The sequence below is a fragment of the Oryx dammah genome, unplaced genomic scaffold (assembly GCF_014754425.2).
Source record: "Oryx dammah isolate SB20612 unplaced genomic scaffold, SCBI_Odam_1.1 HiC_scaffold_25, whole genome shotgun sequence".
NCBI classification, from domain to species: domain Eukaryota; kingdom Metazoa; phylum Chordata; class Mammalia; order Artiodactyla; family Bovidae; genus Oryx; species Oryx dammah.
The window spans coordinates 7,046,000-7,169,587 of NW_024070209.1; the positions used below are offsets into that span (position 1 = coordinate 7,046,000).

The 123,588-nt window shown below is 43.1% G+C and overlaps 2 protein-coding genes across 2 annotated transcripts; both read left to right on the top strand.

Annotated features, from left to right (window-relative positions):
- Positions 1-51,452: 51,452 nt before the first annotated feature.
- Positions 51,453-70,401, top strand: IL1RL1 (interleukin 1 receptor like 1). The gene is made up of 10 exons (XM_040223816.1): positions 51,453-51,628; positions 52,721-52,928; positions 54,539-54,713; positions 54,808-54,970; positions 56,583-56,654; positions 58,927-59,068; positions 59,175-59,314; positions 63,519-63,665; positions 64,927-65,094; positions 69,574-70,401. The coding sequence occupies exons 1-10, from the start codon at positions 51,559-51,561 to the stop codon at positions 69,957-69,959; spliced, it is 1,671 nt and encodes a 556-aa protein (XP_040079750.1). The 5' UTR covers positions 51,453-51,558; the 3' UTR covers positions 69,960-70,401.
- Positions 70,402-74,494: 4,093 nt separating this feature from the next.
- Positions 74,495-108,466, top strand: IL18R1 (interleukin 18 receptor 1). Its single transcript, XM_040223817.1, has 11 exons — positions 74,495-75,064; positions 81,693-81,778; positions 83,641-83,884; positions 85,755-85,920; positions 87,296-87,443; positions 92,313-92,375; positions 93,573-93,693; positions 97,797-97,936; positions 99,783-99,944; positions 104,244-104,402; positions 107,843-108,466. The coding sequence occupies exons 2-11, from the start codon at positions 81,721-81,723 to the stop codon at positions 108,196-108,198; spliced, it is 1,617 nt and encodes a 538-aa protein (XP_040079751.1). The 5' UTR covers positions 74,495-75,064; positions 81,693-81,720; the 3' UTR covers positions 108,199-108,466.
- The last annotated feature ends 15,122 nt before the right edge of the window (positions 108,467-123,588 follow it).

A 123,588-nucleotide genomic window follows, 5' to 3' on the forward strand; every position in this document is an offset into this window, starting at 1 on the left:
AACATAAAACAGAAGCAATATTGTAAAAATTTCATAAAGACTTTAAAAATGGTCTACATTAGAAAAATCATAAATAAAATTTAAAAAGAGACTTCCCCGGTGGTCCAGGGGTTAAGAATCTGCCTTCTGATGAAGAGATGCAGGTTCAATCCCCACTCAGGGAACTAAGACCCCACATGCTCCAGGGAACTGAGCCTGTGTGCTCTAGAGTCCATGAGCTGCAACTAAGACCCAAGGCAGCCAAATAAGTAAATACATATTCTTAAAAAATGTTAGTTTAAAGCAACTCTTTAATCTGGCTCCTTCAAGATTCACCTGTATCCTTCTCAAGGTCTGTTCTATGCCTGTTTTCCAAACTGCTACCCGACAGTGTTTAGCTACAAACCCGGGCTTACCCGGAATGCAGAGCTCAAAACAGCACCACGTATGGGCCCCAGTCTGCGTCTTGCCGTCCGCTCACCCAACAATGGAGCATACAGATTCCTAGTCAAAAATCATAAGTCAAGCCAGAGTGACATAAGTGCTCAGGAAATGTGTAACCATTTACACGGGGAGCTAAAGAGGAGGTTCTGAGCTGGGAGCAACGCTCAGAACCTTCCCAGGCCAAAGGGCGCTTGAGAAAGAGGTTCTCACCAGGCGGACACTGCGGCAGGGGTGACGGAAAGAGACACGCTAGGTCGTTCCAGTACATTGCATATTTGGGAAAATTAGAAGATTCAGGTCTGAGTATCAAGTAGGGAGAGGAATATGTAAGTGTTAAAGAAGAACTCTGAGAAAATCCCAATCCTTACTGTACCTTTGAGCAAACTGGGGAAAGGAGCTTCCTCCTCTGTCCAAACTCAGACTCAGCTCGGACCAGGCAGCCCACTGGCGACTAGGGCACGGGTTGGATTCCAGCTTCTGCACGCTTCGTCAGCTGGGCACGCTTGTGCAGCCCGTGTAGTGACGAAAGAGATACAAGAGGTGACTGAACAGTGTGTTGTGCAGCTTGTGGCTGGTGTTGTTTAGTCGCTGCTGTGTCCAGTTCTTGGTGACCCCATGGACTCCTCTCGCCAGGCTGGTCTGTGTATGGGATTTCCTAGGCAGGAATACTGGAGTAGGTTGCTATTTCCCTCTCCAGGGGATTTTCTAGAGGGATCGAACCTGCATTGGCAGGCAGATTCTTTACCACTGAGCCCCCAGGGAAGCCCTTATTGTGCAGGTAGCGGAAGGTATTTGCAGATCGGGTGGTGTGAGGAAGCAACGGATACAGGTCTTGCCCATCAGCATTTATTGATAGGTGAAGTTGTGGGAATCCCTGAGACTTCCTAGAGAAAGCAGTAAGCTCAAATCTTTAGACCAGGGGTTCCCAACCTCTGGGAGATAATGCCTGATGCGCTGAGGTGGAGCTGATGTAATAATGAGAGAAATAAAGTGCACAGTAAATGTAACATGCTTGAATCATCTTGAAACCATCCCCCCCTCCCTGGTCCATGGAAAATGGTCTTCCACAAAACTGGTACCAAAAAGGTTGGGGACCGCTGTTTTAGACAATGCCTGCATTCAGCTGCAGGGGTTGGTGAGAGGAATTGGCAAAGCGCCCGAGAAGAGACTTCAGGGTGACGGGAGGGAGACCCAAAGGGGAATGAGTGTCACGGAGCCCGCGGGTGGAGTTTCGAAGAGGAAGTGGTCAGGGTGTGAAGTGGTCCCAGTGGAGAAAAGAATGCAAATCAGAAGTTTCTGGTTATTTTTTAACTAGCAGTACAAGCAGGACTGCAGAATCAGACCCTAAGGGTCTGAGGAGTAGGTGGGCAGTGGGGGCGATGAGGGATGGGGCAGAGGTTTCTCTAAGAACATGGGCAAGGAGAGATGGGGCAGTACTTTCATAGGAAAATGATTAATAGAAGGGAAGGCTTTAGTTATGGTGGGGAGCCCAGAGTCTTCTAGACACTGGGTGGAGGAAGCCATAGGCACAGATGTAAAGATGAGACCAAGCAGAACTCTTGAGAGGTAAGACTGTATGCAGGCTGGGGGCTGAGAGATTAACCCCAAAAGAGGCACTGTTCTTGGGAGGAGGGAGAATATGAGTGAAGAGACTGGGGGATTTTTTTTTTAAACTTTTTATTTTATGTTGGAGTTTTGCTGATTAACAATGTTGTGATAGTTTCAGGTGGACAGCCAAGGGACTCAGACATACACATGTATCCATTTCCCCCCAAACTCCCCTCCCATCCAGGCTGCCACATAACTTTGAGCAGAGCTCCCTGTGCTGTACAGTAAGCCTGGGATATTTTGCGTTGGGAAAGAGATAGTACATCTCTTAGTGCCCCTTTTCTCAGTGGCCAGGAAATGGGACCAGTGGCTCATAGCCAGAGATTCCATGATGGATTTGTGAGTCAAAGGAAAGGTCTGAAAGATGCTACGGACCATAAGGGAAAGGAGTTTTGGGTGAATAGAAGGGTGGATTAAGAGTGTGGTGAGCCTCCCACTGCAGTGGGAGGAATTTGTTACTTTTTTGAGGAGAGAAACTCTGTTCATCCTGCTGATAAAGTGAAACTTAATGCTTATCTTAAACAGTGTTTTTCTAAGACATCACACAGTGCCTGGCCAGAGCAGGCAGTTGGTAAATATCTGTTTAATGGATACATTCTGTGATGGTGCTCATCACTGAAATCAGGTGAGCACTGCCAGCATTATTTAGCACCTGGAGAAAACAAGATTAGGGAACCCAACCCTGCTGTGTGTATGTGTTCAGTCACTCAGGCATGTCTGACTCTTTGCAACCACCTAGACTGTAGCCCGCCAGGTACCTCTGTCCATGGAATTCTCCAGGCAAGAATACTGGAGTGGGTTGCCATTCCCCTCTCCAGGGGATCTTCACAACCCAGGGATCCAACTTGCATCTCCTGCATTGCAGGCAGATTCTTTATGATCTGAGCCACAAGGAAGATCCCTTATGTCTTAGAATAAGCAAAAGAAAAAAAGAAGGAAAGTTTTTTCTCTACTTGCTTGACTGAAGAGAAACTTACACATACATGATGGTACCGGAAGGTGACAAGTTTCAAACCTAGTGTACTGAGAAATAGTGGAGAATCATCCCAAATCTGAGACCAAAGTCTTGTCATTGTGGTAAGAAGACTGGTGACTTTCCTTGGGGTGGGGGTGGGGGGAGGCTCATTTCAGGGGCCAAGCTACTTTCTCTGTGAGCTTTTTCCTATCCCAGAGCAGAAACCCTCTGAAAGGATGATTCAGGGGGCCGGTGAATCTGTGCCATCTCTGCAGGGCCACTGGCCCGGGGAACTTGTGTGAGAATGTCAGGCCTGGCTGGTGAAACCAGCCCAGCAACGGCAGGGCTGCCTTGATGGAAACTCAGAGTTTTGAAGGTCATCCTTGGATGATCCCTTAGAAACCACATCCATCTCTGAATGAGACATAACTGTAAAATCAAGGAACCACTTTGCTCCACGCCCACAGATAAAGCTGGGTATGGACTGCGGCCACTTTGCGACCTGAGTCTTCCACACTGGGTAGCACACGGCCACATCGTATTAGTCAGCTCAAGCTCTGTAACAAAATACTGCAGATCAGGGAGTTCAGAAAGCAGGAGCTGATTTTCTCATAGTTCTGGGAACTGCAAGCTCAAGGTCAAGGTGCTGGCAGGGTCAGTTTCTCTGAAGGCCTCTCTCTGTGGCGTGCAGACAGCCGCCTTCTCCCTGCGTCCCCTGGGTCCTCCACAGCCTTTCCTTTGTGTGGATTTGTCCCTGGCATATATCTTCTGGCCGGAACCCCAATCATATCAGGTTAGGGTCTGGCCATGTGATCTCATTTAACCTTATCTCCCCACGAAGGCTTTAACTCTCAAGACAATCACATTCCAAGGTATATTGGGGGAGAAGGTGAGGACACCAACCTATGAATTTTGGTGGGGTTGGGGGACACAATTCAGCCAGAATACCATCCACAGTGAAATCCAGAGTGTGGGCTTACATTTAGTCCATGTGTATGCTCAGTCACATGACCCTTTACAACCCTACGGACTGGAGCCCACCAGGTTCCTCTGTCCATGGGATTTCCCAGGCAAGAAAACTGGGTTGCCATGTCCTTCTCCAGGAGATTCCTGACCCAGGAATAGCACCTGTGTCTCCTGCATTGGCAGGCAGTTTCTTTACTGCTGAGCCACCCGGGAAGCCCAAATATTCTTGTTACACATATGTTTATTAACATATGTGATTCTTTTAAAGCACATTTTTGGAAGATTAACTTTTAAAAAGAATATATATCATAAGGTGCCCTGTAGAAGAGTGTTTCAGTTCAGTTCAGTTCAGTTGCTCAGTCATGTCCGACTTTTTTGCGACCCCATGAATCGCAGCACGCCAGACCTCCCTGTCCATCACCAACTCCCGGAGTTCACTCAGATTCACGTCCATTGAGTCAGTGATTCCATCCAGTCTTCTCATCCTCTGTCGTCCCCTTCTCCTCCTGCCCCCAATCCCTCCCAGCATCAGAGTCTTTTCCAATGAGTCAACTCTTTGCATGAGGTGGCCAAAGTACTGGAGTTTCAGCTTTAGCATCATTCCTTCCAAGGAAATCCCAGGGCTGATCTCCTTCAGAATGGACTGGTTGGATCTCCTTGCAGTCCAAGGGACTCTCAAGAGTCTTCTCCAACACCACAGTTCAAAAGCATCAATTCTTCAGCGCTCAGCCTTCTTCACAGTCCAACTCTCACATCCATACATGACCACAGGAAAAACCATTGACTTACAATTCCTAGAGTAGCAAATATACAACATCATTATGAAAAAGAAATCTTGTTACTCAGTTGGCTGAAGAGATATCTCCTTTGAACTTACATGTCTTTGTTTACTTATGAGACAGCCTTGCCTAAGTTTGTTGATTTCTGTATTTCCTCTTTTGCTGATGGCCTGTTTGTAATCTCTGCTCATTTTTGTATTGTGGTATTGTTAATCTTTTGGTAGTGGTGGTGGTTTGTTTAGTCTCTAAGTCGTTTCTGATTCTTTTGTGACCCCATGGACTGCAGCCTGCCAGACTCCTCTGTCCATGGAATTTCCTAGGAAAGAATACTGGAGTGGGTTGCCATTTCCTCCATATTAATCTTCTACTTATCAGATTATAATAATTCTTCCAAGTGAATCATATGTTGCTTATTTTATTTGTAAATTTTGTTTGGGTTATTCTTTTTATGGTGCAAATTTATTTTTTTTTTAATTTCCTTTAAGGGGATAGAATCAAATATAGTAGTCTTTTATTTATAGTGTCTGCCTTTGTTTTTATGCCTATAAATACTCGGTCTATTCCAAAAGGAACCCAAACCTAGTACTCACTGACAGCCTTGAGGGATGGGATGGGGAGGGAGGTGGGAGGGAGCTTTAAGAGGGAGATGACACGTGTATAGCTATGGCTGATTCATAGTGATAAATGGTGGAAACCATCACAATATTGTAAAGTAACTATCCTCCAATGGAAAATAAAAGCAAAGACTGTAAGAAAAAGAAAAAAAAGAGAAATGGGGAAAGAAAGAAAGAAAAGAGTATGGGCTTAAGTAGCCAAGTGGCACAGTGGAAAGTCCTGGCCCCCTAACCTCGAGGTTGTGGGCTGCAGAGCACCTTCTCCTATGGTTCTGTCCCCCCTTGAGGACATTATGCTCAGTGAAACAGTGCTGATACGAAGGGCCAAAACAGTATACGAGGCCCCCGGAGAAGTCATATTCATAGAGATGGAAGGTAAAAGGGTGGGTGCCAGGGAGGGGCTCGGGAGCTCTTATTTAATGGTGCAGAGTTTCAGTTTTTTTAAATTGCTTATTTGTTTCTGTTTTTTGCTGTGCTTGGTCTTCATTGCTGTGTGAGGATTTTCCTCTAGCTGCAGCCAGCGGGGACTACTCTCTGGCTGTGCTGCTCAAGCTTCTCATTGTGGTGGCTTCTCTTGTTGCAGAGGACAGGCTCTAGAGTATACAGGCTCAGTAGTTGCAGCTCCCAGGCTGTGGAGCATAGGCTCAGTAGCTGTGGTCCATGGGCTTAGTCGCCCCGCTGCATGTGGGATCTTCCTGGACCAGGGATCAAACCTGTGTCCCCTGCACTGGCAGGTGGATTCTCAACCACTGGACCACCAGGGAAGTCCCCAGAGTTCCAGTTTTGCCAGATGAAAACAGTTCTGGAGACGGATGCTGGGGCTGATGGTACCACACGTGAAAGCACTTAATGCCGCAGAACCGACACTAAAAGATGAATAACGCGGTCAATTTTACGTTGTGTGTGTTTTATCACAATAATAAGAAAGAGTGGGCTGAGGCAGGAGACCTGAGTCTCAGCCCCTGCTCCCCTAACCCCACCCCACGCCATTATTTTATTTCATTAGGATGCAGGCTTTTGACCTGCAAAATGGGACTGATGTTTCTTATTATGTGATCAAAGGGGACAGTGAAGCTAACATCCTTGGCAAAACCTTTGACTCACAATGAGAGCTCAGCCCAGGAGATGTAAGAACAGTAACAGCGATGGAAGGACAGAAAGTGTCACTTTCTGGTGGCCAGTGGTGTTTCCCTTTGGAGGGACTTGTTTGTGGATAGGGTTGCATGAGCTGAGCACCCTGCCTGGGCTCAGAGAACTAAGGGGGCTCCTTATCACATTGGAGCCTCTAGACCTGGAAAACTCCCCACCAAATTGTCAAAGGAGTCCTATATCCAGCGCTCTTGAAAGAATCCGTTGCTTTGTCACACAGGCAGCAATCAAGCAAATGCGCAAAGAACCTGCCAGAGCCTCAGGGATTGGCCAGCTGTCGCCTTCTCTCTGAGCTCTGGCCTCCACCTCTGCCCAGCTGGGTCCTCGCTCAGACCACACTGGCTGCCTGGCCAGTCCTGAGGCTACAGCTGTACATGCAGCCTTGGCCTTGTGCCAGGATACAGGTGACCCTTCCCAGACAGGGCCCAGTGAGGCTCCCCGACCCCGGCTGCCCCCCGGCCACACCGTAAGGGTCCACTTCCTGAGCTGCTGGCTGTCACTCTCACCCCACCCACAGCTTCCTAACAGCTAGTCCAGGCCCTAGCTGCTGCTGCTAATTCACGACTCTTCGCAACCCCGTGGACTGCAGCCCAGCAGGCTCCTCCGTCCATGGGATTTTCCAGGCAAGAGTACTGGAGTGGGGTGCCATTGCCTTCTCCACCACTGGGTACTAGAGGATTGATGTCTATATGTAGGTGTTGAGCAGAATTTAGCACCCGTGGTGAGCTTCCTCATCCTTTGCATCTCCAGGCTGTCCTGTAGGGGTCTGGTGGGCCTGATCTACACCAAAGCTTCAGGATTATTGCCCCCAAGGGAGCCCTTCCTGGGGAAGAGAAGGAGGCTGAACTGCAAAGTTAGGCTGTTCTGAGAGCCAAAATGCCCTGGAGCATATTCTGGGTCCAGGTGTCACGGTGAGAAGTCCAGGTGAGCCCCGGTCCCTTTCAGACCAGCTCAGCCTGGCAGAGGCTGCATTCCCCACCCCCCAACAAGTGCTCCTTCCCACCAAACCTCCTGTCTCCATCCAGGGCTGCACTGTGTCCAGCTCGCTAGTTGCACACTGGTTGGTTCAGGGGAATCTCCAGTTTTCGCCTTCCGTGCCTGCTCACCCTGCCATCTCTTACCTATCAATTTCTTTATGCTTTCTGATATTGCTGGTTTGACCACTTAACTCACATTTTTCCTTAGCATCCTTTTGAACTGGGTAGCTTGGCTAGGACTGACAATGTGACTGCTTTGGGGACATTATAAGAGGTCCTTTGTGGTGGTGGTTGTTCAGTTGCTCAGTCGTGTCTGACTCTTTGAGACCCCGTGACTGCAACATAAACAGGCTTCCCTGTCCTTCACCATCTCCCAGAGTTAGTTCAAACTCATGCCCATTGATTCAGTGATGCCATCCAACCACCTCATCCTCTATCGCCCACTTCTTCTTCTGCCCTCAATCTTTCCCTGCATCAGGGTCTTTTCCAGTGAGTTGGCTCTTCACATCAGGTGGCCAAAGTATTGGAGCTTCAGCTTCCACATCAGTCCTTCCAATGAATATTCAAGGTTGATTCCCTTTAGGATTGACTGGTTTGATCCCCTTGCAGTCCAAGGGACTCTCAAGGGTCTTCTCCAGCACCACAGTTCAAAAGCATCAGTTCTTTGGGACTGATTCCCAAAAGCACATGCCTGTGGCCCTAACAGCCCCTGTGCCATGGAACATTCATCTCTCCCTCCATTTCCCTTCCAGTCTCTGCTCCATTTCTTTCTTCTTCTTTATAGCAAAATTCCCTGGAGTAGTTCTATACACTTACTATCTTCATTTCCCTTTCTCTCACTCTTTCTCTCTTCTTTTTTTTTAAAGAATGTATCTCTGTTTTTTAATTTAATTAAAAACTTTTTTTTTTTTTGTGACAACACCTCATGGCATGCAGAGTCCTAGGTCTCCTACCAGAGGTGGAACCTAGGCCCCCCTGCATTGGAAGCATGGAGTCTTAACCACTGGATCACCAGGGAAGTCCCTCCCACTCCTTCTTGAAATAGTCTAAATATTAATAGATTTTCGTACCTACTATTTTACAAACACTAGCTTCTCAATATGGCTGTGGTGTCTATGTTATTAAGGCAGTGGTTTCTTCTCCCCCACTCCTCATCCTATTGGAACTGCCAGCATCAATGGCACAATGAATCATTCCTCCCTCTTTGAAACATTTCTCATTTGGATTTTAGACTCCAGACGCCCCTGGTTTTCTTCCTGTCTAACTTTTCTTTCTCTGTCTCCATTGATGCCTCTTTTTCTATCCTGTCTCTCAGGATGGGAGGGACCCAGGGCTCATCTGGTCTTTTTCTCTATCTGGGGATCTGAGCTAGTTTCATGATTTCTCTCTCTCTTTCTCTCTGGAGAGAAGAACAGTTAACATGAGATCTACTCTCTTACAGTACTGTGAACTGTAGATACAATGTTTCAAAGCAGGTCTCTGGAACTTATCCATCTTACATAACTGAAGCTTCAGACCCGTCAACCAACCCATCATTTCCCCGTCTCCCCAGCCCCTGGCAACCACCACCTACCTTCTGTTTCTATGAGTTTGACTATGTTAACAGTGGAATCTTTGCAGGGTTTGTTCTCCTCTGATTGGTTTATTTCACTTCCCATAATGTCCTCCAAGTTCATCCATGTTGTCACATATGCCAGGATCTCTCTGTATTTTTGAAACTGAATCATATTCCATCATCAGATGTATAAGCTGCATTTTCTTCCTCAGTTGCTTTGTTGGTGGGTATTTGGCTTGTTTCCATTTCTTCGCTGGGATGAATAATGCTGCAGTGAACATGGGCGAGAACAGGATCTTTTAAACATCCTGATTCTGATGCTTTTGAATATATACCCCCAAAGCGTGGTTGATGGATTATATGGCAGACAAGTGGGACTACATCAAGTTAAAACCTTCTGCAGAGCAAAAGAGACAATCAACAGAATGGAAAGGCAATCTATGGAACAGGAGAAACAAGTTGAAAACCATATATCTGATAAGGAGTCAATATCCAAAATATACAAGGAACTTCAATGGCTAACGTTCCATTGTTGGTAGATGATCTGTCTTCGCCCTTAAATTCTTTTTTGCTTCTTGGCTATATTGGGTCTTCACTGCAGCACTTTGTTGCAACACGTGAGCTTCTCTAGTTGCCCGTCAACATGTCTTATCTTAGTTCCCCAGCCAGGAATCAAACCTGTATCCCCTGCAGCAGAGGGCAGATTTCAAACCATTCAACCACCAAGGAATTCCCAAATTCTTCAGAGAACATTCTCTGTAGCTCCTGGACTTAACTGAGACCTGACGCTCCTCTGAGGACGCTGAGTCTCCGGTGAGGTTTGCTTTGTCTCCCTTTTTTGTGTCTCTGAGAGAAGGAGCCAGTGGTCTTTGCATTCATTGACATTTCCAAACATACACGCATCAAACTGACTCGGTGTTCTCACTTCTCCTGGCATTTCCTTTCAACTCACTGTTCTGCCCATGCTACCCTCAACAATTCTGAGGTCTAAAAGACACCATTAGTGCCTACCCTGGTTTCTTGATGGGAACTTCTCCTTCCTTCTCCATCTTCTCCATCTTTTACTTCCCTGAGTGGGTACCAAGTCCCCAATGAGTCATGCTTCCCAGGGCTCCTTCCTTGTCCCTGTGGTTCTTGCTCTGGTTTTTCATCCCAAATGATCTCAATCATTCCCATGGCTTGACTACAGATTGGAAACTGACAAATCCCCAATTATTTGGGGATTTGGATGGAACCCATAATTTTACCAAAATATTTCTAACAGCTTAATGTCAAGACAGCCCTTCAAAATTAGCTTATCCAAAGTTGAACCCAGGACTTCCCAGTTGGCTCAGTGGTAAAAAATCCACCTGCCAATGCAGAAGGTGTGGGTTTGATTTCTGGGTTGGGAATCTTCCAAGGAAGGAAATGGCAATCCAGTCCAGTATTTTTGCCTGGGAAATCCCTTGGACAGAGGAGCCTGGTGGGCTACAGTCCATGAGGTCACAGAGTCAGACATGATTTAATGACTATACAACAACCACAGAGATTGACCCACCATTGCTTTCCTGTGAGCTGTTCGTCTTCCAGTGTTTGGTATGTCTGTGAATGCTTGTCAAACACCCACCTTACTTGTGAGGTGTCCCCCAAACTCCTTCCCTTTTTTCCCCTCCCAAATGCAAAGTGCCTTGATAAATATAATCAATTCTACTCTTAAACACAGCCATACACTTTGTTCTTCCTTCCTACTCAATTCTAACATCTGTTTTCTAAACTCAAGCCCTTTCCATCTCTTCGTAGGGTTCTTGCAGGAGGCTTCCAACTGGTGTCTTCTCATCTTCTGGTTGGTCACCTCTCATCTTCTAGGCTGTTAGCATAAGAATTTAGAAACTAAACTGACTCTTGTTTTTAATGATAATGAATGTTGGGTTTCATAGACCACTAGGGTATAATGGGAGAATGCAATGGCACCCCACTCCAGTACTCTTGCCTGGAAAATCCCATGGACAGAGCAGGCTGGAAAGCTGCAGTCCATGGGGTTGCTGAGGGTCGGACACAACTGAGTGACTTCACTTCCACCTTTCACTTTCATGCACTGGAGAAGGAAATGGCAACCCTCTCCAGTGTTCTTGCCTGGAGAATCCCAGGGATGGGGGAGCCTGGTGGGCTGCCGTCTGTGGGGTTGCACAGAGTCGGACACGACTGAAGTGACTTAGCAGCAGTAGCAGGGTATAATGATGAGGGCCCTTTCCTATTTCTCCTTTGTCTGTATCTCTTCTCTTTATACATCTCCTTCCCATCAACCTTAATGACTTGGATCACTATTTTATCCCTCAGATATTCTTCCAAGTTTTTCCACAAACAATGCCATGGATGTGCATTTTCTGAAAGATGGTTTAGATGAAATTAAAAGAAAAGAGCTTAAATTTCATTTGTTAGTTCTCTTAGTTTTGTGTTCTCCCTTTAAAGAGGGGTGTGCCATACCCGAACATGCTCAGATCTGATGTGGGAATCCTGACATGTGTGAATGCTCAGATTTCTATCTTCTTACTTTCCAACACCCTGTCTTCCTAAGGCCCATGATCTATGAATTAGGTTGCATTTCTAATCATTTATTTTCAACACATGTGTGCCTGATTAGTAGCTAAGTGGTGTCCAGCTCTTTGAGACCCCATAGACTGTGGCCCACCAGCCTCCTCTCTTCGTGGAATTATCCAGGTTCCTTCTCCAATTTTCAACATGTAGTTGAGGTGTTTTGTCCTTTTATCAAAAAATATGATAATTCATCTAGTTTTAAAATAATACACTAAAAATTAATTAACATTTTGTAAGTAATTATCTGTAACATCACCTTTACTTTGTCCTTTGTTCTAAATATATAAACTATCTCATAGTCTCTTACAGTATTGGATCAATGCATTCTTCATTTTTAAGTGTTCTTGTTTAAGAAAAATCAGAGAATGCTGACCTTGAGAACTCTGAGGTCTTCTGTCATTTCCAGAAATGCGTTGACTTTCAAAAACATTTCTTTAATAGTCTGTTCAGGTGGTCACATGATACTTTTACTTCTCTAAACATATACATTTATTTTCAGACACCTTATTTGTCTCTTTGAATGATGTCAACATCTCTCTTGGCATAGAAAGTTCTAGAAAGCAGGAAGTTTTAGTTCAGTTCAGTTCAGTTGCTCAGTCGTGTCCAACTCTTTGCAACCCCATGAGTCGCAGCACGCCAGGCCTCCCTGTCCATCATCAGTTCTGGGAGCTCACCCAGACTCACGTCCATCAAGTCAGTGATGCCATCCAACCATCTCATCCTCTGTCATCCCCTTCTCCTCCTGCCCCCAATCCCTCCCAGCATCATAGTCTTTTCCAATGAGTCAGCTCTTCACATGAGGTGGCCAAAGTATTGAAGTTTCAGCTTTAGCATCATTCCTTCCAAAGAAATCCCAAGGTTGATCTCCTTCAGAATGGACTGATTGGATCTCCTTGCAGTCCAAGGGACTCTTAAGAGTCTTCTCCAACCCCACAGTTCGAAAGCATCAATTCTTTGGCACTCTGCCTTCTTCACAGTCCAACTCTCATATCCATACATGACCACAGGAAAAACCATAGCCTTGACCAGGAGCTGACTGTGGCTCAGATCATGAACTCCTTATTACCAAATTCAGACTCAAATTGAAGAAAGTAGGGAAAACCGCTAGACCATTCAGGTATGACCTAAATCAAATCCCTTATGATTATACAGTGGAAGTGAGAAATAGATTTAAGGGCCTAGATCTGTTAGATAGAGTGCCTGATGAACTATGGAATGAGGTTCGTGACATTGTACAGGAGACAGGGATCAAGACCATCCCCATGGAAAAGAAATGCAAAAAAAAGCAAAATGGCTGTCTGAGGAGGCCTTACAAATAGCTGTGAAAAGAAGAGAGGTGAAAAGCAAAGGAGAAAAGGAAAGATATAAGCATCTGAATGCAGAGTTCCAGAGAACAGCAAGGAGAGATAAGAAAGCCTTCTTCAGCGATCAATGCAAAGAAATAGATGAAAACAACAGAATGGGAAAGACTAGAGATCTCTTCAAGAAAATTAGAGATACCAAGGGAACATTTCATGTGAAGATGGGCTCGATAAAGGACAGAAATGGTATGGACCTAACAGAAGCAGAAGATATTAAGAAGAGGTGGCAACAATACACAGAAGAACTGTACAAAAAAGATCTTCACGACCCAGATAATCACGATGATGTGATCACCAATCTAGAGCCAGACATCCTGGAATGTGAAGTCAAGTGGGCCTTAGAAAGCATCACTATGAACAAAGCTAGTGGAGGTGATGGAATTCCAGTTGAGCTGTTTCAAATCCTGAAAGATGATGCTGTGAAAGTGCTGCACTCAATATGCCAGCACATTTGGAAAACTCAGCAGTGGCCACAGGACTGGAAAAGGTCAGTTTTCATTCCAATCCAAAGAAAGGCAATGCCAAAGAATGCTCAAACTACCACACAATTGCACTCATCTCTTGTGCTAGTAAAGTAATGCTCAAAATTCTCCAAGCCAGGCTTCAGCAATATGTGAACCGTGAACTTCCAGATGTTCAAGCTGGTTTTAGAAAAGGCAGAGGAACCAGAGATCAAATTGCCAACATATGCTGGATCATGGAAAAAGCAAGAGAGTTCCAGAAAAACATCTATTTCTGCTTAATTGACTATTCCAAAGCCTTTGACTGTGTGGATCACAATAAACTGTGGAAAGTTCTGAAAGAGATGGGAATACCAGACCACCTGACCTGTCTCTTGAGAAATCTGTATGCAGGTCAGGAAGTAGCAGTTAGAACTGGACATGGAACAACAGACTGGTTCCAAATAGGAAAAGGAGTAAGTCAAGGCTGTATATTGTCACCCTGCTTATTTAACTTACATGCAGAGTACATCATGAGAAACGCTGGACTGGAAGAAACACAAGCTGGAATCAAGATTGCTGGGAGAAATATCATAACCTCAGATATGCAGATGACACCACCCTTATGGCAGAAAGTGAAGAGGAACTCAAAAGCCTCTTGATGAAAGTGAAAGAGGAGAGTGAAAAAGTTGGCTTAAAGCTCAACATTCAGAAAACGAAGATCATGGCATCTGGTCCCATCACTTCATGGGAAATAGATGGGGAAACAGTGGAAACAGTGTCAGACTTTATTTTGGGGGTCTCCAAAATCACTGCAGATGGTGATTGCAGCCATGAAATTAAAAGACGCTTACTCCTTGGAAGAAAAGTTATGACCAACCTAGATAGTATATTCAAAAGCAGAGACATTAAGTTTATGTATTGTTTAATCTCGTATTATGTCTAGGTCAATGATCTGTTCAGGGCTGCTGGGCATCATTTACAAACACAAGACAAAGAAGATGCTGCAAAAGCATTTGTTTCTGCTAACGTTACTGATTAGACCACACGCCACATCCTTACCCTTAGCCAAAGCCTCCCACCTAAAACACAGAAGTGGATGAGCAACATAAAGTTGTGGAAGACAGAATCATGCTAAAAGCAGGTGAAGGGGTCTACTTGATTGAACATTGGATTTTGGCTTTCCCACTTACCGACTATGTGACTGGTACTCCTCTCTGCCTTGCTTTCCTATACCACAAGGGTGCTGCTGCTTCAGTTGTGTCCGACTCTTAGCAACCCCATGGACTGCAGCCCACCAGGCTCCTCCATCCATGGGATTTTCCAGGCAAGAGTACTGGAGTGGGGTGCCATTGCCTTCTCCGCCACAAGAGTGCTAACAATACCTTAATCTCAGACTTATTTTGAGTATGCAAATGGGAGTATGTATGTACTTATGAAACATATGTAAAACAGTCAGAGCTTGGCACATAGAAATTTCTCAATAAGTGGCAGCCACTGTTGACAGGGGAAAAAAATCACACAATCAAAAAGTTGAGACTTATCTTTTATTTGGAGACTTTCTGAGTACTAGAGCCTGAGAGACAGCCTGTCAGATAGCTCTGAGGAACTTTTCCAAACAGGTAAGGGAAGAGCCAGGGTACATACAAGTTTTTGCTGGAAAAAAAGAAACCCAACTAGTTGAACATCAGACATCTCAGTGGCTGATGGTGGGCAACATTCATTACTTACTGGAATGAGGTGTGTTTGTATACTCAGTCAAGTCAAGCTCTTTGCAACCCATGGACTTAGCCTGTCAGGCTTCTCTGTCCATGGGATTTCCTGGCAGGAATACTGGAGTGGGTTGCCATTCCCTTCTCCAGGGGATCTTCCCAACTCAGGAATTGAGCCTGTGTCTCTTGTGTCTTCTGCATTTGCAGGCAAATTCTTTGCCACTAACACCACCTGGGAAGCAGGCAATGTTTGTTTGTTTGTTTGTTTTTTTGGTCCACATGCTGTGGTTTGAACCACAATACCCCCTGCCAGGTATACCAACCTCCTTCCCCACTACCTTTTTTTGGGAGTAAGAAGTTGTGGCGCTATCTTTATATTCAACTTTGTGGGATCTTTGAGTGCACTGATTTCAGCAGCTGCTCTGATCACAGAGGGAACATTAGCTTTTCCCTGGGGAATGTTGGACTTTCGTGTACAACTGCAGAGATGACATCTTTGGTTCTGTGTGAGATGCTCACAATGGTTTTGGATCTTCTCAGCTTTCCCTGGAAGGTACGTATCCTGGTTGTCAATGTACTGATATCACAGTATATCAGCCCAATACCTGTCCTTATACAATAGACTTTCTGACCCTAGAAAAAGTTTCCCAGTTTCTAGAAAGACTACTTGCCAGGGTGTAGTGATTGAAAAAGGGACATGAAATAAATCTACACTTTTACCTTTCATCTTTATAAGTTGCTAGCAGTTTGAGTTGGTTGAGAGACTGACCTACTAATAAACTTCTGGATATGACACCTCTTGTTGAACACAAGGTAATGTGTTAAAAAATGAGAAGTGGGACAGCCTCTCTGTCTATTTCCTAACGCTTCCTGTCCAGGGCTCTGCAGTGGTTGGCCTGATGCTTTCAGCCTGAGGGGTCTCTCTGAGGCAGCTGAGGGAGAGTGGCATGACAGGTTAGATGGCTGTCTGCCTGCTCTAGGTACAGATGGAGGACCATTTTTGACTATTCTTACTCCAGTGAAATCTGCGAGACTGTGACGGTTGCATAAAGATTTGAGAGCACAATGAGCCTTTCTGAGAGTGGATTCTTCTCCTCAATGGACATCCCCTCAAATGGCCTTGCAAATCAACGTAGATTTTTGCTTCTTGGTCAAAATTAGAGCCTTAAATAGGAGCATACTCTTCTCCTTTCCAGTCATTACAGTCACCACTGGCTTCATCAGTTCAGGGGCCCACAGGCCCCTGTCGTTGCTGGGAGAGGCTTTGGAAGTGCCCCCTCCGGTTTGCTCTTCCAGGCTCAGTGTCCATTGCTCTCCAAGGACAATCACTTATAACTCGAAGGCCTTGTTTCAGGCTCACCCTCCTGTCCTCCGCTATGCCTCCCTACCTTGGAATCCTGGAAGCAGCTCTTCTCCGCCCCCGAGAACTTCAGCTCTCTTTGCAGCAAAGGTTATCCCCCGATTGGGGTCTTCACTGCTGACAGGCTTTTCTGTAGTTGCAGCGAGCAGGGGCTACTCTCCAGAAGTGGTGCTCGGGCTTCCTACGGTAAGTGGCTTCCCTTGTTTTGGAGGATGGGCTCTAGGATGTGCAGGCTCGGTAGCTGTGGTGCAACTTAGTTGCTTAGTTGCTCCGAGGCATGTGGCATCTTCCAAGATCAGAGATCGAACACATGTCTACCGCACTGGCAGGTAGATTCTTTACCACTGAGCCACCAGTTAGGCCCTTGAATCTTTATTGAATGTTAGATTCTTCCCTGAGGACAATGATTGCTGACTCACCTGTATCTCATCCCTAAGCAGGCATCAACTGACCTTACTCAAGGAAAAACCAAGTTCGGTTCAAAGGTAACCATTTTTTCCTCCCAGAGAGATGATCCTGGAAATGTCTCTGGATTAAAAATTATAAAAACTAAGCCATACTCTGTTACATAAAAGAGTAACTACCACTTGTGATATGTTTTCTTATGGTCTAAGCACTTGACAGACTGGTTCCAAAAAGGAAAAGGAGTACGTCAAGGCTGTATATTGTCACCCTGCTTATTTAACTTCTATGCAGAGTACATCATGAGAAATGCTGGGCTGGAAGAAGCACAAGCTGGAATCAAGATTGCCGGGAGAAATATCAATCACCTCAGATATGCAAATGACACCACCCTTATGGCAGAAAGTGAAGAGGAACTCAAAAGCCTCTTGATGAAAGTGAAAGTGGAGAGTGAAAAAGTTGGCTTAAAGCTCAACATTCAGAAAACAAAGATCATGGCATCCAGTCCCATCACTTCATGGGAAATAGATGCGGAAACAGTGGAAACAGTGTCAGACTTTATTTTGGGGGGGCTCCAAAATCACTGCAGATGGTGACTGCAGCCATGAAATTAAAAGACGCTTACTCCTTGGAAGAAAAGTTATGACCAACCTAGATAGTATATTCAAAAACAGAGATATTACTTTGCCAACAAAGGTCCGTCTAGTCAAGGCTATGGTTTTTCCTGTGGTCATGTATGGATGTGAGAGTTGGACTGTGAAGAAAACTGAGCACTGAAGGATTGATGCTTTTGAACTGTGGTGTTGGAGGAGACTCTTAAAAGTCCCTTGGACTGCAAGGAGATCCAATCAGTCCATTCTGAAGGAGATCAGCCCCGGGATTTCTTTGGAAGGAATGATGCTAAAGCTGAAACTCCAGTACTTTGGCCACCCCATGCAAAGAGTTGACTCATTGGAAAAGACTGTGATGCTGGGAGGGATTGGGGGCAGGAGGAGAAGGGGACGACAGAGGATGAGATGGCTGGATGGCATCACTGACTCGATGGACGTGAGTCTGAGTGAACTCCGGGAGCTGGTGATGGACAGGGAGGCCTGGCGCGCTGCGATTCATGGGGTCGCAAAGAGTCGGACACGAGTGAGCGACTGAACTGAACTGAAGCACTTGACACACATTTTCTCACCTGTCATTGAGATAATATTGGAAGTTGCAATAGATACCCCCATTTTATGGATAAGGAAACTGAGGTTTAGAGATGCTAAGTAACTTGCCCTGAGATCACATTGCTGGTAAGCAGCGGCAGAGGTTCGTGCACAGGGTGTCTGGCCTCAAAGCCACTGCTCTTAACCACCATGCATGTCTGCCTCTCAGGTTCTTACATGGCTGGTGGGGCCTTGAGTTCCTAGAGATGTTTCCCATCAGATTCTACAGGAGATTCTGTCTCTTGAGACTGATGAGATGGCTCACATCACTGAATGGCCAGGGGATCTGATGTAATATTTGCATAGGTGGTGAATAGATTTTTATTTTAACCTGAAAAAAGAAAGAAAGAAAGAAAAACCAAAAGAGTTCTAAAAGAAGCTTTGATGTGTCTACATAAAACAGCTTTCCTGGAATTTCTTGGTTCCTGAAATAATACAGAAGCATTGTTATCAGCCTGTGTAGCTGACATTGCATCTGTGTCTTGGCACTTTGAGGTGAAGAGCAACTCCAGCCCAGCAAGGGCATGTCAGTGGTAAGGGGCCCTCTGCCCATGCTTATGTTCAGTGTGTGGTTTTGGTTTAGTTGAGAAGTCGTGTCTGACTCTTTTCAACCCCACGGACTCTAGCCTGCCAGGCTCCTCTGTGCATGGGATTCTCCAAGCAAGAATACTTGAGTGGGTTGCACTTCCTTCTCCAGGAAATCTTCCGAGACTCAGAGACTGAACCCACGACTCCTGCATTGGCAGGTGGACTCTTTACCACTGAGTCATCTGGGAAGATCCCACAAGGAATATCAGTCCAGTTCAGTCCTTCAACCGTGTCCGACTCTTTGTGACCCCATGAATCGCAGCACGCCAGGCCTCCCTGTCCATCACCAACTCCCGGAGTTCACTCAAACTCATGTCCATCGAGTCCGTGATGCCATCCAGCCATCTCATCCTCTGTCGTCCCCTTCTCCTCCTGCCCCCAATCCCTCCCAGCATCACAGTCTTTTCCAATGAGTCAACTCATTGCATGAGGTGGCCAAAGTACTGCAGCTTCAGCTTTAGCATCATTCCTTCCAAAGAAATCCCAGAGCTGATATCCTTCAGAATGGACTGGTTGGATCTCCTTGCAGCCCAAGGGACTCTCAAGAGTCTTCTCCAACACCACAGTTCAAAAGCATCAATTCTTCGGCTCTCAGCTTTCTTCACAGTCCAACTCTCACATCCATACGTGACCTCTGGAAAAACCATAGCCTTGACTAGACAGACCTTTGTTGGCAAAGTAATGTCTCTGCTTTTGAATATACTATCTAGGTTGGTCATAACTTTTCTTCCAAGGAGTAAGCGTCTTTTAATTTCATGGCTGCAGTCACCATCTGCAGTGATTTTGGAGCCCCCCAAAATAAAGTCTGACACTGTTTCCACTGTTTCGCCATCTATTTCCCATGAAGTGATGGGACTGGATGCCATGATCTTTGTTTTCCGAATGTTGAGCTTTAAGCCAACTTTTTCACTCTCCACTTTCACTTTCATCAAGAGGCTCTTTAGTTCCTCTTCACTTTCTGCCATAAACGTGGTGTCATCTGCATATCTGAGGTGATTGATATTTCTCCTGGCAATCTTGATTCCAGCTTGTGCTTCTTCCAGCCCAGCATTTCTCATGATGTACTCTGCATAGAAGTTAAATAAGCAGGGTGAAAATATACAGCCTCGATGTACTCCTTTTCCTATTTGGAACCAGTCTGTTGTTCCATGTCCAGTTCTAACTGTTGCTTCCTGACCTGCATATAGGTTTCTCAAGAGGCAGGTCAGATGGTCTGGTATTCCCATCTCTATTTTCCATAGTTTATTGTGATACACACAGTCAAAGGCTTTGGCATAATCAATAAAGCAGGAATGGATGTTTTTTCTAGAACTCTCTTGCTTTTTCCATCATCCAGCATATGTTGACCATTTGATCTCTGGTTCCTCTGCCTTTTCTAAAACCAGCTTGAACATCAGGAAGTTCACGGTTCACGTATTGCTGAAGCCTGGCTTGCAGAATTTTGAGCATTACTTTACTAGTGTGTGAGATGAGTGCAATTGTGTGGTAGTTTGAGCATTCTTTGGCATTGCCTTTCTTTGGGATTGGAATGAAAACTGACCTTTTCCAGTCCTGTGGCCACTGCTGAGCTTTCCAAACTTGCTGGCATATTGAGTGCAGCGCTTTCACAGCATCATCTTTCAGGATTTGAAATAGCTCAACTGGAATTCCATCACCTCCACTAGCTTTCTTTGTAGTGATGCTTTCCAAAGCCCACTTGACTTCATATTCCAGGATGTCTGGCTCTAGGTGAGTGATCACACTATCGTGGTTATCTTGGTTGTGAAGATCTTTTTTGTTTAGTTCTTCTGTGTATTCTTGCCACCTCTTCTTAATATCTTCTGCTTCTGTTAGGTCCATACTATTTCTGTCCTTTATCGAGCCCATCTTTGCATGAAATGTTCTCTTGGTATCTCTAATTTTCTTGAAGAGATCTCTAGTCTTTCCCATTCTGTTGTTTTCCTCTATTTCTTTGCATTGATCGCTGAGGAAGGCTTTCTTATCTCTCCTTGCTATTCTTTGGAACTCTGCACTCAAATGCTTGTATCTTTCCTTTTCTCCTTTGCTTTTCACTTCTTTACTTTTCACAGCTATTTGTAAGGCCTCCTGAGACAGCCATTTTTGCGTTTTTGCATTTCTTTTCCATGGGGATGGTCTTGATCCCTGTCTCCTGTACAATGTTACGAACTTCCATCCATAGTTCATCAGGCACTCTATCAGATCTAGGCCCTTAAATCTATTTCTCACTTCCACTGTATAATCATAAGGGATTTGATTTAGGTCATACCTGAATGGTCTAGTGGTTTTCCCGACTTTCTTCAATTTAAGTCTGAATTTGGCAATAAGGAGTTCATGATCTGAGCCACAGTCAGTTCCTGGTCTTGTTTTTGTTGACTGTATACAGCTTCTCCATCTTTGGCTGCAAAGAATATAATCAATCTGATTTTGGTGTTGACCATCTGGTGATGTCCATATGTAGAGACTACTCTTGTGTTGTTGGAAGAGGGTGTTTGCTATGACCAGTGCATTCTCTTGGCAAAACTCTATTAGTCTTTGCTCTGCTTCATTCCGTATTCCAAGGCCAAATTTGCCTGTTACTCAGGTGTTTCTTGACTTCCTACTTTTGCATTCCAGTCCCCTATAATGAAAAGGACATCTTTTTGGGGTGTTAGTTCTAAAAGGTCTTGTAGGTCTTCATAGAACTGTTCAACTTGAGCTTCTTCAGCGTTACTGGTTGGGGCTTAGGCTTGGATTACTGTGATATTGAGTGGTTTGCCTTGGAAAGGAACAGAGATCATTCTGTCATTTTTGAGATTGCATCCAAGTACTGCATTTCGGACTCTTTTGTTGACTATGGTGGCTACTCCATTTCTTCTAAGGGATTTCTGCCCACAGTAGTAGATGTAATGGTCATCTGAGTTAAAGTCACCCATCCATTCCATTCTAGTTTACTGACTCACATCATACTCAGTGATTAAAGGCTGGATTCTTTTCTCTTAAGATCAAAAATAAGACCAGGGTGCCCACTTTCACCCCTTTTATTCAGTGTAGTACTGGAAGTCCTAGCCAGAACAATTAAGCAAGATAAATAAATAAAAGTCATCCAAATTGGAAAGGAAGAAGTAAAATGGTATGTTTGTAGATAATTGGACCTTATCTACACAAAATTCTAGTGACTGTACCAAAAATCTGTTAGAATTAATAAACAAATTCAGTAAAGTGGCAGTATATATAATCAACATACAAAAATCAGTTGCATTTCTAAACACTAATAATGATCCCTCTGAAAAAGAAATAAAGAGAACAATCTCATTTATGATAGCATCAAAACAATAAAATACTCAGGAATAAATTTAACCCAGGATTGTCGAGGTCCTTTAATGGACCGGAACCTCGTGGTCTGGAGTCAATGATAAGCAAGTAAAAGAGAGAGAGAAAGAGGCTGATATTCCTTGGTTTAAGCAAAAAACCAATCAAGTCCTTTGACACAGGGCTTGCATCGCTCATGAAGGCACCTGGCGCCCTCTCGAGGGGGATGAAGGCACAGTGTGCCTTCTCATGAGGGTCTTAGAAGCCTGGGCAAGAGAGTGAGCACGACAGATCTCTGCGCTCCAGAAAATCAGCCTTAGAGAGACAGAGAGAGAAAGAAAGACATGGGGACCCAAGCTCTGATGGAGCAAAGGTGTTTTAATCAACATGGTGTGGGCATATATACTGTCTTACAAGGTAGTTACTCTCAGCAAAGATAAAAATTCCAGACTTACAAAACATAGGCGATCCATATTAAAGAGAAAGAGTTGTAAACAATCACTTTTACCGTATGGTTCATAAGAAGGAACAAGGTACTTATCACCGTATTGAAAAACTAATGAAAGAAATGCCTGGATCCCTCAGCCCCGGGAGAGGCTTGCCTCTCCTCTTAATTCCTGAATATTCAGGGATTAATAAGTAACAGAGGATTCTTGACAGATCCAAAACAGCACACAGGAAGCCTCCTGTTAAATGCTTCCTGAAGCAGGATGTGAAAGGTCTGGACAGTGAAAACTATAAGATATTGATAGAAATCGAAGAAGATGCAAACAAATGCAAAGATGTCCTTTGTTCATGGACTAAAAGAATCAGTATTGTTAAGCTGTCCATACTGCATACAACTATCAGTAAAAATCCCTATCAAAATTCCAATGGCATTTTTATAGAAATAGAATGGAATAAAATTTGTATGGAACCGCAAAAGAACCTGAATAGACAAAATAATTCTAAGAAAGAAGAACAAAGCTGGAGGCATCTCAAGGTGATCTTTCTTTTGACAGATTCTCCATTTTCAATTGGTTGAATGCATAGGCAGAATATTAGGGTAACTTGTCACAACCTGAGGAGGTATTGGTGCATCTTATTTGGTCCATAATTAAAATTTTCAGGTCAGGCATTCTTTTTAAAAGCTCTTTGGAACAAAGAACTCCTACTCGATAATTAGCTGTATGAAGTGAAGTGAAGTGAAGTCGCTCAGTTGTGTCCAACTCTTTGCGACCCCATGGACTGTAGCCCACCAGGCTCCTCCATCCATGGAATTTTCTAGGCAAGAGTACTGGAGTGGGTTGCCATTTCCTTTTCCAGAGGATCTTCCTGACCCAGGGATCGAACCCGGGTCTCCCGGGTCTGCTTAAAAGGAACAAAAGAGCAAAAGTTGAACCATATTACATTTTAATATATATTAGCATTTAACTTGGCATTTGTATGAAATAGTCCAGTACTTTTGGGTGGGGGTAGTCGCTGCACTTTGTGGCAGGAGGGATATCAGTTCCCCAACCAGGGATTGCAGCCATGCCCCTGCAGTAGAAGCACGGAGTCTTAACCACTGGACTGTCTTGGAAGTCCCACAACACTTTCAATGGCATTGAAATACAGACATATTTAGTTCAATGCTCTTACCACAATTGCATTCAAACTGCAGTTTGGACTGCTAATTCTACCCCCCAAATTATAGCCAATAATATCAGTCAAGGGCTTCCCAAGAGGCTCAGCGGTAAAAAAAATCTGCCTGCCAATGCAGGAGACTCTGGTTCGATCCCTGGGTTGGGAAGATCTCTTGAAGGAGGAAATGAAACCCCATTTCAGTATTCTTGCCTGGGAATCTGATGGACAGAGGAGCCTGGAGGGCTACAGTCCATGGGATTGCAGTGAGTCAGATATGACTGAGCATCTGAGCACAATACCAATCAATCATGGAACTCTTGTACTGAATTCGGATTGAGTTTCAGAATTCTTTTCAACATAGTACTCCAGGGAACAATTGGCAAAGTATTAGAACTGACAAGTTAGAATCTCCTAGTCATTCTTAATATTCTTTAGTCTTCCGTTTTCTATTTTAACCAGCTGACCACATTACAGTATGACACCATGTTAGGAAGATGATTTTGAGAATCAATTATCAGGGAATGTGATGTGTGTCACTTACAGTCATGTGTGGGCAACCCTGGGTCTGGGTTATTGTTGTGAAGATGGAAATACATGGAGATTCCGGAAACAGCCCTGCATGTGTGGGATGGTGCAGGAAGCGGGGAGGCAGCAAGAAGCAGCTGGCATCGAAATGTAAGATACAGGGAACTAGAAATAGAGAACAATGCCAAGGAGGGTTTGTATAGAATGATTTAACTTTGGGTATTTAAACGGCTTGCTTCAGCCACAAGCTCATTTGTAGTTGACCTTCAAAACAGGCAGAGCTAAAAATTTGGGCAGAAGAAGAAACTTGTGGGATGAAGTAGTGCCTCTGGGAAGCCATCTACCAGACAGATGTGAAGTCACCAGGTAAGCCAGGCTGTGAATGGGGACAGCAAGCCTGGGAGGGAGAGAATTTGAATGAAGAAAGGAGACACAGATATTGAGTCAGGAGAAGTGCCCCCAGGTAAATGATGGGGAGAAGAAGACAGTCAGCTAAATGAAACATAGAGGAGAGTTTCTGGGAAGTATATGGTGGCTGAGAAATACAAAATTCAAACATAGAGTTACCTTCTTTATTAAAGAGATTGCAGAAGCAGAGCGATTAAAAGTGCCAATAACGGTAACATCAGTAGAAGAGAAGGATCTGACAAATCACTCGTCACATCTGACCACACTGGGGTTATCAGTGACCACAAGGTAAAAGCCCTGGACTTCTCGCCACCTCCCTTTCAGAAAAGCTTCTTCCAGTTTTCCATGAGGCACCAATAACTCTATGGAAACCAATCTTGTGATGAACAAATAATCACCTCCTTCTGCTAGATGTTCAGAGCTTTTCTCACATAGCCTCTCATCAGCGTTTGACATGGTTGACACTCTCCTTTCCGTAACCATTCTCTTTTTGGGGATTTTGGTGAGCAAGCCACTCTTAGCTTCTAGTTAGGTCCTTGACTGTTCTTCAGGGACCTCTAGCCTCCTCTCCATGGCTATTACATGTTCAAGTTACTCAAAGACTATGTCCATCTCTCTTTTCTTCAAGCTTCCCAGGTGGCTCAGTGGTAAAGAATCTGCCTGCCAATGCAGGAGACGAAGGTTCAACCCCTGGGTCAGGAAGATCCCCTGGAGAAGGACATGGCAACTCACTCCAGTACTCTTGCCTGGGAAATCCCATAGACAGAGAAGCCTGGTGGGTTACAGTTCATGGGGCTGCAAAGCATCAGACATAACTTATTGCCTAAACAACAGACCTTTTCTTCACACTTTATTAAAAATTTCATTTATTTATTATTTTTGGCTGCACTGGGCCTTCATTGCATTTGCTCAGGCTTTCTCTGGTTGTGGAAACTGGGGGCTACTCTTCCTTGTAGAAGCGGGGGCTTTTCATTGCAGTGGCTTCTCTTGTTTTGGAATACAGGCTCCAGGGGAATGGGCTTCGGTAGTTGCAACTCATGGGCTCAGTAGCTGTGGCGCATGGACTTAGCTGCTTGGTGGCATGCGGAATCTTCCTGGACCAGAGATGGAACCCGCGTCCCCTGCAAGGGCAGGTGGATTCTTACCCACTGCACCACAAGGGAAATCCTTTTACACACTTTATATTCTCTCTGACCCCATCTACATCTATATGTAAGTCACCACTGAAACAACTCCCATGTTTATATAGCCAGCCTCAATTTCCCTCAGCTCTTCACTTGACTTTCATTCGAAAGTCTCAAAGTCTCTTCCACATCAAAACCAAATTCAAGTTACCCTCCTCACAAAGCGAAACAAGCAAGCCCCGATCCCCTTCCTCTGTCCCATAGCTTAGCACCTTCCATGCTGGTGTGCTGCCTGGAAAGCATCAATTTCCCTCACATCAATTCTATTACCAAGTCCTGCTCATTTTTACCCCTTCATTACTTTTCTCCACCTCTGCTACTGTTGTCTTAGTTCAAGGTACCCTTATCTATCACCATCTCTACTGAAATAAATTTACTGCTTATTTTGCCCATTGAAACATTACTCTCAAGCCCTTTTGTAATTCTCCCATTGAGAAGTGCAGTCCATGTTCTGGGTCCTGGAATCGGGGTGCGCTGTGGGACAGCGTTGCCCAGTGTTACGTGACCCAGGATTGAACCTGGATCTCCTGCACTGCAGGTGGATTCTTTACCACTGAGCCACTGGGGAGGCTTTAAGCTGATGAGAATAACTATCAGCTAACTATCAGCCATCAAACCAGCACTGTTCTGCAGCAACAGTAACTGAAACACAGATGGAACCCATTTATCGCCCCTATTTCTAACTTGTTCTTTCTTTCTTTCTTTTTTTTTTAAGCTTGTTTGTTTTGGCCACACCCTGCAGCATGTGGGATCTCAGTTCCCTGATCAGGGAGGGATACTTTGCCCCCTGCGTGGGGAGCAGAGAGTCTTAACCACTGGGCCCCCAGGGAAGTCCCTGTAATTTGTTCTTGACACTGCTGAACCCAAGTAATCTCCCTACTGAAAACTCTTCACCACTAAAGGTGAGATATCAGATTTCTTATCTGTGCTAGAGGACTCTACCAGGTCACTCCACCCTCATCCTGTAGCGCACGACCTCTGCTCTGTTTTTCAGCTGCCCTTCTTTCAGTTCTTGTATTTGCCGTGCTTCTTCCTGCCATAGGACTTTGCACTATTTCCTTTGTTTGCAAACTTTTCCCCTCTACTCTTCAGCCTATTAATGGCCACTCATCCTGCAGGTCACAAATCCACTGGCTTCCTCAGAAAGACCTCCCTTGACTGCTCAATTCTAGATCAAATTTCCCTATTGGGTGCTTTCAAAGATAAGATCCCTGTACCTCTAAGCACAGCAGTGCCACCAGGAATTTTGGACTTTATCCAAAGGCAGTAGTAAGTCACGGAACAATTTCTTAAGAGTAACTGAAATATTAATCTGGCAGCAGGATGTAAAGTATATTGAAAATGAGAAGCATAATTTTTTTAAAAGCTTTTTTTGGGGGTTAAATATTTGATTGATGCCTGTTTCCTGCAGCAGGCTGTCAGCTCTACTGGGGCAGAGACCACGTTTGTTTTGCTTTCAGTAGCATTCTTGCTGTTTTGCCTGGATCTTTGGTCTTTAACGCACATGACATGGAGAGTATACTCTTTGGTGACAGAACAAAGCTTGAGAGTCTATTTATGAGGCCAGTGTGCTTCCACTGTGGTCTATTGCATAGCTTTAGGATAGCTAGACTAAAGAAATAGTTATAAATCTGTTCTTGAGGAAATTACAGCCCAGGTGAGGAAATGGGACAGGCACAGTAATACCTCTGATGCTTGAACTTCTGTTATAATTCAGATGTTATGCTCGGCGCTCTATTTAAGCTATGCTATTTATCTTCACAACTCCTATGAGATGAGTATTGTTATTATTCTTATTTTGCAGACCAGAGAACAAACACTCAGGCAGGATTTGAACAAAAGACTCTTGTTCTAATAACCTGGCTAAAAATATGAGATTTTTCTTGGGAGAGAATATTTTGATACAAATAGAAGTGGGGGATAAAGTAGGTTAGACCAGATTTTCTGGCTAAGAAATTGTAAGTCTCAACACATTTTTTTAAAAAATTAAAACATACAGAGTAACTTATCTGACCAAGAGAAAATTAAATTAGGATTGAACAACAAAAAGGTATCTGGAAAATTCCTGAATTATTTGGATATTAAGTAACACATTTTTATAGAGTCAATGCATCAGAGAAAACAGTTCAGTTCAGTTCAGTTCAGTTCAGTCACTCAGTCGTGTCCAACTCTCTGCGACCCCATGAATCGCAGCACGCCAGGCCTCCCCGTCCATCACCAACTCCCAGAGTTCACTCAGACTCACGTCGTTCGAGTCCGTGATGCCATCCAGCCATCTTATCCTCAGTCGTCCCCTTCTCCTCCTGCCCCCAATCCCTCCCAGCATCAGAGTCTTTTCCAATGAGTCAACTCTTTGCATGGGGTGGCCAAAGTACTGGAGTTTCAGCTTTAGCATCATTCCTTCCAAGGAAATCCCAGGGCTGATCTCCTTCAGAATGGACTGGTTGGATCTCCTTGCAGTCCAAGGGACTCTCAAGAGTCTTCTCCAACACCACAGTTCAAAAGCATCAATTCTTCGGCGCTCTGCCTTCTTCACAGTCCAACTCTCACATCCATACATGACCACGGGAAAAACTGTAGCCTTGACTAGATGGACCTTAGTCGGCAAAGTAATATCTCTGCTTTTGAATATACTATCTAGGTTGGTCATAACTTTTCTTCCAAGGAGTAAGCATCTTTTAATTTCATGGTTGCAGTCACCAACTGCAGTGATTTTGGAGCCCCCCAAAATAAAGTCTGACATTGTTTCCACTGTTTCACCATCTATTTCCCATGAAGTGATGGGACCGGATGCCATGATCTTCATTTTCTGAATGTTGAGCTTTAAGCCAACTTTTTCACTCTCCACTTTCACTTTCATCAAGAGGCTTTTGAGTCCCTCTTCACTTTTTGCCATAAGGGTGGTGTCATCTCCATATCTGAGGTTATTGATATTTCTCCCAGCAATCTTGATTCCAGCGTGTGCATCCTCCAGCCCAGCGTTTCTCATGATGTACTCTGCATAGAAGTTAAATAAGCAGGGTGACAATATACAGCCTTGACTTACTCCTTTTCCTATTTGGAACCAGTCTGTTGTTCCATGTCCAGTTCTAACTGTTCCTTCCTGACCTGCATAGAGATTTCTCAAGAGGCAGGTCAGGTTGTCTGGTATTCCCATCTCTCTCAGAATTTTCCACAGTTTATTGTGATCCACACAGTCAAAGGCTTTGGCATAATCAATAAAGCAGAAATAGATGTTTTTCTGGAACTCTCCTGCTTTTTCCATGATCCAGGGATGTTGGCAATTTGATCTCTGGTTCCTCTGCCTTTTCTAAAGCCAGCTTGAACATCTGGAAGTTCATGGTTCACGTATTGCTGAAGCCTGGCTTGGAGAATTTTGAGCATTACTTTACTAGCATGTGAGATGAGTGCAATTGTTTGGTAGTTTGAGCATTCTTTTGCATTGCCTTTCTTTGGGATTGGAATGAAAACTGACCTTTTCTAGTCCTGTGGCCACTGCTGAGTTTTCCAAATGTGCTGGCATATTGAGTGCAGCACATTCACAGCATCATCTTTCAGGATTTGAAACAGCTCAACTGGAATGCCATCACCTTCACTAGCTTTGTTCGTAGTGATGCTTCCTAAGGCCCACTTGACTTCACATTCCAAGATGTCTGGCTCTAGATTAGTGATCACACCATCATGATTATCTGGGTCGTGAAGATCTTTTTTGTACAGTTCTTCTGTGTATTCTTGCCACCTCTTCTTAATATCTTCTGCTTCTGTTAGGTCCATACCATTTCTGTCCTTTATCGAGCCCATCTTTGCAAGAAATGTTCCCTTGGTATCTCTAATTTTCTTGAAGAGATCTCTAGTCTTTCCCATTCTGTTCTTTTCCTCTATTTCTTTGCATTGATTGCTGAAGAAGGCTTTCTTATCTCTTCTTGCTATTCTCTGGAACTCTGCATTCAGATGCTTATATCTTTCCTTTTCTCCTTTGCTTTTCGCCTCTCTTCTTTTCACAGTTATTTGTAAGGCCTCCTGAGACAGCCATTTTGCTTTTTTGCATTTCTTTTCCATGGGGATGGTCTTGATCCCTGTCTCCTGTACAATGTCACGAACCTCATTCCATAGTTCATCAGGCACTCTATCTCACTTCCACTATATAATCATAAAGGATTTGACGAGAGGAATTGGACAACAATTTTGGGAATGTTATAAATAAATAAAATGTTTAAAAAGTATTATCAGAGGAAAATTTAATAAAGAAACTAATATGAATTGAAGGTCTTCTATCATTTAACTCTCACAAGTCCCTGGAAAGGAGGTATTATTCCAGCTCTAAAACACAGGAAACTGAGGCTTAGGCAGCCTAACAAGCCTGAGTGAGATTCCAGTCTCTGGTTTAAATCATAATCACCCTGGGAATTTTAAGCATATATACCCCTGGGCTTCCTGGTGACCCCAGAGCATGAACTTCCCTAAAGGTGGGACTGGCTCACCTGTTCTGTAGACAAACCTACACCAGTCATTCCAGTTACTGTGGCTCAGACTCTATTCCACTGTCCTTCAATTATCAATGTTAAAGTGGAGAAGATGGGAGAATGAGGGACACTACCATTCTTACCTCCATTTGTCTTTTGCAATTGTGTGAATCTGGCATTTCACAAACTCAAACACAAGAGGAACTTGACTTACCTGGATTCATTGCTGTATCAGCATCTAGAACAGTGCCTGGCATGTAATGGATGCTTAATACATATTTGGAAAGAATGGGTGAATGACTAAGGACACCAATGTAGGAGAAAGGTGATTATAATGTATTTATAGGTGATTATAAATGTATTTATAAAATAAAAACATTTTATTTATTATTTTATTTATTTATTGGGAATGGAGTGTGTGTGTACGCATTTATATGCATATATTTGTATGACAAAATAGAAGCAGTGCTTACAGGAAAATACATAGCTCTGGTTTATAGCACTGGTGGGTTATATTAGAGAGGAAAAAAGGATTGAAATCAGTGGTCTAAACATCTACATTAAGAAGATAGGAAAAGAACTAATTAAATTTAAACTTTATACTTAAAAGTAAAAAGCTGAATATATATATTTTTAAGGTCAAGAAAATCATGATGTCTGCCCTTTCTATTTCTATGCAATATTAACCTAAGAGCCCTAGCGAGTGTATGAAAACAACAGATAATAAATATTGGAAAGAAAAATTAACATTGCCTCTATTTTCCAAAGAAATTGAGTGTGTATGCAAAAAGCACATTCAAAGGAGTCTAAAACATAAAAGTTTCCAGGGCTGACAAGTGAATTTGCAAAATCATAAGATAAAAGATTGATATATAGAAATCATGGTTTTTCTATACACTGGTTTTTGGAAAAGGGTGTTTGCTATGACCAGTGTGTTCTCTTGGGAAAACTCTATTAGCTTTTGCCCTGCTTCATTCCGTATTCCAAGGCCAAATTTGCCTGTTACCCCAGGTGTTTTTTGACTTCCTACTTTTGCATTCCAGTCCCCTACAATGAAAAGGACGTCTTTTTTGGGTGTTAATTCTAAAAGGTCTTGTAGGTCTTCATAGTACCGTTCAACTTGAGCTTCTTCAGCGTTACTGGTTGGGGCATAGACATGGATTACTCTGATATTGAATGGTTTGCCTTGGAAACCAACAGAGATCATTCTGTCATTTTTGAGATGCATCCAAGTACTGCATTTCAGACTCTTTTGTTGACCATGATGGCTACTCCATTTCTTCCAAGGGATTTCTGCCCGCAGTAGTAGATATAATAGTCATCTGAGTTAAATTCACCCATTCCAGTCCATTTTAGTTCACTGATTCCTAGAATGTCGATGTTCACTCTTGCCATCTCCTGTTTGACCACTTCCAATTAGTTTGCACTGACTCATTGGAAAAGACTCTGATGCTGGGAGAGATTGGGGGCAGGAGGAGAAGGGGACAACAGAGGATGAGATGGCTGGATGGCATCACCGACTCGATGGATGTGAGTTTGAGTGAGCCCTCGGAGTTGGTGATTGACAGGGAGGCCTGGCGTGCTGCAATTCATGGGGTTGCAAAGAGTCGGACATGACTGAGAGACTGAACTGATTCACTGGTAGTGAACAATTAGAAGATAAAATTTAAGAGTATTATTTACAATATGCATAAAACCTCTACATTTCTAACTACAAAATGTTGCTGAGAAAAATTTTAGTAGGTATAAATAGATGAAGATATGCAGTATGTTAATGGATTGGAAATTTAAATAATTCTAAAATTTAAATTCCCTTCAAATTGACCTACTAATTCAGTGTAATTTCAGTCAAAATTCCTAAGACTAATTTTGCAGAAATTATCAAGCTGATTTTATAATTTATGTGAACATGTGAAGAACCTAGAAGAGTCAGAATAGTTTCGGAGAAGAAAAAGTTAGAAGACTTATACTACCTGATTTTATACTTACTATACAGCTATGGTAATCAAGACTATATTGTCAAAATAAAGACAGACAAATGAATGGTAAAATAGAGAATCCAGAAATAGACTCACACTGATACGGTTTTGACTTAGCACCAGAGTACTGTATTGAGAAAAAGACTCCTTAAAGAGATGGGAATAAAAGAGCTGAGTATTTATATATAGAAAAAAAGAAAACCCAGTCAACCTAGAGTCAGGTTTTACATTTTAGTTTAAACTTTTTAGTTTAAGGTGGATTCTATGAAAAAAGTAAAAATACAATACTTCTATAAGAAAACATAGGAAAAATTCACTTCAAAGCCTTGGGTTGGGCAAAGATTTGCTGAACTGACCCAGAAAGTACTAACTTAAAAAGAATGTATTAGATTTCACCAAAATTTAAAACTTCTGCACATGAATTTTATATCAGCATTATTTATAATAGTCCAGAGCAGAAACAGCTCAAATGTCCATTAACTTCTGAGTGGATAAACAAAAAGTTGGTCTATCCACGCAAAGGAATACTACTTGGCAATAAAAATAAATGAAGTATAGATACATAGAAATACAAGAAGAACCTCAGAAACATGCCAAGTGAAAGAAGGCAGACGCACATATGTTGTATGCTTCCATTGATATGAAATAGCCACAGTGGGTGAATCCACAGTGGGTGGATTTCCACCTCTACCCCAAATGTAGTTGCCTGGGGTAGGCTTGGAAATGGGGCAAGTGAACTCTAGATGGGCCTGAACAATCTTGCTGGGATGATGGAAATGTTCTAAATCTGAACTAGGTCGATAGCTGTACAACTTGTTAACTTTATTAAAAATCATTTAATTATACACTTTAAATGAGCGAATTTTGTTGAATTAAATTACACCTCAATACAGTTTAAATAATTCAAAACTTTTGCTCATCAGAGGACAGCATTAAGAAAATGAATAGGCAAACCACCCTCCCCTCCTCCTCCTTTTGAGAGACCCTGAGCCAGAGACACCCAGCTGAGCCACTTTGGATTCCTGACCCTCGGGAATCACGTGAAAAAGTAAGACAGAATCTTGTTGTTTTAAGCTGCTAAGTTCTGGTGGTAATTTGTTATTCAGTGAGCTATAACATTCAGGTGAGTACAGAGGAGTGCTCAGGGGTAGTGGAAATGTTCTATATCTCAGTCAAGGCATCTGCCATACAGGTTTATGTGTTTATCAAAAATCATAGTACTGTGCACTTAAGATATGTGAATTTACTCAAGACAATATATTCTGTGTATAAAAATACGTAGGTTTAGGATACTTCTTCCATTGAAATAGTGCATGAAGAGGTAAACCCTGGAACCAGCAGAGGTCTGGTTTATTTGCTGAGAAGGAACATTACTATTGGGAAAACATACTTTGATTGTAAGCTACCATAGCAGTTTTCGTCATTTAGGCAGAGAGAGTGAGACTTGAACTTGTAAGCACTCTCTGGCAGGCTACACTTGATACTGTCAGCCGTCCTCAACACTGCTTAGCCACTCTGTATACAGGGGGTCTTCTGCATTAGTCAGAGAGGAGGAAAAGAGGCCAAGCGTAGACTGGCTTAGACAAGACATCCATTTACTCCTCTCTCAGACAGCAGTGCATGGGTGGCAAGATGCGCTGGGCGTGGTGGCCGGATGGGCTTCCGGAAGCCATTCAGAATCCTCAGATCCTTCCAACGCACTGCTCCATCATTCTCTGCGGGTGGTCTGCGTACTCAGGAGTGGACCTGGCTCCCTGCTGATTCCACGTTGCAGCCCACCTAGAGGAGAATATACACTGTTTCCACTGATCTTGGGGTATAGATGCTTGTCACATGGGGGTTAGCCTAGAACCTTGGTATCCCTTTCTTTCTTTTTCTTTTACTACTAAATGTCCTTTTTAATTTTTTCTTTGAAGGCCCTTAAAAAATTATTTATTTTTTATTTTGGCTGAGCTGGGTCTTCTTGTAGCACGAGGGCGTCTCTCTAAATTCAGAGATTAGGCTTAGTTGCCCTGCAGCATGTGGGATTTTGGTTCCCCAAGCAGGGCTTGAACCCATATCCCCTTCATTGAAAGGCAGATCCTTAACCACTGGACCACCAGGGAAGTCCCTGAAGACCCTTTTCATAACATTATTTTTTGCTAAATATATAATATATATATACAGCAACAAGCTCTCCCTCTGTCCATCCATCTATTCTGATCTTCCCGAGCGAGGAATCAAACTTGCATCTTCCACATTGCAGGCTGATTCTGTCCCACTGAGCCACCTGGGAACCCAACAACTTGGTACCATCCCTTTTTTATAGATGGGGCACTTGTGACAGAATTTGGATGACTTCCTCCAGATTAGACAGTAAGAAGGTTCCTGTTGGAGCAGCGGTCCTCCGGAGAAGTGGAAAGTTGACACAGTCATCACCTTCTTTGAGTGAAGAGCTATGGCTCGGCAGCGCCATTCAGTCTGTCCTTGAATCTGTCACACATCAACTGGTGTTGGACACATCGCGTCACATGACCAGGCTTCATTGTAAAATGAGGGACTCGGGTGTAGATATCCTCTGCATTATCTTTTGTCTGAGATCTGTGTTCAGTTCTCTTGACGTTGACTCCTACTGAGAACTTTGAGCAAGTGCTAACTGACTGTTACTAAGAAGGTTATCTGATGGCAGATCAGCCGAGTTTCTAAAAGTGCCATATTGAGGTTTTGGCAGGTTGAGTGAAACAGTGTTCGAAAACCTCCTGCTTCATTATCCCAGTTGGCCTTTCAGCCTCAGCTGTGAGAGGAGGGGCGCTGAGCAATTCAGACCCTCTCTTAGCTCAAGTTGCCAGGTTAATGGGGACTCGGGGAAGGAAACGAGGACTTCTTCTCTGATCAGTTTCTCCAACCAACCTGAAAAGTGAACTGTTTGACTCAGAAGCTGAACATTAAAAGTTTTTCTGATCTTTACCAGTGTGATAGTACAGTGTCCTGGGACCAGTCAGGATTTGGCACCCAATTCCAATAAGTGTGTGTGTGTTGGAGGGGAGTCGGGGGGGGGGCAGTGTTTCCCATGCCAGCAAGCAAGTCTTAGTGGCTGGGAGTCCTACTCAATTCTGACACTGTATAACCTGGAGATGGGGCTTTCCAGGTGGCTCAGAGAGTAAAGAATCTACCTGCAATGCAGGAGATGCAATTTTTAATGTATCTATTTGGTATAACCTAGCCAAATAAATCAGAGAAGGCAATGGCACCCCACTCCAGTACTCTTGCCTGGAAAATCCCATGGACGGAGGAGCCTGGTGGGCTGCGGTCCATGGGGTCGCTAAGAGTCCGATAGGACTAAGAGACTTCACTTTCACTTTTCACTTTCATGGGTTGGAGAAGGAAATGGCAACCCACTCCAGTGTTCTTGCCTGGAGAATCCCAGGGATGGGGAGTCTGGTGGGCTGCTGTCTATGGGGTCGCATAGAGTTGGACACGACTGAAGTGACTTAGCAGCAGCAGCAGCCAAATAAATAAGCTTCCCAGGTGGCTCAGTGATAAAGAATCCACCTGACAAGGCAGGAGATGTAGGTTGGATCCCTGGGTCGGGACGATCCCCTGGAGGAGGGCATGGCAATCCACTCCAGTATTCTTGCCAGGATAATCCCAGGGACAGAGGAGCCTGGTGGGCTACAGTCCATGGGGCTGCAAAGAGTCAGACATCACTGAAGCGACCATGCACGCACACAAGCACATAACCTGGAGATGACATCAAATTCCACAGTTTGAGGTCTCAGTTCCGAGACACCACCCCTCCACATACACACACACCCACTTCTAATGACAGGTTATCACCACCTGTGCTTCTGACCAACTGACTAGAGCAGAGAGGTCCTAATCACTTCCTCCTTGGGATCAATTAATTTGTTAGAGCTGCTCACCGAACTCAGAAAAATATTTTGCTTACCAGGTTATGTTTTTCTTCCTCTTTGTGACCCCATGGACTGTAGCCCACCAGCCTCCTCTGTCCATGGGGTTCTCCAGGCAAAAATACCGGAATGGGTTGCCATTCCCTTCTCCAGGGGATCTTCCCGACCCAGGGATCGAACCCAAGTCTCCCACATTGCAGGCAGATTGTGTACTGTCTGGGCTACTACTGATTCATACATTATGTCAGAATTTCTTTTTATCGAGGCTTCAAAATACGGAGATTCTTTGTCTGAATTAGGTTAGTTGCTGTTGTCATTGTTAGTCGCTCAGCTGTTTCTGACTCTTTGCAGCTCCATGAACTGCAACCCGCCAGGCTTCCCTGTCCTGCACTGTCTCCTGGAGTTTGCTCAGACTCATGTCCATTGAGTCGGTGATGCCATCCAACCATCTCATCCTCTGTCACCGCCTTCTCCTCCTGGCCTCAATCTTTCCCAGAAACAGGGTCTTTTCCAGTGAGTTGGCTCTTCACATCAAGCAGCCAAAGTATTGGAGTTTCAGCTTTAGCATTAGTCCTTCCCGTGAATATTCAGAGTTGATTTCCATCTTATTCTTTAATATTTAACATATGACTTGGAATACAGAACACACATAATAAAAGTTTCTCTAGTAAATGGCTAGAAGCTGTATGAGAAATAACTGTCCTATTTACACGTTGTCTCAAGGGTCACCTTAGCATTGATTGAGTAACTAGGATTTATGTCCATCCCTGGTCTCAGCTAAAGTGGTCTTGGACAACCAGGAATGGAAGTGTCATAACCACTGGCAATAAAATTAAAGTACATGACGAAACTGGAGAACAGAATGTAAAAATGGTTATGCTTGACTGTAGAAGTTACTGGAGGGAGAATTTGCCATGAGAAATGATAGACCACACATGTCATTACTGACTCATACATTATGTCACAATTTTTATCACGTCCTCAAAATAAGGAGATTCTTTGTGTAAATTAGGTTAGTTGTGATTTTGCCTCGGATTACTAGAAGGGTTGAGTCATCTCTGTAATTTATTTGAAGACATGTTCTTCTTGGCATCTTACATATCTCAAGGTCAAAATGCAGAACCTTGCCAACACCCTCCTTGTTGAGAATGTCTTAAAAATATGTGTGTGTCTGTATGCGTGTGTATGTGTATGTGAAATCCGGAAATATGTAAATAGAGATAGAAGGTTAGCTTTTGCTTTAAAGTATTTTTTCCTGAATCACCTTTTACTTTTTTTTGATATCCTTGACCTAAGGCTATATGCTTGACTTTTATTTTTGGCTGTTTTTTTTTTTTTTAATTGGAGGATAACTGCTTTACACTGTTGTGTTGGATTCTGCCATACAACAACGCAAATCAGTGTGTATATACATAAATCCCCTCCCTCTTGAGCCTCCCTTCCACACCACCATCCCAGCCCTCTAGGTCATCACAGAGTACCAGGCTGAGCTCCCTGTGCTATACAGCAGCTTCCACTAGCTAGCTATTTCACACATGATCGTGTGTACAAGTCAACCCTGCTCTCTCAAGTCATCCCACCCTCTCCTTCCCCCTCATTGTGTTTAGAAGTTCATTCTCTACGTCTGCATCTCTATTCCTTCCCTGCAAATAGGTTCATCTGTACCATTTTTCTAGATTCCATATATATGTGTTAATGCACAATAATTCTTTTTCTCTTTCTGATTTGTATATTCAGGGTTTTTTTTCTTGCTATTGTCTACAGCATTGCCAATGAGAAGCTAAATATTTTTAAACTTCCACGACTTCTTAAAAATATATTAACAGAACACAAGCTACCAAGTTAAAGAGTATTTTGATATGTTTCCAAATTATCCTCTAAAAAGTTTGTATTAGTTTATACATCCACCATCTCCACATTCTTTTTGTCAGTATTGTATATCACAATGTTGTAAAGCTTTTACAAATTTGATAAGTGGAAATGGTATTTGAGTTAAATTTCTTAATTACTTCTGATGCATTTTATTTATTGAAAACTTCTAGTGAAGCTTCCTGAAACTTCTATACCTCCTTTTTTGAACATTAAAAAAATTAAATTATCTTTCCTATTAGTGATTTATAACATATATAGAATGTATAAATTTGAGTGTGTATATATGTACATATGCTACATATATAAGTTATACATAAATTTTCAAATATTTTCCCAGGCTTTTGCTTACTGTCTGTTTATAATATGTTCAGAGGTAATGAAATTGATTTGGTCTATGTTGTTATGGTTTCTGTATTTGCTGCTATGCTCAGAAAACCAATATTACTCCCACCTCATAATCCATTAAATATTTTATTCTACATTTATAGCTTTAATTTTTTTTACTGTTTTAATCTCTAATGCATCCTGGAATATAATTATTTTCATCAATTAAACTGGATTTTTCTATTGCTTGTAATATATTTTACAATGTTGATATTAAAACATTTATAATTCTTAAGCAAATCTAAAATGGTCTTAACACCATTTATTTAAAACCTAGAGGAGTCTGGTGGGCTTCAGTCTATAGGGTCACAAAGAGTTGGACATGACTGAAGTGGCCTAGCACATAGCACATATATATCTTGCATAATTATATTCACATACACATTCTTAGATATAGGGCTGACAGGAAATATGTGAGCATGATTAAAATGATTATAGGGGTAATACTCAGAAGTATTCAAAATTTCTTCACTGAGGATTGCTCATTATAGTCTGAAATACATGATTTTAAAATTAGTCTGATGTCTCAATACTCCGTTGTTTGTGCTTCAGACAAAAATGCAGTGCCTGTTACAGAACTATTGCTATGTATTACACAAGTATATTTACAAATTCTTTTTAAAAATATGTCCTCAATTACAGAAGTTGGTTTCAGGAGAACTGGACAGGACATTGAAGAGAAACACTTTAAAGTGAATGATTAAAGTGACTTCCTGCAAGTGTATGTCTGTGGTTTCTGTGAAATTAGCTTCACCCCCTCCCCGCCCCCCTCCACAATCCTCTTTCCTTCCTGAGTCTAAATTTTCTTGGAATGTTTCTTCAAAATATTTGGACTTGATCTCAGAAGATAATCTGAGAATGAATGTTTACAGGTTTGGAGAATATCAGCAAATGATGACCACGTTTAAATTTTCACCAACCCCAGATGGAAGCTTCTAGATGTTTAGGTTTTAGAAGATGTAGGGCCATGAAGAAAATGTTGACATTTATTTAAACAGGAGGAGTGGATGAGAGCAGGACCTGCAGTTGGGCTTTTCTGCTCATGTTCTTATGGAGTTACAAGGCAGGGGTTGTAACCGAGAACACAGAGAAGAAAGGCCAGCACAAAGGGAGGTATTAAGACCTGCACGTCAGGCTTTCCAGGCAACTCAGCGGTAAAGAATCTGCCTCCTAATGCAGGAGACGCAGGTTCAGTTCCTGGGTTGGGAAGATCCTCTGGAGAAGGACAAGGAAACCCACTCCAGGATTCTTGCCTGGAAGAGGAGCTGGGTGGGCTACAGCCCATGAGGTTGCAAAGAGTCGGACATGACTGAGCAACTAAACAACAGCAAACCTACACATGAGATTTTCTCTCTCTCTCACTGTGTGAGGGACTAAAGCATTTGCGTGAGACTCTGAGGAGCAGAGGCTGCTCCAGGAGACACCACATCAGGATGAGAACATTTCAGATCAGGGCAAAGATTGCCTGCTCAGAGTCATGCAGCCCCTGCCAGAGGCCCAGACCCAGCTCCTGCCCTCTGCCCCCCAGACCCGGGGCTGTCCCTCTGTCCTGCTCTCTGCTGCCTGTCTGCTGTGCTCCTGGTACCCACCTGCGGGTCAGCTCTCTGTCCACAGAGACCCATCCCCACGAGTCCTCTGAGATGCACTGCTGACCACTGTGTCAGGGGCAGGATGTCTGTGATAAAACAGACTTGTTTACTTCTGATACCCGGTCAACAATCCAGTGACTATGCAGAATGAGCACGTAGAACAGAAGAAACTTTATCTGATTCGATGAGGAGAAGGAGTGCTTTTAAGGAGTGGAACAATCTCTAAGGTGGGACGTTGCCTCTGATAAAGGAACTCTGAAGAGATACAACAGAGCAACTTCCCAACAACACAGATCACAGAAGGCCTCTTTAATAGGACTAGAAGTTGAAATTTTCATTTTAAAGTTTTAATTTAGTATTGGGGGTATAACCGATTAAAAATGTTGTGATAGTTTCAGGTGGACAGCAAAGGAACTCAGCCATATGTATACATGTATCCATTTTCCTCCAAACTCCCCTCCCTTCCAGGCAGCCACATAATACTGAGCAGAGTTCCCTGTGCTGTACAGTTGGTCCTTGGTGATTATCCATCTTAGATACAGCAGGTGTGCATGTCCATCCCAAACTAACAATCCCTTCCCCCACCCTCTCCCACTAGCAACTGTAACAATGTTCTCTAAGTCTGTGAGTCTTTTTCTGTTTCCTAAATAAGTTCATTTGTATCATTTCTTTTCAGATTCCACATATTAGGGATGCCATAGGATATTTCACCTTCTCTGTCTGAATTCACTCGGGAGAAATTGAATTTTTAAATGAAAGTCATTTCATACTAGCAAGGACCCCTGACTTCTACCTCCTTGTTGATAGATTCACAAGGAAAATAATGATTGACACGTTATTGTCCACTGTAAGTTACCTGTTTCTGTATAAGAAATGACTCTAAAGTAGGGTAGCCTAAACAATACATATTTCCTATCTCACATACCTTTTGCGGGTTAGGGATCCGAGAGTGACTTAGCTGGGGGGTTCTACTTCACAGTCTTCCATAAAGTAGTGGTCAACCTGTTGGCCAGAAGGTTTACTACAACTGGAAGACCTCCCTCCAGGCTCACTCATGTGGGCCATTGGCATGAAGCTCTGGCTCCTCTCTACGTGAAACACTCATGGGGCTTCTCTGAGACACAGTGACTCCAGAGAGAGGACCAAGACGGTAGCCACATGCTCTTCATAATCTTGGAGGTGGCATGTGATGGCTTACCCCATGTTTTATTGGTCACACTGACAGTGTGAGAGAGGACTCCGCAAGGGTGTGCACAACAGGAGGAAGGGGTCATTAGGAGCCCTCCTGGAGCCTGGCTGTCACACTGAGTAAAGGGACTTTTTTATTGGGACCTCACAATTTATAGCTACTCAGCTGGTCATCCTTTAGTTTAAATGTCTCAAGTCTGGCAGGGGACACATGAACACTGAACTTTGTTAAAATGTGGAGGGAGATAAACATCTTTTATAAAAGCCATTGGGTAAACATTTTCTTTTGTTGTTGTTTGGTTTTTTGGAGAAGAATATGTGTGTCTGTCTGTGTGTTGGGGGAGGAGGGAAGAGAGACATGCGGAGAGACAGAGAGAAGGAGAGGGAGAGAGAGAATGTAAAAAAATGTAATTTTTCAGATCAAATTTTTCTTCCAGTTGGTGTATGTGCATGTGTGCTGAGTCATTCAGTCATGTGGACGTCAGTACTTGCAGCACGTGGGCTCAGTAGTTTGGCTTCCCGGCTCCAGAGCACAGGCTCAGTAGTTCCAGCGCACAGGCTTCTTTGCTCTGTGGCACGTGGGATCTTCCCAGACCAGGGATTGTAATGTCAATGTCAATGTCAAAAGCTCTGATTTTTGACATTTAAAAGCTCCTTTTGGTTCGGGTAAAGATGTGGACACAATCCACATGCAAACATAAATAAGCTCTTGCACGTGTGTGTGTGCACATACACACACACACAGACAACTAACAGGTTTTGGCTCTTCCAGCCGCACCAGTCTGTCCTCGTTTCAAATGAAAAAGCTTGGCCAATTTCCTTTCACATCATTGAATGGTGAATCATCACAGATGCCTTGTGCCCCCTTAGAGAAGTGTAGCCTTCCATCAGTTCTGGGGCACTTCTGTTTAGGAGACTCACCTCCAGGGGAGGCAGTCATTTTTAGAGGCTATGGCCTGAGGTGCCAAGTCAGGTCTTCAGGTCCGGGGGCGGGGGTGAGATCCTCAAGGGAGCAGTCTCTGGCCCCTCCCAGGCTCACCCAGTCTCTCCCTGCTAGTTGGGTACATCAGCAAGTATCTCTGGATTCTACATTCTGCAGAGACCTTGCAGATAGAGAAAAAGAATCCTTCTGAAGCTACTCACAGCTGCTGAGGCCCCACTCACTATCTTCCATCAAACGTTTCCTTCTTTCTTACAAAACCTGACGGACCCTGATAGATGGTGGCCTCCCTGAACTTCACAAAATGTCCTGAGCTGGTAATGGAAACACTGAAGATGCCGTTAATCACCCTGATAGCAGTCAAGTATGTCAGCGCCAGTGCTGAGAAGTTCTTTGAAAGACATTCCACAGCAGAGTTGGCCACTATTTCTAGACCCTGTTCTGCTATCTTAACATTCATACGATGATAAGGAATGTCAAGAGATCTAAATTTAGGGTAAACCATAACTTCACTGTGCCAGAAAGGTTTTTTTAAACTCCACTCAAGAGTTTTTCAATATACTGCCCTGTGCTTAGTCACTCAGTCCTGTCTGACTCTCTGCGACCCCATGGACTGTAGCCCACCAGGCTCCTCTGTCTATAACCTGCTCTAATTTTTAAAAACATCCAGACTGTTGCAAATTTCTAATTTAAACTCAAGTTTTTTCAGGTTTGTAAAATGCTGCCTTCCCCTCAGATGGTGCTAGAGGTTTCCAATGCAGGAAATATAAGAGAGCGTTCGATCCCTGGGTTAGAAAGATCCCCTGGAGGAGGGCACAGCAACCCACCCCAGTATTCTTGCCTGGAGAATCCCATGGACAGAGGATTTTAAAAGTGGACTCCATATAAAGACTGTGCTGTCAATAACTGGATTCTGCAGCGGATTTTCATCTTTTATGTATGGTGATCGTAGGGAAGAATATTTGATTCCTTTGGTGAGACTAGGGTCTTGAAGGAAACTTGAAAAAAAATTGAAGTTTTTTAAGCAAAAGTTTGGTGGGTTAATTATATGGAGGGCAGAAAGCCACCAGTGTTCGTTACTATGGCTAATATTCGATTATTCATTTACTATGGACACTAGCCAATCCTAAAGGAAATTAGCCCTGAATATTCATTGCAAGGACTGATGCTGAAGCTGAAGCTCCAAAACTTTGGTCACCTGATGTGAAGAGCCAACTCATTGGAAAACACTGAGGGAAAGATTGAGGACAGGAAGAGAAGGGGGCTGCAGAGGATAAGATGGTTAGATGGCATCACCGACTGAATAGACATGAATTTGAGCACACTTTGGGAGATAGTGAAGGCCAGGAAAGCCTGAGGGGCTGCAGTCCATGGGGTCAGAAAGAGTCAGACACAACCTACTGACTAAGCAACAACTGATAACAATACCCACTTGCACTGAGACTTAGAGAGGATGGGAAATTTGCCCAAAGTGACACAGTTAGTGAGAGAAAAACCCTCTGGATCTAAAGCTCCGGCTCTTTCTACCATATTAGAGTCCTTGGCAGATGGTATATCCTGATCATTTGTAAGTCACCAACAGTTTGAATGGAGAAGGGAAAGGCACCCTACTCCAGTATTCTGGCCTGGAGAATTCCATGGGCTGTAAGAAAAAGAATCACAAATGGGCTTCCCTGGTATCTAGTGGTTAGGAGGCTACCTTGCAATTAGGGGGATACTAGTATGACCCCTGGCCCAGGACGATGCCACATTCTCCGGAGCAACTAAGCTCCTGTGCTGCAAATATCCAACCTGTGCTCCAGAGCGCTGGAGCTGAAACTACTGAAGCCCATATGTCCTGGAGCCCATGCTCCACAACTAGAAAAGCCACCGTGATGAGAAGCCTGAGCATGAACTAGAGAGCAGTCCCTGCTCACCACAACTAGAGAAATGCCCCATTAGCAATAAAGACCCAGCACAGCCAAAAATATAACAATAATAATAAAATCACATAGATGATTAAAGTCAGTTTATTTGGAATTCTCATGGAAAGAGTCCAGTTACAGAGGCTTTTGATTTTGGCTGTTGCCCTGAGTAAGGTAATTGATCAGCCCCTCTGAGTGTCCACTAAGCCTCTGAGGAATGCAGGGGTCAGCGTGTGCAGAGATCCCGCACAGAGCCTGGTTCATGCTGAGGCACCCAATCATATTAGAGTTTTCAAAACATAGACATTGTGGCATCAACAGTAAAACCTCCTGCAGAAATGTACCCCGCTATTCTTAGAGCTATAGTTTCAGCTGCCAACTCACTGTAGGGGCACCGAGTGACCTGCCACCTAGATTAAGTCAGGAGGTTTTGCTGAAACAGTTACCCACAAGGAAGGTAAAACAGAGCTAAGAGGAAACGAGACCATCTGCAGAGCTACCGTTGCAGTGGAAAGTGCAGCTTCATCAGAGATCTTTCAAATAGAGAACATGGTGCAAACTGAAGTCAGTATTTGTTAACAGAGCCGCTCATCAGCAACTTGGTTCCTGTCTCTTAACTGATAAGGACAATGGAAGGCGTCAAAAGAAGTGTGGCTATCATATGTGGCACAGAGCTGTTAGAGAACTGGTCTTTCGAGTTAGCAAACTCTGCTGGTAGGAAGCTGGGGAAGAAAGAGCTCACTAGCTGCACGGTAAGTGTCTTTCCTTGGAGTGTTTTTCAAATATGCTTTGATCTCAACGGGAATGGAATTTAAACACAAAAATTTAGGTTGAAAATAATCAATGCCCTTGATTTTCTGTTTATGAAAAAGGTAGTCTTACCAGTGGGAAAACCAAGGTACAGAGTGATGAAGTTCCTTAATGTCTTGTTTGTATTACATGGAACTTTGGCCTCATGTGCGTGCTAAGTCGCTTCAGTCATATCTGACCCTTTGTGATGTGTTATGGACTGTAGCCTGCCAAGCTCCTCTGTCCATGGGATTCTCCAGGAAAGAATACAGGATTGGGTTGCTATGCCCTCCTCCAGGGGATCTTCCTGACCCAGGGATCGAACCAGCGTCTCTTACGTTGCCTGCATTGCCGGGTGGGTTCTTTACTGCTGGCACCAAATGGGAAGCCCACTGGCCTGCTGTATTGGAAAAGAAATGGAGGAGGGTGGGTTTGGGAGGGGGTCTTGTGGTATACGGCACATGCAGAGTGCTCATATTCCAGCATTGTTCTTGCTGGAATCCGCTGAAATTCAGAAATGGAATCTGCTCAGATGGTGGAGAAGGGAAAAATTCTTGGCAAGAAAGGAGCTCCTCGGTAGGGGTAGGGGGCAGGGGAGAGGAATGTGGTGTGTGGAAGGTGAGGAGGAAATAGGATGGGGAAAAGAGAGTGATGTGTTTCAGGAGGAGGGCTGCTGGGGGCCCGTCTTCTGAGGGGAGTGGTGGGTAGGGAGGAATAACTGACTCAAACCCACGTCTGGCATGGGGACCTCTGGTTGATGGCTCTGTTCCTCTCCTCTCTAAAGGCTCTCAACAAAGCGTGCAGGGTCAATGTGGCAGAGCTGGTCCCTAAAGCTGTACCCACTGTGTATCAGGTGTGGAGAAGAGGGAGGCATGCATATTTGTGTGCCATATTCAATGACATATTCATGTGTCATTGCTCCCAACGTCTCGATACGGACTTTGTCATGGCATTCCTGCTAGTCTGTATACAGTATGTGAGAGACAGCTCCGACACCCACAGAACCACATTTAATCCCTGCTCTTACTTTTACTGATGACTCTACACTATTCATCTAACCTCTTTAATTCTTGTACTGTTCACTTATAAAGCCAGCATATTAGTACTAACATCAGGCTCAGAGGGTGGTGTCTACAAATGAAATGGGTGTAAAGTCACGGGTGGCTCAGTCAATAAAGAATCTGCCTGCAATGCAGGAGAGCCGGGTTTGACCCCTGGGTCAGGAAGATTCCCCTGGAGAAGGAAATGACAACCCACTCCAGTATTCTTGCCCAGGAAATCCCATGGACAGAGGAGCCTGATGGGCTGCAATCCATGGGGTCACAAGAGTTAGACATGACTTAGTGACTAAACGACCACCTAGCTAACATCAAATGCTTAATAGTGTCAGCCCTCATCATCATCATCATTTTTTTACTTTTCCTACCTTGGGAATCTTCACCTCTGTGCTCTACTGGTAGCCCGCTGTGGCTGCTGATTTGAGTTACAGAATCCCCAACAGGAAGGAGAGTTCTCTCTGCTCTTGAACAGGATGTGTAGGTGAGGAGCTTGACCCTTCTATATTTGGATATGTGGACCAGTAGCTCAAAAAGATCGGTGATGTCTTTGGTTTTCGGATTCCTGCTTTTCTAGTAGGAGAACTCTTCATCTACGTCCTTCAAAATATTTGTCCTATGATTATGAGGGTCTATATTTCTCTGCTTGCCCTTCCACACTTGCCAGTTTTTTGCGAGTATGGAGAAAGATGGGGCTTCCCAAGTGGCTCACTGGTAAAGAATCCACCTGCCAATGCAAGAAATCGGGTTCAATCCCAGGGTCAGGAAGATCCCTGGGAGAAGGAAATGGCAAACCACTCCAGTATTCTTGCCTAGAGAAACTCACGGACAGAGGAGCTTAGCAGGCTACAGTCCATGGGGTCTCAAAGAGATAGACACGACTCAGAGACTAACAACAAGAGCAAAATTCTCAATGCTTCTGCAGTGATTTACACACAGAGGTTCAAACTGATCTGTGAAGGAAGGATGAATACCTCTCTCCAGGGAAGTTTTCCAGGGAAGGCGAGCAGCTTTTCTCTTGCGTAGCTTCAAGGTCTATCTGCTTGCACTCTGGAAGATCTCCAGTCTGGTGGGTTTAATTTCATCTATATACTCATGTATCCTGAATTTATATTTATATATGGATATAGGTCTCTAACCTACATGTATCTCCAGAACTTCAGCAGCAAATAGCTCACTGATGCCTTGACATCTCCAGCTGTATGTCTAAGAGGTATGTCTGGTTGTATATGTCCCGTACTGAGGGACTTTCACTCCAAACCCTGTCCCATGTGTAGGCTCCATCTTAGTAATTAGGAGAAAAAATATATGGCCAAATTTTGTGCTAAGTTGCTTCAGTCATGTCCGACTCTTTGTGATACTATGGACCATAGCCCGCCAGGCTCCTTGGTCCATGGGATTCTCCAGGCAAGAATACTGGCATGGTTGCCAAACCCTCCTCCAGGTGATCTTCCTGGACCTAGGGATAGAACCCAAGACTCCTGCACTGGCAGGCAGGTTCTTTACCACAAGCATCAGCTGGGAAGCCCCCTATGGCCAAATTAGTTTAGAGTAATTCTGAAACTGAAGAATAATTCTGAGGATTCTTAAAAAAAGGGCAACCTGCCCTTGCAGTCAGCAGGCATCGGAAGATTTCTGCTTAACTTGGCAGAATTCATGGCTGCTCAATATCTTGAATTTAGTTGTTTATTGGAAGCCCTTGTCTTTCATGTTTTCTCTTGCTAAGTTATTATAAACTACTATACTTTTACACTGGATGGTATCATAGTAGTTAGAGGCCAAAATGGCTTAGTTCTCTATAGAAAATGGGCTTAAAGGAAATTAGGGCTATTTATTTTATTTTATCTCTCTGTCTCAGTCATAAGAAGGAAAGATCTACCACTGTAATCTCTCTTTTTAGTTAAGATTAGGGGGAAAAAAGATGTGTCTTTGAGGTTCAGCAAGTCTGGTTTCAACCCCAGCCGCAACTGTGTAAGCTTGGTTAAATTATTTAACCAGTCTCATCCTTGGGTTTTTATTTTAATCTGTAAAATTTGAATGTTGCTGATGATAAGTACTATGCAATATTGTACTTTCAATGCAAGGACTTAATTGTTGAATAACGGAATTATTTTATAGTGATAGCTTTTATTTATCACAATAGCTAGACTTTATTAAATGCTTCTGCAAGATATCATGGGTATGCTATTAAAACTCTAACTGAACCCTTATTGAAAACTAGGAAACCAAGACAACCATGGACTCAGTTCAGTTCAGTTCAGTCGGTCAGTCATGTCCGACTCTTTGCGACCCCATGAATCGCAGCATGCCAGGCCTCCCTGTCCATCACCAACTCCCGGAGGTCACTCAGACTCACGTCCATCGAGTCAGTGATGCCATCCAGCCATCTCATCCTCTGTCGTCCCCTTCTCCTCCTGCCCCCAATCCCTCCCAGCATCACAGTCTTTTCCAATGAGTCAACTCTTCACATGAGGTGCCCAAAGTACTGGAGTTTCAGCTTTAGCATCATTCCCTCCAAAGAAATCCCAGGGCTGATCTCCTTCAGAATGGACTGGTTGGATCTCCTTGCAGTCCAAGCGACTCTTAAGAGTCTTCTCCAACACCACAGTTCAAAAGCATCAATTCTTCAGCGCTCAGCCCTCTTCACAGTCCAACTCTCACATCCATACATGACCACTGGAAAAACCATAGCCTTGACTAGATGGACCTTAGTCGGCAAAGTAATGTCTCTGCTTTTGAATATGCTATCTAGGTTGGTCATAACTTTCCTTCCAAGGAGTAAGCATCTTTTAATTTCATGGCTGCAGTCACCATCTGCAGTGATTTTGGAGCCCAAAAAAACAAAGTCTGACACTGTTTCCACTGTTTCCCCATCTATTTCCCATGAAGTGATGGGACCAGATGCCATGATCTTTGTTTTCTGAATGTTGAGCTTTAAGCCAACTTTTTCACTCTCCACTTTCACTTGGAGACCATGGCCTAGTCTGAATGAATAAATTCCTAAACTTAATTTAAAAATTTTATGATGTTTTAGGATACAAAAGGTAAGTTTCTATTCAAATGTAAGCATGTTTAAGGTAGTAGTATTTTGTTTGTCAAAATGTTACCTAGAGGTTACAGTGTCCTGGGTGCTGTTCCAAGCCTGCCTGCTCCTGATTCTATGGAGCAGATTCTCAGTGCCAAAGCCCATATGATCTTAACAACTAAGTCAAGAATAGTGACAAGCAGATCTAATTCCTTGAAGTGATGCCAGCATCTTGTGGTGAATCTCCCAGCAGTGACAAGACTTTTCATCTCTCCCTCTGAGACCACATGACTGATATTGGTGCAGAAGGAGATGCCTGCTTCAAAAACATTGCCAGCCACAGGGGAGAAGTGTGAGAAGTGGTGGTATTGTCAGCTGGCTCCAAAAACTCCACTAGAACTTTTCTTGGGCAGCACCTCCTCTTTCAACCTTCATCATATCATAGCAAAATAATACAGTGGTTAGGAATCTAGCCTTTGGAGCCAACCTGCTTGGGTTCAAATTCTGGCTCCATCTCTTAGCTTAACATAACTTGTACCATTTGCTTACCCTCTTGGTGTCTTAAGGCTTCCCTGGTGGATCAGAGAGTAAAGAATCTGCCTGCAGTGCTGGAGACCCAGGTTTGATCCCTGGGCTGGGAAGATCCCCTGGATAAGGGAATAGCAACTGACTGCAGTATTCTTGCCTGGATAATACCAGGACAGAGGAGCCTGGCGGGCTGCAGTCTATGAGGTTACAAACAGTAGGACACGACTGGGTAATTAACACTCGGTGTCTCAGTGTCCTTGTCTGTAAAAGAGCTGTAATGATAATAGTGCTTGTTTCACTGGGTGGTTGTGAGAATGAAGGTGCTAATACATGTAAGTCATTGAGAACTGTATGTGACATACAGTGAATTCTAGAGAAACTTTGGTTATTATATTATTGTGCTGGTCTGGAATCAGTCCCAGAATCCTTCTGGGATGTGGTGAGTTTTGAAAGTTAGTCAAATTTACTCATGACTGAAGTCACACCAGCTATGTGAAGCTAAAGGCAAATTTGTAGCTAACATTTGTTTGATATGGAACCCAAGAGTTGAGGGTTGTGGTTTTCCAGTCTAATGACTTCCCTCTGTTTCTATGAACTCCTTAAAAAACCTTGCCTTTCCTGTCTAAGAGCCCTGTAGGGACTTGAATCTGAGAATCTGGAATCTGTGTTTGGATGAGACTATGTTAGTTTTGCACCGTAAACAGTACATTTGCAAAATCCCTTGGAGTCTGTTTACTTCTCATCTCTTGCCCCCATTTGCTTTTGAAACTCTCAGCACCAAAGCTGCTATAACTGGCTGAGCCTTCCTCACTAGAGTCTGCCAAATAAACTATCAAGGAGTATCTGGATGGGCAGTCGTGGGGTTCCCGGATTTCCAGATCATTTGGAACTCAAAGTGTAATAATATTGGAGCCACAAACACCAAGCATTAGCTTGAGTAACTGATGCTAAAATGGGATAAGATCTGATTACCTCTTCCAAAGGATTATTCTGTTGTCCTTAAATATTTATATACCGGGGTCAAGAGTTCTTGGTATACAGTGAACCAGCACTTTTGAACGAGTCATGAATTTTGGCTCAAGATGAAATTTTAGGGTGGGTGGAGTGGGTGTGTGGAAGGATGTCTCTTATCTGCCCTTTAAAATAAAAGAGGGAATTTGTGCGTGTGGGGAGTCGGTAAGGAAGAAGCTGCAAGAACTGGAAAATCTGCACGCTCGGTCACTGACTTGAAGTTCTTTCCTTCTGCCCTTCACTCTGGGTAAGCATTCTTTACTTAACTAAAGTTCATAGTAGAAATGTTTCCATACATGTAATGAGAAAAGTACCAACAATTCATGTTTAGAGGAAATGTGCTATTCTGAAATATATTAAGGGTTATTGTAGTCATCCTATATTTGTTGGTTTCCTTATTGGTTCCATCTTTCCTCTGACTTTTTAAGAAAAAAATATATAGCTGTTATCCTTCTGTTGAAAGAAAAAAAATGTGATTGTTTTTCATAGACCTTCAACTCGTCTTAGAAAGTCTTTGGTGGATCTTGGGGACAAGCAGGGTGAGAGACATGTTTTTGAGGGTTTGGTATAGTGTCTAGGGCAATAATTTGATGAGCGTTTTACCCATCTCTTTCTTATAATCCTTAGGAAATATGGGATGACAGCTTGCCTGTGTTCTTGGGGGAAGAAGGGGATCATGTGAATCCACTGCCAGTTGCCAGCTTGTGTGGATGTTTGTTGTTTTATGTCAGCATTGATAATACTGTGTTGTCTAGGGTCACTTGAATTTTATGATTTTCTTTTTTCTTTTTTTTTTCAAAAATAGAAACTCATTTTCTTTCCTCTTAATTTAGCTTCAATCATGAGACAGTGAAACAGGACGGCCATCATAAGGTCCGCATGGCCCCAAGGTCTAGTATTCAATGATGTGTGTCTGAAGTCAGCTTATATACTACAGATCTGCCAAGGATGAATCCTCCTTGCAGGGGGCAGGGGTATTAAGCAAGACAAAATCATGGCTGTAAATAGTTTGCTTGTGAATTTTAAAAATTATTTTTAATTGGGTAATAATTGATTTTTAAATTATTTTTAGTTGGAGGATAATTGCTTGCTTGTGATTTCACGTGATTAATTTTTTTGGTAGAGATACTGACAGTTCTTTGCAACTATCTGTCTTAGGGAATATCATCAATCTCCTAGGTGGGAGCTTTGCCATTGGATGTTGCAGACTCGACCTGAATCATCTTGAGAATCGGTTCTCAGCACCTGCTCTCGCTTGAGAAACTGAGAATGAGACTTTGGGTCTTGGGAATTCTAACTGCTCTCATACTTTCCACATCAGCTAGGTTTAGTAAGTATTGTTTTTGAACTGAGATTTAAAACAATTTTAATTAGGTAATTACAAGAACATGTGCCTTGCTATCCAATTGCTCTAACTGAATGGCAATGTGGAGAGTTCATTTATGTTCTACAGTTACTGTTTTTTTAAAATTCATTTGTTACTTATTTTTGCTTGCTCTGGGTCCTTGTTGCTGCAAACAGGCTTTTTGTAGTTCCAGTGACCAGGGGCTACTCTTCTTTGTGGGTTGCCCTGCGGCATGTGGAATATTACCAGACCAGGGATCGAACGTGTGTCCTCTGCATTAGCAGGGGGATTCTTATCCACTGCACCACCAGGGAAGTCCTTAGAGTTATTCTTCATCAGCAGTTCTTCATTTGTCCCCTTTATGGGGATAAATTTTTTATAACAAATACAGCATCATTTTGATTTAATGCATTCAAATACACCAAAATGTACCATGATGCCTGCACATAGAAGGTATGGTCAGCGTTTGTTGACTCAACAACATGCTTTGTGTAGGTGGACTTGGCTGCTTTTCTTTGGAGCAACGTGGAGGATCAAGGTCCAGGTTAAACCACTAATTTATGTACCCACTGTTAGTCGCTCAGTTGTGTCCAACTCTGCCATTCCACGGACTGTAGCCTGGCAGGCTCCTCTGTCCATGGACTTTTCCAGGCAAGAATACTGGAATGGATTGCCATTTCCTTCTCCAGTGTACCCATTAGAATATTTCATAAAAGAGCTTAGATGATTTACTTATTCTTTCTCAAAGTATCACAAAGTATGACAGCTTTCTCGATTTAATCTTGCTACTGTTTAATCATTAAGTCATGTCCGACTCTTAGAGACCCCATAGATTGTAGCCTGGCAGGCTCCTCTGTCCAAGAGATTTCCCAGTCAAGAATATTGGAGCCAGTTTCCATTTCCTGCTCCAGGGGATCTTCCTGATCCAGGGATCGAACCCGAGTCTCCTGCATTGGCAGGCAGGTTCTTTACCACCAAGCCACTGGGGAAGCTTAGAAGGGGATATTTAGAATAGCAAAATTGTAACCTTTTCATATGATCACTTCAAGAAATTTATGTGTTTGTTTGTTTGTTTTTAATTTGCAGGGCCATATTTGGGCCTGGAAAATGAGGCTTTAATTGTGATATGTCCCAGAAAAGAAAACTTTTCATACCGTGTGGACTGGTATTACTCAAAAACCAACAAAAGTATTTCTACTCAGAGAGGAAATCGGATACTTGCCTCGGGGAACCAACTCAGGTTCCTCCCAGCCAAAGTCAGCGACTCTGGATTTTATACCTGCGTTGTCAGACGGTATTATCCAGGCCTGCTCTTTTGTCCTTAACAACTGATATTCCGAGCTGCCTCACTTCTCTTCCCTTTCTAGACCTCTCTGGAACAGTCAAACTGATGAAGTAATCTGAATAAAAGAGCACTTCTAGGAATGTCTTCGTGGTGAAGTTCAGGGGTGGTTTAACTATTTGTTATTATTACTTGGAGCCACTGCAAAGCATGCAGTATTTTAGATCCCCAAACAGGGACTGAGCTCTGCTCAGGATGTGCCCCCTGCAGTGAACTCATAGAGTCTTAACCACTGGACCACCAGGGAAGTCCCTGGTGAGCTATTTGGATGTATACTTGCAGGGCTTAACTTGTAGCCCAATTAGAAAAAGACCAGGTTGTTCTAGTGGCTGAGAAACGGAGAGCACTCACTCACTTTGAGTTCCAAATAAGAACAATCCAGGATAAAAAGCAGTGACCTAGATGTCTGACATCTAGGTTAGGCTTGTGATGAATGTAAAGGGTAGTCACCTGGGCCTTCCACCTGAGGGGCAAGCCCGAGTCCATTCCTCTACATGCAGTTGTCACAAATGGTGTGTCATAACTTTTGTGTGCCTGTCTGATAAATATAAGTTATGAGACCAACTATGTCAAAAGGCAACTCGCTCTAGCTCGGTGCCTGGGCTCTGGGGTCAGATGGTGTCAGTTTTGAATCCACGGTCCTCACTGCTTGTCTGTGTGTTGTTGCTAAGTTGCTTCTCCTTCTCTGTTCCCTCATCTGTCAAATACACATGATAACAGAACCCACTTCAGAGCCTGTTATGAGCATAAAATGAGATAATGTTACCACCATAAATGGTACATAGAAAACTCTTAATAGATACTAATTATTTTCATTATTATACTAGGTGTTGGTGTGCCAGCACATATAGTATATAGAGAAATGGTGAGGGAGTCATTTTTAAGGCTACAGTAGGGGTTATGTTTTAAGCTTTGCTGGTGGCTCAGTGGTAAAGAATCTGCCTACCAATACGGGAGATGTGGGTTCGTCCAGGAAGATCTGCTGGAGAAGGAAGTGGTAACCTGCTAGTATTCTTGCCTGGAGGACCCAATGGATAGATGAATCTGATGGGCTACAGTCCACGGGATTGCAAAGAGTCGGACACGACTGAGCAACTCAGCAGCAGCTACAAGGGGTTATATTTTATTTAAAATGTAACCAAAAAAGCAATTAAAACTTTAGATTTTAATGACTATTTTAAAATAAGAACTACTCTATATCAATTGTTTTAGGAAGAAAAATTAGAGTTGAATTATTCCATAATGTTAGTATTAAGTAAAAGTTAGAGTCAGAGTAAGTCATTCCATAATGCTAATATGAAGTAAAAATTAGAGTTGGATTAGGCTTCCCTGGAGGCTCAGTGGCAAACAACCTGCCAATATGAGAGACGCAGGTTTGATCCCTGGCTTGGGAAGATCCTCTAGGGAAGGAGATAACAATCCACTCCAGTATTCTTGCTGGATTAAGAGTTGGCTTAAGTCATTTCATAATGCTAAATAATAGTCAGTCAAAGTTAGAGTTGGATTAAATTATTGCACAATGTTAAGTGACTTTTTAAAAATTGCTTACTTTATTTTAATAGTCCTGCCTCCAATAAGACTGGATATGTGAATGTCACCATTTTTGAAAAACAACCAGATTGCAATATTCCAGATTATCTGATATATTCAACGACATCTGGATCAGAAAAAAAATCCCAAATATTTTGTCCTACAATTGACCGCTACAATTGGACACAGCCTGTTGAGTGGTTTAAGGTAAAAAAGAAACTTGCTGGGAAATAGATGAAAATACACAATCAAAATAGGTATGAAGGAATTACTAAACGTGGACTGGAACCCTTCATTTCAGAACTGTGAAGTTCTCCAAGGACCAAGGTACCTGGCACACAAGTCATTTTTGCTGATTGATGATGCAACCACCAAGGATACTGGTGATTATACATGTAAATTTATGCACAACGAATATGGAGTCGAGTATATTGTAACAGCAACCAGATCATTCACAGTTACTGGTAAGCTACTGAATATAACAAGGGCAATATCGAAAAAAGATAAAGGGAGAGAAATTGTGTCCTTCTTGTTGATTTGCCTGTATTTTATCCTCCTCCTTGAGCGTCCTCCTGCCTCATCTTTTCTTACACATCCTCTAAGATGATGCAAGGAGATTTTCTAAATTATACACCATCAAGTTTTAAGACCTTTGGGGGAGGGGCGAAATTACACTACTAATCCAAAGCCCCAATCTGCTATCTCCTCTATGTTTTAACTTTTCAAAGGTAATGCAATCACCTAACATTTTTTTGAACAGCAACTCAACTATTTGAAGAGTAAGATTAACTGTCTTTCTTCTAATGTCTTGTCAGAGTTTCTGTAAATAGAGCAGGATCTATTTACTCTCTGATATAACTAACTGGATTAGAAGTATAATGAGAAACTTTATAAAGATATACATAGATATTACTGGGTGGTTTTCAATCTTGATTTGCAAGGCTTTCATCATCATCTACAAATTTAGGTAGGTCATTTAATTCTAATTTTTATTTCAAGTTCACTTTACATTCTATAAAAATCCATCAGGGGAAAGGCTTCACAATCAAACTCGACAGATCTACAAAGAGTTGGGGTCTCCTCAGCATAGCTTGATCTATAGGTAGAGATGAAACCTATATGCCTGGCACATTTCTTTGGGCAGAACAATAGTGGACAAGAGTTTTGTCTGGAGTTTTCCAGGGCTCTGCCCCTGTAAAATGTGCAGCACTGGACCACATCTGTGCTCGTATCTCTCAGTGTTCAACATCAAACCCCAGAGAGGTCCTTAATCACAGCATTCTGAAATAAGTGAGAATCAAGGGGTACAGGAATGCATCCGTGCTCCATTGGAACTAACTTCTAATTCAGTTCGTTACATTAGAGATAAAATAGGCTTCTCTCTTTTTACAGAACCTCTGAGAATATTTTTAACATGTCTAAGCAAGGCTGCAGTCCATGGGGTCGCTAAGATCGGACACGACTGAGCGACTTCACTTTCACTTTTCACTTTCATGCATTGGAGAAGGCAATGGCAACCCACTCCAGTGTTCTTGCCTGGAGAATCCCAGGGACAGGGGAGCCTGGTGGGCTGCCGTCTGTGGGGTCGCACAGAGTCAGACATGACTGAAGTGACTTAAAAAAAAAAAAAAGCAACAATGCTACACAAGCCACACAGGTGGAAGCTTGCAAGCAGGAATGTAGACTGATGTGTTTATCACTTTCACGGGTCTTTGGAAATCCTCCCTGTAGTGTTATGCCTATTCTATAGAATCGAGGTTTTCTGGCAATTGCTACATTATGCAATTCATTTAATGGTTTGCATAGTATTTGTTTTAACAATAAAAAAAGAGAAGAGAAAATTTAAAAAAAAACATAGCTAGTAACAGAAAGGTATTGCTTGGCTGTTTTTGTTTCATTTGTGTGCGTGTCGGGGGGGGTGTATGTGTATACATGTGTATTTGTTGCCATGGATCACTATCGAAAAATCTGAGAAACGTCAATATGAAATAGGACAGAAATATGAAAATACAACCTTTGTATTGACTACTCAATGCTCTCCAAATATTGAAATTCTGTCTTTGTCTTTGATTTCAGAGGAGTGGGGCTTTTCTTTGCCTCCTGAAATTAAAGCGCCTCCACAAAATGAAATAAAGGAAGTGGAAATTGGTAAGAAAACTATAAGAATGCTGTAAAATTTTTGCCTGGAAAATCCTTCCATGTGACCCGGGGGTCAGGCTATCTCCATAGTAGGTCTTGAGGATTAAATGAGATATACTTGCAAGCACCCACCTTGGGCACTTTCTAAAATTAGGGACATGTGCTCACCACCATATACAGCACTTATATTTGTACTGTGCTCTGCTTTGCTGTTTGCTTTTTGGTACTTTCACCCGTGCTGCCTCGTTTCCCTCTTGCTTCTGTCCAGGAGGTAGATATTGTCCCACTTTAAGTTTATGGATGGTTAGGCTTAGACAGATCAATGTGTGCTGTGTGCTAAGTCACTTCAGTCATGTCCCACTCTTTGTGACGCTATGGACTGTAGCCCGCCTGGCTCCTCTGTCCATGGGATTTTCCAGGCAAGAATATTTGGGGTGGGTTGCCATGCCCTCCTCCAGGGAATCTTCCCAACCCAGGGATCCAACTCGCAACCCACATCTCTTACATCTGCACTGGCAGGCAGGTTCTTTACCACTAGCCACCTGGGAAGCCCCATCTTTCTATTAGAACATTAGAGTACCTTGTGTTCCAATTGTGTGTTATACCGTTGTCATCTCCTGGGAGATTCTAAACACCTCTTCTCTCTTCAGATGCCTCTTGTTTGTTTTTTTAGTATTTTTAAAGTCCTTCCTGAATTTGTTACAATATTGCTTCTGTTTTTGGCTTTTTGGCTGTGAGGCATATGGGATCTTTTAGCTTCCCAACCAGGGATTGACCTCACACTCCCTGCACTGGAAGGAGAATTCTTAACCACTGGACCACCAGGGAAGTCCCTGGATGTCTAATTCTTGACCCAGGAATTACGAACTCAGTAGGGAACAGCTGAATGCACCGTCCTAAGGCAGGAAACAGCCCTTAAGAAATGGTGGAATAGTTAGCAATCGTGGAATTGTAGCTGAGTCAGGTGAAATGGTTTTACCTACAAAGGTAATAACAGAGAGAGGAGGGGTATTTGGTAGGATGAGAAAGGAGTGGAAGACAGCCATTAAAAAGAAATTGCAAATGACCCAATTTCATTCCTTTTTATGGCTGAGTAATATTTCCCATGCCAAGTGAAAAAAGTCAGAAAGAGGAAAACAAATCTTGTATATTAATGCATATATGTGGAATCTAGACAAATGGGGCAGATGAACCTATTTGCAGAGCAGGAATAGAGATGTCAGTTACAAAATGGATGTGTGGAAACGGTGGGGGTGGTGGAATGAACTGGGAGATTGGGACTGACATATATACACCACCGTGTGAGACAGATGGCTGGTGGGAGCCTGCTGTACAGGGCAGGGAGCTCAGCTTGGTGCTCTGTGACGACCGAGAAGATTGGGATGGAGGTGGGGTGGAGTGGGGTGGGATGGATGTCCAAGAGAGAGGCGATATGTGCACACATACAGCTGATTTGTGTTGTTGTACAGCAGGAACTAACACAACATTGTAAGGCAACTATACGTGCTCAGTGGCTCAGTCGTGTCCCACTCTTTTCAACACCATGAACTGTAGCCCGCCAGGCTCCTCTGTCCATGGGATTCTCCTAGGCAAGAATAAGGAGTGGGTTGCCATTCCCTTCTCCAGGGGATCTTTCCAACCCAGGGATCGAACCTGTGTCTCCTGCATTGGCAGGAGGATTCTTTACCACTGAGCCACCTGGGAAACCCCAAACAACTATATCCCATTTTTTTTTTGTTAAAACAGCTGTACCCCAATTTAAAAAATTGTTTCAATGTATAGTAAAGGGAAATCTTAGATTATAGTGTGGCATTGGTGAAGCCTCTTTAGTTTCTGCAGCAGAGCGGGGGAGAAAGGAGAGGGGGGAGGGGCCGACCTTCACCCTGACCTGTGAGTGAAATGAAGCAGCTGGGAGAGGAGAGGAGGAGGTGAAGGGAGGGCAGAGAAAGAAGAAGGTGCTGCCGAGGAGGAAAGGAAACGGGGATCCATTTACTGCCACGCATCTGCCTGCAGTGCAGGAGACGAGGACTGGCTCCCTGGGTCGGGACGATCCCTGGAGAAGGGAGTGCGGCCCGCTCCAGTATTCTTGCCTGGAAAGTTCCATGGACAGAGTAGCCTGGCAGGCTGCAGTCCAGGGGGTCAAAAAGAGTCAGACGTGACTGAGTAACACTTTCACTTTTCTTTCATGGCACACAGAGGGGGTTCAGTGAATTTTTTTCACGTTAAATTAAATCCCATTTGAACAGAATTTTATGAATGAGTTTCTTTCCTTCTCATCTAGGAAAACCAACAAACCTAACGTGCTTGGCTTGCTTTGGGAAAGGCCCTCAGGTCATGGCTGAGGCCTTCTGGCGCGTGAACGGAAGTGAGGTTAAGAACTTTGGTGAAAGGAGAATACAAGTGACTCGGGAGCAAACACAAAGGTATTTTTAAATGGCAGTTAAAGCAGCAACCCCCACCCCCGCCTTCCCACGTGGTTTGCAACTGCACAGTAAGCACTGACAGTAACAGAGTGCCTTTTAATCCTAGTGGTGAGCTGACGTGCCGACACACTGTTTTAAAAATAGAGGCTGTAAAGGAAGAGGATTTGACATCGAAGTATGACTGTCTGGCCATGAATTTCCATGGCTTCATCACGCACACTGTAACACTAAGGAAGAAAAATCCAAGTAAGGCGTGTTTCTGAGACTCCAGTCACTTGAGTTTGCTGTATCAACTGTAAGCTGAAATCATATTCTTAGAGAATAGTGTGTTGGCGTGTGGTTGCAGGAAAATCCATCAAGACAACAGAATGCTCCATCTCACAAATTGAAGAAGGCAGGAGGAGAAAAGATTTGTCTTGGGTGTAGGCATTACACATAAATACATTGTACATAGAGACAGGTATATATTGTGTAGAGAGACAGAATTCAAAACAGAAAGGAAGCGACTGAACTGTCACTGTGCTTTTTATGATCAGCACACTCAGACACTCAGACTTGTTAAGTCAGTAAGGACACACTCCTTCTCCCTGGGAGTGAGTGCATCTTTCTTCCACTCCCTCCATGTACGACTGTGCACAATGATGGCAGCAAAAAATAGTTTCACAAACACTTCCTTCCTGAGCACCTGTTGATTCTCTCACTTGTTTGCACATCCAAGTAAAGACACTCCCTTGGTTAGATGAAGCATTTAGTCCAGTGTAACAAAGGGTGCAGGGAAATTTTTGATATCTTTTCTTGTCACTCCATGTGTGATGATGTAGAAATTATTTAATGTGTTTGTCATATAGTCACAGGGAGAGTTCAACTCCCAGTTTATACCTGTAAGTGGGGTACTGTGCTGTGCTTAGGTGCTCAGTTGAGTTGGACTCTCTGCGACCCCATGGACTGTAGCTCCGCCAGGCTCCTCTGTCGATGGGAATTCTCCAGGTAGGAATACTAGAGTGGGTTGCCATGCCCTCCTCCAGGGGATCTTCCCAACTCAGGGACCGAACCCAGGTCTCCCGCATTGCAGGTGGATTCTTTACCATCTGAGACACCAGAAGTCCAAGCGGGATACAGTCCAGATTAATTTGGATAAACCCACAGAGGCACAACTTGATTGGGAGAGATGGGAAAATTTAACTAATTTGATAGAGTTAGTCTTTGCCTGAGGTGGTCCTTGGGATTTTTCTTGTTTGAATTCAACACGAACCACTGATTTGTAAGGTTTTATAAAACAATGGAGCCACGACTACTCCAGATGATTTTAAATGCTATCGTGCTCCATGGGTCGTCAGGATTCCGCTAGTTACACACACATATATATATCCATGTCATCTCGGGATGTGTTGACCCTGATGAGATGTCATTTTATGCTGACATTTGTGGTGTTGGTGGGCACGGAAGACCCCACAGGAACAGGGAAACCACCCGACCCCAACTGTGCCATGGTGTCCTTATCCCACTGCTGTCTGTGCTCACGTTGTTTTATGAATGTTCTCTAGATTCCTATGTATTGGAATTGTTTTCTTTTTTTATTGGAATGTAATTGCTTTTGTTGTGTTCATTTCTGCCATTCAACCGAGTGAATCAGCTATGTGTACACATATATCTCCCACCTTGGATCTCTCTCCCATCCCCGCCCCCATCCCACCCCTCTAGGTCATCAGAGAGCTCCCAGCTGGAATTGTTCTCATGTTACGCATACATGTGATTTTGTTCCTTCGAATACATCTTTATATGCTAACTTTCACCTGCTTTTCTTCAAATCAACACGATTATACTCTGTCTCAACAACTGTGTAAATTAAACAAAAATTGTTGCAACTGCTTTTAATGGTCATAATAAATTCCTTTGTCTCTAATTATACAGTAAAAGAAATTACACACTGTCCTGAATTTTGAAAATGAAAACTTAAAAAGCCTATCTTCCCCTATGATTAAATATTCAGCATTTGATACCACTACTATTAATAAGAATACTGTGTACATTCAGTCGTGTCCGACTTTGCGACCCCATGGACCGTAGCCCACCAGGCTTCTTTGTCCATAGGATTCTCCAGGCAAGCATACTGGAGTGGGTTGCCGTCCCTTTCTCCAGGGGATCTTCCCAATCCAGGGATTGATCCAGGTTCCTACATTGCAAGCAGATATTTTACTGTCTGAGCCATCAGGGAATAATAATAATAATAAACATTTATTCATTGTTCTCTAAATATGAGGACCAGTCATTATTTTTCATACAATTTTTCATCTGTTTTATCAAAAATCCATAATGAAGTTACTATTACTATTGTCTACTTTTATAGATGAGGAAACTGAAACAAAGAGAGGTTGACTAATTGTGCAGTTGTACGGGCCAAGATTCAGACACAGCTTTTCCTGTTTATAAACACTTAAACGGAAAATATTCAGTGTTAGGCATCACATATAAGGGTTATTTATGCATCTGTAAAGTAACATTTAGGAAGATACTGAACTTCAACTTCTCTTAATGTCTTCAATTAACTTCTTTCTGCTTGTAAACCAGTCACATGTATAAACATTGTGCAAGAAATTGGGATTCCCTGCGCTTGCCCAGGTATTATTTTTAGAAAAAGTGACCTGGAGAGGAATCGTGCTGAAATAATTTACTTAGGGAATATCTATCATTTAAACTGATGACAACACAGACACTAGGCCCCCTGCCAATTTTGAGTTTTGAATCAGCTCACTTTGGTCATTCTTTTTACTTTTTTTTTATTAAAAAGAATTTTTTTATCTGTCGCACCATTAGGCACGTGGGATCTTAATTCCGTGACCAGGAATCAAACCTGGGTCCCCTGCAGAGGAAGTGCAGAGGCCTACCCCCTGGACTGTCAGGGAGCTCCCCACCTTGGGAATTCTTGATTTCATAGTGGTAGATAGTCAGGGAGTTGATGAAATAATGAAGGAATTTGCAAGTCTGGACCAGTGATTTTCTTTGCAAAACTGGGAGCCTATGTTTTGAGATCAAATGCAAATGAAAAGGGAATTATACAGCCAAATCTCATTTGAGTCGCCTCAAATTTATCTGTAAGTGGGACTATTTGTAAGATAGGATGGTTAATGATTTTAAAGAGGGAAGTAAACTTACAACAGCCAAAATCACTATTGATGAGCACAGTCAGTTTGTATATATCTGATACAGTCCAGATGGGGACCATCTTGCATATATATGTCGTGAAGCAATGAGTAAGGGTAAAAGTGTAGCAGTGGCTAAAACATGTTCAACAGAAGGGAAATAATGGTGTACTTAGGACCTAAAGCCCAGTAATTTGACTTTATCAAACACTCATTAGGGAGTTACAAAGTTCTTGTTTCTCCCTTTGCTTTCCTGTGACACCAACCCCAGATGTGGTAAGTCTCTAAGACCTGCTGATTATTTCTCCCTAATGCCACCAATGCCAAGCTTGTCCACTCCTTTCTCCTTATTACACGGATCTGGCCCCTCCCATACTGCAGAAACTTCCCTCTCATTCTACTCCGAGGATCTATTGGCCAAGGAAACAAAACTTCCATATCATCTGACTAATCTTGCTTGAAAAGCACCTTTATTGTTAAGGAACCACTCAACACTCTTCAGTGGATCCCACAACCAGGATACAGACAAAATTCTTTAGCTGGACCCTCCAGTCTGATCAGAACCTAGGTCTGGATCCAGCTTTCCGATCGTGTATTCCAGCAATTCCCCAAATTAGATTATCTGTCTTCCTCGGAAAATACACTCCCACGTCTGCCCTTGGAATCACAGCATCCTCGCATGCCAGGAGTGCATTTTTTCCTTTGAAACTCTCCGAGTCTTACTCAGAGACCTCCAGGGACCTCATTCTGCAGGAAGTCTCCAACTGCTAGTCCAGCACACAGTGGGCACACTTTCCTAAAATCTCTGTTAGCTAAAACTGATGCTTTCACTTCTTATCTTAGCTAAGTTTACATGTGTCTCCATATGTTTTATATTGAAAAGACCCTGATGCTGGGGAAGACTGAAGGCAGGAGGAGAAGGGGACAACAGAGGATGAGATGGTTGGGTGGGATCACTGATTCAATGCACATGAATTTGAGCAAACTCCAAGAGATGGTGAAGAACAGATAAGCCTGGCATGCTGCAGTCCATGGGGGCGTAAAGAGTCAGACATGACTGAGCGAGAACAACAACTGTATCTCTTATGCTTTGAAAATCCCCTACAATGCCTAGCCTGGTGCCTTGCACAGAGTAGAGGCTCAATAACCATTAAGTTACTGATTCTTGAAACAGCCATGAGAATTCCACGTAGGCAGTCCTTGTGTGAATCTCTTGTCCTCCCAATGGATGCCAGTACCCATGTGTTTTTATTTTCTCTTGCTTTAATAATAATAATAATCATGTTTCTCCTCCTCCATCTTTTGAATAGTGGATCAGCAAAGTACCTACTACATGCTTGCAGGATTTAGCCTATTATTATTACTAATCAATGCCTTGGTGATAATTCTAAAAGTGTTCTGGATTGAGATTATTCTGTTCTGGAGAGACATAGCTAGACCTTCTAAAACTAGGAATGGTAAGTGGCAAGTTTCAAATTGTCTTTAATAGAAAAGGTTCTATAATGGCTGTTGTTTGCTTATCTAATAATCTCTTAATAGTTATGCTACTAAACCTAGATTTTCTTTTGCTTTATTAGCGTATTATCACTAAATCTTTTTGAGTACTGAAAGGACACTCTTCATCCTGTCTGGTCATTCCTTGTGGTTCTGAAATTCACCTAAACAGCTCCAATTTTCTCCCCAGTAGAACTGCTATTGTTACTAATTCCTCAATAACAGAGTCTGTTCCCAGCCCAGAAAGGGCATTTGGGGAAATATGTACTGGTAAAAATTCATGGAATTCAAACATTTACAAAATTGTTCCTCTTTTCCAGAGGTGAACATGTTAGAAAGGTCCATCAGATTGTAGGTGTATTTTTACCAGAAATCCTGTTCCATAAAGCATCTTACCTCCCTACGTATATATACACATGAAAGGAAGCAGTTATACCTGCTAAATATGAACACCGTTCTTTCATTTGGAGGCAAATAAAATTAGATTTTCCATAGCATTACTCAACTAGAGCTAATTGTTTGATTTGTGGGAAATTCAGACCCTTTAAACATTTCTCCTCCCTCGCCACCATGAACTACCCCATGGGGAAAAGAAAAAGTAAAACTTAGATCTGCCTTTCACAGCAAAAAATCCCTTATCTGTGACTATAAATACTTATTAATATATTATTAATCAAACAGGACAATATGGTTTGAAATAAACTGGTCAGGCACTTGTCTGTGTTCAGTCTGAACAGCTTGAACTCTGTTCAAGTTCAGCTTGAACTCTGTTCAAGTCTGAGACAGTAAAAAGGAGAATGTGGACTAAGACTGGTTTCCTGATGACTGTACCGTGTGTGTGCAATCATGTCTGACTCTTTGTGACCCCATGGACTGTAGCCCGCCAGGCTCCACTGTCCATGGGATTTCCCAGGGAAAAATACTGGAGTGAATTGTCACTTCCTGCTCCAGGGGGTCTTCCCAACCCAGGGACGAATCCGAGTCTCTTGCATCTCCGCTATTGGTAGGTTTATCCTTTACCACTGTGCCACCTGGGAAGTCACTTCCTGGTGACATTTTGGTGATGGTAGATTGTTGTCATCCTGTCCAGATTCTAGAATATTTGAGGGGCTGTGGTATATTCACCAATAATCCTAAAACTCCCCGAGAAATGTCTATCAAGAGTAAAATGAGAAATTTTTAAGGACCAGTTAATAATGTTGTACTCCTTGCTCTCATGTTCAGATGGGAAGATATATGATGCTTATGTGATCTATCCACGAAGCTGCAAAAACAGTCCAGCGGGGGCTAGCTCTGTGGAGTACTTTGTTTACCAGATTCTGCCCGACGTTCTTGAAAATAAATGTGGTTACAATTTATGCATCTTTGGGAGAGACCTGCTTCCTGGACAAGGTAAACTTATCCACAACCATCAGGGACAGAAACTCTCATTCCTCAGAAAGCTAAGTGATGAGCTCTGGGATCAGGAGTTGCAATCATTATTCCAGGTCTTAGGACCAGAACTTTTAAATACTTCTCCAGAATAAGGAAGTACTTCTTTTCTTCTCCTCTCCCCATCACCACTCTGATCCTGAGGTCTTCACAGGAGTGGCAGTGATGTGAAGATAAGGTAAGTCATCCTTGTTTGTGGATCTGGCAGGGCCCAGCCCCTACTTCGGGCTTCCCTGGTGGCGCAGTGGCAGAGGCCACCTGCCAATGCAGAGATACAGGAGACACAAGTTCGATCTGAGTCGGGAAGATCCCCTGAAAAAGGGAAGGGCAGCCCATTCCAGTATTCTCGCCTGGGAAATCCCATGGACAGAGTAACCTGGTGGGCTATGGTTCTTGGGGTCACAAAGAGTTGGACATGACTGAGCAACTGAGAACATCCACCAGCCCATGTCCGCCACTAGGAGACCTGCCATCTCTGAAGTCTGTCTAGATCTGAAAGAAGAAGACTTAACATCCAAAGAATTACATTCTCCTATCCAGAGGCACTGGCTAACATGTTTGAAAGGACTCAAAGTTTTTTATAATTTTCCTGACACTGAAGAAACATTTACAAATTTATGTCCTCACAAGAACAGATAGAATTGTGTCTTCTGTTTCTTAATACTCCTAGTCAATTTCACGTGCTTTTGACAGCTGGGTCACAGTTCTAGCATTTCAGTAGTGTTTTTTCTTTCCCTCCATATTCATGTCAAGTACTACCTTAGGGACCCTCTTTTTTTTTTTTTTTTTTTTGAGGCAAGGAATACCGCTTCATTTAGAAACTAATGTCTGAAAGTAATCAACTTATTGGGGGTCAGGATGCCAGGTTCTTTTATAGAACAGAGATGGGTGGAGGAGGTGAGAAAACCAAGTAAAAAGTCCATTAATCTTTCAAACATCTCCTAGAATGGCCAGCCTCAGGGAGGGGATATGTTAATTTCCTCCTTCCTGAAGCTACTCCCAGGTGGACAGGGTCTTGAACAAAGGAACTTTGGAAACCCTCCTTCTAATGCTTCTCGAATTACTCAGGGACCAGGAAGCATCTGAGACAGGAACCAGGCAGGGTATGTTTCATAGACTGTGAGTTTAAACTGGCATTCCTGCCACAAAGAGGGATTCAAATGCCTATATGCGAGACAGCAAGAGAGACACAGATCTAAAGAACAGACTTTTGGACTCTGTGGGAGAAGGCGAGGGTGGGATGATTTGAGAGAACAGCACTGAAACACGTATATTACCATATGTGAACTAGATCACCAGTCCAGGTTCGATGCATGAAACAGGGCACCCAGAGCCGGTGCGCTGGGACAACCCAGAGGGAAGGGACAGGGAGGGAGGTGGGAGTGGGGCTCAGAATGGGGGACACATGGTGGATACACCCATGGCTGACCCATGTCAATGTATGGCAAAACCCACCACAATATGGTAATTAGCTTCCAATTGAAATAAATAAATAAATTTTTTGAAAAAGAAATGAACACATCACAGGTGAATCTGATTTATCCTGAAATATTTAGGTACTGTTAATGGCCTAGTACCAGCTTGGGAGAACTGTAGAGTATACAGTTCAGGAAGATGTAACCCACATCTCTCCCGAGGTGCCCTTCTTCTCCACACTGGCTGTTTGTGGGCCCCATGGACTGTAGCCCTCCAGGCTCCTCTGTCCATGGAATTGTTCAGGCAAGAATACTAGAGTGGGTTGCCATTCCCTTCTCCAGGGGATCTTCCTGACCAGGGATGGAAGCTGCATCTCTGTTTCCTGCACTGGCAGGCAGGTTCTTTACCACTAGCGCCACCCATGTCCTCTGATCTCACCTCAACCAAAATAAATAAAACCAACACCAAAATTCACTTTTCCCTTAGAAAAATTTCATAACTGGCCCATGCAGTGCATTTCTTCTCATGACAGTTACCCACCACTGGCTCTTTCAAGCCCGCTCTGCACCCCCCGCTCCATCCAATGGCCTGGTGACTGATCTTTATGGGAGGCATCATCTGCTCCATGCCGGGCTTGGCCAACGGGAGGCACAGGCCCGGGCTCGGAGGGCAGGGTGTACCCCTGGGCCCCTCCGGGCGGGGCAGCCTCAGTGGCCGTGCTTCTCCCTGCTGAGCACTGGCCCCTGTTGGCTTGGGCTCCATAACCGTTCCCACCCTTCACACCTGGAAGGTGACTGTCACTCTCTGATGTTACCAGGTGTGGAGGTCTGAGCATCTCTCATAGATTTCCCTTGGCTCCGCCCACATCTTTTATAAGCTGTCCTTTCATTAAACTCTCTCCACTCCGTGCTTCCAAGTATTTCAAGATTTCTGTTAGGATCTCCTGACACAAGGTCTCTGGCTGGCACCGTTCGACACTGATTTCCTGCTTCCAACCCTGTGGACTGGCAGTCTTTGGCCCCTGCTCTCCAAGAATGTCTGGACTTTTTTATTATCATTATTATTCATGGTTGTGCTTCCTTCATCACTCTCTTCCCTCCTTGCCTTGACAGCTGCGTGTTTCACATGTTTTCAGTCCACCCAGGAGTTAAGGGAAATCACCATAGTTGATGGTCCATAAACGGTGACTTGACAAAAGGATCTCATCTTCCTTAACATTTTCCTAGTTTGAATCAAATTAGCTTCTAAAAGAGAGACTACTGGGGGTTGTGGGGCGGGGGAAGCAAAGTGGATCCAAGACTTCCTGGAGACTTGAGTCAGTTCAGAGAAGCAAAGGTTCCTGAGTTTATGCTCTTCAACAAGAGAGTTAAAATTCTAAGTCAGAGTGAGAGTGGCATGGAAGTATACACATTACAAGGTATCAAATAGGCTGCTGGTGGGAAGCTGCTGTACAGCACAGGGGACTCAGCTGGGTGCCCTGTGATGACCTAGAGGGTGGGATGAAGCAGGGGTGGGCGGGGAGGATCAAGACAGATGAAGTAAGTGAAATAAAGTCACTCAGTCGTGTCCGACTCTTGGCGACCCCATGGACTGTAGCCTACCAGCCTCCTCCCATGGGATTTTCCAGGCAACAGTACCAGAGTAGGGTGCCATTTCCTTCTCCAGAGGATCTTCCCCACCCAGGGATCGAACCCGGGTCTCTGTATTGTAGGCAGACACTTTACGTCTGAGCCATCAGGGAAGTCAAGACAGATGGGATATGTGTATACTTGTGGCTCAGATATGCAGATGACACCACCCTTATGGCAGAAAGTGAAGAGGAACTCAAAAGCCTCTTGATGAAAGTGAAAAAGGAGAGTGAAAAAGTTGGCTTAAAGCTCAACATTCAGAAAACGAAGATCATGGCATCCGGTCCCATCACTTCATGGGAAATAGAAGGGGAAACAGGGGAAACGGTGTCAGACTTTATTTTGGGGGGCTCCAAAATCACTGCAGATGGTGACTGCAGCCAGGAAATTAAAAGACACTTACTCCTTGGAAGAAAAGTTATGACCAACCTAGACAGAATATTGAAAAGCAGAGACATTACTTTGCCAACTAAGGTCTGTCTAGTCAAGGCTATGGTTTTTCATGTATGGATGTGAGAGTTGGACTGTGAAGAAAGCTGAGCGCCAAAGAATTGATGCTTTTGAACTGTGGTGTTGGAGAAGACTCTTGAGAGTTCCTTGGACTGCAAGGAGATGCAACCAGTCCATTCTAAAGGAGATCAGCCCTGGGTGTTCTTTGGAAGGAATGATGCTAAAGCTGAAACTCCAGTACTTTGGCCACCTCATGTGAAGAGTTGACTCATTGGAAAAGACTGTGATGCTGGGAGGGATTGGGGGCAGGAGGAGAAGGGGCCGACAGAGGATGAGATGGCTGGATGGCATCATCGACTGGATGGACATGAGTGTGAGTGAACTCTGGGAAATGGTGATGGACAGGGAGGCCTGGTGTGCTGCAGTTCATGGGGTCGCAAAGAGTCGGACATGACTGAGCAACTGAACTGAACTGAACTGAACTGATGGCTGATTCATGTTGTTGTATAGCAGAAACTAACACAACATTATAAAGCAATTATCCTCCAATTAAAATTTAAAAAATTTTAACAATGCTAAGTCATTTTGCAATATGTAAACAATATTCTAGGAAGATAATGTGTAGATAATTCCTCTGTCCATGGAATTCTCCAGGCAAGAATACTGGAGTGGGTACTTGTTCCCTTCTCCAGGGGATCTTCTGGAATCAGGAATTGAACCGGGGTCTCCCGAATTGCAGACGGGTTCTTCACCAGTTGGGCTACCAGGGAAGCCACAATGTGTAGACATTGAACCTGAATTCCAAGCCTCCTGCTATGTAACTGTAGGTTCCCCCTGAGCTGAAGAACTCTGGACTGCTCTGCCTGGGAGAGGAGAGGGCTTGACATTTGTGCGGTGACAGCGGTGTGCGGGTTCTTACCTCTTCCGCCGTGTCTTTTATCACTAGATGTAGCCAGCACAGTGGAGACCAGCATCCGGATGAGCAGGCGGCATCTCTTCATCCTCACTCCCGAGATCGTGCACAGCAAGGAGTTCGCCTACGAGCGGGAGATCGCCTTGCACAGCGCCCTCATTCAGCAGGACTCCAAGGCCATCCTCATTGAAATGGAGGCTCTGTGCCCTCCTGGCGGCCTGCAGTTTGAGGAGCTTCAGGACTCCCTTAAGCATCTCATCAAAGTGCAGGGGACCATCAGGTGGAGGGAGGACCACGTGACCAACAAGCGGTCCCTGAATTCCAAGTTCTGGAAACACGTAAGGTACCACATGCCACCGGTGCCAAGTCGACTCCCCAGGAGAACTCCAAGCTTGGCATCCTTGAGTGCCCAGGGGTAGTAGTGCTTGCTTTGACGGCGAATGCATCCCGTGTTGTGGAGCTGAATTTCTCCTAGCTGGGTCACGCTGCTGTACCAGACACTGAGCTCCAGAAATAGGACTATGGCGGAGGGATTTCAGACCTCAGGCTTCATGCTCTAACTTTACTTCCGCTTCCCTGATTCCGGGTGCATGCAAAATGCCCAGGGATTTTCAGCCTCAAGCTCCCTGACTCCTAACCTCACGTTCCATCGCCCTTGGCTAGTCCTTCTCCATTGTGGTTTAGCATCTTCTAGCTACTCTTTCCTCTCCCTCACTCTCTCATTCTCTCTCTCTGTATTCCTTGTCTATATTACATATTTTGAACATATTTTGAAAGTTTTAGAATTAAATTTTCATGTAATCTTAAAGAACACTCAGATCATCTCTAGCGGAACACTGGTATTAAATCTTCCTCACTCTGCCAGAAAGTGTTCGAGTTTATTCAACCAGATGCTAAGGCCTTTTTATCATCTCAATATTGCCGATTCTGTTGGTGTACCTCACTCAGTTATCCAATTGTCATTATATTTGTTAGTTTTGATTCTAAAATTTATTTCATATGAGAGAAGTGAGAATAATCATACCAAACTCCTTGTATTTCTGTGCTAATCAAGTGAAAAATAAAAGTATTTAGACCAGAGTAAGAATTCACTAAATAGTGACAACTTGTTATAACATTTTCTTATAATGTGGATTTCATTCTCTGTCCTCTTAAGCAGAGGTCCCCAGTCTCTGAGATCTAATGCCTGATGCTCTGTGGTGGAGCTGATGTAATAATAATAGAAATAAAGTGCACAAGAAATGTAATGTGCTTGAATCATTCTAAACCACCCCCCACCCGCCGTCCATGGAAAAACTGTTTTTCATGAAACCGGACTTTGGTGCCAACAAAGTTGGGGACCACTGCTGTAAAGAGTAAATTCTCTCCAGATTCACTACCACCTAGAATGACAGAGGCTTTTCTGATTCATGAACACAGGATATTTTGGAACTGATTTTATTTCCTTCTTTGCATTAACTACTTGAAAGCATAAAGCCAAATCTGGAAACTTTCTATAGCAAATACATGAGATATCATAACAGGGAGTTGAAAATAATCTCTTCCCTAGCTCCATAATAAGAGAAACTGAAAAATTGGGGGTAATAAAAATTTCAAATGTCTGCTGATAATTCTCACCTTACTAGTCTCTTTGGGAGAGGCAGTTCCTTTTCAGAGAAAAGTAAAGTAAGAATTTTTCCAGGTTTTACCTATTCATTTTTTAAATCACCAATTGATTAGCAGACATTTAAAATTTTGATTATGCCCAACTTATCCATTTTTGTTACATGGATAGTGTTTTCTGTGTCCTAAAAAAAATTTTTTTTTTTTTGCTTATCCCAAGGTCATGGCGAATTTGTCTTATGTACTGTTATGAACTGTGTATGATTCCAGCTTTTATGTTTAAGTCTATCGTCTATTGTAAATTAATATTTGTATGTAGAAATATCCCCCCATAGGGATACCCAGTTACTTCAGCAACATTTGTAAAATACTTTTCATTCCCTACTGAACTGACATGGTATCTTGGTTAAATAGCTATAGACTATACATGTGAAAGTGAAAGTTCCTCAGTCATGTCTGACTCTTTGTGACCCCATGGACTATACAAGTCCATGGAATTCTCCAGGCCAGAATACTGGAGTGGGTAGCTTTTCCCTTCTGCAGGGGATCTTCCCAACCCAGGGATCAAACCCAGGTCTCCTGCATTGCAGGCAGATTCTTTACCAGCTGGACCACAAGGGAAGCCCAGACTATATATGTATGGATCTGTTCTTTTATTTTCCACATATACATTCATGCTAATATCACACTACCAAGATTACTATTGCCTTGTTGTAAACCTTCAAGTTGCTTTGATTCCTCTCTTTTCTTTAAGATTGTTCTGCCTTTTTAGATGGTTTACATTTTCATATGATTTTTAGAATGTTTCAGTTTTTTTTGAAAACTCCTCCTATGACTGAATATACAGACTATAAATTCTGTAGTTTGTGGAGAGTAGATATCTTAACAATGAGTCTCCCATTCATAGACATGGTCTAGCCCCCCATTCACTGAGGTATTTCCTGTCTCCTAGCAGTATTTTGTAGATTTCATAGTAGATATCTTGCATATCTTTGAAAAAAAAATATCCTTTGGTATTTGATTTTTTTTAATGTTTTTGTAAGTGGTATCTTTCTAGCAAAGTTCATTTTCCAAATTTCCATTTTTAGTATATAGAATTGCAATCTGTTGCACTAATGGTCTGGTAGCAAGCGATGAGAATGAAGACAGAACACGAAATCTGGTGCAATGAGTCAGCGGATCTGCAGCCTCTATTAGACTGAGGTGCAGAGTCCACTCTGAGTCCAGCTTTTATTCCTAATTGCAGACTACAAGATTTTCTCAGATCTTATCTTTCTCAAGACACATGCTGTATTAATAATGTACTCCTAAATGTCATGGACTACACTGACGAAGTCCAGATCTCCTTGTGTTTACCCCAGGCCTTTCCCTTTGGGGCTCGTCTTGGAAACAATTACCAAGTTCATAGGCAGTGATAGTGCCTGACACTGGCCAGCATTCCAAAATCCATGCTTTTCCGATCCCAGTCATACTCCCTTCTGGGTCTGGCCTTGGGGCTTGTAACAAGGAGATTATTCTTAAGGAAAACAGAAAGATAATCATTAACATAGTTTCTAAAATATGCTATTTTTCCAGGTGCTATTTCTGTGAAATTTCTCAAAGCTGTGAAAGTACATTATTAGAAATTCCCACTACACAATCGATTTCTATATATTCACCTTGTATTTTGTGATCTTGATAAATTCATTAATTTTTTCCGTCACGCTTTTCTTGTAGATTTCAAAGGGTGATCAACATAAAATTATGCCCTCTGCCCAAACCAATAGTTTTATTTCTTCCTTTCCAATCTTTATGCCTTTTATTTTTATTTCTTTGCTAATTAAAAAATGATTGTCTTAGGTGAGAGCTGATATCTTTATTTTATTCCCCATCTTAGGAAAGTGCCAAGTGTTTCACTATTAATTATGTAGTTACACATAGCTTTCTTATAGGTGTTCTTCATCAGAGTAAGAATGGTCCCTTCTGTTCCCAATTTTCCTAGTGTTATTAATCAAGAAACAGTATTGAATATTGCCAGTTGCTTTTTGATTGCATTTTTGAGAAATCCTATGGTTTTTCTCTTTTATTAGATGAATGACTTTGACTGGATAAAAAGAATGAAAATCACTTTCTTTAAACCCTTTACCTGTCTGCCATGGGTTTCATTTCTCATTTTTGTTTGAAAGATACAATCACAGGCCAGTCTAAAAATACATCCTGAGTTCCATCTGCTGATTTAAAAAAAAAAAATGCACAGTGTGGGAGTTGAGAGTTAAAGTTGTATTGGGGGCAAATAAGGACTGCACCCCGGAGAGAGCGTTTCAGATAGTTCTGAGAAACTGCTGTGAGGAAGTGAGGGGAGGAGCTAGGATATTTAGGAGTTTTGCAACCAAGGACGGGTAGTTGGGAACATCAAACGATTACTGTTAATTAAAGAAACCAGATGCTTCAGGTTAAGGAATTTAGCTCTTTTCTGTGTGGGAAGATGCAAGAGTCTGGGCTCACTGAAATCATTCCTTTGATGTGCATCTCATCTGTCTGGGGGCCATATCCTGTGTTTGCACGTCCTGAAGTGCCTCAAGGTTCACCTTAGGGAGCAGCTACATTCTGCTGACAGCTGCTGCTGCTGCTGCTAAGTGGCTTCAGTCCTGACCGACTCTGTGCAACCCCACTGACGGCAGCCCACTAGGCTCCCCCATCCCTGGAATTCTCCAGGCAAGAACACTGGAGTGGGTTGCCATTTCCTTCTCCAATGCATGAAAGTGTAAAGTGAAAGTGAAGTTGCTCTGTTGTGTCCGACTTAGCGACCCCATGGACTGCAGCCAACCAGGCTCCTCCGAATGGAAGGTATTCTTTCCTTCCAGAGTGACCTTAGGGCTCACATTGGAGGGCTGAAATAGTGGATGTCTGTGACATCCTTATTTACTGATATGGCAGGAAATGTTCCATTTCTCACACCACACCATAAAAACAAACACCCTTTAGCCTCCTTTTCTTCTAACCCTTTTAAAATTTCAATTTAACACCTCTGTGCTTCTCTTTTACTTCCCAAGAGGGAACGCCCATCCATCAGGCTTAGCAAAAAGCCTTAGGACCCAGCCAGGACCCCAGAGCTTGAAACACCAAGTCCTCCGCACCTTTGGTTAGCCTCGGGGAAGCCGGGCCCTCAGGGTTAGGACTCCTCTTCTGCCTCCATGGGGTCGCCTGCCGGCCCAGCCCCTTCCCCTAAGCGCAAATGCTCTCAGTCCAAAGACTGACTCCGGGGCTCTGGTGCCAGCTGCCCGCTGCGCCCAGGGTGCGTAGGAGCTGCCCCGGCGCGCCCCCTCCTGGCCCCGGGGGCCGCTCGCCAGCTTCGGGGACCTAGGCGCGCCGCCCCTCGCCGCAGCGTCCTCGGCCCCCTCGGCTCCCGGCTCCAGCGAGCCGCTCCCCGGAACCCAAGGGCGGGGCGCCCAGCGACTGGAGCCTGTACCCCGAGAGCAGCGAGGAGCGCGCACTCCGCTCCCGGTGCGCCGCGGATCGGGACACCCAGGACCCAGAACGCGCCGAATCTGGGACACCCGGGACTCTAAGCGCCCCCATCCGAGGAGCATCCCCAAACTGGGAGAACCCCGGACCCGGAGCGCCCCCACGGAGAAGCCAGACTCGAAGAATCCTGACCGGAGCAAACCCGGACGGGGAGCGTCCCAGACCCAGGACTCTCCCCGGCCGCGGAACAGGAGCAGCGAGCACCCCACTCGCAGCTGAGTTCTGCCAGACTCTCTCTGTCTTCATACTTTCCGTTCCTTTCTTTTCTTTTCTTTTTCAGCCTTTTCTGTTTAATTGCACTTGCGGCTCCTTTCTTCTTTCACAGTGGGAGAAAGGCAGCAGGTATTTTCTCGCCTGCCTCCGCCATCCGAACGGTGTGGAGGAAGCCCCCGCCCTAGCCTCGGGACCCCTTCTGACGGTAAGAAAGACCTGTCTTTTTCACCTTCACCTTCTTCCACTGTCCTCTGCTGCTAAGGGGGCGGCCAGCCTCTGGGGCAGCGTTTCTGAAAGATCAGTTAAATATGACGATGTATGAAAGTGTTAGTCGCTCAGTCGTGTCCTACGGACTGTAGCCCCGCCAGGCTCCTCTGTCCGTGGAATTCTCCAGGCAAGAACAGATCGAACGGAGTCGCCTGTGTGTCTCCTGCATTGCAGGTGGATTCTTTACCGCTGAGCCACCAGGGAACCCCAGTATATATGTTATGCATATAATTGTAAGTATTAAGTATATGTGCATACTTACATGAATACTTGGTGATTCACCATCAACTTTCCCTGATCGTATAATTTTAGAGTGTAAAACCGTCCCAATTTTTTTTTTTCTAGAAAGGTGAGAACAGGGAAAGGAAGTGAGAGTTTTCATTTATCAAGCAGTTACTTGTGTCTGACACTGTGTAGAAAACGTTTAGATGCCTCGTTTTCGATTTAGCCTCCTACAGGCCAAATGAAGTTTGCGTCCTATTCTTTTTTTTTTTTTTTTTGGGCGGGGTGGGTATAATTGCTTTAAGATGTTGTGTTGGTTTTGCTGTACGATAAAGTGAGTCAGGGGTATGTATACATATACCCCCCCTCCCTCTTGAGCCTCTCTGCCCCTTCCCCCTCTAGGTCATCACAGAGCACTGGGCTGAGCTCCCTGTGCTGTACAGCAGATTCCCACTAGTTATCTATTTAATACATGATAACATATATATGTCAACCCTAACCTCAGTTCATCCCACCCTCCCTTCCCTCCCTCTGTGTCCACATGCCAGTTCTCTATGTCTATGTCTGTAGTCCTGCCTTGGAAACAGGTTCATCAGAACCGTTTTTCAAGATTCCACATATATACGTTAATATATGATACTTGCTTTTCTCTTCCTGACTTACTTCATTCTATATGACAGACTCTAGGCCCATCCACGTCTCTACAAATGACCCTATTTCATTCCTTTTAGTGGCTGAGTACTATTCCGTGTAACCCACTCTAGTACTCTTGCTTGGGAAATCCCACAGACGGAGGAGCCTGGTAGGCTACAGCCCAAGGGGTCGCGAGTAGTCGGACACAAATGAGAGACTTCACTTTGCTTCAGTGTTCTGTGTAGCACCACGTCTTCTTTATCCGTTCATCCGTCACTGGACGCGTTTAGGTTGTTTCCACGTCCTGGCTATTGTAAACAGTGGTGAAGCATGCTTCTTAAAAGGAGGGGGCCCTAGCGCAGAGAGGTTGGGTAGTTTACCCAAAGGCATCCAGCTACGAAGTAACAGACTCCCAGGTTCACTCCTACATTTTCCTAATTTCAAAACCTTTGCCTTTATCTGAGGTGCCTCCCAGGGTTTTAGAACCCCAGCGGCTGTACAGTTGAGTTCAGTCGCTCAGTCGTGTCTGATTCTTTGCAATCCCATGAATTGCAGCACGCCAGGCCTCCCTGTCCATCACCATCTCCCGGAGTTCACTCAGACTCACGTCCATCGAGTCAGTGATGCCATCCAGCCATCTCATCCTCGGTCGTCCCCTTTTCCTCCTGCCCCCAATCCCTCCCAGCATCAGAGTCTTTTCCAATCAGTCAGCTCTTCACATGAGGTGGCCAAAGTACTGGAGTTTCAGCTTTAGCATCATTCCTTCCAAAGAAATCCCAGGGCTGATCTCCTTCAGAATGGACTGGTTGGATCTCCTTGCAGTCCAAGGGACTCTCAAGAGTCTTCTCCAACAGCACAGTTCAAAAGCGTCAATTCTTCAGCACTCAGCCTTCTTCACAGTCCAACTCTCACATCCATACATGACCACTGGAAAAACCATAGCCTTGACTAGATGGACCTTAGTCAGCAAAGTAATGTCTGCTTTTGAATATGCTATCTAGGTTGGTCGTAACTTTTCTTCCAAGAAGTAAGCATCTATACAGCTGTTATCAAATAGATGCCTGGGCTGTATCTTCAGATGCAGGTACCTGAGCTCAGTGTATTATTGATACATCACACCCATTTGGTGCTGCTGTCCTGGGATCTGGAACCCATTTTCCAATGCCTTGGCTGGGCTGGAAGGGAGCACTGGTTTGATCTCTGGCCAGGGAACTATTGATAATATCCCATGTGCCACATAGCTCAACCCCCCCTCCCAAAAAATCAAAAATTACAAAGCAAAAGAATGATAGATTTGAATGCATACATATAATATTGTCCATACGTTAAGACATCAAAACAGGGATTGAAAAGGAAAACTATGCAACAAATTGAAAATTTGCAACAAATTTCTTAAAAATTTAAGAACTGGATAAAAGAAGCATGAAGACATGGATATAAAATAGCTAAAAATACATGATTGGTATTTTGCCTGATTTATATCAATAGAAATGCAGGTTAATAAGTCATGAGATACTATTTTACCAATTTAAATACCCAATCAGATTTAAAGAAGGGGAGAACTCAATGCTAATGTGGGTAGAGTAAAGGAATATTGTTTTGTGTTAGCCTCTCAGTCATGTTCGACTCATTTGTGACCCCGTGGACTGTAGCCCACCAGGCTCATCTGTTTTTCCAGGCAAGAATACTGGAGTGTATTGCCATTCCCTTCTCCAAGGGATCTCCCTGACCAAGGGATCGAATGTAGGTCTCCTGCATTGCAGGCAGATTCTTTACCACCTGAGCCACCAGGGAGGCCCAGGTCTTGTGCTGGTGAGGGGTATGAATTATTACAGTTCTGGGTACAGTTTGGTGGTATGCATTTATCATGTTTAGAATATATTCTTTGACTCATAGCTATATTGCCATATAGTAGCACCAAGGAAAAAATAAGAAATATAGAAAAAAAATTTGATTGGCCAAAAAGTTCCTTCCAGTTTTTCCATACACTGTTACCAGAAAACCTGAATGAACTTTTTGGCCAACCAGTAATAATAGCTCAGTGATATTTATCACTCACCAGACACTTTGCAGCAGTAGCTCGTGTAACCTTCACAACATTTCAGGGAGGTAGTATTGTTATTCCCTTTTATGGGTAAAGTGATTGAGGAACAGAGATGGTAAGTGACCAGCCCAATGTTATTCAGCTGCTAAAGAGTAGAATGAGTTATCTATTTTATACATATTATCGATAGTGTATATGGTCCAATCCCAATCTCCTGATTCATCCCACACACCGCTTTTTCCTGTTGGTATCCATATGTGTGTTCTGCACGTCTGTCTCTTTCTGCTTTGTAAATAAGATCATCTGTACCAGTTTTTTTCAGGATCCACATATATGGATTCATATTTGACATTTGCTTTTCTCTCTCTGACTTACTTCGCTCTGTATGACTGTCTGCATAAAAATAGATAACTAATGAGAACCTACTATAGACCACAGGGAACTCTACTCTGTGCTCTGTCATGACCTAAATGGGAAGGAAATTTAAAACAAACAAACAAACAGGGGATATGTGTTTGCGTAGAGCTGATTCCCTCTGCTGTGCAGTGGAAACTGACACAGTGTGAAGCGACTGTGTGCCTGCTGTCGCTTCAGTCAGGCCCCACTCTTTGTGACCCTATGGACCACAGCCTGCCAGGCTCTTCAGTCCATGGAATTTTCCGGGCTAGAGTGGGCTGCCGTTTCTTACTCCAGGGGAAGCAACTATACTCCAAAAAAACTTAGTTGTTTAAAATGTACAGGTTTTGGCTGTACCCCCAAAACTGACCTATGCTGCCATACACACAAGAAGATGGCCACAGAGTCATTTTATAGTAAAATATATCTTGTAAATTATAAAATATCCATAAGAAGGAATATCATGCGGTAGTTAAATTCATAACAAAGAGTCTTTTTTGACACAGGAAAAGGATATTTCATTAAGTAGTAACTGCAGGATATGAGATGATTTTAAATCTTAATTATTTGAAAATATACAGAAAGAAGTATGAACCAATGCTATAAGTATGATGCACATTGAAATTATTTTCTTCTTTTCAGTCTTTCTTTTATAAGTGTTTCATAATTGGAATACATTACTTTAGAAATCAGAACATTTTTTTTCAAAGAAAGAAATAAAAAGAAAAATTTAAAAATTATGAAAAGGCAAAAAAAAATTGGTATCAACATCAAACATAACACTAAAAATACCCACCAAACTCCCTCCATGTAAGAAATGTAATAATTATATCCTCCTAAATATATCTTATTGATAAGTAGCAGGGTGTCTATGACATTTATCAGAATAGCTTTTCTTCTGGAAATGACTTTCATAATTTAATATCTTAATATTTTAAATCCATAATAAGCACATTAAAATTTTTATATATACATATACAGAGAGCAGTGCAAATACCGGCTAATCTGTATACTGGGTTCTTCACATATTGCATATTGAAACTCAGAGTTAAATCATCAGAATGTTAAATAATCTCGTAATAACTTCATCTCTTAGCAGACCTTGAAAATTTTAAAAATAAAACAAACCAAAAAAAACCCCAGCTGTGTCCTTTATATGACTGTGTTGACCTCAACCAGAGGAAATGAAGTTTTTCATTCTACCTGAGATAAGAGGATAGTGTTAATAATAAAATTGTGTCTGTGTGTGGTCGAGGGATTGATTTCAAACCATAGATGTATTCTAGTTTGGTTATGATCAGTTGGTACTTTCCACTCATACTATATTCCTTTGTCTTTACATGATTGAGTATTCTCTCTCAGAAATTACATCAAAGGCTTGATGATGTTATTCCTAAGACTTAATGTGAATGGTTTGGCAGGTTAGCCATTAAACTTCATTGAGGATTCAGGCATTAACAATATTCTAAGAGCCTCCTGATGAAAGTGAAAGAGGAGAGTGAAAAAATTGGCTTAAAACTCAACATTCAGAAAACTAAGATCATGGCATCTGGTCCCATCATTTCATGGCAAGTAGATGGGGAAACAGTGACAGACTTTATTTTGGGGGGCTCCAAAATCACTGTGGATGGTGACTGTAGCCACGAAATTAAAAGATGCTTACTCCTTAGAAGAAAAGTTGTGACCAACCAAGACAGCATATTAAAAAGCAGAGATATTACTTTGCCACCAAAGGTCTGTCTAGTCAAGGCTCTGGTTTTTCCAGTAGTCATGTATGGATGTGAGAGTTGGACTATAAAGAAAGCTGAGTGCAGAAGAATTGATGCTTTTGAACTGTGGTGTTGGAGAAGACTCTTGAGAGTCCCTTGGACAGCTAGGAGATCCAACCAGTCTATCCTAAAGGAAGTCAGTCCTGAATATTCATTGGAAGGACTGATGCTGAAGCTGAAATTCCAATAGTTTGGCCACCTGATGTGAAGAACTGACTCATTTGAAAAGACCCTGATGCTGGGAAAGATTGAAGGTGGAAGGAGAAGAGGATGAGATGGTTGGATGGCATCACCGACTCGATAGACATGGGTTTGGGTAGACTCCGGGAGCTGGTGATGGACAGGAAGGCCTGGCCGGCTGCGATTCATGGGGTCGCAAAGAGTCGGACAGGACTGAACGACTGAAATGAATTGAACTGAACTGAGTGGCGATTAGTGAAAGAATTATTGGGGGTACAGAGACTACCACACCTGTAGGAATCCTTCATAAAGATTTGGTCATTTAATCGCTCAGTACTTTTTGGAGATAGGCCTTCTTATCGACACTATTTTGATAATGAGCAAATAAGCCTTGTGACTTCTAAGTAACTTGCTCAAGGTTGCACAGCCTGTGAAGACTCAGCAGGAATGCCAGCCCAGTTTTGTATGTCCCAGACTCCAAACTCTTTCCACTGTGTTTCACTTCCTTTACAGGTGTGCATTATATAAGGAACATGGGTTTTCTTTATGAGATATTCAGTCTTGATCTATGAACCCCAGTGCACCTATTTTTTATTCTCTCTCAATTTGTATTATAATCAGTCAAACAAAAGATGGGTTGGATTAGCATCAAAATTCAACACAGATTTGAGTTCACTGAATCCATTTTGCTTAGGCATCTGGATTTTATAAAACTTTGAAATTTGGGAGTTTTTCTGTGGTTATGTGAGTATAGACACACCTCTTCCTTTTTAACAGGTGTGCTTACTGTGTGGGAGCCATTGACTTTAGTGATACAGTGATGAGCAAGATAAACGTAGCTCCTAATTTGTGAAAAACTTAGTTCTGAAAAGAAAAAGGTCAATATTTAAAAATTCAACCCATATGAAGTTTGTGATGAATATTTTGGTATGGTGGGAGGGAAAGAAAAAGAAGCTTCAATGGACATACACACACACTTCCACACATGCAAACTTCTCATTCACAGGATATTGGATTTTCTGGAAATACTGTTGTACTCACCTTTGACCTTTGAGGTCAGATTTAGTGGACCAGACCTAAAATACAGCAGGCTGTCTTAGAAATTTGCATTTTTAGGTATTCCCCCTGAATTGCCTTGAAATTTTATTAATTCTACATAGCTGACAGTTCTAAGGAACACTGGTGACTGTATGAAGGAATGTGAACATTTTTTGAGCTAATTTTTTAGCCTGTATGCCAGAAGACTTTGAAAACGTCCTTCATGAAACAGGTATGCTTTTGTTTGAAAGTCTTAGCTGAATCTGTTTTATTCTGTTTTCCAGAGAAGCCGTTTGAAGCAGAATCCTAAACATGCGTTGTAGAGAAATACTCCTGACAGTTTGGGTACTTATGTTTATAAGCACCTCAGGTGAGTAATTATAATCAATCACAAGTTTGCTTCATTGGTGTTCTAGAGGGAATATCAATGTTTTACTTATTTATGTGGAGGTGGTTACTAAAGATGTTGAACTTATTAAAAATTGTGATTTAAAATTTTACTTTAGAAAATTACCAACCCTTTGGTATCTCTGGCGTAGAAAATGAGAGATTCATAGGAATGGAATCAAGTAAAAACTCATGTGAGGTTACTGATAAAGGAAAGATTCAACCCTGGGAGTTTATGTAGAGAGCAGGAAGCGAAAAGTTTTATTCTGAAATACGTTTGCCTGAGATTAAAATTGGCTTCATGTTACTTGAAACCAAAGAGATCACAACCATCCTTGTCACTGATTTTTACAAAGTTTTTCACATGTGATTTCCATCCCAAAGGGAGGTTCTATCATGGCTTCCTGGGGTTTCCCTGGTAGCTCAACAGTAAAGAATCTGCCTGCCAAGCAGAAGACCTGGGTTTAATCCCTGGGTGGGGAAGATCCCCTGGAGGAGGAAATGGCTGCCCACTCCAGAATTCTTGCCTGGGAAATCCCATGGACACTGGAGTCTGACGGGCTACATTTCATAGGGTCACAAAGAGGCAGACACGGCTGAAGCTACTTAGCAAGTACGCATATGTAGGTTATATCTCTTAAACTGGAAAATATATCAAGCTTTTACTGACCTACCATCCTTTGAGGTGTCAGTTAAAACTAACACCCTCATTTACACAGGTATCACACCTTCTAAGTTGAGGTCCTGAGCTGTAAGTTAAAGATTTCGCAACAACCACCAGAAGCAAGATTGATGTTCATTAAATGCCGTGCTTCGAGGTCGTTTTCACAGCCATGTTTTCAAAGAATGCCTCTGCCATTGAAGCCCCTTCCTGTCTACCTTGTGGTTAACAACACTGAATTAAAACCAGACAGTTGCTTTGAAAAATAAACCCTGGCTATAGAGAAAGCACATACTTTGTATCCACCCCCCCCCACCAGAGAACTGCTTAGTTCAATGTACGGGTTCTCATGTTCAAAATGCCGTCAAAGGGAGCTTCCAGAAGACAGGATAGGGAAAAAGTCCATTCCTGCCTACTTTGAACTATTGGAAGTGAAGAAGGAGGGGAGAAGTGACTTAGGATGACCCAAAGGATCCGATAAATCCCTAAAGCCGAAGTGTCTGGATTAGTTGAGAAAGAGGGAAGGAGAGAGAGATCTCAGAAAGGAGAAGTGACCCAGATTTGAGTAAGTCAATATGAATTGATTAATCATCAATATGAATTATATGAGTCAATTATTGATTATCCACATGATAACCTAGAGAAGTAATGGATTCACACACACATAAGCGTACTTTTAACCATCCTCTCCCTTGCCTGGGGACTGGTTAGGTAGACTGGTTGGGAACAAGACCTGTGAGACTTTCGATGATTGAGGTGGGAAACTCTGAGGTTTCTAGGTTGGTTTGTTTGTTTCTTTTCCCATGGTGATGCCTCAACTGGGATGTTTCAGGGTAAGTGTGGCAACACTGTGACCTTGGTGACTGTCATGAGTAACATTTTCTTTTAAGAGACAACGTGCATTTGTTTGTCTTCCAGCTTCTGTAGGTTAAGTTCCAGTATCTTCCTGCTTGGGAGACGCTGTTGGAAATTTTGTCTTCATTTACCTTCTGCAACTGCCTTACTGTTAGAGAGATTGACCTCCTGTTTCTTAGTGTTGGAAAGGTTGACCCTAAAATAAGAACCGACAGAAATGAGATATCGAGTTTTCTCAGGATGTTCTTACCAATCCAGCTTCTTCATCTGAAGAAAACTTATGTTTCTCATTCTGTTCTGTTTTTTTCTTTTACTTTGCTAATCTTTAGAAGAAACTTGCACCTCACGTCTTCACATTACCGCAGTCGAAGGGGAACCTTTCTATCTGAAATATTGCTCGTCTTCACCCGGGCATGAGAAAAAAACAACCACCATAAAATGGTACAAAAATGAATCGCTTGGACCTGTTGACCTGAGCTTGCGCAGTTCACCCAGAATTCTTTTGCGTGATTATGTTTTGGAGTTTTGGCCAGTGGAGTTGAGCGACAGTGGCTCTTACTCCTTCCAAATGGGGTGAGTACACCTTCTCTTTGTGGCAGTATATTTCACAGAACTCTTGGACTTGGTGTGGCAAATCAAATAAACAATAACTGGAGAAGTCTGATTATCCATATGTTTTCTTCTTCCTGTTCTTCCTACAACATGAAGTAATACGTCATTGTTGAAAAACTGAATTAAATACTGCCCTATGTTTATTTTCTTAGTAATGCTAATGAAAGGGGATTGCTTCACTGTGACTTACTTTTAGGTGACCCTTGCCAAATTTAAGTGAGGCTTCAATGAAATTCATTTTTTAATGCAGCTGCTCCTGTTGCCCAAAGTCACCAGTCAAAAGAATCAAGTGGTGCCGTCTTTATGATGTTTCTAAGCATGAAGTAAAGCAGAACAGATTCCGGGGTGATGACCTCAGACTGGGGAGATGGGCTGTAGATTGGGGAATTGGTGTAGATACTCTCTAGTCCTGGTGGCCATAATTCTTTGGTGGCTCGGTGGTAAAGGAAAAGTTGCCGGTGCAGGAGACACGGATTTGATCCCTGGGTTGGGAAGATCCCCTGGAGAAGGGTATGGCAAGCCACTCTAGTATTCTTGCCTGGGAAACACCATGGACAGAAGAGCCTGGTGGGCTACAGTCCCTGGGGTTGCATAGAGTCAGACGTGACTGAGCGACGAACACACACCCCCCAGTCTAGTTTTCAGGAGTTGATTGAGAGCCACGTGGCAGTGCTGGTGAGAGATGTGTGTGTCAGACAATCACAAACCTACCTCCCAGGGCAGTGAGAGTGGAGCGTCCAATGGACTTTGCACAGCCTTCTCTGGACTAAGCCTAGATAGAGTCTTCCAGGATACCTGTAGTCAAGAATCCTGAATTCTATGAAATGACGGCCACTCACTGAACATGTCAGTGATTATTACTGAGCTTAGTTCTCTTTATACTTTATTTGGTGAGATGGGGAAGGAGTAACTGGGACAAGAAATATTCTAAGTGATTAACCATTAGTGAGAACACGGATGATATAGTGTTAATCTGGTGCCTCTGTGATGTTGTGTATGTGCTTATGTGTACGTGATATATGTGTGGTTTTCTTTTAAATTAGTTTATTTTTGTTTTTGGTTGCACTGGGTCTTCACTTCCTCTAGTTGCAGTGAGTGAGGGCTACTCTCTAGTTGCAGTGATCAGGCTTCTCATTGCACTGGCTTCTCTTGTCGCAGAGAACGGGCTCCAGGGCATGAGGCCTTCAGCAGTTGTGGCACGAGGGGCTTAGGTGCCCCATGGCATGTGGAATCTTCCCAGACTAGGGGATGAACCCATGTCCCCTGCATTGCAATGCGAATTTGTAACTACTTGACCATCAGGGAAGCTCCATGTGTGGATTTTTATAGAAATTTGAGACTGACCTGTAGAAAACAGCTCAGGGCCAGGTGCATGGTGATGGAGTGCTGCTGCACATAGTAGATTCTTTCACGAGCACCTCTGGAGTGAGTCCTGATTTATCATCAGAGCCCTTGAGAGCAGAGTGAGACATTGCAGTGAAACCTTAATTGCACTCCTGTGGTTTTGCACAGAGTGAGGTCATTGGGGTCTGTTTTTACATATAGGAACTCCCAGGAGTCAGAAAGAAATTCAGAATCTCTTATTAACCTGTGAATGTTATGTGACCTTTTAACAGGGGTGATTCCAGAAGTGGGTTACAGCTGGGCCTTTCCACACTAAGGTAGACTATATAACTCACAGTTGGGGTAGAAGGACAGGTCTTGGGCATCCATGAATGAGTCTCCTTTTACAAAAATAATGAAACATTTTTTCACTGGATTGGTTACTGAAAAGTGTATTTGAAAAATCTCTGTCCTAATGATAAAATATCTCTAAACCTTTATTTTCTAGAAATGATACTCATGACTGGAAATTAAATGTCATCCCAAGAAGTAAACACAGCTGTTTTACTGAGAAACTGGTAACGAGTAAAGTTGTGGAAGTTAAGAAATCTTTGCAGATAGCCTGTGAACACAATTACTATCAACAACTGGCCAATAGAACGGTATTGTATAAGGTAGTGCATTTAAAATATTTTAACTGAAGACAATAGAAAAAAACAAAATTCCAAAAGGAGGGTCTGATGGCTGTGCAGCATTCTGGTCTCATAACATGTAACATACAAGCTCTGGGTCTGCACAGCTCAGCTGACTTGTCGGAGATCCTACTTCCACGTAGGATGCTCCAGGTGAGGCATTCAGTACCCACGTTGAATCTGCACTGGTAGTCAGACTCTTAACCACTGGATCACCAGAGAAGCCCTCTTTATGCCTTTCTAATCAGTCTGCTGCCTTCTGGGGAGGGACTTCAGCAGGGCTGGGTAGTGTGCTAGGAACACGATTCTCTGAGTAATTCTGCTCCCCACTCCACTACCAACCCCTAGGTTGGGTAGTCCTGAATACATGGAATTAGGCTAAAAGCATTAAGAAATAGTTGTGTGGAAAGTTTTGACCCAAACGGGGATATTTTTGTGGTAGTGGTTTTTTTCCCTCCCTCTCTCCCTTCCTCCACTTCCTCCCTCTCTTTGTGTATATAAGAGAGAGATTAAAAGGAAATGATGAAAGCATTTACAATATCCCCATACTCTATTTCCCAGAGAATATTAATAATGTTAATGATAATACCAGAAATAGGATTGTATTTCTTTTTTTTCTTTTTTTATTGTTCACATATACCGTTTATTCATCTTATCCTTGTTAACAATATACATACATAACCATAGGATACAACAGTCATAAGCAGGAAATTAGCACTGATACAATATGCTTTTGACCTGTGGTGTTGGAGAAGACTCTTGAGAGTCCCTTGAACTGCAAGGATATCCAACCAGTCCATCCTAAAGGAGATCAGTCCTTGGTGTTTATTGGAAGGACTGATGTTGAAGCTGAAACTCCAATACTTTGGCCACCTGATGCGAAGAGCTGGCTCATTTGAAAAGACGCTGATGCTGGGAAAGATTGAGGGCGGGAGGAGAAGGGGACAACAGAGGATGAGATGGTTGGATGGCATCACCGACTCAATGGACGTGGGTTTGGGTGGACTCCGGGAGTTGGTGATGGACAGGGAGGCCTGGCGTGCTGTGGTTCATGGGGTTGCAAAGAGTCGGACATGACTGAGCGACTGAACTGAACTGCACAATATTATTAACTAAACTACAGACCTCATTCTAATTCCACTAGTTTATCTTTTTTGTTTCAGGGTCCAATTCACTAATGGGAGTATATTTCATTGTTCCAGTAGAGGCAGTACCTAATCACAGACATTTGTTCAGAAATTGCTAGTTTTCATTCTCATTCCCTCTGTCTCTAAAAATCTTTAACTTAACATTTTAAATTCTTGTCATAGGATAGCATTTTTACTCAAGGTATTTTAACTTGCTTTTTCTAAAACAGAACTGTGAAAAGATGGAGAACAATAAAAACCCATTTTTAAAGAATGCAGAGTTTAAAGATCAGGGATATTATACCTGTGTGTTTTTCCTACGTCATAATGGAAAACTATTCAACGTCACCAAAACCTTCAATATTACAATAGTTGGAGGTAAGATAAATTTTAGAATCAGGAAGAAACAAATATGTCTTAGTAAAATGGACTGTTTTCTTTCTTCTGAAGTCATACAGGAAGGCAAAGGCAACTTAGTTGTACTTGTGACCACATCAGTAGTTCACATATAAGGGTCAAAATCATTTTGGCATCACCTTCCACTCTGAATAATTTTGCAGTGATGGAGTGAGGGTGGGTAGTGAAAGTTGATATAAGTGAACCTCTGATGTTCTTTCATTTGGTATTTCAGTACATTGTGGAATCTTTTGTTAAGCATCTGCTTTCACTCAATTGCTTATTGAACATCTATGTTCAATAAACTGAGTATTGGGAGGTAAGAAAAGCAGGGAAATATGAAATTAAGTGAATAATGCACTGTTTTCTGGAATTTAATTATATATAGTCAGGAGAAGTTAAAGCCAAATCTGAACTCTGGACCCTGACACTAAATTAAATCTTGGAGACAGAATTTTAGGTGAAGTAGAAAGTAATAGCCTTATTACTTTGCCAGACAAAGGGGGCCACAGTGGGCTAATGCCCTCAAGACTGTATTTCAAAGAAGGCGTGGTCAGCTTGAGGACATTCTTCTGATTGGTTGGTGGTGAAGTAAGTGAGCATCAGCATGATCAGCTCAGTTGTAACCAGTCTGGGGTCTACATTCTTGTGGGCAGCATACCATTCATTGTCAACTTAAAAAATATTCACAACCTAAAAGTTGAGAGTTACGAAGCCCAGAAGGCAGCATCTCAAGTAACCCTGAGAGAACTGCTCCGAGGAGGTGAATGGGGAGCCAGGTTAGAAGTTTTGCAACAAAGGGCAGGTAATCTGAACCTCAAGAATATTGTTAATTAAAGAAAACTAGATGTCACAAGTTAAGGAATTTCGTGCTTTTCTGTGTATGGGAAGATATAAGAATCTGGGCTCCCTGAAGTCATTCCTTTGCTATGCACCTTTGCTTCCATGATGGCGCAGCTGGTAAAGAATCTGCAATGCAGGAGACCTGGGTTTGATCCCTGGGTTGGGAAGATCCCTTGGAGAAGGGAAAGGCTACCCACTCCAGTATTCTGGCCTGGAGAATTCCATGGACTGTATTGTCCATGGGGTCGCAAAGAGTGGGACATGACTGAGCAACTTTCACTTCACTTCACTTCAGCTATCTGGGGCCAGTATCCTGGGTTTTCACATCTGGAGTTTCCTAAGGGCTCCCCCTGGGGAGTGGCTGCAGCCTGACCACTGCGAGATGGCAGGTGTGCTACTCCCCGAGTTCCCTCAGGGCTCAGAAGCTCACATTAGTGCTGTGCTCATTTGCTTAGTTGTGTCTTAGTTGGACTGTAGCCTGCTAGGCTCTTCAGTCCATGGGGTCTCCCAGGCAAGAATATGGGAATGGGTTGCTGTTTCCTAATTCAGGGGTTCTTCTCAACCCAGGGATTAAACCTGGAGTGGGTTGCCATTTCCTCCTCCAGGAAATCTTCTTGACCCAGGGATTGAATCTGTATCTTCTGTGACTCCTGCATTAGCAGGTGGATTCTTTATCACTAACACCATCTGGAAAGCCCTAGCTCACATTGGAGGGCTGCAATCTTTGATGAGAATAAGATGGTTAGATAGCATGACAGACTCAATGGTCATGAGTTTGAGCAAACCAGGAGATAATGAAGGACAGAGAAGGCTGACACACTGCAGTCCATGGGGTTGCAAAGAGTTCGACGTGGCTGAGCAGCGAAACAACCGCAGCAGTCTCTGATGACTGTGACATCCTTTGTTAACTGGTGTGGCAGAAAGTATTCCATTTATCACTGCTAACTTCTCCCACCTGGTAGGGGTTTCAGTATTTGCAAAACAGCTCAAAGACACTATTCTGTGTATCCCTTGAGGGGGAACCAGGACGCTGCCCCAAGGCTGCACTATTCTTTTTTGACTGTTCCTCCCTTGTCACTGCATCCTGGAAACTCAAGTTCCTGGAGGCTGAATGAAGCCAATTTCCTTTATTCAATAAACAGGGAACACAGAAAGTCTTTTGTGCCCAGGAGCCCCCCTGGATCCTGCTCTGTATCAAGATAATAAGCCACATAGAAGCACCATGGAATATGAAATTGGAGTCATCTGTGAGTTTCTAAGGGTTCAGAAAGAGTCCAGAGGTAGAAGAGATCCTGGAGGCGGTTTGAGCTGGTTCCTAGAGGCAGAGCGTGAAGGACAGATAGGAGGACATGCTAGGGACAGTCCACTCAGGTGAGAGCATGTAAGGGGCACAAGTGTGGCTGTGGAAGAAGCTTTACATTTGGGGATGACGGCTTTTATTCTGGTTTACCATGAACCCAGACCCTATGTCATGGAAACACTGAAGCCTGGACTTGTAGGCTATTGGAGACCTTGCTTGCTTGCTTGGAAAGTCTCTTCAGTCATGTCTGACTCTTTGTGATCACATGGACTGTAGCCCACCAGGCTCCTCTGTCCATGCGGACTCTCCAGGCAAGAATCCTGGAGTGGGTAGCCATTTCCTTCTCCAAGGCATCTTCCCAACCCAGGGATCTAACGCAGGTCTCCTGCATTGCAGGCAGATTCTCCACCATCTAATCCCAGAGCTGGAGACCTTAGAAGTAATTATTTAATTAAATCCCACCCAGTGAAGATATCCTTCATGTGGCTCAGCCAATAACAGATCATTCAGTCTCGTCTCGGGAACTGCCTTGGAAATGACCAAATCACGCAGCAGCTGGGTCCAGATTTTAACGCTTGATTGTCAACGAGTCCTTTTTTTTTTCCAATTGAGTCCACTTATGCCTTCACAATGAACTGTGGAAAATTCTTAAAGAGATTGGAATACCAGATCACCTGACCTGCCTCCTGAGAAAACTGTATGTAGGTCAAGAAACAACAGTTAGAACTGGACATGGAACAACACACTGGTTCCAAATCGGGAAAAGAGTACGTCAAGGCTGTATATTGTCACCCTGCTTATATAACTTATATATCATGAGAAATGCTGGGCTAGATGAAACACAAGCTGGAATCAAGAATGCTGGGAGAAATGTCAGTAACCTCAGATATGCAGATGACACCACACTCATGGCAGAAAGCGAAGAAGAACTAAAGAGCCTCTTGATGAAAATGAAAGAGGAGAGTAAAGAAGTTGGCTTAAAACTCAACATTCAGACAACTAAGCATATGGCATCTGGTCCTATCACTTCATGGCAAATAGATGGGGAAACAATGGAAACAGTGAGAGACTTTATTTTCTTGGGCTCCAAAATCACTGCAGATGGTGACTGCAGCCATGAAATTAAAAGACACTTACTCCTTGAAATGGAGAGGGCAATGGCAACCCACTCCAGTGTTCTTGCCTGGAGGATCCCAGGGACAGGGGAGCCTGGTGGGCTGCCATCTATGGGGTCGCACAGAGTCAAACATGACTAAAGCGACTTAGCAGCAGCAGCAGCACTACTTGAAAGGAAAGTTATGACCAATCTAGGCAGCATATTAAAAAGCAGACATTACTTTGCCAGAAAGGTCCATCTAGTCAAAGCTATGGTTTTTCCAGAAGTCACGTATGGATGTGAGAGTTGGACTGTAAAGAAAGCTGAGCACTGAAGAATTGATGGTTTTGAACTGTGATGTTGGAGAAGACGCTTGAGAGTCCTTTGTACAGCTAGGAGATCCAAGAAGTTCATCCTAAAGGAAATCAGTCCTGAGTGTTCATTGGAAGGACTGATGCTGAAGCTGAAACTCCAATACTTTGGCCACCTAGTGTGAAGAACTGACTCATTTGAAAAGACCCTGATGCTGGGAAAGATTGAAGGCGGGAGGAGAAGGGGACGACAGAGGATGAGATGGCTGGATGGCATCACCAGCTCAATGGACATGAGTCTGAGTAAATTCTAGGAGTTGGTGATGGACAGGGAGGCTGGGCGTGCTGCAGTCCACGGGGTCACAAAGAGTCAGATGCGACTGAACAACTGAACTGAACTGACGCCTTCCTGTAGTTTCCACTCATGTCTGTGGTTGCCTTCAGTAACTCCACAAATTAAATCTGGTCCCTTCTGCGAATGACAGCTCCTTCAAGTGTCTGAAAACAGGTGGCTTATCCGCCCTTCTTGTTCTTTCCCAGGAAGCTGTAAACTCCTAGGTTGACTCATCCAACAAGGTGGTGGGCTCACAGTTTCTAGAGCTCATTTACTTTAGCAGCATTTTCCCTTTTCTCTCCAACTGTCCACGTATATAGCTTTATTCCATGCATGCATTGTGAATGTACAAATTACCACAAACTTCCTGTCTTCAAACAACATAAATTTATTGTACAGTTTTGGAGGTCAAAAGTCTAAGATGGTTTCCCTGGGCCAAGTTCCAGGTTTCGGTAGGATTGTGTTCATTCTAGAGGCTCTGCAGGAGAATCAGTACCTTGCCTTCCCCAGCTTCTAGAGGTGCCTTCATCCTTGGCACACGCCACTAGACAGTGCCTTGCACCCAGTAAATCTATTTTGAGGCACTGAGGGCAGAGAGAAGGGAGAACATAAAGACAATTCCCAGTGAGTCTGCATCTTCTAAGTCTGGAGGTTTCATTGTCTTCCTGCATTTTCTGGCTTTTAGCTGTGCTGGGCAGAAGTCATAGGTGGAATTGAGGGGAGACCAAATTCAGTAAGCTCTCTCCAGCTAGGTGAGCTTTCAGTTGATGGAAAGTGAAAGGGCAACCAGTATTCCCTGCCTCCCTTATCTAATGAAAATACAATAAAGTAATAAATGTAAAGTGATGATTGTCAGAATGTTTGTTACCTGCAATAATAAGTATATTACAACAGATGTTGTAATACACTGTCTTAGCAAAGCTCCCTGCAACACTAATGCATTTTTCTTTTCTTTATTCACTTTCAGACCACAGTAATATAATTCCAGCTCTTCTTGGACCAAAGATCGATGAAGTTAAAGTGGAACTAGGTATATTTTGACCTATATATATTTTGGGTTTATGAACGGGGGGCATAATTGAGTCTTTCAAGGCTAAATCTGGTTTTTTATTGATCAACATTGTGTTTGCAACACATATCCTGTTTACTGAACAATATTACAGAAGCAGGAAAGCCTTGTCATTGTTTGAAAGTTGCCCTTTTTAGTGATAGTTAAAATTAGCAATGTGTTCAAATGATTATGGAAGTGCCTATGGTTTGCAGACCCGTGTTTTTAGTCACTTTCTATGTGGCTTTTCTATAACAGTAACTGTTGTTTAGTCACTAAGTCATGTCTGACTCTTTGCAGTGTAGACCTCTAGGCTCCTCTGTCCATGGGATTTTCCAGGCCAGAATTCTAGAGTGGGTTGCCATTTCCTTCTCCAAATAGTAACTGTGGCCCTTTTTAAATATGAAAACTCAGTGAGAATTCTCTGGAGAAATTATTCAAACTTACTGTATGGTTTGAATATTTGATTAAGGGATTCACTTTGAATCAGTGGACTGACTTGACTGTTGTTTTGGCTATTCAGTTGCTGAGTTGTGTTGGGTTCTTTTGTGACCCTGTGGACTGTAGCCCGCCAGGCACCTCTGTCCGTGTACCACTCCAGGCAAGAAGACCGGAGTGGGTAACCATTCCCTCACCAGGGGGTCTCCTGAGCCAGGGATTGAACTTGTATCTCCTGCATTGGCAGGTGGATTCTTTACCACTAAGCCACCAGGGAAGCCCCGGTTCACCCTGGAAGAACGTTATTTCTCACTGTACTTTCTGTCCAACTCTTTCTCTTGGTTTCCCCTGCACTTTGACATCTTTAATTTTTAGCTAATTTAATTTTTTGTCTTTTATCCATTTTGTTTTTCTAGATGTTACAGTGGGTGTTTTGGCCTGACTCTACTTATTAGACTGTTGGTTGAAAAGAAAGTCCACTGGCCTTCCTAAGTTTTAATAATTGATTTCAACATAAATATTTGAATAGAGGCCAATTCATAGTTTGGTGATGACTTGTAACCATAACCTAATTTCTCTGCTTTATAAGTTTTTTTTTAATGAAAACAAGGCATATTTTTCTTAGATGCAGCACTATATTAGCATTATATGTTATATTAATATACATTGGCTTTATTAATTTTAGCCTTTGGGAAACTTGAGTTTCTAAAATCAGAACGTTGGTTGTCAACTTTTACCTAGGAAAAGATATACAGCTCAACTGTTCTGCTTTGCTGAATGAAAAGGATCTAATTTACTGGAACATCCGGAGAAAAAATGGAAGTGATCCTAATGTACATGAAGGGAAAGTGACGAGAATTAGGTATGGACATGTGATATATTGTTGTTGTTCAGCTACTAAGTCATGTCTGAGTGTTTGCAACTCCATGGGCTGTAGCGTGCCAGATGCCTCTGTCCATGGGATTTCCCAGGCAAGAATACTGGAGTGAGATGCCGTTTCCTAATTTAGGAGATCTTCCCAGACCAAGAATCAAACCCACGTCTCCCGCGTTGGCAGGTGGGATCTTTACCACTGAGCCACCAGGAAAGCCCCTGTATCATATATGTATATATAAGATCAAAACACCGGACTCCTGAAAGACTGATAAGATGCTTGAGATGAATTTAACTTCTAATTATAACTTACATATTTTATAATTATAATTCTCATATCTAAGCTGATGAATGATGCAGAAATTTATTGCTGAGCTCTACATTAGAAAGAGAAGGTCGGGACTTCCCTGACAGTCCAGTGGTCAAGTCTGCGTGCTTTCAATGTAGGAGGTGCGGGTTCGTTCCCTGATCAGGGAGCTAAGATCCTGCATGCCCTGTGGTGTAATCAAAAGAGAAAAGGAAGGTCAGTGAGGCTTATTAGCACTGCCTTACAGAAGTAGCTTTTGGTGAGTCAGGATCTGATGGGGGTGAAGACTTTACCTTAAGTATCTTATGAAAGAGTGATTAACTAGGCCACTGTTATATGAACTTTGAACATCGTGTTAAATGCTTTGATTTTATGAATGTGCCAGAGAAAAGACCAGGTCAGGAGACTGGGACATGTACAAGTCACTCTGGGGCCCTTGAGCGCGCTCCGGACCCTTAGTGCATGCCTGGCAGTGTTGCCCACATGTCACCGTGGGGCCAGCTGGTGTCCATAGGTGACACAGCCCGTCACACCTCTCTCTGAGAGTCCTGGAACACCCCTGGCCACAGGCAGGCCATCTATTAATACCACTTCCTCTCCAAATCTGCCCCCGTACTTTCCCCTGTACACTTTTCTTTGTTCTCTTGTTGGAAATTATGGAAATAAGAACTAAAAATTGCGAAGATGGAGAGAGCCATTTGAAGACAGATTTTTGGAGATATCTTCACTGGGTGTGAGGAATGCTGGCATAGACACTGCCTCCTGCTCTTTGGGGATAGTTCAGAGCTGCCATTCCTTATAGTGATTATCTTTTTTTTTTAGGGTAGTCCAACTAATCAATTATATTTGCTTTTTAAAAATTTTTATTGGAGTATAGTTGCTTTACAATGCTGTGTTAGTTTCTACTGTACAACAAGCCGAATCAGCCATATATATATATATGATTATCTTTCTTAAAGGTGAGAATTAAGGAATTTTCTTAAGTCCAGAGGGTCTCCAAAGATTGTTGGGTGTAAATGATGACTCAAGAAAACACTGATTTAAATGACTAATCACCTACCCCATGACATTTGTTGTTGGTCGATTGACATTGACCATGGTAATTATGGCAGCCTTTTCCTGTCAGTGTCCATTAATGGAAATTAGAAGTGCAGTAAGAGCAGGTAGAATAAAACCCAACAGGGTGGTTAGGTATAAATTCCTAGGAGGCAGCGTTAGTGCAAAAAGCTCCAAATGGCATATAATTTAATCCTTAAATATCCTGTATTAAAGAACATGAGTTGGAGTAAACTCCAGGAGATGGTGGAGGACAGGGAAGCCTGGTGGGCTGTGGGCTTGCTGTCCATGGGGTTGCAAAAGAGTTGGACCTGACTGAGTGATTGGACAGCAGCAACAAAGGAATGGTTATACTTTATGAAAACAAAGCACACGGAACCTATGACCATGTATTCATTTTTGCCTGCACCTGCCTTTGTGGGATCTTAGTTCTCTGACCTCGAATCAAACCAGCACCTCCTAAAGTGCAAGTGCTCAATCTTAACCGCTGGACCACCTGGGAAGTCCCTCTGTGGCCATTTAATGCTTCTGAATGGTTTGGAGTCATTACTGTCATTATTAAGTAATTGTACACTCAGGTTTTAGTGAGTCATGGTCCTGAGGTGTCTGTCACCTTAGTTGCATTTTTTAGCTTTTCCTGCCTTTTTTATACACACACACATATATATATGTTGTATATATATTCTCTATCATCTTGCTGGCAGCCCTCAATTCTTGCTGACACGTGTGTGTAAGCTTCTTACAGTGCAAGGTCCATGCTTTCACCCAGCATCAGGTGGGAGCTTGGTGCTCATGATGCAGTGTTGGCTCAGCTGGACTATGTGGCCTTCCGGCTGCTGTGTCTTGTCCTCAGCATCCTTTCCCCGACTGGATTCCTGCATTTCCTTCTTCCCGTGGTCTATCGCTCATCTCTGGAGGCACAGAAAACCAACTCACCAAACTTACAGAAATGAGGCTTAAACTCAGCTAAGAGTTTAAGTGATGCTGAATCTTTATAGTGGCTGCATGAACTTATGTCTTCTATTTTGGCTTCTCGGTAGCTTTTTTGTGTCTTGTTTGTGGATTTTACATTGATGTTGAAAGAAAGATGAAAGTGTTAGTCGCTCAGTTGTGTTTGACTCTTTGTGACCCCATGGACTCTTTACACCAGGCTCCTCTGTCCATGGAATTCTCCCGGCAAGAATACCATTTGCCATTTCCTTCTCCAGGAGATCTCCGCAACCCAGGGGTCAAACCAAGGTCCTCCCACGTTGCAGGCAAATTCTTTACCGTATGAGCCACCAGGGAAGCTATTTCTGGTTTGGTGACTTCTGTAGAGACTTTGGTTCTAAAATGAAACTGAGAGAGTTGGAGGCTGCAGTGGGTCCCACGTCCAGCTGCTGGAGGCCTGGCAGGTGAATGACTATACCTGGAAGTGCTGGTTGACCCCAAGCCTATAGAGCCTGCCATTGGCAAGAGGCAAATATCAAGAGCATTTGCCCTGTATCAAAGACAGGACATCTTGAGTCCTTTCATAAGAGAAAGACAGCTGACTGCCCTGGGGGTCTCTGGTCCTTTTCTGACACTCTCTGAGCAGTTTAACTGGTACTTCTCATGTGCTTGGAGGATGTCTGAAAATAGTATTGTGTTTTAACTTACATGCGGAACAAAATAAGAGTTATCATTAGGGTTGTGAGGACAAGGTTGACATGCATCTGTATCTGTACCAACGATTCGCAGCCTGTCACTGCTGGCAGAGACTTCATGGTGGGAGGAACACTGAATAGTCAGGACAGGAGGAGTGGATGAAACACAGGCACACCTTGGAGCTATTGCGGATTTGGTTCCAGACCACCACCATAAAGCAAGCACTGCAATAAAGCGAGTCCCATGAGTTTTTTGGTTTCCCAATGCACATAAAATTATTTACACTATACTGTGAGCTTCCCCAGTGACTCAGTGGTAAAGAATCTAGGAGATGCGGAGACGCAGGTTTGATTCCTGGATTGGGAAGATCCCCTGGAGAAGGAAATGGCAACCCACTCCAGTATTCTTACCTGGGAAACTGCATGGACAGAGGAACCTGGCAGACTACCGTCCATGGGGTCGAAAAAGAGTCAGACGCAACTGAGTGACTGGGCATGTACTGTACTCTATTAAGTGCGTGATGGCATTAAATGTAAAAAACAATGTCCATACCTTATTTAAAAGGACTTGATGGCTAAAATAAATGCCCAAACCATTATGATAGTAGCATCAAAAGATCCCTGATCACAGATTCCCTAATAAATATAATGATAATGAAAAAATGTGAATTTCTGAGAATTACCAAAATGCGACATAGAGACAGAAAGCGAGCAAATGCTGTTGGGAAAACGGCACCCAGAGACTTGCTTGATACACCTTGAATTTATAAAAAGTGCAATTTCTGCAAAGTGCAGTAAGGCAAAGTTCAGTAAAATGAAGTATCCCTGTAATTGAGAGAGAAAATATTTTCTTGTATTTTCAACTGTCATCTTCCAGGCATTTTGGTTCTAGGCAGCACCTACCCCAGACGGTCTCAGGAGGACTGACATCCCCAGGGAGCAGGCGGCTCACACTTGAACAGAACTCACCAGAAAGCGAAGATCTCTGAAGTCCACAGAGCATTGCTTTTTACAGATGTATTTGTGCAAACAGATTCCTCTCTCATGGGTCATGTTTCTGGTAACGACACACAGCCTATTCTAAACCATGTTCCTCTCTTACAGGACTTCAGAAGGCAAATGGCTTGCTTCCACAATACTGAGGATTGAGAACATAAACACGAGAAATCTAAACTTTTCATACAATTGCACTGCGGTCAATGCGGGAAGCACCGACACCAAAAGCTTCCTCTTGCTGCTAAAAGGTGTGAGAAATTTTATTTTTGGAAGTTGATGCAAACCTAGAATGCTGCAGCTGAGCGGCATAGCTCATCACTTCCTCACCTTACACACCAGGAACCAAGCTCCTGAGAGGTGAAGGGTTGGACTTTCCACAGGTGTTCAGTGGCTGCGCTGGTGCTCAGCCCCACTGCTGTCCCTCATAATGTTAAGCAATAAAGAGTGATCACCACGTGGGTCCAATTAAGTAACTGTTTTCAGGGAAAAAAGAAAATCTAGAAGGAAATGTACTAGCATGTTGGCAGTGGCTGTCGTCACACTGTGGAATGGTTATTAAAAATTATTTTGTTGGGATTTCCCTGCGGGTCTAGTGATTGGGTCTCTGAACTTCCAATGCAGGGGGTGTGGGTTCAGTCCCACCATAAGATTCCTGACGCTGTATGGCCAAAAAGTTAAAATTTTTTTAAAAAGTGTGCAACTTTAAAAGTTTTGAACAGATTTATTAAAAAAAATTATTCTGTCCTTTTTACCTTTATGTGTTACGTTGTCCGTAATGAGCATAAAGTCAATCCATCTAGGAAAGGTAACTTTTTTTTCTCAAAGGACATTTTCATATAAAAATATGCAAAAATTCTCAGAGCTGAGTGCCAGGTAATGTGTTCACTACTTATTTGTAATATTTAACCCACCTTCAAAACAGTAGCCCTGTATGTGAAGGAGAAAATATTACTAGCTTCACTGCTGTCCTGTGCATACAGATAAAACACGAAGAGTTTAGTGTATCAGTGACTTTCTCTAGGACACACAATAGATGATGGATCCAGGCTGAAGCCCACATGCCCTCACCTGGGCACGAAATCTCTCAAGGTTACCAGGGAGTAAGGGGCGGGGGAGGGGCAAATCGGAAGTTGGGGATGGACATATACACACTGCTGTGTATAAAATAGATAACAAATAAGGATCTTCTGTATAACACAGGGACCTCTACTCAGTGTTCTGTAATGGTCTGTGTAAGAAAAGAATCTGAAGAAGAGTGAATTTATGCATACATAGAACAGATTCACTTTGCTGTGTGCCCGAGACTAGCGTAACAGTATAAATCAACCGTGCTTCAATTAAAATATAGTGTCCTTTGCAGAGACATGGGTGGGCCTAGACAGTGTCATACAGAGTGAAGTCAGAAAGAGAAAAACGAATACCATCTATGCATGTATATGTGCAATGTAGAAAAATGGTGTGGATGCTCCTACGTGCAGAGCGAAAATAGAGACACAAACGTAGAGAACAAATGTATGGGCACCAAGGGGGAAATGAGGGGTTGAGATTGACATGTATAGACTAATGAGGTAGATAACTGATGAGAACATACTGTAGAGCACGGAGAACTCTGCTGAATGCTTTGTGGTGAGCTTAATGGGAAGGAAGCCTATACGGGAGGGGGTACATGTATATGTGTGGCCGATTCATTTGGCTGTACAGTAGAAACTAGCACCACATTGTAAATCAGCAAAAATTAACTAAAAATAAACAAAAATTAAAAGATTCCACACCTTCACAATGTGTTCCCAGCCCACTAACTGAGGTTTATGTGTGGGTCCTTCTGCATTTCGCCCCGGTGTCTGAGCATCCTAGAAATCTGACTTTCTCGGGTAGGAACAGACTCTCAGTCCACATCTCTGAATAATACCCTTGTATACATTTCTATGGAGCAGAAAGATCACCGCAGGAGACTAAGGGCAGGAGTTCAGAGTAACTGGATAGACAAGTTGATTTGTGTTAAAGGTAAAAAAACTGACCATGGCAGTGTGACTGTCAAAAGACTCTGATGAAATTTCCCTGACTGATTTTTTCCCACTTTCCTTTTCTTTCTAGAAGACACGGTTGACATCCCAGGCCATGTCTTCACTAGAGGAATGATCGTAGCTGTCGTGATCTCAGTGATGGTTGTCTGCCTGATGACCGTGGGTGTCATTTATAGAGTTGACTTGGTTCTATTTTATAGGCATTTCATGGGAAGAGACGAAACCTTAACAGGTAACGAATGTCATAATGCTGGGATCTCTTATCTTACAGTTTCACTAAGAAGCTATGAACTAATCTTCACCTTATGTTGATTATATTGTTGAGTTAATGGCAGTAGCAGAGAAGGCGATGGCACCCCACTCCAGCACTCTTGCCTGGAGAATCCCACGGACGGAGGAGCCTGGTGGGCTGCAGTCCATGGGGTCTCGAGGAGTCGGACACGACTGAGCGACTTCACTTTCACTTTTCACTTTCATGCATCGGAGAAGGAAATGGCAACCCCCTCCAGTGTTCTTGCCTGGAGAGTCCCAGGGACGGGAGCCTGGTGGGCTGCCGTCTAGGGGGTCGCACAGAGTCGGACACGACTGCTGTGACTTAGCAGCAGCAGCAATGGCAGCAGAGGCTTTCCATGAGAAAAACTGATCTGACGGATCATCTGCTCTGGATGCTGTCAGCGCCGCTTTCTCTTGTGGTCACTTACCTGCTGCCAGAAATCATTTCCTGATCCTTTCATGCATGTGCGCTATGTTCTTCTAAATGTCCTGTGACGTGTTCTTGCCCAAGGACGGTGTGTCTGAATGTCATTGCTCACACACCATCTGGTGCCTTACACAAAGTGCACACTCAAAGTCATTTAAATTGAGTTGAGTTGTATCATGGTTCATTATCTAAACCCGGCAAAGGAGGCTGCATGATGGACTTGCAAGAACCTTGAACTCCATACCACATGACCTGAGTTCCAGTCCCCTAGATCTGCTATTTTTTAAATCTGCTCCTCCTTCTATCTGGGGACTGTGGTTTCTCAGTTTTCCTGATTTTGAAGGTGATTAGAAGTCCTCAAGATTCAAAATAAAGGGGCTTCCCTGGTGATCCAGTGGCTAAGACTCCACGTTCCCAAAGCAGGGGCCCCAGGTTTGATCCCGGGTCTGGGAACTAGATTCCACATGCTGCAGCTGAAAAAAGACATTCTGAATGTCACTACTAAAAAAAATCCCACCTGCCACAGTGAAGATTCCAAGGGCTGCAAATAAGGCCCAGGGCAGCCAAATAAAGAGATAAATATTTTTTAAAAAAAGCAAAATAGTTACCAAGTTAGAAAGATATGTGTATAATGCATTGCACTTGCTTTTGTATCTGTGTGTGTGTGTGTATAGCACATACATAGCTCAAAACACCAAAACTCTTAGAAATGATACATACATGTTCGTTCAATGCCTGTTTCCCACCTCATCTCTTATTGGTAGTATATTCAAATGAATCATATTTCACTCCTGTTTGAAAGTCAGATCTTGCCATGCTCTACACCCTGTTCTGAAATTTGCTTTACTGTGCCTTGGATACCCTTCCATCTTAGTTTAGAAAGCCTCTCATTTTTTCGGGTTGCACAATGTTTTATTTCTGTGGGTGCACCTTTGTTTATTGAGTCACCACTTGATGGACACTTGGGTTTCTTACAGCCTTCCGTTATTGCAGAAGTGATGCGGTGGAGAACTTTGTATAGTCATCACTTTGTTTGTGTGCAGTGTAACTGAAGGGAAACTCCCTGAAGTACAATGACTAGAAATATAGATGTGGATACAGTTGGTTTGATGTACATTTGTGCGCTTAGTCGCTCAGTTGTGTCCAACTCTCTAGCCCCATGGACTGTAGCCCGCCAGGCTCCTCTGTCCATGGAATTTTCCAGGCAAGAATACTGGAGCCAGTTGCCATTTCCTACTCCAGGGGATCTTCCCAGGCCAGGAATCAAACCCACGTCTCTTGCGTCTCCTGCATTGGCAGGTGGATTCGTTTACCACTAAGTCACCTGGGAAGCCCAATAGAATCACTAGCTCTTACTTATACTGATAGAAGGCTGTATTTCACAATAGCCTAAGAGTTATTCAAGGGACCCACTTACTGATTAAATTCAGAAGTAGCTCTGTTTCTGCCAGCTTTTCTTACCTTTGATATGAATGTGAATTCTGCAATTTTTACCAAATGTTCAGTCTTTCATACGTGCTCTATCCTGCAAAGCAGTTGCTCTACACCAACGGTAAGTTCTGATTTGAACCGCTGAACCAGGATGCAAGAGGCAGAACTGGAGAATCTTTTCCCAGAGACAGAAAAGGTTGTTTTGTGAGCCTGGACGCTGCTGAAGATATTGGGCTGGGTCGTTGAGCATAAGTGATACTCAATAAAAAGAACATGGACCAAGAATGCTTTTACCCTATTCTTTTGATATAAAGAAACTAATAATATTTAGCCTTCAACTCAGTAGCAAATTCATTCACCCCGATAATGTGCTCAAGCATAAATCTAATTCCTCTAGCATTGAACCAAATGTCATGGGATAAAGTAGACCTTTTTACAGCTACTCCCCCTTCTTCCTCTACTGACCCCAACTAATATCATATCCATGGAGATCTCTGCTTACTCTTTGACCAGGTTTTTTTGTTCATTTGTTTTGTTTTCATTGTCTTGTAGCTGCTAATATTATCTGTCAGCTTTTTCAAGTTGTTGCATGTGTCCGCTCTGTCTTCTCAAATAGATTGGAAGAAAGCAGAAGAGAGAAATGTGTATTATTTTTCAGTCACCCAGTTAGTAGAACAGTCTTTATTGTTTGCTGACACAGTCCCCTTGAACATTGCTTTCCTATCCAGAATTAAATAGGAGCAGATGTTATCAGTGAAAACCTATAATAGACCAGAAGCTTTTCTATTGCCGTCTAAAGCATCATAGACCATGTAGCGTGTATTCCTATAGCATATGATTTCAATCATCTCCCATCACTTCTTTCCATTCTCCAGGGTAAATACTCAGCTTTCTTTTTTTTAATTAATTAATTAATTAATTTTTATTTTACTTTACAATACTGTATTGGTTTTGCCTTACATCAGCATGAGTCTGCCACGGGTATGTATACATGTGTTCCCAATCCTGAAGCCCCCTCCCTCCTCCCTCCCCATACCATCTCTCTGGGTCATTCCAGTGCACCAGCCCCAAGCATCCTGTATTCTGCATCGAACCTAGACTGGCGATTCATTTCTTATATGATATTATACATGTTTCAATGCCATTCTCCCAAATCATCCCACCCTCTCCCTCTCCCACAGAGTCCAAAAGACTTTCTATACATCTGTGTCTCTTTTGCTGTCTCTCATACAGGGTTATCATTACCATCTTTCTAAACTCCATATATATGTGTTAGTATACTGTATTGGCGTTTTTCTTTCTGGCTTACTTCACTCTGTATAATTGGCTCCAGTTGCATCCACCTCATTAGAACTGATTTAAATGTATTCTTTTTAATGGCTGAGTAATACTCCATTGTGTGTATGGACCACAGCTTTCTTAGCCATTCCTCTGCTGATGGACACCTAGGTGGCTTGTGTGCCCCAGTGTTCATTGCAGCACTGTTTATAATAGTCAGCTTTCTTTTTATTCTCACATTCAGGGGGTGGTTTTGAGGGTAGATTCAGATGGTGGTAGAATTAGATGATATTAATAGCAGTAGAATAAACCAAGATAAGATTTGCTTCCTGATCCTGGAAAGAGAGCATATTTGGGCTCCTTGACCTTCTATTTTCTTTAAGTTCCTTTAGTGCCCTAACCTAAAGTTTGCACTCCTTTCAGTTATGGCTTTTGGGGGGCCTGGTCTAGGACTTGAACTCTTCATCTGTCTTCACAGGTCTCTGTGTCAAGAGACCTTTTTGGTGTCAAGCAGTGGGACTCTTAATGTACATGCTTAGGAAACATTTGCCAGTTGACTTCTTGATTCCCATACAAGGTCTGAGTATGTTATTTTTTTGTTGGCCTATAATAATAACTGAGTGTATTCCTTGTTGCTGACAACTTCAAAAGTCAATCAAAAACACTTTATTTTTTTTATTTAATAGCTTCATCGAGGTATAATCAATCTATGAAGAACTGCACAGATTGTTTGATTGGAGTATAATTGCTTGACAGTGCGTTAGTTTCTGCTGTGCCACAAAGTGAATCAGCTATGTGTATACATATGCCGCTTCCCTCTTGGGCTGCCCTCCACCAATGTGCCCCCCGCCCCGACACCACCCCTCTAGGTCATCACAGAGCACCGAGCTGAGCTCCCTGTGCTCTTCAGCAGCCTCCCACTAGTCATCTGTTTCACACATAGCGGTGTATGTGATTTAATGTCTACACTGTGTTGGACTGATGTGCTTGAATGTGAGGATGCTATATTTACCTTTTCTTTTTCAGTGATTCCATTCTCACCTTCCAGGACTTTCACTCAAGTGTTTAGTTAAATAAAGCCTTGTTTTCACACTAATGAAAAGGGTCAACCTTATCTCCTAGATGGAAAAACATATGACGCTTTCGTGTCCTACCTGAAAGAGTGTCAGCCCGAGCATGGAGAGGAGCACGCGTTTGCTGTGGAGACTTTGCCCAGGGTGTTGGAGAAACATTTTGGGTATAAGTTATGCATATTTGAAAGAGATGTGGTTCCTGGAGGAGGTAAGAAAGGGAATAGCAGACAGAAAACTACTGGAAGGGGACTTCCCTGGCGGTCCAGTGGTTAAAACTCCGAGCTTCCAATACAGGAGGTGTGAGTTCAATCCCTGGTTGGGGAACTAAGATCCCACATGCTGTGCTGCTGCTGCTAACTTGCCTCAGTCGTGTCCGACTCTGTGCGACCCCATAGACAGCAGCCTACCAGGCTCCCCTGTCCCTGGGATTCTCCAGGCAAGAACACTGGAGTGGGTTGCCATTGCCTTCTCCAATGCATGAAAGTGAAAAGTGAAAGTGAAGTCACTCAGTTGTGTCCGACTCTTCGCAACCCCATGGACTGCAGCCCACTAGGCTCCTCTGTCCATGGGTTTTCCAGGCAACAGTACTGGAGTGGGGTGCCATTGTCTTCTCCACTCACATGCTGTGAGGTGTGGCCAAATAAGTAAATACACATTTAATAATAAATAAACATGGTACATCCAATTTTAAAAGAAGGCATTAAAAAAAAATAAGGAAAATTAGTGGAGATGGTTTTTAAAAGATGAATAGCTTACCTTATAAAAGGCTCTCCTGTTTGCTTAAAAATGAAAGAAAAATGAAAGTCACTCAGTCATGTCTGACTCTTTGTGACCCCATGGACAGTCCAGTACATGGAATTCTCCAGGCCAGAATACTGGAGTGGGTAGCCATTCCCCTGTAAACCAGAAATTATGAGCAACCTGCACTCCTTCCAAGTGTGGCTTCTGGGGAGCCTGGTCCAGGACTTGAACTCTTCCTCTTGCTTCAGAGGTCTCTGACTCTGGAGAAAGGGAGCAAGTGCTCCATTTTCAGAAGCAGGGCCAGAATTGCTATCACAAAGCAACTGATAGACCAGAGTGAGGACTTCCCTGGTGGCTCAGCGGTAAAGAATCTGCTGCCTGCCTGTCAGAAGATGCGGGTTCTATCCCTGCGTGGGGAAGATTTCCTGGAGGCGAAAATGGCAACCCACTCCAGTATTCTTGCCTGGAGAATCCCATGGACAGAGGAGCCTGGTGGGTTACAGTCCATGGGGTCACAAATCATCAAACTTGACTGAGCACAGGATGAGGCCCTCTTTTGATGGTATTTTGTATAGCAAAACCTAATAAAACTAATTTAATATGTAATTCTTTGGACTATAAATGCAGGTTAATTCTTACCAGAAAATGTTTCTTCTTTATCGTGTTGACATTGTGAGAAAATTAAAGTAGAAATTAGGAGTAATGGTAAACGTTAAATAAAATGAGATTGATGGTTCATACCATATTTTGATTGGGAAATTCGAGTTTTAAATTAATATGTGAATACAAATGGCTGTAACATGATACTGAAGTATATTACAGCTAAACTCAAAGAGATTTAGTAACACTTCCACGTTTTCTCTGAAAGTCTTTCAGAGATTTGGAATCTGGTGTCAAATTATTCTAGATGCTGGTGCCTCACAAATGACGCAACACAAATGTCTTGATAGTTACCATCACTCGTTCATTCGTTCAGCATTCGCTGAGCACCATTCTTGTGTCAAATTCTAACTTGGGCATTTAGGATGGGCAGAAAATACGAAACAGTTGTGGGGACTTCCCTGGTGGTCCAGTGGTTAAGACCTCACCTTCCAATGCACAGAGTGCAGATTCCATCCCTGGTTTGGGAGCTAATATCCCATGCAGCCAAAATGCAAAGCATAAAACAGAACAGTACTGTAACAAATTCAATAAAGACTTTAAAAAATGGTCCACATAAAAAAAAAAAAGGCTTCAAAAAAGTGTTTTTTCCCTCCTAGGTTACAAATTAAGAAGGGAAAATGTTACAAATTAGAAAGAGAAAATATTTTTAAATTACAAATAACCTGTCTAAGGAATAATATACCAAATTGTCAGATGGATTCAACACTGTGATACTTTTGTGTGTCACTTCCCTGCATCCAAGAAGACACGCTGTCACAAAGTATTTCTTCTTGACTTTGCATCCATTTTATTATTAATATATTTCCATTATTTTCTAGGAATCATTTAAAGAACAAGTTACTTCTTCATTCTTAAAATAAATAATTTTTGTATTGTTATTCAGTTACTTAGTCATGTCCATCTCTTTGGGACCCCATGAGCTGCAGCACGCCAGGCTTCTCTGTCTTCCTTCACTATCTCCCAGAGTTTGCTCAAACTCATGCCATCCAACCATCTCATCCTCTGTTGTACCCTTTTCCTCTTGCCCTCAATTTTTCCCAGCATCGGGGTCTTTTCCAATGAGTTGACTGAGTGGCCAAAGTATTTGGAGCTTCAGCTTCAGCGTCAGTCCTTCCAGTGAATATTCAGGGTTGATTTCCTTTAGAATTGATTGTTTGATCTCCTTGCTGTCCAGGGAACTCTCAAGAGTCTTCTCCAGCACCACAGTGTGAAAGCATCAATTCATAATTAGTTTGGATCAGAACCTCAGTCTCAGAACGGCTAGATCTAGAACAGAGGTTGGCAGTCTGTCAACCACAGAGCAGCTTCAGTCTTTGAAGCAGCCACACGCATTTGCTCCTGTGTTGTCTGTGGCTGCTTTTGAGCTACATCAGCAGAGCTGAATAGCTGTGACAAAGACAGCATGACCTGCCAAGGTTAAAATATTTACCATTTGGCCCTTTACAGAAAAGGTTTATCAACCGGTGGTCTAGAATAATGGCAATGTTGGTTTTTTTTTTTTTTAATATTTCAATTAGAAGTTTAGCATGTTCTTCCATGCATGTAAAGAGGTAAGATGGTGTCAAGATTAGGAATAGACACTCTGGAACCAGACCACTTGGGGTCAGATTCCAGTTCTGCCATTTACCAGCTGTATGACTCTGGGCAAGTTACTTAACCACTCTGTGCTTTGGTTTCCTCCTCTGTAAAATGAGGGTAATTACAGTACTTTCTTCATAGGATCATTGTGCTGATTAAAGGAGTTCATATACGCAACATGTTTAGAAGATGGTATGGCACAGAGTTGGAAAAAGAAGTAACAACCCACTCCATTATTCTTGCCTGGGAAGCCCCGTGGATAGAGGAGCCTGGTGGGCTACATCCATGGGGTCGCAGAGTCAGATGTTACTGAACACATACACCAGGCACAGAGTTAGGCTAAGGAGGTATTCATTATTACCTTTGTGCAGTTGATTGCTTCTTTTAATAGGCATGTGGACTTCCCTGGCAGTGGTTAAGATTCCTAGCTTCCAATGCAGGGAGTGTGAGTTCTATCCCTGGGCAGGGAACTAAGATCCCACATGCCGCACAGCCAAAAAAAAAATTAGTTAAAAAAATAGATATATAAAACTGAGAATGACTTACTTCAAACTTTATTAGTGAAGCTGAGTTAAATAATAAAAATAGGACTGTGCAACATGATTTTTATCTCATGTCCACCCTTTTGGTTTTCTTAAATTAACCTGCCACCTCTTGTATTTTCAGCTGTTATTGATGAGATCCATTCATTGATAGAGAAAAGCCGAAGGCTGATCATTGTTCTCAGTAAAAGTTATATGTCTAGTGAAGTCAGGTATGAACTTGAAAGTGGACTCCATGAAGCACTGGTGGAAAGGAAAATTAAAATCATCTTAATTGAATTTACACCTGTCGGAGACTTCAGCTTTTTGCCTCAATCACTGAAGCTTTTGAAATCCCACAGAGTTCTGAAGTGGAAGGCAGATAAGTCTCTGTCTTATAACTCGAGGTTCTGGAAGAATCTTCTTTACCTGATGCCTGCAAAAACAGTCAAACCCTGCAGAGACGAGTCAGAAGTCTTGCCTGTTCTTTTGAAGACCTAATCTTCAGAAAAGCTGAGCAGAAGAAAGAGCTCTTGACAGTCTGAGGACTGAGTGTCTGAGCCTGTGGATAACAGAGGGCATTATTCAAATATTTAACTCTACTCTGTGAACATCTTACTCACAGACTGAAGATGAACTTGGCATTTAGGTTGCCGGGGATAAGACTAAACATTCATCTATGGCCGTGGACTTCCACTGTGTGTGTACCTAGTTGCTCAGTCACGTCTGACTCTTTGTGACCCCATGGACTGTAACCCACCAGGCTCCTCTGTCCATGGGGATTCTCTAGGCAAGAATATGGAGTGGGGTGCCATGCCCTCCTCCAGGGGATCGTCCCAACTCAGGGATTGAACCCAGGTCTCCCACATTGCTTGCATATTGTTTACCATCTGAACCGCCAGTGAAGCCCAAGAATACTGGAGTGGGTATTCTATCCCTTCTCCAAGGGAACTTCCCAACCCAGGAATAAAACCAAATCTATTATAGGTGGATTCTTTACCAACTGAGCTACCAGGGAAGTCCCTGAGCTCCCAGAAGTTCCTCCCAGAGGAACTCAACTGAAATGTGTCTCCTATCTCTCCTTCTATAACCGGATGCAAGCAGTCTGCTCAGTCACATGTTCAGCAACTGTGAGGTTGGATGTTGTTCAGTCGCTCATTCGTGTCCGGTTCTTTGTGACCCCATGGACTGTAGCCCACTAAGCCTCCCTGTCCTTCACTATCTCCTGGAGTTTGCTCAAACTCATGTCCGTTGGATCAATGATGCTATCCAACCATCTCATCCTCTGATGTGAGGCGGGACAGGACACAAATAACTTAAGGGCAGGCTTTAAGAGCTTTTTAATGCTAAAAGTTGAGCTAAAGGATTTTAAGTTTACCTTGTGGTATTGTCTATGCAGTGGGTGACACAGGAACTGGAATGGTGTCTCCAAGCTCTCTCGAGAGCTGCCTACCTCTATACACCTCAGTGCCTGGGATTGGCTGGGGATGGGGCTGCAGGGCTGTGTGCAGGGCAGGCCTACCTCTACACACCTCAGTGCCTGGGATTGGCTGGGGATGGGGCTGCAGGGCTGTGTGCAGGGCCGGGTGTGAGGTTTGAGCTATTGTATCAACCTCAGGGCATCTTTAATTATCCTTGCTACAGTTGCAGCCCTACAGTTCTTGAAATCCCACTAAGATGCTACAGAGGGCTTGCTTAATTGGACCTATTTGCGGAAACTTCTTAAAAGGAACTGCAAACAACCTTTTATCTTTCATGCCAGACACAAATCATTTTCTGTTTTTTTTTTTTTTTAAAAAACAGTCTCAGACATTTATTGATTTTGAATGTTTAGACATGGGATAGGGACCAGATCAAGTTAGTTATTCAGCAGCCAAAAAATTGATGGTTACTTGCTCGATTTTTTTTTTTGAACCTTTTATTTTATATTGGGGTATAGCTGGTTAACAATGTTGTCATAGATTCAGGTGGACAGCAAAAGGACTCAGCCATACATACACACATATCCATTCTCCCCTAAACTCACCTCCCATCCAGGCTAACATAACACGTAATATTACATAACATTGAGCAGAGTTTGCCGTGCTGTCCAGGAGGACCTTGTTGGTTATGCATTTTAAATATACTTGCTCGATTTTTAAAATGTTACAAATTTCAAATGCCCCTCAGCTCAGCAGTAAAATAAATCAGCCTACCAATTTATTTGATCAGAGAAGGCAATGGCAACCCACTCCAGTACTCTTGCCTGGGAAATCTCATGGATGGAGGAGCCTGGTAGGCTACAGTCCATGGGGTCGCCAAGAGTAGGACACGACTGAGCAACTTCACTTTTGCTTTTCACTTTCCTGCACTGGAGAAGGAAATGGCAACCCACTCCAGTATGCTTGCCTGGAAAATCCCAGGGATGGGAGCCAGGTGGGCCGCCATCTATGGGGTCGCACAGAGTCGGACACGACTGACGTGACTTAGGAGCAGCAGCAGCAGCAGCAGGATCAAACCTGCCAAGGGAGATGCAGGTTCCATCCCTGGGTCGGGAAGATCCCCTGGAGAAAGAAATGGCAACCCAGTCTGGTATTCTTGCTGGGAAATCCCGTGAACAGAAGAGCCCAGTGGGCTACATTCCGTGGGGTCTCAAAGAGACAAGACTGAGCACACAGGAGCAGACATTGGATGGAGAGACAAGACACGGGGGTGTGCAGCCAAGACTCCTGAACTGGACCCTGGGCTTACTATTACCATGACCTCTGGTGTCTCCTCTAATGCACCTGTGATGAGTTTTCCTCATCAGTAAAATTAGAATTTATAAGAATTGTACAGGGGGACTAAATGAATAAATATCAATGAAGCACTTACATCAGTTATTGGCACAGAATTAACACTCTGTAAGTGTTGATCCTGCCACTTTTGTTATTATTAATTGTTGCTTTTCAGTTGCTAAGTTGTGTCTGACTCTCTGCAACCCCATGGACTGCAGCTTGCCAGGCTGCCCTGTTCTTCACTGTCTCCCCAAGTTTGCTCAAATTCAGGTACATTGAGTCGGTGACTTGAGGATATTCATTTATTCAGAGAAGCATAGAGGAGAAGTATATCCGTAAGATAAGCTTCATTGGAAAGGATATTTCTTCACTGGACGTGTGCAACTTTCAGTGTCTAAATACATATATCTGCCTCCTTAAAGTGAACCCAGTACTCTGGGCCTTCCTGATGGCCTTAGTGGTAATGGCTGGACCTGAAAATCAGTGAGAGAGTGAGAGCTACCAGTCTTACAGAGAAAGGAAAGAGCTGGGTAAGCTTGGAAGCCTAGTTGGATATATGGGTACAGTATGACAATTCCCCCCAAATTTAAAGCAGATACTGTTTAAAACAGCTGTTGTACTACTGTATATAAAATAGATAATCAGCTAGGACCTACAGTACAGTCCGGGAAAGTCTATTCAATATCCTGAATGACCTATGTGGGAGAAGAATCAGAATGGATATATGGATACGGATACATGAATCACTTTGCTGTACACTGAAACTAACACAACATTGTAAATCAATGATACTCCAACATAAAAGAAAAAAATTAAAAAATTAAAGGCAACTCAAAAAATTAAATAGAACAGCTGTGGTAGATACTACTGAAAATCAAAAATAAGGTTTTCAGTATAAGAAAGTGATCTAACTTTTGTAGCACTTACAACTTTGTATGCCAATTGTACGGTTAAAAAAGTAAAAGGATTTAATTACTAAGAAGATTTATATGTGAAAATATACGGTCATGAGAAATTTTATTCCTATCATCATTGTCTCTAACAGAATGATGTGCTTTCTCATTATGTTTCTTTAAATACATTAAATGGATTTTGTAGTAAATGTGTTAAATGTATATATTAAATATGTGCTTTAAAACACATTAATGGATCATTGATGTTGTGCTTTTATTTTTGAAAAATCTCAACATCTTTTTCACTTATTTTAAAATTTCAAGGACTTCTCTGGTGGTCCAGTGGTTAGGACTTTGCCTTGCAACGCAGGGAGTTCGAGTTTCATTCCTGATCAGGGAGTTAAGATCCCATATATCTCTCAGCCAAGAAGTCAAACATAAAACAGAAACAATATTGTAACAAATTCAATAGACTTTTAAAAAATGTCAACCCCTTATTCTCAATGTGGATTCCCACCTCTTTGATAAGATATGGGTCTTTCGCAATGAACACTTACATCTGTCTTTTTTTATGTCAAATTACTTTGTACCTACCTTCTTAGTTTCACCTTCCATCCAGGAACCAAAACTGAGCTTACTGTCACAAGGCCACCCAATGCCCAGCAGAAATATCAGGTTTTTCACATGTCAGTTAACTCATGTGCATATTTTAAAATGTAAGTGCATGGTGCACTGGGATAACCCAGAGGGATGGTATGGGGAGGGAGGTGGGAGAGGGGGTTCAGGAGTGGGAACTCATGTATACCCATGGCGGATTCATGTTGACGTATGGCAAAACCAGTACAGTATTGCAAAATGAAATAAATTAATAAAATAAAATGTAAGTGCAAACATTTCCAACCAGGACCAATAAGTAGGTCTGATAAAATAATGTCATTCTCTTTTATGACTTCATATGTCCTTACATGTGGAGTCCATCTCAGAAAATGAGAGATGAGTCAGCCACCTAAGATGTACAAAGAAACACTCCATGTGTGTCCATTACGTGCTGGAAGTATTTACTAAATTATTCTGACACTCTCTTAGAGCAGGTGGTGGTTTAGTCACTAAGTCGTGCCCGACTTTTTGTGACCCCCTGTTAGCCCACCAGGCTCCTCTGCCCACGGGATTCTCCAGGCAAGAATACTGGAGTGGGTTGACATTTCTTTCTCCACTTTGCCATTTCCTTCTCCACTCTGAGAGCAGAGAGAGACCTTATTACCCAATATTCTAAAGCCTGGAACATGAGACATAGCCAATCCAGGAACCAATCCTGAGCATAGAGGTAGCTAGTGTGACAGGCTGGAGCAGAGGCGGTACTAAGCCTTCTCTTTGGAGTCACCTGTTGCACAGTGAGACTTGAGGGAAGCTGTGGGCACTACTTGGGGAGATATGTTGTACCAGAGGGTCTAGACAGCCTTGCAGAGAGGAAGCAGGGCTGCTTAGGACTGGCTCGTGCTACACAAGTGAAGTCACTTCAGTCGTGTCTGACTGTGCGACCACGGGGACTGCAGCCAGCCAGGCTTCTCCGTCCCTGGGATTCTCCAGGCAAGAGTACTGGAGTGGGGTGCCGTTGCCTCTTTCAGTGCGTCTTCCCAAGGTACGTCTCAGAGGGGACAAAAGAGTACAAGGGTTCTTCTAGGCTACTCGAGTAGGGATGGAGGGCAATAGCACCCAAGTTCTCCACAGGATGGGAGAACTTACTTGCCAAGATACAGGGAGTCAGACCCCTGACAGGTACTGGGAGCGCATCCAATAGGGACACTAGCGGTTGACCAGCTGGCTCCAGAGGACTGTCAGCCGGGCATAGAGGGGTGAGCTCCCTGCAGCCATCATCAGCATGCTTGTCTGAAAGAGACACCGGCACAATCGCAGCTCTAAATCCTCAGGGGAAATAGCCCATCGGATCGCCCCAGCACGAGTGCAGCTCTGAGGGAGGAGACCCGGGCTTTAGGGGGAGCCAGCTTCCTGAGCAGAAGCTGCGCTGAGAGATGGGCTTGGGAGCCTTGCGGGGCTCTTCAGAGAGCGGCCAAACCACAGCTCTGACAGGAAACGGGCTGTGTGCGCTGGAGGCAGGACACAGGGTCCCTGCAGACCTGCCTCTGGACCACACTGATCGTGATCACAAGCCAGGTGGGGAGGGCTGAGACCAACACTGTGTATCTGCGAGAGGCTTGTGAAAACCAGCTTTCATCTCTTTGTAGCCTACCTTGTGGTTGCACATACCATCCGGGGAACACACGATGCCCCATTTACACAATAGCCACAACTCGATGTGCAAGTTTAATAATGGTGAGACCTTAGAGAAGCTGTCTTACAGAGTGGAGTAAGTCAGAAAGAGAAAAACAAATACTGTATATTTACACATATATATGGATTTAGAAAAATGGTACAGACGAACCTATATGCAAAGCAGAAACAGAGATACAGACATGGAGAACAAGTGTATGATTCCAAGGGGAAGAGATGGGATGGGCTGGGATACTGGGATTGACACATATACACTATTGATACTATGTATAAAGTAGATAACTAATTACTGTATAGCACAGGGAACCCCATTCAATGCTCTGCGGTGACCTAACTAGGGAAGAAATCCCAAAAGATGGGATATACCTGTATGTAATAGTGATTCACTTTGTTGTACAGTAGAAAGTAATGGCATTGTAAAGTAACAATACACCAATAAATAATAATAATACTTAATGGTTAACATATTAAGATCAACTTTCAAATTAGGTTTTAGGAATCCCAGGGCTCATGAGAGCTATCTTAGGGCATATCCAGGCAGTGGGATGGAGTGAGGTGGGCACATAGGTGTGCTGGACCCCAGACCGCTCCCCACCTCCCACTCCCTCCAACCTGTCAACCAGACCAGCACTGCTTTTACCCATTTTTATTTTGAGATTTCATGTGACAATTTTATTTGGCAAAATCCAACATTTCTGAGTAGGCCATGTTTTAGATGTAATGAATGCAATCAATCCTTTCTAACTAAACAGAAATGATTATAGAATTGTTTAGAAAGGGAAATAGACTCTAGGCACCACCCTTATGGCAGAAAGTGAAGAGGAACTAAAAAGCCTCTTGATGGAAGTGAAAGAGGAGAGTGAAAAAGTTGGCTTAAAGCTCAACATTCAGAAAACAAAGATCATGGCATCTGGTCCTATCACTTCATGGGAAATAGATGGGGAAACAGTGGAAACAGTGTCAGACTTTATTTTTGGGGGCTCCAAAATCACTGCAGATGGTGACTGCAGCCATGAAATTAAAAGACGCTTACTCCTTGGAAGGAAAGTTGTGACCAACCTGGATAGCATATTCAAAAGCAGAGATATTACTTTGTCAACAAAGGTCTGTCTAGTCAAGGCTATGGTTTTTCCAGTGGTCATGTATGGATGTGAGAGTTGGACTGTGAAGAAAGCTGAGTGCCAAAGAATTGATCTTTTGAACTGTGGTGTTGGAGAAGACTCTTGAGAGTCCCTAGGACTGCAAGGAGATCCAACCAGTCCATCCTAAAGGAGATCAGTCCTGGGTGTTCTTTGGAAGGACAGATGCTGAAGCTGAAACTCCAATACTTTGGCCACCTCATGGGAAGGGTTGACTCATTGGAAAAGACCATGATGCTGGGAGGCATTGGGGGCAGGAGGAGAAGGGAACGGCAGAGGATGAGATGGTTGGATGGCATCACCGAGTCGATGGACATGAGTCTGGGTGAACTCCGGGAGTTGGTGATGGACAGGGAGGCCTGGCGTGCTGCGATTCATGGGGTCGCAAAGAGTCGGACATGACTGAGCAACTGAACTGAACTGAAGGCTAATCTTCCAAGGATATCTTCCAAAGTGTTAAGTGTTAGTCACTAAGTTGTGTCTGACTCTTTTTGACCCCAAGGACTGCAGCACATCAACCTCCCCTATCCTTCACTATCTCCCAGAGTTTGCTCAAATTCATGTCCACTGAGTCAGTGATGCTATCTAACCATCTCATCCTCTGCTGCCCCCTTCTTACGTCTTCAGTCTTTCCCAGTATCAGGGTCTTTTTCAATGAAAAACATTCTATAGCATTATATGGCTCAGCCACACATAGTATTTACCTGGTCACAATGTTGTAAATATTCAACATTTAACTAAAATTATGGTATATTATTTGGAGGCAGAAAGGGAGGGAAAATGTGTTTGTGGTAGTGGCGGGTTTGGGGGTTAAAGCACAACTTTCATTGTTAGGAAGCCATCAGATTATATCTACAACTTTGTCCAAAGTCAAAGTTCTTAGAAAGGCAGGCTATGTCGGCTTACTCATTAATCCCTGATCCGTTTGCTGCAGTGTTTCTCACACTCTGCAGGCTCTGGATCCCTGACTCTAATGGAAACTCTTCAATCCCTGTTGACTTCTCTGCTACAGCCCACAGTAGCTACCTCTCTTTTCTTCTGAAACTTCACTTGGTTTTGTGAGATTCCCTCCTTGTTTTCATGTGTGAATGTGTGCATGCTCAGTCCCTCAGTCATGTCCAACTCTCTGTGACCCCATGGACTGTAGCCTGCCAAGGTCCTCTGTCCGTAGGATTTCCCAGGCAAGAATACTGGGCTGCCATTTCCTCCTCCAAAGGATCTTTCCTACCCAGGAACTGAACCTTTGTCTTCTGAATCTCCTGCAATGGCGATTATAGTCTCCCTTATCTTACTGAGACCAGTTAGCATGCCTGTGTCTTTTCTCCAGCCATATTCGGTGGTATATGTTTAACTAGGGGATAGAGTTAGTATTTTTCACATTAATGCAATAAAATAGAGTGTCAAGTGAATAAGGGTATAGGCAAGTGATGGATAATGCTGAATGATGATAAAATTTAAGTTGGAAAATGCAGAAATGACGGGTATCATATTGGTAGGATCAACAAAGATTCATCTGTGACCACATGATGTCACAAATGAATCCAAACTGGAGTGTTTCAGGGAATAAGCTGATAGGAGGAGACTGTCAGGGTGGAGGGTGCTTGAGATGGAAATTACAGAGAGGCATGTCAATTACTAATAATGGCAGGTGTAAGAATAAATGCCTGAGGTATGTGTGAGGACAAGACATTTAGAAGAAAGGAAGCTGAAGAACGGAGAGATCAGGGTGTTCCTTGGATCATCTAAGTGAATATGAAAATTCAGTTCAGTTCAGTCGCTCAGTCATATCTGACTCTTTGCGACCCCATGAATTGCAACACACCAGGCCTCCCTGTCCATCACCAACTCCCGGAGTCCACCCAGACTCCTGTCCATCAAGTTGGTGATGCCATCCAGCCATCTCATCCTCTGTCATCCCCTTCTCCTCCTGCCCCCGATCCCTCCCAGCATCACAGTCTTTTCCAATGAGTCAACTCATTGCATGAGGTGGCCAAAGTATTGGAGTTTCAGCTTTAGCATCAGTCCTTCCAAAGAACACCCAGGACGGATCTCCTTTAGGATGGACTGATTGGATCTCCTTGCAGTCCAAGGGACTCTCAAGAGTCTTCTCCAACACCACAGTTCAAAAGCATCAATTCTTTGGCGTTCAGCTTTCTTCACAGTCCAACTCTCACATCCATACACGACCACAGGAAAAACCATAGCCTTGACTAGATGGACTTTTGTTGGCAAAGTAACGTCTCTGCTTTTGAATATGCTATCCAGGTTGGTCATAACAACTTTCCTTCCAAGGAGTAAGCGTCTTTTAATTTCATGGCTGCAGTCACCATCTGCAGTGATTTTGGAGCCCCCAAAAATAAAGTCTGACACTGTTTCCACTGTTTCCCCATCTATTTCCCATGAAGTGATGGGACCAGATGCCATGATCTTTGTTTTCTGAATGTTGAGCTTTAAGCCAACTTTTTCACTCTCCACTTTCACTTTCATCAAGAGGCTTTTTAGTTCCTCTTCATTCTGCCATAACGGTGGTATCATCTGCATATCTGAGGTTATTGATATTTCTCCTGGCAATCTTGATTCCAGCTTGTGCTTCTTCTAGCCCAGCGTTTCTCATGATGTACTCTGCATAGAAGTTAAATAAGCAGGGTGACAATATACAGCCTTGATGTACTCCTTTTCCTATTTGGAACCAGTCTGTTGTTCCATGTCCAGTTCTAACTGCTGCTTCCTGACCTGCATACAGATTTCTCAAGAGGCAGGTCAGGTGGTCTGGTATTCCCATCTCTTTCAGAATTTTCCACAGCTTATTGTGATCCACACACTCAAAGGCTTTGGCATAGTCAAAAGCAGAAATAGATGTTTTTCTGGAACTCTCTTGCTTTTTCCATGATCCAGCAGATGTTGGCAATTTGATCTCTGGTTCCTCTGCCTTTTCTAAAACCAGCTTGAACATCAGGAAGTTCATGGTTCACGTATTGCTGAAGCCTGGCTTGGAGAATTTTTAGCATTACTTTACTAGCGTGTGAGATGAGTGCGATTGTGTGATAGTTTGAGCATTCTTTGGCATTGCCTTTCTTTGCAATTGGAATGAAAACTGACATTTTCCAGTCCTGTAGCCACTGCTGAGTTTTCCAAATTTTCTGGCATGTTGAGTGCAGCACTTTCACAGCATCATCTTCCAGAATTTGAAACAGCCCAACTGGAATTCCATCACCTCCACTAGCTTTGTTCATAGTGATACTTTCTAAGGTCCACTTGACTTCATATTCCAGGATGTCTGGCTCTAGGTGAGTGATCACACCATCGTGATTATCTTGGTCATGAAGATATTTTTTGTACAGTTCTTCTGTGTATTCTTGCCACCTCTTCTTAATATCTTCTGCTTCTGTTAGGTCCATACCATTTCTGTCCTTTATTGAGCCCATCTTTGCATGAAATGTTCCCTTGGTATCTCTGATTTTCTTGAAGAGATCTCTAGTCTTTCCCATTCTGTTGTTTTCCTCTATTTCTTTGCAGTGATTGCTGAGGAAGCCTTTCTTATCTCTGGAAAATCCCATGGATGGAGGAGCCTGGTGGGCTGCAGTCCATGGTGTCGCTAAGAGTCGGACACAGCTGAGCGACTTCACTTTCACTTTCACTTTCTGTGTATTCTTGCCACCTCTTCTTAATATCTTCTGCTTTTATTAGGTCCATACCATTTCTGTCCTTTATCGAGCCCATCTTTGCATGAAATGTTCCCTTGGTATCTCTAATTTTCTTGAAGAGATCCCTAGTCTTTCACATTTTCCTTTATTTCTTTGCAATGATTGCTGAGGAAGGCCTTCTTGTCTCTCCTTGCTATTCTTTGGAACTCTACATTCAGATGCTTATATCTTTCCTTTTCTCCTTTGCTTTTCACTTCTCTTCTTTTCACAGCTGTTTGTAAGGCCTCCCCAGACAGCCATTTGGCTTTTTTGCATTGTTCTGGTGAGCGTAACAGTAAGTGGGGGGCTGAACTCCTCAGGGAACGTGAAACTGAGAGGACCTCTGGAGGGCATTCCCAGGGACAGAACCCCAAGTCCCCCACCTCTTGTCTGTAGGAGAGCTTTAGCTGCCTAGGCTTTCCTTGAGTTCCAAAAAGCAAATTTAATCAAAGTGAGAAAATGCGAAAACAAAGGATGGCAATAAAGCAAGATGAAATGCTAACAGTTCAGCCATAAAACTAACTCAAGGACCTTCAATTCCTCCTCAAGGGCTGTAGATAAGATTACCTCTCCTGTCAAGCCCTCTTCATTCTCAATCTGAGCTATCAAACAAACTCACTTTAGGAATCGCCTCCCTGAATCACTTTAGACTCAACTCCAAGGTCTGCATCAGGATCTCTGAAGCTTCAGAAAGCCAGCTCCAACATCCCAACTCACTTGAATCTAGTTCACCTCAACAGGTATGAATGCAGGCCATAGACAACCCTTATGTTTGGCCTTTCCCTTCCAATCTAGACATGTCTCTTCCCAGGTCTTTATTCTTACAGCTGTGTTGCTCCCTCCTGACGCCGTCAGCCTGGAGCTTCATGTGCCTGCAATATCGTTCATCTGCTCCCTGTGACCTGTCTGGAAACAGGCCTGGAAGAAACCCCATTTTCTCTTGGAATCCTAGGCAGATTTGTGACCTGGGACGGATATGTTTTGGGGTTCATTCCTAGTTAGAATAACTCACTCCCTTTTTTCTCCTCCATCTCAGGTAAACACTTATTTCGCCTTCCTGCCAAAGTGAACGTAGTCTTCTTTTGCATTTTACATCATCCTCTAGATAAATGTAGAAACAGCCCTGGAGCCCTCTGATGCTCAATGAATCAGCCTTATCTTGAGGAAGCATGGTTTCTAGGCTTAACCAAGAAGCTTAATCAAAACTCTTTCTGACCAGGGTTGCTCTCAGAGAGTCCTCAGGTTCTTATTAAGTGATTTTATTTGTTCTATGAAAGGAACGGTAGTATTCTTAATTGGGATTTCCCAGGTGGCTTAGTGGTTAAATAATCCGCCTACCAACGTAAGAGACGAAGGAGGCGCAGACTTGATCCCTGGGCCGGGAAGATCCCCTGGAGCAGGAAACCACTCCAGGATCCTTGCCTGGAAAACCCCATGGGCAGCAGAGACTGGTGGGCCACAGACCATGGGGCCACAAAGAGTCAGACACAACTGAGCAACTGAGCACACACCACATGGGGTGTTCTTAATTATATGTTATATTTTGAATCTTTCCTTTAATAAAAGTAGGCACCAAAAAAACATTGATGATTTTAGAGTTTAAATTCATTTCCATGTCTATATAAATAAATTATTGTTTCAAATAAATGTTGATAGAGGTTTTTTTTTTTTCAGAATTAAAAAAAGTTAATCACAAAAGCTTTAGGTTATATCATAAAGGTTACATTTTGGGGAGTTAGTTTTACAAAACAAAACAGAAAAACCCAAAACCCACAGCTGAGAAGTTGAGTCGAATGCTAATAATGTGTACAGGAAATTCCTGTAAAGGAAGCAGGCTTACTCACTCTTTCAACTAAGCCTAACCACGAACGGTATCTAGTCAAGGAGGTTGGCCCACAGAGAATTTTAGATGCTTCATCTTTACGCCGTTTCCTTCTACTGATAGAGGCAGTTAATTTGATTTTTCTCTTTATGATCACGAATTTGACAATGTCAATGGTCATTTTCCTTTAGTAAAAGATTTTCGTTTTTTTTCTCTCCAGTTTTAGCTTATTATTTCTAAACTTGTGTGAGTTACACGTATCTCTCTGGGCAGGATGACATACTGTATTCCTCTTTCAAAATGGATATGCTCACATTTCTTCATCAGATAGAAAAGCCGGCAATCACTGAAATAAAGCCTTGAAGTTCCTTCCTCCTTTTCAGTGTCTTAAGGACAGGAAGTACAGGTAAGACATGAGTACATTTTTTTTTCACGAGATTTCCTAACCAACAAATATAAGTTGAGAAAAGAACTTGAAACATTTTCAGAATGGGTTGCTAATGCAGTTCCTTTTCATAAACTATTTTATACTGATAGGTGTGGTATTGAACTAACAAATTTTGTATCTCCATATATATGGAGGCTTCACGTTATTAAAAAGCTCGTGGTTACCAAATAAGCCTTTCTATAATGCTGTGGGAAAGTTGGAGAGTAGAGGGATTTAAGGTGGTTGCTGAATTTCAACGCTTGTCTTGACTTGACTTGACCATTTGTTTGGCTGCACCAGGTTCTAGTTGCGGCACATGAGTGAGATCTTTAGCTGCAGCATGTGGGATCTAGTTCCCTAGCCAAGGATTGAACCCTGGCCCCCTGCTTTGGGAGCTCAGAGTCTTAGCCACTGGATCAAGCTATACGCTTGATCTTCTGTAATTCCTAGACAATGATATATAAAGCTACCATGGATTATGCGAGAACCATAATAATATTAGTTGAATTAAACCGTTGCTATTACACCAGATCAGATGTCTGCATGTACATGTGTTCTCTGTGTATAGTCACCGATGATCCCAGGGGAAATTGTCTTTGACAGTGGGATTCCCCTACTTGAGTCTCAGATTCTTTGTTGATACCTGCCTACTCCACCTGCCTTTCTTGCCTGGAGAATCCCAGGGACGGGAGAGCCCGGTGGGCTGCCGTCTACAGGGTTGCAGAGTCGGACACGACTGAAGTGACTTAGCAGCACCAGCAGCATTCTCCCATCAAAAGCCTGGATCAGCAAAAAAAATAGTTCATCATCAACCAAAGATATTGAAAGTGTAGTCTTGACCAACTGATTGGGAGGCAGCGGGGGGTGGGGGTGGCGGGGGGGATCATCAACCTCTGACAAAGGAAATATGGAAAGCAGGTATGGAGCTGTTTTGGAGAAGAGACCCTTCAGATACTTGAAGTCACCCTGTGACTCTCATTTCCATTTAAAAAATTTATTAATTTGGTCATGCCAGGTCTTAGCTGCAGCTTGCAGGATTCCTAGTGTGGCATACAGACTTACTTAGTTGAGGCATGTGGGATCTGGTTCCCTGAGTAGGGATGGAATCCAGGCCTTCTGAATTGGGAGCACAGTGTCTTAGCCACTGGACCACCAGGGAAGCCCCCTCTCATCTGCTCCTCTGAGGTGGTGACATATGGCGATAGGAAAATTAGAATCTCTGAAACCCTCTTCATATGGACACAAATTCCTCTGCTAATATTTCTAAGATGTGCAATTATCATTAATAGTGGGATCCGCTCTTCAAGCAATGTGAGCCTTTCTTCTGCATCAGTAAAACCAGAAAGACAAAAGCCACCTTCCCAAGTGTGAGCAGAAAGTATATAAAAGCGGAGGACCCCATTAGATTCAGAGCTCCCTGGCTATTGTTTTACTCCTATGAACAGACTTGCAGCCTGGTTTGGTTAAGTTCCTCAGTGCATGATAAATGTTTGATAAACGCACCTTGGGTAATTCCTTATGATTCCTGGAAGTGTTTTGGTGATGGTGGAATAGAAGGCATCTCATAGACACTGAAAGACCTCAAAAAGGTAGATGCTGACAAACAAAACCCATTGAGTTACCCCACACGGATGGGGTTTCCAGAATGGACCAGCTCTCACGTTCAGCTGACGGCAGTGCTGGCAATAACTGCCCTGCCCTAGCACAGACCCACTTCCCCAGGCTCTATTCTTGCCCTGGAGCAGGACTGCCCCGGGACGCTCTCTGGGTCACTGTGACTTCCCTGACACTTGTTTTTTTCATGTGTTTATTTTTGGCTGCACTGAGTCTTCACTGTCTCACACAGGCTTTTCTCTAGTTGCGACGAGCAGCGGCTCCTCTTCATCGCGGAGCACAGGATTCTCATTGTGGTGGCTCCTCATGTTGCCAGCACAGGCTCTAGGGTCGTGGGCCCAGTAATTGCAGCACACAAGCTTAGCTGCTCCACAGCATGTAGGATCTTCCCGGACCAGGGATAGAACCCCTGTCCCCCGCAGTGACAGGTGGACTCCCCTCCCCTTCATCACCAGGGAAGTCCCCTGACACTTGTTTATAATATAGATAGAGCCCAATGTTCTTCTCTTTGAGAATCTGATTTAATATGGTTTGGAGAGCTCAGACATGTGAATTTATAACAAGCATTCTAGGTGATTCTTGTCAAGGAGATCATTTGAGAAACACAATCCCAGAGACAAAGGCACAGCCTAGGGACAGTCCTAGGCAGCCCGAGGTCCTATGCCAGCAAGTAAGCTTGTCATGAATAGAACATCTGTCCACTCAAGATGTGGTTGGGAATTTCTGAGGGCTGGAGACTTGCAGGTGTCATGGTAGCTGATTTTCTATGATTGTCATTCAATCATGGAACCATGGAATGTTAGAGCTGAGATAATCTTAGAAATCATAGGGTCTCATGATTTCCCCCATCAGGGAGCTTTAAAAAACAAACAAACAAACAAAAAGCAGATTTCTCAGCCAAATCCCCAGAAGTTTGAGCCCCCTAGCTCTAAGGTGGAAGAACAACTATTACAGTCCAAATAATTTATTTTGCAAATAAAAAATCCTGAAGTGCAGAGGGAGGCTATGTGTCTTAGCTAGAATCACACAGCAAGTTAATTGTCAATATTGGTTTGTTTTGACTCCTGAATTCTTCTTCCTTTATTTGGACAATAGAATCGATTATGATTTATGCACGAAGATTTGTCCTAGGCTTTGGAGATAAGATTTCTGAAACAGGTTCTCTGCCCTTAAGGAGCTCCCAACCTGGTGGGAGAACACGGTATATGAGATGACAATTACACAGTGGTGTGGATAAATTCTGAAAGAGGACTCACTGAGCTCTGTGT

Excerpts from the sequence above, each read along its gene's own strand:
- IL1RL1 (XM_040223816.1), top strand. The coding sequence starts at position 51,559 with ATGAGACTTTGGGTCTTGGGAATTCTAACTGCTCTCATACTTTCCACA. Across the intron at positions 51,629-52,720 it reads AGCTAGGTTTAGTAAGTATT|GGCCATATTTGGGCCTGGAA; the intron begins GTTTTTGAACTG and ends TTTAATTTGCAG. Across the intron at positions 63,666-64,926 it reads ACCTTCTAAAACTAGGAATG|ATGGGAAGATATATGATGCT; the intron begins GTAAGTGGCAAG and ends TCTCATGTTCAG.
- IL18R1 (XM_040223817.1), top strand. The coding sequence starts at position 81,721 with ATGCGTTGTAGAGAAATACTCCTGACAGTTTGGGTACTTATGTTTATA. Across the intron at positions 81,779-83,640 it reads TATGTTTATAAGCACCTCAG|AAGAAACTTGCACCTCACGT; the intron begins GTGAGTAATTAT and ends GCTAATCTTTAG. Across the intron at positions 93,694-97,796 it reads GGGAAAGTGACGAGAATTAG|GACTTCAGAAGGCAAATGGC; the intron begins GTATGGACATGT and ends CCTCTCTTACAG.